This window comes from Lampetra fluviatilis, chromosome 8, assembly GCF_964198595.1.
Source record: "Lampetra fluviatilis chromosome 8, kcLamFluv1.1, whole genome shotgun sequence".
Classification (NCBI taxonomy): Eukaryota; Metazoa; Chordata; class Hyperoartia; order Petromyzontiformes; family Petromyzontidae; genus Lampetra; species Lampetra fluviatilis.
In genome coordinates, this window is record NC_136282.1 from 1,383,353 (window position 1) to 1,527,531 (window position 144,179).

Genomic DNA, 144,179 nt, shown 5'->3' on the forward strand with positions numbered 1-144,179 from the left:
CCAAGGGCTGGTAGACGAAGAATATTATCAGCGGCCAATATCTCATCGACCGCCTGTTGCACACGTTCCTTTTCGAATGGACTCAATCGATACGAGTTCTGATGAATAGGGCTGGCCTCCCTCGTGTCGATACGATGTTGCAATAAGGAGGTATGGACAATATCAAATTAACTTTTGCTAAATACGTAAGAGAATTCACACAGCAGTGATCGCAATTCCCCTCGCTGCACCGAAGCCAACTGCAAATTCTCCTGGCATAGCACTTCTGCGCACATCCCGTTCACAAATCCAGTCTCTTCCACTGCAGCAATCACACCACTGGTCGCATCAGCATTATTCTCACGAAATGCGGTCATCATGTGAGCCGATACCATACCTGCCTGGACCGAAACCGTTCCCGGACCCACGTTAAGCACTTGTGTAGTGAGTCCAACTGAGTCGCAGACGTTATCTTGGGAGCAACACTATTTATTCCGCATTAACACGTAACACAACACAATCTACACTCGGGTCTCGAATGCCCATCTAACCACGCTACAGCTGAACTAGACACGTACGCTATCCCAGTCCGGACCACAAGCTGGGTCCTGGACCGTGTGGCTAGAGGCTTCTTCTCCCCGACGTGGATCTTCCAACACCAACCCGTGAAGAACCCCGAGCTGCTCACGGAGCTTTCTTTATATGCCCCCGGGTTGGGGCTGGCTCCGCCCTTAGCCCCGCCCACCTTCCAGGCTTCTCGAGCTCCTTCTCGAATGTTCCTGAGAGCCCCTCGGGACCATGTGACTGCCCCTCGGCCCCCGTCCACCGGTGACCCCCCTCCAGTATTGTCCAGTCACGTGACAACAGGTCAGCCAGAGAGTCACGCCCCAGAGTAACCCTGGCTGGTTGACGTTCCCTCTCGCTCCCTTACTGGGAGCCGGTATCACACACTGCTCGCGGTGCCTCTGCACTAACCAGCGCTGACTCAACCACCCCTAGGATTGGTACTGCAGCCCATAACCCGGGCTGCCCGTAATGACAACATTACCGGCCGTGACTTCACAAGTCCCAGCACCATACAGTGATGAGTACAGTCACTACACTTGTAAGAACGTCTGTGCGCCAGTAGCGCCAATCCACGGGACGGAGTCAGAAAGACGCCCGCCTTCGGATCAACCTTTGCCAACCGCTTGCAATAGCGTAATGGTACAAGCATCTGCGAGCCCGGTGGAATCTCCACCAAGTCCCTAGCAAGGACTTGGACCGTGACACACACAGCCGTACTCATATGCAGAGACGCCAAAAAACAATTTGCGACCCGATGGCATTTCCACACAACCCTGATCGACCAGGATCTTAACAGGCATTTTTCTTAGAAAATCGGTACCCAAAAGGCAGGGCACCACCAGCGTCCTCGAGATTAGCACAGGCCCTACCACAGTGACCTCGCCAATTTCGATGCGGGTCTCCACTTGCCCAATGATACCCATGCTCCCATCGTTCGCCGCAACACAAGCATTTACAACAGGTCGCACTGGTTGTTCAGACATCGGCAACAATAAAACAAATGACATCATAAATTATGGTGGCCAAAGCTCCTGTGTCCACCAAGACATGAACCTCAATTCCTTGAATAGAGCCAGATACCGCCTAGGAACCCGCAGCCGCCACGATCACTCGATGTGCCAAATTTCTCCACTGCGTCCCAAAAACTAGGCCACCCATACGCAACAAAATTCGGCTGCCCGGTGTCAATGTGTGTATCATGCTGGGTGGAGATGACCCTCGAACCCTTAGATGTCTGAGATTGCAATATGGGCCGGGTGTCTGATGTGTCTCGACTCGCCTGTTGGGGTTGAGATGTAGCCGTCAGTGGAGCTGTGGGCGTCGGAGTCGTGGTCGCTGCCCGAGGACGGTTCTGACAACCCCGTGCGAAGTGGCCCGGCTGGCTGCAGCGAAAGCAGGTAAGCGAGGGCCTCCACAGCGTCCAATCTTCCTGCTCCTGCGGTCTCCAGCTCCTCTGACGCCGTGCGGCATCTCCTCTCCTCCGACTCCACACCCGGAGGGCAGCAGCGATGTCCTCCTCTGAAGTCGCACTCTCAGCCGGCTGCACCACGATGTTCCGTGGCGACCACCCCTTCGGCTCCCCATCTCGGCTGGGGTCCCTTGTCCACGCCGCCATTTGAACCCATCGATGTAAATTTGTGTCGGCCTAAAGACACCTGGCGGCCCACCTGGAAGTCTGTTCATCTTCGTCACACACCGGCATGACAACCCCCATCACTCATGCCAGTCCCAACATCCTTTCAATGATGAGCGAGTCAAGGGCTTTCGGATCCATCCCAGGGAAAGCTGCTCCCGCCAACGCCAACAACGCGCTACAGTAGGCGAGAGGCGTCTCGGTCTCTCCTCGCCTATGCTGAAGAAATTTCTTGCACGTGTTGGAACGCGGCTCGTACACGTCCGCTATCTTAGTATAAGCACCTTGAAGTGTAACCTTATTAGCAATGGGAACAGCCCTGACAACAGCAAGAGCGTCGTTGTCCAAAACAGTCGGCAGAGCTCTCAGCGAATCATCTTCTGTCCAATGTACTGATCAGAAAACCATTTCAAATCGCCACGTGAAGGCTCCTGCTGCGATTAATTCCTTAACCTGAGGTAATCTGTGAGCACGTTCGGTTCCTCTTTCCACGTTTCTAGCGGCAGACGCCGCGTCTTGCGTATCACGCTTGTTTCGTAAAATGGCAGACTACGTCCACGCCTCCCCCATGCCGCCCATAATAGCAGCCTCCGGTTGCGCATCCTTCCTGCCACGTGTAATGGTGGCCGTCGCGCTTGCAGATATTCCCGCCAGAACATCAATTCCGGCTCATGGTCACTCCTTCCCGGCGATGTCCGTGGAGCGCGACCCGCGATTGTAGTCTCTATCACGAGCGTCACCAACTGCACGACAACCACCCGCAACAGGTCCAGCTATACTGACACCATCCACCAGCCGTCTTCGGGCTGCTGTTGCGGAGTAGCTGCTCCCGGTTCCACCGTCAACTCACTCGCCGTGGCTTCAATAACCAGGACCACAGTTCCCGGGGCAGGTAGGAAGTCTTTAGTAGCATTTTCATCATCGGCAGACGCCACAGGTGGGCTCCATTTGTTCTAATGCTTAGACAGACTTCCTTCTTCGCTGTCTAGCACTAATTAATGTTTTCAACCACTTCTGACTCCAATGGAATGAGCGACTTCCGTGACACGTCGTGTAGAGGATACTTATTTTATTATTCACATTAGGCACAACACAGGCCAACACTTATTCTTCTTCACACTGAGTACAACACTCGATATTAACGGGTTTACTAGCTACACACAGCCGATCACTTGGCATGGACCCGTCGCCCTCACTTGGCCACACCGCTGGCTGGCGGCGTGATGATGACGGCGATGGAAACCACACAGGAGATCTTCCACATGGCCGGACAATGGAGAGAGATGTCGGCGAGCAGCGACACATCCTGGACCCAAGACCCCACACACGAGCCCCTAGCCGCGGGTCCACTCCCCCTTATATACCCCCAGGCATGGCTAGGCCCCGCCTCCGGCATCGCCATCTCGTGGAACCTTTGAGCAGGTTCCCGGAGTTCTCGTCTAGCCCCACCTGTTACCTTTGACCCAGATACACCTCCTTCTCTGATTGGTACTTAACCATGCCCGTACCCGTGATTCCCTTTCCGGCCAGCAGGTGCCACCCTGTCATTACATCTGAACCATATATTCTTTGGGTTTTTCGGTAAAGTCACGTAGATAGGTTTAAAGAAAATAACAACATATCTACGTGACCTTTACCGAAATACCCAAGGAATATGAATTCCTGCAGTCACGAAAGCTTTAAGTCAAGATTTATGTACTATATGTTTAACTTATTTCACACCGTATGTAGCCAACCATGCTAATCGGAGGTGTGATCCACCAACCCTTGCCATCCCAGTGCTAGATTACAGGGTAATTATATCAGGCTGTCGCTTTCTAAACACACATGAGAAATGTACATTGATACGTACTCCCAACTTGTAAACATATCTTCTTGCTGAAACGAGCGTGGAGTGGTGCCAATTTTCATTGGAGTCAGGAATGTAAAGTCTGCATTATAACTAACTATTAACTAATGTTATTTACCAGGTTAAGACCCACTGAGCTGTAAAGCTATTTTTCAGAAGCTCAAATAAGTGTTTTATCACGTGGAAATTTATCGCGACCAAATACTCTTCACAGATATTTCTAAATGTGGAGAGAAAAAATTGGAGGACCCGGACAAAAATCCACATGACCACTGGGATAGAGACATGTAAAGTCCAAATATACAGCCGACGTCAGGGTTGAGATCGAACCCACGACCCCTGTACACTAGGCAAGGTAATTAACATTTCGCCACAATGGCGAGACCCTACTGCGTAGCTGAGATTGAGGTGTTTGGCAGTTAACTTAAGCAGAAAGTGGCTACTGGGAGAGCTTTCATCTTTTCACAATTTGAATGTTCCGCAGTAAGGCCGTTTGAGGGACAAGGCGTCTTCTGCAAGCGGCAATGAGCCGGAGGGGACCGGTCTATCAATAAGAACATCGCCGTTGGCTCCCAACACATATACATTTTTGACCTCAGGTGGATGATAGTCCGAGTTGAATCCCCATTGTGACAATAACTTGCAACATTCCAATTGCTCGTTTAGGTGCTCAGACACAACACCGCGTTAGCTGCATACAACATTCGCCATTCGCGACTTAGTGGCAGTGACGTCACCATATCACTTGTGACAGGCTAGGTGTACTTTGGAAGCCACGTGAAGTGTAGTAAACTCACCGACAGGCTCATATTTACTTACAGCACATCTCTGTATGAGCCATGTCGTTTCATCGCCTTTCATTTAGCTATGTCCATATATCACGCAAGGACTTTACATTACATACTGCCAGTTGCATCCAATTATTAACTTTGCTTATGCACTTAATTCACTCTCTTCCCCGGCTTGTTGTACCTAAACTAGCCTTTCTAGAATGTCTTATACTGGTAGGAACGAAGTGGACCAGCCTACAACAGATTATATCGTCCGTCCGTCCATCCGTCCGTCCGTCCGTGTAGCAACATCGCCCCCTACTGCAAACACTTGGCATGACCCTACAAAAACCTTTAGAGTCAGTGAGGCTTTCCTGGCTAAACAAGCGTAACATTCCCTTATAATTCCCTCAGATAGCTTTTAATTAAAACATTTAAATTAATGAGGCTTCCCTGGCTAAACAAGTGTAACATTCCCTTATAATTCCCTGAGATAGCTTTTAATTAAAACTTTTAAATTAAAATTTAACTCACAGCGCCCTAAAGCCTACAGCTAGGCCTAAAGCCTCGAACTATGCCTCAAACTCTCCCTTCGTATCGTACCCCCGCGTGTGTGCAAGGGAGTTAATGTTTAACAATGTTACATTCCCTGATGCTTTTAAATAGAAACATTTAAATTTAAAGCTTTTACATAAATAATAAAAACATTTAAATTTAAAATTAACTCACGGCGGCCTAAAGCCTACAGCTAGGCCTAAAGCCTAGAACTAGGCCTCAAACTCTCCCTTCGTATCGTACCCCCGCGTGTGTGAAAGGGAGTTAATGTTTAACAATGTTACATTCCCTCATGTTTTTAAATAGAAAAATTTACATTTAAAGCTTTTACATAAATAATTAAAACATTTAAATTACAATTAACTCACAGCGGCCTAACGCCTACAGCTAGGCCTAAAGCCTAGAAGTAGGCCTCACACTCTCCCTTCGTATCGTCCAATTCGGTGTAGCAACATCGCCCCCTACTGCAAACACTTGGCAGGACCCTACAAAATCCTTTAGACTCAGTGGGGCTTTCCTGGCTAAACAAGTGTAATAATACATTATGTTTCTATTCTTTGGTTATTCGTTCCTACCAGCCCACCCCGCAGGGTCCTGTTTAATTGTCTTGCTGTTGCACCCTGCTATCTATAATACATTCATGTTACTCATCGTATTTGTCCATGAAGTTGTTTACATACATAAAACAAAATAAACTTTTCTATTGCTGCTAGTTTGCTTTGTATTGTCATTGTAATAGTCCATATATATGAGAATATACCACATGCGACACTGCAGTATTTTAATTATTGTTTTCATTAATAATTCTGTTTCAATCTAGATCCTATTGTCTGAAGTATATATTTTGCCAGTGCTCGTTTTTAGTTATCACGCCACCTAAACAGTTGAAATGCTCCACCCGTTCAATGTTGGTGCCACTGACTTGTACTTGACATGAGAGTGTGATGTTCTTCTCTGATACAACCTTTCATATTGTTTTCCTTTCACAGTTCATTGTTAATCGTTTCTTTCGACTTTCTATAATTTTACCCATATTTTGCAAATATATGTCGAGATTCTGCACCTCTGGTTAGTACGGATGGCTACATACAGTGCATACATTAATATAATTCAGGTATCATCAGGCGTATCTCGGGTGATTTATATTCTGAGCACCAACCTCTCCTGAATATCGCTGCTCTATCTCTCAGAATCATTTCACGATATAGAGAAAACGAGTCAGCTGATTATGCACATCCTTGTCTAAAGCCTCTCTTTACGGACACAACACTTAACCTCTCCATCAACTCTAATAGCTGCTGTTTCCCTCCCAAAATAAACGAATTATTACTCTAAGGTGTATTCCATATCGATGGACATTCCCGAGCGCAATCATTTCTTCTTCAAGCCTCTCTTTATTGTCATCTTTCGTGCAGTCAATAAAATGTAAAATATTAACATATTTCTGAACCACTACTGCCCGTTTGCTCAACATTAATATTGTAAGACATTTTTACTTACGGCATACGATTATAAATGTGCAATTACAAGAAATCAAACTCGTACACATAAACGTATGTTATCGATAGAACCAGCAACGGATGTGTGTTTAGGCACGAATGTGGATGCTGTTTACCTTTACAAAGGAGTTAACTGCAAACGCTGTTGTTTAAATGTATTGATGACACGAACAGAGATCTCAGGTTATTGCGGAAAATTGTATTAACACGTGCAGTGTCGAGTTATCACTCAAACATCGGCTGTCGCTGTACTTTGGAATGCCTTAAAATCACATACCAGTTGCCTTTATATAAGGGAAGTGTTGTTGGTGTTGAGACTTCAAAATAACGCCTAGTCATACGGCCAGTTGCCTTGGCGTTTCAAAGTAAAAACACAGTATGCCACTTAATGCTGCAGTGCCTTCAAGAGTATATGTGCAGGTGTTCTGGCGAGGTTGTTAACATCTCGCTACCGTGGCGCCGTAGTCACACATTTATCCACTTTATTTTGGTGAAATGCATTAATACAAGCCATGCAAAGTTTTTACTCAAAATCTGCGTTCCCTGTACTTTCAAATGTTTAAAAATCGTATACAAGTCACCGCAATGTGAAGAAAGTGTCGTTTAAGTTGAGACTTAAAAGTAAGTCATACAGCCAGTTGCCTTAGCGTTCGAAGTAAAACCACACAACAGCATGCCACTTAACGCTGCAGTGGCTTCAAGTGTATCTGTGCGGGTGCATGTTTGAGTGCCACTGTGAGGACAATGCGCACCGACTCCACAGAAGCCCATGGCTGGCTGAGCTGCGCTCCCCAACCCTGTAGCACTGAGCACTCAAAGCCCCTGGTCGGCACACGCGCGATCTTGCCAGCTGGTTGTACTGTAGCTCTAGTTTCTCGGTGCTTGCAGGAATCCCAGTAGGAACAGTGGCCAGCTTCTTGTGACTGCAGTGTTACAGAGTCACTGCACGCAGGCATGGTGAAACACTTGCTCAAGCTGATTACATGGTTTAGCATCTTTTTCAATATTCATCGGGTGGAATGTTAGCGCAATGGTAGAACACATTTTCCTCGCAGAAAGAAGGGCCTGGCGTTCGTTTTCCAACGTGGGCACCTTTCTTTGTTACGTGTATAATCTCCCATTGTTCATCAGCCCTTAACCAGTTCACGATATGGAACAATAATAAAAGTCAAAGATCGAATTGTTCAACACGTGAAGGGCTCGGTGCCTATGAAGTCGACAATAATTGCAAAGCAAAGTGAGTGGTGCGATCAGCGAAATGGGAAAAAAAACGGTTGCTTATACGGTGTCAGGGCCAGAATTAGCATAATGCTGATAAAAAAGCGTGGGTGCTTTCACAGATTTTTGATAACATTAAATTAAGTGGGGAAGCCGCTAATGCTGATGTGGAAGCAGCAGCTCGTGAATACCCTGACCGTTGGGCTTATACGATTCGCAATGAGGGGAGGGGGGGGGGGGTCAGTAGGTGTTCAACGTGGATTAGATGGGGCTTTTTTGGAAGAAGATTCCTGCTCGTACTTACATCGCACAAGAGGATACGTCTTATGCCAGAGTTTAAAGCCGCAAAAGACAGGTTAATCCTATTGCTTGGTGATAATTCAGCTGGCAGCTGCAAACTAAAGCCTCTTTTGGTCGAGAACCCTAGGGCCCCCTAGAGGGCATCTCCAAGGCATCATTTATTCTCATCTGGAAGTCGAATGCCACGCCGTGGGTGACTGGGAACATTTTCGAGGACTGGTTTTGGCATACTTTAGTGAACGAACTGGATAGGTTACTGTTCATCCAATTAGCTGGCCTTTAAGATATTGATCGCGTTGGATAATGCTCCTGGCCACGCTGCACACTTAAATAATTTTCATCCCAGTGTAGTGTCCTCTTCAGTGTGTGTGTGTAGCGCACACTCAGTCGAAGACGAAGTAGTTGCAGGAGGCACCTTCTCTCTCTTTATTTCCGTTACACCAACTCGGCCGTTCTCACTCACACGAATCGCCTCCTCTCTCGATCACGTTGCCATACAGCCCAGCCTAGACACAACCCTGACCACATTGCTCTGACAGCGTCGACGGAGACAGCAAACTACTGTCTGGCCACTCAATTATTGGGCGAAGGCGGCAGCGACGAAGGTGGCGAAGATGACAGCGACAACGAGATGAGTCCACTCCCAGAACCGGCAGCCCAGAGCTCTTGCTCTTGACTGCTTTTATTCCACTCAGTGTGGCCTGGCTCTGCCCTGGCCGCGCCTCCCTTCCCGAACCCACTAGCGGGTTCCAGGGGCCTCCCAATGAGGTCTTCCGTGACCCTTTCCCCAGTTCCTTCGCCCTGCCGGCACACTCGTGTATATGCTCGACGCCATGTGCGCTAACTGTCCGCCGCAGTTGCCGCTGCTGGACAGCAGTAGGCGCTGTGTCACTACACCAGTATGAAGGTTGTCTTCCTGCCACCCAACGCAACATTCATCTTGCAACATACAGATTAGGGGATTATTGCCTCATTTAAAGCCTACCACATACATAGGACATTTGGAGATGCAAATAGACAAAACAGAAGGTGATGCCAAACTTTAAGGAGTTTTTGAAGGGTTTAAATATTGACCAAAAGACATCAAGAACATTTCAGAGTCATGGGAAGAGGTGAAGCCAATTATTTCAGGGGGTGTGAGGACACTGTGGACACAATGACAGACAAAGCGGTTGAATTGGGAAAGCAACTTGAGAGATGATGATGATGCTAAGCAGTTACTCGGCTCCCATTAGCAAGAGCTAATCAATGTGCATATCGTGGAACTGGAGGCACAGACTTATGCAGACGAAGCCAAAGTCGCTGACATTCCGGAGCCCAAGAGGTTCACAATCAAACAATTGGCGGAAACTTTCCGTCATTTTGAAGCTGGCTTGGCTGTCCTTGAGGCACAAGACCACGACGCGTCTCGATTTGCCAATGTCGTGAGAGTTATCAACGATGGGCTGAGTTGCTACGAAGAGATTTATGAAGAGGAAAAAAAGAAGATGGCATCTGTTCCAGTTCCCCTTGGTCGGCTTTTCAGGAAGGTTGAAAGAGAGCTAGAGCCGACCTCATCAACATCGTCATCAATAACTCTGGAAGAGTCTCCTGAAAAGTCCACTTCACCATCCTGGCCTACATCACTATCTTCTTCCAATTAATCATCCATCTCTCCTCTTAGACAAGCAAGCCAGTATCAGGACTAAAGGTAAGGATTTTTTTTTCATGTTGATGTATTTATGTTTATTTACTATAAAATATGTATTAGAGTATTATGTGCAGGTGTACAATATGTATTCTTATTTATGAGTTTAACAATGCTTCCGTTTTTTGTTGAACCATAACAGATTTTACAACACTTATTGTATGTACAATTAAACAAAGTAATTGTATGAGTTCCGAGATACGAACAAATAGACTTATGAACGGGTCTCCAGAACGAAACCCTTTCATAAGTCGGGCCCGTAATTAAATACCATTGCAAAGTTAGCTGTAGTATATTATTACTACTTTTGTGTGGAAATTCATAAGAACATATAATTGCAGTTATTTCTTTGCTTTGCTCATTTTGCTATTTGGATTTTACTGATTGCTGTTCTACAGTTGAGTGAATTTATTTGCCAAGTAAGTAGCAACCGGCAAAGGCAAAAAAGTTATGATTTGAATATATGTATATTTGTTATTCAACACATTATTCACTAGTGTTTGGTATTTAATCTGGCAACACATTTTTTCCCGAATCTTTGGGGCTTTTTAAGTATTGCTAATTTATTTAGCAAGCCACAATGAGTGGTAATATTCTTTTTCAGGAGGTTCCTGCTAAATTGTGATTTTTGTTTAAGATGCATAGAGCTAATGAATGGTTGTCAATACGAGTGGGGCTGGTCACCCCGTGGTGCCCTTATAAAACTCAATGTTTAACCTACTCACGCTGGCTTGTGCCCGCCCTCACAGTCGGCCATATTTGCGGAATACACCACGCCGCCGTTGACCCTGGCCATTGACCGAGCAACCCAACGTTCCTACCAGCTCCCTCCGCAGGAATGTGTTGGAAGACACTGTTTGGTTCTTTCTCTCCCCCGGCTACCGCGGGGTGGTTTCAACACAGCTCTTTCATTGACATGCTCATTTCTCTGCTCCAGCAGACACACCTCTCTCTCTGCCCAACCCCCCCCCCACCTCTTTATTTAAGGCCTCGACACAGAGGCGTTGGGTCTCTGTATGTCTATGTTGTGTGTCTCTTTCTGTGTGTCTCTGTGTTTCCTCTCTCTGCTTGTGTGTCTGTCTGTGTCCCCGTGGCTGTGTTTTGTCTCTCTCTCAAATTTAGCAATCTTTGGAAGAACGTAATAAACCAGGTAGGGTTAAATTTCGATTTAAAGCTTTCGTGACTGCAGGGATTCATCTTCTTGGTTCTTTCGGTAAAGTCACGTAGAGTCACGTACGTGACTTTACCGAAAGAACCAAGAAGATGAACCAGGTAGGGTGTTGACTGTTTACTTAGCCGACTCTCTGTGTTGTATTGCATTATATTTCTAAGTTTACTAGGTTTGTTTGCTCTTTCATTTGTACCTGATGATGATTGCTTGTGTTGCAATCGATACGTCGTATGCTATTAAAAAAAATTCTACGTGACTTTGCCGAAAGAACCAAAAAGTAATTCCTGCAGTCACGAAAGCTCCAAATCAAGTTTGAACCACCTCCACGGGGAGGTTTAAAGTTTGTTTTCTCTCTCTTTGTGTATCTATGTGTTCTCTCTCTGCTTGTGTGTCTGTCTTCATGTCTGTGTCTTGTCTCTCTCCCTCAAATTTCACACTTAACTTCTAATTTAGCAATCTTTGGAAGAACATAATCAACCAGGCTATTGTGGGGGCAGACGCCCACCTCCTCCACTCCCCCTCCTCCTCGGCCACTTCTTGCCAGGCTACCACCGATCGGGTGATCGGCCCCCCCGCACCAGCGCCCTCTCTGTAGGACATGGCGAAGTGGCTGGCTCACCATCGCCCAGAGTTATCCCACACACTCCCCACGTACACCACCACTAATGCGGAGGTGGCTACGTGCACGCGCGTGCCCGTGCAGGAGCACATCGCCCACCACGGCTAGCGCAAAAAATCGCCGTATGAATATGCACGCGCCCTTCCCCCCTCTTGTGGGTCGGCCTTAATCCGCTGTTCAAACAGATGCTAATGCTAGCGGGAAGGGGACGATTGGGACAGGGCTGTATGAATATGCACTCCTACCCTACCACCACTGATATAAACGAAAAGTAGGAGATGGCCTGCGGCGGGACCCTGGGTGCAAGTCTCGCCGTTAAGGCTATTTCTACCGTGTAAACGCGCCGCATAAAGTGCTCTGTGCAAACACGCGCGCGAGCGCAAGCACGCGTAAACAATGACGGTCGTATAGATGGTAATTGATGCGCACCTCAAATGCCAACCCCGCGCTGACACCCTGCAGCCCCGCGCTCGCTCTCTCACGCACCCCGCCATGGCACGCACCACACTATGCGTTAATTGTGTGTTGACCAACTCTCTGTGTTGCATTGCATTACATTTCCAAATTTTACTCAGTTTGTTTTCATTAAGTATGTATTCTCTCTCTCTGTGTGTCTCTGTGTTGTCTCTCTAGTATTTCCTGCAGTTTGTTTTTTCTCTCTCTCTGTGTCTCTGTGTTGTCTCTCTGCTTGTGTGTCTGTCTTTGTGTCTCTGTGTCTGCGTCTTGTCTCTCTCTCAAATTTCACACTTAACTTCTAATTTAGCAATCTTTGGAAGAACGTAATCAACTAGGCTATGCGTTGTGTATTGACCGACTCTCTGTGTTGCATTGCATTACATTTCCAAATTTTGCTGAGTTTGTTTGATTAAGTGTATTTTCTCTCTCTCTCTGTGCCCTCGTGTTGTAGTATTTCCTGCAGTCACGAAAGCTCCAAATCTCTCATTGACATGCTAATTTATCTACCCCCCCCTCTCTCTGCCCCCCTCTCTCTCTATTTAAGGCCTCGACACAGAGGCGTTGTTTCTCTGTGTGTGTGTCTCTGTGTCATCTTTCTCTGCTTATGTGTCTGTCTATGTGTCTCCGTGGCTGTGTTTTGTCTCTCTCAAATTTATCAATCTTTGTAAGAACGTAATCAACCAGGTAGGGTGTTGACTGTTATGTTAGCCGACTCTCTTTTTTGTATTGCATTATATTTCTAAGTTTACGAGTTTTTTTATCTTAAATTTGTACCTGATGATAATTGCTTGTGTTGCAATCGAAACGTCGTATGCTATTATTTAATTTATTTATTTTCTACGTGACTTTACCGAAAAAACCAAAGAGTAATTCCTGCAGTCACGAAAGCTCCAAATCAAGTTTGAACGACCTTTACGGGAGGTTTGAAATGTTTCTCTCTCTCTGTGTGTGTCTCTGTGTTATCTCTCTCTGCTTGTGTGTCTGTGTCTTGTCTTTCTCTCACATTTCACACTTAACTTCTAATTTATCAATCTTTGCAATAACGTAATCTACAATGCAATGCGTTAATTGTGTGTTGACCGACTCTGTGTGTCTCTGTGTTATCTCTCTCTGCTTATGTGTCTGTCTATGTTTCTCCGTGTCTGTACTTTTTCTTTCTCTCAAATTTAGTAATCTTTGGAAGAAAGTAATCAACAAGATAGTGGGTTGACTGTTATGTTAGCCGACTCTCTGTGTTGTATTGCATTTACGGCTGGAGTTTGCAAGTAAATGTAAGGCTAGCAAACATAAGGCTTTTAAACGTCAGCTAATGGTATTTACAGAGGGAAACAAGGTGACCCAGGTCCTCGAACTGCCAGGGGGCCTCCAAGCCTCAGGCCACGTGCGGTGCGTGACCCAAGACTTCTGAAGGAAGTTGAACGCCAGGATCCTCAGTGGTCATAGTACAAGCTGATCACTCGGCCCATGGGTGCTCATAGCGTGAGCTAACCACTAGGGCCCCCCGGACCCCTCAGCGCTTACAGTGTGAGAGCCCCCGGGCCCCTTGGCGTTTACAGAGTGAGCTGACCACTAGGGACCCTGGGCCCCTCGGTACCTACAGTGTGAGGGTCCCTGGGCCCCTCCGCGCTAAAAGAATGAACTGACTACTAGGGCCCTCGGGCCCCGCAGCGCTTACAATGTGAGGCCCCTCGGTGCTTAAAGCATGAGCTGACTACTAGCGCCCCCGGGTGCCTGGGTGCTTACAGTGTGAGTTGACCACTAGGGCCCCCAAGCCCCTCAGTGCATCCATCGAGCATAACACCTGTGCCCCTTGGTACATACAGTGCATGCATAAAACGAGAGCCTCTCAAAGAATACAGTGCTTCCGTAGAACTGAGCCACTGGTTGGCATGCTACAATATGCTGTGACATGATACAATATTCACCAACAAGTTAGTTTATTCTGGATAATAGGACAGTTTCAAGGGCGTCATATTATAATAATAATAGATCAATTTGTAACGCGCGCAAATTTGCAGACGTAGTGGCCGCAACTCAGAGGCGCGGAGCCAAGCTCAGAGTCGCTCGAAAGCATGATTGTAGAGCTGAGTTTTTAAGTCTCTCTTGAAGGAGGCGATTGAGGTGATGCTGCGAATGTGCAGAGGGATATCGTTCCAGACTGTTGGGGCTGCCACCGAGAAGCGGCGCATAGACATGACCATCCTGGATCTTGGTAACAAAAGGAGGTCGTGAGTCGCGCTGCGCAGGCATCTGCCGTGTGCTGAGCTGCAAGTTGTCAATAATGAAGAAAGGTACGGCGGGCAGGCGGATATGAAGGCATTGTGGCAGAGGCAGGCGGTCTTGTATGTGACCCTACTGGCGATGGGTAGCCAGTTGAGAGCACGGAGACAAGCTAGTGAGTCGAGACGGGGATGAGTGTGGGCAATGACGACGTGTGCTAGGTTATTTTGTAGTCTTTGAAGTTTCTTTAGGTTGCCAGCGGAGGTCCGGACTAGGACGGAGTTGCAATAGTCAAGGCGAGACCCAACTATGCAACATGCCAATGTGTTGGCAATTTCAGTAGTGATGAGTGGACGGACGTATGTGTCTGAGAGCCTTCAGGTGAAAGTTACATGAGCTGATGATATGGTTGGTTTGATGGTCGAAGGATAAAGTTGAATCTAGGATGACACCGAGGTAGCTGAAGTGGTCGGTGAACTTGATGCTGTGACCGAAGATGTGTATGTGTGTTGGGAGTGATAATGAGTTGAGACGTTGCTTGGTACCTAACATGATGGCCACTGACTTTTTCGGATTAAGGGCTAGGTTGTGTGCAGTGAACCATTGTTGCACGGCGGTGGTACATTCCGAGAGCGTCTCGAATCCAGATGCATTGATAGAATCGATGGCGGTCAATATAATCGTGTCATCCGCGTATAAGTGATGCTTAACACCGAAGCTTACGATGAGCCGGCCGATCGGGGAAGTGTAGGCTGTGAAGAGCAGGGGACCTAGTACAGAGCCCTGGGGAACCCCACATAATGCTATTGTTTCAGGCGATGTGGACATGCCCACCCTGACTGAAGATTGCCGGTCAAAAAGGTACAAAACTATCCACTTGAGTGCTATGGCAAGCCGTTCGTTATTTGACTTACCGTAACTATCCCTTTATTTTAGCTAGCTGCCCCTTTTCCCTAGCTAGCTGTCCATATCATTCAGCTTGTTAACAGAAATTGGTAAGCTATCTGCCATTTTTGCAAGCTAGCTGCCCTTACCACCAAATTATCTGCACTAAAAATCCAGCTTGTGAGACCGAGTGCCCGTCGTTTGTTGAGAGCTTAGTTAGCCGTTGACAAATCAATTATTAAAAATACACAGCAGTTTCGTGAAACATATAAAATATATGCCAAATCTTGATTTGAAGCTTTTGTGACCGGAGGAATTAATACTCTTTGGTTCTTTCGGTAAAGTCACGTAGATAGAAAATAGCTAATAGATTACTATGTTTCGATAGCAAAACAAGCCATCGTCTTCAGGTGAAACAATACAGCAGGTGGACTGCTGAGGCAGGAGGAAATACTGTATAGCGACGGAGTTACTGCAACCAGAGGTTATATACGTTTGTGGTGGGTACCACCCAAGGGTAAGTGGGCGAGACAAGGGATTGAATTTGCAAGTAAATGTAAGGCAAGCAAATGTAAGGCTAGTAAACATCAGCTAATGAAATTTACAGATGGAATTTGCAAGTAAATGTAAGGTTAGCAAACGTAAGTCTAGTAAACGTCAAATAATTAGATTTACAGAGGGAAACAAGGTGATGGAGAGAAAAAAAGAAAAAATATATCAAACTTAGCAAACTTATAAATGTAATACAACTCAAAGGGTCGACCAAAACAACAGTTAACATTTTAATACACTGCAAAGTTTGCAATAGTATTTAAATACAGTACAACGGAAACGTCAATCCCCGACCCAGCGAATCAGAAATATGCCAATTCATTATTAGTATAGCACACCGGTCTGTTGGAGATTAAACCCACAATATTTACAATTCGATTTCTTGCACCCAAAAACGGCAGGATGTACATTCATGGTGTGCATGCATAATATATGTGTATTACCATGTGAATAACCCAACCGGTAATGGGTATCCATTGGAAGTGATTTGCATACATTACACCCCGCCCCCCACAAGTGACGACATCACATGTATCCCTCTATTTGAGACTGAAACAGCAGGAGGATTTCTCCACAACTCTGGCTGTCGCCTGGTGATGCTGCTTGTAATTACTGGCGAAACATCATACTCGAATTGTAAATGTTGTGGGTTTACTCTCCAAACTATGGGTGTGCTGAACTATCAAAATATTGGCATGTTTTGTTTACGTGACAAACCTTACTACTTGGCTGTGTCGGGTGGTGTCGGGTTTAACGACATATTCATATTCACATGATCTAACCCAAAACCTATATTTTGGATATCGATCGCGAAATCCTACCTGTTAAACAAAGGAAATAAAAGTCAGAATATACTCTATACATTAGTTTTGGCGAATGTCCACAGAAATAATACACTGCAAAGTTTGCAATAGTATGTAAATACAGTACAACTGAAACGTTAATGCCCAACGTGAGTTTTTTTCTGGAGTGCTTAAATGAGTCGTAATACTGAGCGTTCAAACCCTGTTTCACCATGCCTGCATGCAGTGACTGTATAACACACTGCAGTCACAAGAAGCTGGCCACTGTTCCCACTGGGCTTCCTGCAAGCACCGAGAGACTACAGCTACAGTACAACCAGCTGGCAAGCATGCGCGTGTGCTGCCGCAGGGGCTTGACTTGTCCAGTGCTAGTGGGATAGAGAGCACAGCTCGGCCGTTGCTGCGAGGCAAATTGAAAGTTCAAAGTGGAGAGTGCCAAGTGAGTTTCGTCGATGTCATCGGGAAGAGAAAATGGTATGGGCGAGATGTATCTGCTTGATGTAGCTGGCATGACGCTTTTTCTTCAGTTATTAGAAGTGAGAGCACAGGCCGACTCAACAAAAAAAGATGTAGGAACTGATCATATGGAAGGTCTGCGTTGTGCTCTGGTTCCCCTTGGATTCTGTAAGCATGCCACTTCAAGAGGCAGGAACATGAATGGTTGAGGTAATGGCGACAGTTTATTTTTATTGGTCCTCCGAGGGTGCACTTGTGTCAACTAGACCACTGTAACTCTGGTTAGGAACAGCATATTCAGTCATCACGCCACAGACACCACAGTGCCAATTCCCCTGAATTCAGCCATTCCAGAACTGAAAATAGACCAAACGCAATGTAAACAATATACCTGGCCATGCAGGAAGGCCTTATCGCCAAGGCTGGATTATGGACCGGGCCAGTGGGGTCAGTGCCCCAGGGCATCGAACTGCCAGGGGGCCTCCAAGCCTCAGGCCACGTGCGGTGCGTGGCCCAAGACTTCTAAAGGAAGTTGAACGCCAGGGCCCTCAGTGGGCACAGTACAAGCTGACCACTAGTCCCTGGGTGCTTATAGCGTGAGCTAACCACTAGGGCTCCCCGGACCCCTCAGCGCTTACAATGTGAGGGCCCCCAGACCACTTGGTGTTTAAAACGTAAGCTGACTACTAGGGTCCTGGGCTCCTCAGCGCTTACAGTGTGAGAGCCCCCGGGCCCCTTGGCGTTTACAGAGTGAGCTGACCACTAGGGACCCTGGGCCCCTCGGTACCTACAGTGTGAGGGTCCCTGGGCTCCTCCGCGCTTAAAGAATGAGCTGACTACTCGGGCCTCCGGGCCCCACAGCGCTTATAATGTGAGGCCCCTCGGTGCTTAAAGCATGAGCTGACCACTAGCGCCCCCGGGTGCCTGGGTGCTTACAGTGTGAGTTAACCACTAGGGCCCCCAGGCCCCTCAGTGCATCCATCGAGCATAACACCTGTGCCCCTTGGTACATACAGTGCATGCATAAAACGAGAGCCTCTCGGAGAGTATAGTGCTTCTGTACAATTGAGCCACTGGTTGGCACGCTACAATATGCTGTGACATGATACAATATTCACCAACAAGTTAGTTCATTCTGCATAACAGGACAATTTGAAGGGTGTCATATTATGGTAAGCCATTCGTTATTTGACTTACCGTAACTATCTATCCCTTTATTTTAGCCTGCTGCCCATTTTCCCTAGCCAGCTGCCCATATGATTCAGCTTGTTAACAGAAATTAGTTAGCTAGCTGCCATTTTTGCAAGCTAGCTGCCCTTACCACGAAATTAGCTGCACTAAAAATCCAGCTTGTGAGATCGAGTGCCCGTCGTTTGTTGAAAGCTTAGTTAGCCGTTGACAAATCAATCATTAAAAATATACAGCAGTTTCGTGAAACATATAAAATATATGCCGAATCTTGATTTGAAGCTTTTGTGACTGCAGGAATTAATACTCTTTGGTTCTTTCGGTAAAGTCACCTAGATAGAAAATAGCTAATAGATCACTACGTTTCAATAGCAACACAGGTGAAACAATACAGCAGGTGGAATGCTGAGGCAGGAGGAAATATTGTATAGCGACGGAGCTACTGCAACCAGAGGTTATATACGTTTGTGGTGGGTACCACTCAAGGGTAAGTGGGCGGGACAAGGGATTGAATTTGTAAGTAAATGTAAGGCTAGCAAATGTAAGGCTAGTAAACGTCAGCTAATGAAATTTACAGAGGGAAACAAGGTGATGGAGAGAAAAAAGAAATCAAAGTTAGCAAACTTATAAATGTAATGCAACTCAAAAAGTCGGCCAACACAACATTTATCATTTTAATACACTGCAAAGATTACAATAGTATTTAAATACAGTACAACGGAAACGTCAATCCCCGACCCAGTGAATCAGGAAGGTTTGTCACGTCAACAAAATATGCCAATTCATTATTAGTATAGCACATCGGTCTGATGGAGATTAAACCCACACTATTTACAATTCGATTTCTTGCACCCAAAAACGGCAGGATGTACATTCATGGTGTGCATGCATAATATATGTGTATTACCATGTGAATAACCCAACCCGTAATGGGTATCCATTGGAAGTGATTTGGATACATTACACCCCGCCCCCCCACAAGTGACGACATCACATTTTTCCCTCTATTTGAGACTGAAACAGCAGGAGGATTTCTCCACAACTCTGGCTGTCGCCTGGTGATGCTGCTTGTAATTACTGGCGAAACATCATACTCGAATTATAAATGTTGTGGGTTTACTCTCCAACCACCGGTGTGCTGAACTATCAAAATATTGGCATGTTTTATTTACATGACAAATCTTCCTACTTGGCTGTGTCGGGTGGTGGCGGGTTTAACGACACATATATATTCACATGATCTAACCCAAAACCTCTATTTTGGATATCGATCGCGAAATCCTACCTGTTAAACAAAGGAAATAAGTCTGAATATACTCTATACATTAAATAGTTTGGCGAATGTCCACAGAAATAATACACTGCAAAGTTTGCAATAGTATTTAAATACAGTACAACTGAAACGTATTGTGTTGCTATCGAGTCGTAATAATGATAGTTCAAACCCTGCATGAGCAAGTGTTTCACAATGCCTGCTTGCAGTGACTATAACACACTGCAGTCACAAGAAGCTGGCCACTGTTCCCACTGGGATTCCTGCAAGCACCGAGAGACTACAGCTACAGTACAACTAGGCCGCTGTCGGTAGCCTAAAAGAGGCCTAGAAATAGGGTTTCGTTCCACCAAGTGGGGCACTACCTACTTTTTTATATTTAACATCAGAAATATATACATTCCTTAGGAAAAAGTTATCCGCACACAACCTTGCAGTTTTTGAGAAAAATGATGCTAAAGGTCCCCATTTTGAAAAAAAGGGAAACCATAGGGAATTTTGCACTTTCAAACCTGTTCATCATATAAACCCAAAAATGCAGAATTACCACTTGAAGTACAAAATAAACCAGTTTGAAATGTGTGATATACCTGAAGTTGCTATTTATGCACAGTAAACATGATAAGATTATCAAGAAAACTTCTACTGTAGCATTAACATCCCAATTACTTCTCATTATGTTGTTCCAATTCAAAGGTAATATTTGAGGTAAAATCTGAACAAATAGAATTAAGCCAAAATATAATATATAAAAAAACACTTTTTAAAATAACACATTTAATGGTGAATTGTCAATTCACATACACGAGCAGTAACTGCACTACATGTACATATTCACAGGAATGATTATTGTAAACAAGATTTAATTTTGATTGATTTATATTACATATATATGTCCTATATTAATTGTATTATCATATACACAGCACTAAATATCAAGATCACTGTCCTCACTATAAGATTCACATGAAACAATATCCTCAGTTAATCGCACATTGTCACAATGAACACATTTACATAGGTCAGTGCAGGCCAGGTCAGCCTTGTGGCATGAGCACCTTCCACCTGTACAAGTACCAGACTTACACCCACAGTGGAGTGACCCCAAAATCTGTTGAGGAGCTGGATCTTTAGTCTTCCATGATATGATGAGATCACCATCCTTGACAATCCATCCAAAGCCGTCTGGACTGGGAGCATTTATAAAAGGATCCAATGCTCTCCTGTGGATTGCAGCTTGGTAGTTAGCACGCTTGAAGTGCTCTGTAAGTGCATCTTTTGTTGGAGGTAATGCCTGTTCGGAAGAGGCCTAGACACAGAACCTATTGTATCTGGCCAAATTAACATTTGATATCTTTTCTCCATACAGCTCACACACAAAACGTTCTATGGTCACAAATGTGGTGCTGTCCATTTCAAATTGCCTCCCAAGAGCAACAAATGCACTGATGTACTCTGCATTTCCAGACACTATATTTAGTGGTTTCTCTTTTCCTTTCCCATAAAAGGAACTAGTTGAGTCACAGCCAGTGAATGTGTGTAGTCCTATCAGTGCCTCTGTTAGTGAAGGACTCAAAGCAGAACCAATAGCCTGGAGATCTAACATTCTTTGCCTGTCTTTTGTTCCTGTCAGAAAGTACATCTTTGCTGAGGGAAGCTTAGCCATTATTGAAAGTGAAATGATAGCAACATCAGTGTCAGGACTCTGGATGATTATCTTATTATAAAGTTCACTCCAGGCATGTTTTGCATGAAGTAGGAGCCTCGTGTCAGCTTCTTCATGGTCACAAGTCAAAGATTCTACCTCTTTGACAGACATAATGCCATCTTTAAGAGTGAGTTGATGACATACATTTCTGTGTGCCACAAAGATAGCTATGTCTTTTCCAGCTGCTTGTAAAGGCACAGTTCTCCATGTCTCAAAGAAAAAGTCTGTCAAGGCTTCTTTATTTTCACCACTGGCTAGAAACTTGGTCCACTGACTTGGAGTCTTCTGCTTGATGCTGTATATTTGCAGTAATTGTTGTCCAGCAACAGCACGTCTTGATCGTTCAGCATTTTTGATGCTCACTGCCGGGTAGCGATCAATGACAAAATCGACCCTTGGACAACTGAACTTTCTACCCATCTTAATCATAAGTTGAAGAAGATCATCAGCAAGCTCACCGAATGTGTCTGGTATATTCTTGAGACTCCTGATCAATGCCATGCCATCTATCAGTAGGGCACCATTATCACCAACAGTCTTGTTCACATGACAGTCCTTGTTCTTTCATTCTAAACAAGCTAGAAGAGCAGCCTTATTTGTTTTGGCTAATGAACCAGCAGTGCTTACTAGCGGGGATGAGATATTGCCAAGTGAATATGTCAGAATCTCTTTCAAGTTTACAGACCGGGATTGACTTATCACTAACAGTCGTGCAAAGAGTCTCCTGTCATTTTTTAGAATGACTTGATTTCCATCTTTTGTCTTGGATGATTTTTTCATTTGATCCCCAAACGTAGTGAGCTTCAAGGACTTTATTGGAGAGAAGAAGTCTGTTTTTGATGATTGGACTCGATCTTGGATGAACATTTTCAGAGCTGTTTCACCTTTATCACAAGCACTTTGTATGTCATCTCTGACAGTCTTTGTAGCAACAACACCAGAGCTAATACATACAAGATCTTCACGAGGCAGGAAGGGATTGCCAGAGAGAGAAGAGGCATCTTCTTGTTTCCTCTGATCTTAAAAAAAGGAGAGCACAGAGAGAGAAAGAGAGTGAAGGGGAGAGGTAAAGAGGAGAGCACAGAGAGAGTAGGGAGAGAGGGGGTAGAGAGAAAAAGAGGGAAGGGGTAAGGAGAGCAGAGCGTGAAATCTTTCATTTTTTTCAGTTTTCAGTTTCATACCTGAGTAAACATACCTGCATTTTCTGTCTCAGACTGCACCAACTTGTCAAGCTGGCGCTTTCTGTTGATTGTAATAAACCGATCAAACATTTTGCAAATTATCGCCGCTATCAGATGAAGCTGCGCTGCTTACGTCCTCCTCCATGTTTACATGTGCGTAGTGATATTGGCTTGATTTTGGCTATGACCTACTTACATTTTCGATGCTGATTGGTTGAAAATCTAGCTCAACAGTTTTATATGTCTCAATACGCAGTCAATATAGTGCGCCACTAAATTACACTTTTCTCATTAACTGCAGGATAATGCGTGGAGAACTTTTTGCTTGGATACCTTTTATTAACGTTGAACATATTGAGAAAAAGAAAAAGTAGTGCCCCGTTTGTCGGAACGAAACTGAACGATACAGCTCACGTACAGCAGCCTAAACCAGCTGGCAAGCATGCGCGTGTGCTGACCCAAGAGCTTGACTTGTCCAGTGCTAGTGGGATAGAGAGTACAGCTCGGCCATTGCCGAGCTGTACTCTCAAAGTGGAGAGTGCCAAGTGAGTTTCGTCGATGTCATCGGGAAGAGAAAATGGGGTGGGCGAGATGTATCTGCTTGATGTAGCTGGCATGACGTTTTTCTTCAGTTATTAGAAGTGAGAGGACATGCCGACTCAACGAAAAAAAGATGCAGGAACTGATCATATGGAAGGTCTGCGTTGTACGCTGGTTCCCCTTGCATTCTGTAAGCATGTCACTTCAAGAGGCAGGAACATGACTGGTTGAGGTAATGGCGACAGTTTATTTTCTCTCGTTTTATGCATGCACTGTATGTACCAATGGGCGCAGGTGTTATTCTCGATGTATGCACTGAGGGGCCTGGGGGCCCTAGTGGTCAACTCACACTGTAAGCACCCAGGCACCCGGGGGCCCTAGTGGTCAGCTCATGCTTTAAGCGCGGAGGGGCCCACGGACCCTCACACTGTAGGTACCGAGGGGCCCAGGGGCCCTGGTGGTCAGATCACGCTTTAAGCCCCAGGAGCCTAGGGTCCCGAGTGATCAGCTCACTATTTAAACGCCAAGGGGCATGGGGGCCTCCCACTGTAAACACTGAGGGGCCCAGTGACCCTAGTGGTCAGCTTACGTTTTAAACACCAAGTGGTCTGGGGCCCTCGCATTGTAAGCACTGAGGGGTCTGGGGCGCCCTAGTGGTGAGCTCACTTTGTAAGCACACAGGCACGCGGGGGCCCTAGTGATCAGCTCATGCTTTAAGCACCGAGGGGCCTCACATTGTAAGCACAGCGGGGCCCGGGGGCCCTAGTGGTCAGCTCATCCTTTAAGCGTGGAGGGGCCCACGGACCCTCACACTGTAGGTACCGAGGGGCCCAGGGGCCCTAGTGGTCAGATTACGCTTTAAGCCCCAGGGGGCCTGGGGGCCCTCACACTGTAAGTGCTGAGGGGTCTGGGGGGCCCTAGTGGTGAGCTCACGCTATGAGCACCCATGGGCCTAGTGGTCAGCTCTTACTGTGCCCACTGAGGGCCCTGGCGTTCAACATACCTTCAGAAGTCTTGGGCCACGCACCGCACGTGGCCTTAGGCTTGGAGGCCCCCTGGCAATTCGAGGCCCTGGGGCACTGGCCCCACTGGCCCGGTCCATAATCCAGCCTTGGCGATAAGGCCTTCCTGCATGGCCAGGTATATTGTTTACAGTGCGCTTGGTCCATTTTCAGTTCTGGAATGGCTGAATTCAGGGGAATTGGCACTGTGGTGTCTGTGGCGTGATGACTGAATATGCTGTTCCTAGCCAGAGTTACAGTGGTCGAGTTGACACAAGTGCACCCTCGGAGGACTAATGAAAATAAACTGTCGCCATTACCTCAACCATTCATGTTCCTGCCTCTTGAAGTGACATGGTTACAGAATCCAAGGGGAACCAGAGCACAATGCAGACCATCCTTATGATCAGTTCCTACATCGTTTTTGTTGTTGAGTCGGCCTGTGCTCTCACTTCTGACTAAAGAAAAAGCGTCATGCCAGCTACATCAAGCAGACACATCTCGCCCATCCCATTTTCTCTTCCCGATGACATCGACGAAACTGACTTGGCACTCTCCATTTTGAACTTCCAACTTGCCTCGCGGCCGAGCTGTGCTCTCTATCCCACTAGCACTGGACAAGTCAAGCCCTTGGGTCAGCACACGCGGATGTTTGCCAGCTGGTTGTAGTGTAGCTGTAGTCTCTCGGTGCTTGCAGGAATCCCAGTGGGAACAGTGGCCAGCTTCTTGTGACTGCAGTGTGTTATACAGTCACTGCATGCAGGCATGGTGAAACACTTGCTCAAGCAGGGTTTGAACGCTCAGTATTACGACTCATTTAAGCACTACAGAAAAAAACTCACTTTGGGGATTGGCGTTTCAGTTGGACTGCATTTAAATACTATTGCAAACTTTGCAGTGTATTATTTCTGTGGACATTCGCCAAAACTATTTAATGTATAGAGTATATTCAGACTCTTATTTCCTTTGTTTAATAGATAGGATTTTGTGATCGATATCCAAAATAGAGGTTATGGGTTAGATCACGTGAATATAAATGAGTCGTTAAATCCGACACCACCAAGTAGTAAGGGTTGTCACGTAAACAAAACGTGTACATGTTTTGCTAGTTCAGCACACCGGTGGGTTGGAGAGTAAACCCACAACATTTACAATTCGAGTATGATGTTTCGCCTGTAATTACAAGCGGCATCACCAGGCGTCAGCCAAAGTTGTGGATAAATTATCCTGCTGTTTCGGCCTCAAATAGAGGGATACATGTGATGTCGTCACTTGTGAGCCAATCCGGTGCGAAGGCCAGAGGGGGGGGGGGGGGGGTTAATGTCTGCATATACATTGAAATGGATATCCATTACTGGTTGTGTTATTCCCATGGTAATAAACATATATTATGCATGTGTAATAATTCTCTGGAGACGGATTCGGAATCGGTCTTCTTTATTTTCACTTCACGGTACACTTGTTCCCACACGCTCCGTTGCTGGCAGACAACGGAGAGCGGCAGACTCCCACAACTCCCACCGCGCACGTGGCACCCGGAGCCCCGTTCGCGCGTGGCTCTCACCCCGTTCAGTTCCCCGTCTCCTCTCGATCATCCCTCTCTCCTGCCTCTTAATCCCTTCGTCACGTGGTCCCCCCAGCCAATCCTCCATGGGCAATCTCGACCGTTCTCGATGGTTCCCTGTCACTCCCCGGACCACGCCTCTTATCCGGATCCCCATTAGCTGGGGCCCCAATGGCTGGGCCGATCACCCCTGATGACATGCCGTGATCACGCCGGCCCCACGCTCCCTATCTCGACCCTTATTGGCTACAAGCAGGACCGGCAAGCCAATCCCCCACGTGAACCCACTATAGCTGTTATTACATCACCCCCCCCCCCCCCCCCCCGGTGAAAAAAAGTAGCCGTCTCGGCTGGGAAAGGGTGATAAACCAATTCCGAACACATTATTAGGGCACCAAGGTGCATTTAACGATACGAGGGTGAACCGGCGTCCCTGCGCCCAACAACATTTAAAAAAGTCACCCATACAACAAGAATCACCACATACATTAGGGCGCCCCTGCAGCGCAGTAACAACAGGGAAATAAACGAACGATCAAACGTTAACGAAACGGAAGAGATTTCGACCGCGTACGCGACGCGGGACCCCCTCCGCTTCCAGCGCATGATCCATTTGCTTCCGGATGGACAGGAGGTGGTAGGCTCGAAGAAGAAGTAGGTTGTTGATGCTCGGTCACGTCCAGGGCAGGTCTCATTGGAGGGGGGGCGGCTGGGGCCGCCTCAGCCCTCAGAACCTGTTCATCTGTAGGAGGCACAACACAGTCCCCCTTGGGATCAATGGATGTGACAATCGGCGTGGTCGGCTCGACGGAACCCGGCAGGTCAACTAGTGGGGATGAAGGGCTGACACGCGCGTCAACATAGGGTTTAAGCCGTGACGAGTGGACATACCACCGCCGATTTTCGTACTGAACACGGATACTCTGCAAGTTCCGAACATCCACTAGTGTCACAGGCCCTCGCCACGGCCTGTGCAGCTTGGGGGATGTGCCCGCCGGTACCTGGGGGCAGTGGAGCCACGCCCGGTCCCCCACTGACCAAGACATGTGAGTATGCGATTGACGCGCATAACGTTCGTTCCTTGCCTGAGCACGGGCCGTCGCACACCGGGCAGCCTCTCGCGCCTCCGTCACTCGTTCAAGCGAGTCACGCACGTGGTCAGGCAAGGAACGGGACGGTCGCTTACTCGGCTCACCCAATTGCACATCGATGGGTGGAACATTTTCACGGCCATACATCAAAAAGAATGGTGAGTATCCCGTGGACGTGTGTGGAACCATGCGGTAAGCCGCTAAGACGCCTGGTATGTGCAGGTCCCAATCGGTTTGCTTTTCACTGACCGTGTGACAAAGCATAGCCGAGAGGGTGCGGTTGAATCGTTCCACCATACCATCTGTTTGTGGGTGGTAAGGAGAAGTGCGAATTTTCTTCGTACCCAACGCGTCACAAACTTCCTTAAGCAATTTGGAAGAGAAATTCCGCCCTTGATCTGTGAGCAGCCTCTCAGGTGCCCCCTTGTCCATGACATACCCGTTCAAGAAAGCGTCGGTAATGGATGCTGCCGTCTGGTCGGGCAGAGGCCAGGCCATCGGCCATCGAGAAAAATATTCCACCCCGACGAGAAGGTATTTATTGCCTCTCGCCGATGGGGGAAACGGGCCCAGAATATCGAGAGCAACCAATTCGTTAATGCGGGACACCTCAATGGAACGTAACGGTGGTACATAGGGGTTCTGAGGCGGCTTCCTCTTTGCACAGTCCTGGCATGAGCGAATAAAGTCCTTGACGTCTGCCGTCATACCGGCCCAAAAGAAATCCTTCTGCAGCGCGGCCAAAGTCTTTTGGACACCGAGGTGCATCAACTTATCAGCGTGCAGAGCACGAAGCAGGTCGTAGCGAAGCGAAGTAGGCACCACCAAGCGTGGTCGGTCAGACAACCCGTCAGTACACATTAACAATCCCGACTTGCCTCGGAACATCTGCCATTTCCAACCCGCCAATTGAGATTTTTGTTTCCCTATCAATTTCCGTAGCGGAGACAGCGAGGCATCAGCCTCCTGCTCACGTAGCCAGACCGCGTGTGGTAGCCGTAAGATATCATCCGTGTCCACCGACCCTTGCTGGTCGTCCTCCTTCGCTTTCGCCCCTGCATCCTCATCCGCTATCGCCCCCATAACCAGACAAGGCGAGGTGGCTGGTGCCGCACAGCGGTGCGTGCCCGTCAGGCAAGTGCACTGAGGAAGGGGCGGCAGCCGTGAGAGCGCGTCAGCGTTCGTGTGACGGGTCCCCTTCCTGTATGTAATATCAAAGGAAAATTCCTGTAGCGATTCCAACCACCTAGCCAATTGGCCTGACGGTTGATCTAATTTCAAGGAGTATTGTAAAGCCGCATGATCTGAGCGAACTAGGAATTTCCGTCCATACAGGTACGGCCGGTACAATCGGACAAAGTGAACAATTGCCAAAAGTTCCCGTCTTGTCACACAATAGCGTGTTTCCGCAGGGGACAAAACCCGGCTGCCGTACGCCACTACTCGCTCTACCCAGTCCTTACGTTGCGACAACACGGCCCCAATGCCGATATCACTAGCATCCGTATCGAGGATGAACGGCTGTGAGAAATCTGGGTAATCCAGCGTTGGCGCCGTGGCGAGGTGGTCCCGAAGTGCCATAAAAGATTTTTCCTCTTCCGCTCCCCATTTAAACCTTTGATTTTTGCCAGTCAGAACGTGTAATGGCTTTGCCAACGTCGCAAATTTTTTTACGAAGCGGCGATAATAGGAAGCGAACCCAATAAACCGCCGAACATCTCCCACCGAAGTGGGTGTGGGCCACTCTCGTACACATTTCGTTTTCAGAGGGTCAGTGGATACGCCGTCCGAACTGACAATATGACCCAAGTAACGGACAGAGTGTTGCAGAAGGTGGCATTTTTTAGGTTTAAATTTAAGGTCAGCCGTACGCATTCTTTGAAAAACCGCCTCTAGACGTTGGAGGTGTTCTTCGAACGTGCGGCTGAAAACAATTATATCGTCAAGATATATGAGGCACGTTTCCCACTGCAGTCCCGTCAACACCAATTCCATGAGCCGCTGAAACGTCGCCGGTGCCGCATTCAAGCCCATAGGCAACCGATTAAATTCAAAGAGACCTTGCGGCGTGCGGAACGCCGTTTTCGCCTTCGACCCATCGTCGATGGGAAGCTGCCAGAACCCCGAGGACAGGTCAAGGGTGGAAAAAAACTTAGCACCCGATAAAGCATCCAACGAATCATCCATCCTCGGTAAGGGGTATGCATCTGCCACCGAAACTTTGTTTAACCGGCGGAAATCAACACAAAATCTTGTACCACCATCTTTCTTCTTTACCAGAATGACGGGCGCGGCCCAAGGGCTGTTGGACGGCGAAATGATGTCCGCCGCCAACAATTCATTTACCGCTCCGCGCACGTGATCCCTTTCCGCCGGGCTCATGCGATGAGGGTGCATACAGATGGGAGGCGTCGCACCGGTGTCAATATGGTGCGACAAAAGCGACGTGCGGCCGAGGTCCAAATCATTTTTACTGAAAACATCAGTGTACTGTATCAATAATGAACGCAGGGCGTTCCTTTGTTTGTTCGACAAGGAAGAATTTTCTCCGCACAAATCAGCAATCCAACGTTCTTGAGAGCGATCGTGTGGGGGCCTACCAGCGGGCATTCGTGCGTGCGGCGCTGCGTTGCAAGAGGCGAAGTCGGTAGTGGCGTGAGCCAACACCGACCCCTCCGGAACAATAACGCGGTCAGGTCCCCCATTTAACACCTGTATAAAAGGTGCTTGACCCGGTCGCACGATCGTTTGTGCCGCCGCTAAAGAAAAGGATTTAGATGCCGAATTCGATGGGGATAGCAGCACGCCTTCTGCACCCTTCCCCATTCGAAGGGGTTTACGATAACGCAACGGTATTAGCATCTGTGCTCCCGGTGGTACTTCTACCGTAGCAGCAACAACGGCAGTAACTGCGTTACTTGCAGGCGCGCTGGCCAGCAAGGAAGGCAGGAACGCCATTCGACGACCCCCCGGCATTTCCAAACAGTCCTGGTCGACTCGTATTTTCAGCGGCATCCGACGCAGGAAATCAGTACCGAGTAAGCATGGAACAGCTAGCGAGCGAGAGATCAATACAGGTCCTGCGGCGGTAATATTCCCGATAGTGCTGCTCACATCTGCCTGGCCACAGATACCCATGCTTCCCCCATTCGCGGCGACACACGCATCATTAACCTTACGTATCTGCGACGCAGGGATGGACAACAAATGAAAAATAACATCAGAAATGATGGTGGCCGACGCGCCCGTGTCCACCAAGATGCGCACATCAACGCCGTCGATGGTACCGCGTACCGTCGACGAGCCCGAAGCCGCAGCTACAACCCTGCGAGCCAATTTTTTCCACTGCGTAGCAGAGCGCGTAACTGTAGCGGGGGAAGTAAATTTTTCCTGAGGAGTGTGAGAATGAGTGCGAATGGATGGGTGATGTGACAGGACCTGCCGGGTGTCCGATGTGTGCCGACTCGCCCGAGGTTGTTGTGGCTCCGCAGTAGGTGGAGGAGATTGAGGTCCCCTCGTCGGAGGAGGCGACAGTAGAGGTCGACAGCGGCAGTCACGGGCGAAATGGCCCCGTCTGCCGCACTTGAAGCACGCCGCCGACGTCGGCCGGCGGTCGGACGACCCGGCCCTTGCACGTGGACGGCCCATGTAGTTGCCACGCTGGTCGCGCAGCCGCCGTCCCGGAATCCCGTGTGAAACAGCAGCAGCCAGCATGTCGTCGTCGCCCGAGTCGTCGGAGCAGTGGACCACCAGTCGTGGAGACCACCCCAAAGGTGGCCCGTCGATCTCTGGTTTCCCCGTCCACGCCGCCATCTGGTCCCAACGCCTGATATTAAATTTTGCGTCCAGGCAGCGCGCCACCCATCGCGATGTAAGTGGTTCGTGGCCGCAAACTGGCAGCGAAATCTTGAGTTCCTGAGCCAACTCCAGCATACGGGAGAGGATGAGAGGATCCAAATGGTCGGCCGTCGCGTCGGGGTAGGCAGCCATGGCCAGCGCCATCAACGCCCCACGATAGGCCAACGGCGATTCCTCCGATGCTCGGCGACGTAACATAAATCTTCTGGTGGCCGACGTCGGTGGGTCATAGAATTCCGCCATCTCCGCGAACGCATCCCGCAGTGTCTTCTTCTTGGCCGCCGGGATGGAACGGAAGACCCCCAGAGAAACATCGTCGAGCAGTGTAGGTAGCGCTCCCAGCGCTTCATCCTCCGTCCAATTGACGGATCTAAAAGCCGATTCAAAGCGCCATGTGAAAGCACTCCAATCACCCCCGGCGATGAATTCTTTGATTTGTGGAAGGCGATGCCCGCGGTGGGAAGCGCGCGCCGCGGGCGTCTCCGACTGACGTTCCCGCTCTCCACCCGTATCAGGCAAAATGGCGGCCGGCGGCCGCGTGGCGGTAGGCGCGCCCAAAATGGCGGCCGACGGCTCCGGCGCAGCCGCTCCACCCAGAATGATGGCGTCCTCCCGCGTAGCAGAAGGAATGGCGGACGCAGGTTCTTTCACCGGACTCCTTCCCGCGGCGTCCAGTTGATCGGCAATCTGGCGGCCCGCGGCTGGTGAGGATGCCACCGCGGTCACCAGACTAAGCAGAATGGCGCGTAATGACTCGATCTGCTCCGCCATCAGCCGCCACTCGCCTTTTGTTCCTGCAGCGGTCGCATCTTCCGTCGGTCGACGCTGAGAGACGTCGAGAAGTACATTTTCAGCAGGCGGCATAGGGGCTGTAGCTCCCAACAGCTCATCTTCATCCGTCTCGACCTCCTCCTCCGATAGAGGCACAGGTAGGTTCTTTTGTTCTGGGGTGCTTGGACATCTTGACGATCGTCCAAACAGTCGCAGAAGTACTTCTGACACCAATGTAATAATTCTCCAGAGACGGATTCGGAATCGGTCTTCTTTATTTTCACTTCACGGTACACTTGTTCCCACACGCTCCGTTGCTGGCAGACAACGGAGAGCGGCAGACTCCCACAACTCCCACCGCGCACGTGGCACCCGGAGCCCCGTTCGCGCGTGGCTCTCACCCCGTTCAGTTCCCCGTCTCCTCTCGATCATCCCTCTCTCCTGCCTCTTAATCCCTTCGTCACGTGGTCCCCCCAGCCAATCCTCCATGGGCAATCTCGACCGTTCTCGATGGTTCCCTGTCACTCCCGGGACCACGCCTCTTATCCGGATCCCCATTAGCTGGGGCCCCAATGGCTGGGCCGATCACCCCTGATGACATGCCGTGATCACGCCGGCCCCACGCTCCCTATCTCGACCCTTATTGGCTACAAGCAGGACCGGCAAGCCAATCCCCCACGTGAACCCACTATAGCTGTTATTACACATGCACACCATACCTGTACATCCTGCCGTTTTTGGGTGCAAGAAATCGAATTGTAAATATTGTGGGTTTACTCTCCAACAGACCAGTGTGATATACTAATGTAGTGACATTTATTGAGTCACTATGGCGACGCATGTTAGCGTCTCTCTCTGGCACCTGAGTGTGCATGGCATAGAAGCGGGCCCTCGGAGGCATGCTTCTGGTGATGGCCAGAGAGACGGCACTTCAGGAAATGACAGTCTGGGTGAACCCGAGAGGTAACGTGACCAGGAGAGGGTAGCGAGGGGGGCCCAGGGATGGCGAGAGGGACACGTGACATTAGGCCCAGAACCTTATAGTAGGATCTAGAAGGGGGAGTGGCCTAGGGTGGAGCCAGGCCACGCTCAGGGGCATAAAAGGGAAGTCCCGAGTGCCGATCCGGGCTGTCTTCAGGTATCAACCCGTAGTGTTACGTCTCCTGGTTTTTCGGTCTTCGGTCATCACGTTCGGCATCGTGAGTCAAGCAGTACGTTACTGACCTGACTCAGATGAGTAGTTATCCCGTTGGGGTCTGAGTTAACCATGGTCGTTACCATCTATTTAGTTATGTGTTATGTAGTACCGTGTTGGGGTGTAGTAATAAACGTGTTGCCTCCAAGTTCAAGTGTGTGCCTCCGTGAATAACACTACACTAATAATGAATTGGCATATTTTGTTGACATGACAAACCTTCCTGATTGGCTGCGTCGGGTGGTGGCAGGTTTAACAACACATTTTTCTTTACGCGTTCTAACTCCAAAACCCCTATAATGGATGTTATTTCCTCTCGTTGCTTATTTTACGTTTTGTTTTTGTAATTGAGCAGTTTTGTAAAATTATTAGCCAGGAAAACGCAAGAATGTATTAATTTGAAGAGATGCATATCATATTTTTGAATATTCTCCAATTATATATGGCCTCTAAAACTCGGGTTGCCAACTCTCTAGTTTTTGATCTTGCTCTATCTTGTCAGTTCCGTAACTAGGACTGGACATTACATTTGCAACATAAAAAATGCTTCATGGGTAGCTGTGATTTAATCTGGCAGTAAATTGTCGTAAATCTTTGGGGCTTGGCAGATAATATTAATAATTGTACATTTGTCAGCATTTGTAAATCCGCTAGTCTATGTATCATATGATTTGATAGTGAAATGGCAAATGCGATTAGAACAATACAAGTAAATTGGCATCGTGGTGGCAAGATGTTAACTACCTAGCCTGGTATGCAGGAGATCGTAGGTTTGATCCTGACCCTGATGCCTGCTGTATATTTGGAGTTTGCATGTCTCTCTCTCCCCATGAGCACGTGGATTTTTTTCAGGTCTTCCGGTTTTTCCCTCTACATTTGGAAGCATGCGTTTGGAGTATTTGGCCACTATACATTTACACGTGATAAGCCACTTCTTTGAGCTATCATTTGTGGCCAGGTCGCTTCTGAAAAAGAGCTATATAGCTCAGTGGGCCTTACCTGGTAAAATAAAATTTGTTCAGTAGTTTTCAGTTTTTAGAATTCAAAAGGTTATCAGCCATAACCTTTTGAATTCTGAAGGCCTAGTTTAAAGAGGCATAGAGTGCCTCGATGTGCACTAAAATTTGTGTTGGCCCAACCTTTCTTGTGTGTGCTATTTATATAGCACAATTAACACAACAATTCTGCCACATACAGCCACACGGTCTTCCCCTGGCGCTCGCTCTGCACAAAATCAGGAGACCAAGCTTAGCTGCCGGAGGAGCACCTTCTTGAAGAACACCAAAAGAGCACAGTTACGTTTGACAATTTGCATGTAAGGAGTCCTGATCCTAAATGACAATGTGCACCAGGGCAGCAACAGCACAAAACAACCAGTATCACTGTGACACTAGTATCTCTGTCAGACCAATATCTCTGTTACACCTGTCATACAAATACTTACATGATGCGAGGTTCCAGTGTGAAGATGACGTCAGGAGGGAAATGAAAGAGGTGGTGTGAAAAAGAGAGGGAACGCCCCGAAAAGAGAGGGGTGACATCACCGGAAGAGGCGGGCAAAATTGAGACGCTTCTCGATGGGAATTGGAATAAGATGGACATGTTTGGCGTGAGCTCCTGAAAAATAACAAACAGTGTGACCCCACCAACTTCCGCTGGTAGATTTTCTACAACTGGTGGCAGCGATGGGATCGCACGATACCTCGATGCGGTAACAGAAAAGACCCCGACAGAGACCCCAGGGAAGACGGGGTGGAAAGGGCCTCTACTCCCAGCGCCCTGGACGGCCATCATCCAGAGACAGCACGGCCTGCAGATGTGGTTGAAACGGCCCCCAGAACATAAGATGATGGCAGGGAGCCCTCGACCCCACGAGAGGAGGAGGTCTTGGGCGGACCAGGTCGACCAGCTCATGGACGCAGTCACGCTACTCCTGCAGCAGTTGAGGGAGGACAGGGTGGCTACTAGCCCGGCAGCAATGCTAACAATGGTGTCCGCAAGAAACATCTCCTCTGTACACACTTAAAGTAACAGGAAACTGGTTGAGTTCCCATTGAGTGCTTTATTTACAAACCAAAGGGACATTTTCCCTCTACCTTCGAGGTTACCCTAGCTCAGTTGCATTCATACAGGTTGTGCAATTCAACGACGACTTTTTCTTCAGAGGGGTGGGGGTGTGGGTTATGTAGTACAAATACTAACATGATCCGATGTTCCAGGGTGAGAATGACGTCACGAGATAGAAGGCAGGGCAAGAAAGAGAGGGAACACCCAGAAAAGAGAGGGATGACGTTACTGGAAGAGGTGGGGCATTCTGAGCGATTCTCGGTGAGAATCAGTGAGGTGTGTGGCGTAAACTCGTGACCGCACTGAATTTGGCTGGTGGACTCTACACACCAGTATCTTTGTTACACCAGAATCTCTGTTACACCAGTAACTCTGTAACACCATTATCACTGTTAGACCAGTGTCACTGTGACACCAGTGTCACTGTGACACCAGAATATCTGTTACACCAGTATCTCCGTTACACCAGTATCACCGTTACACCAGTATCACTGTTACACCAGTGTCTCTGTGAAACCAGTATCTCCGTTACACCAGTATCTCTGTTACACCAGTGTCTCTGTTACACCAGTATCTCTGTTACACCATTATCACTGTTACACCAGTATCTCTGTTACCCCAGTATCACTGTTACACCAGAATATCTGCTACACCAGTATCTCTGTTACACCAGTATCACTGTCACACCAGTATCTCTGTTACACCAGTATCACTGTTACACCAGTATCTCTGTTACACCATTATCACTGTTACACCAGTATCTCTGTTACACCAGTATCTCTGTTACACCAGTGTCACCGTGACACCAGTATCTCTGTTACACAAGTATCACTGTTACACCAGTATATCTGTTACACCAGTATCACTGTTACACCAGTATCTCTGTTACACCAGTATCACTGTTACACCAGTATCTCTGTTACACCAGTGTCACCGTGACACCAGTATCTCTGTTACACCAGTATCACTGTTACACCAGTATCTCTGCTACACCACTATCACTGTTTCACCAGTATCTCTGTTACACCAGTGTCACTGTGACACCAGTATCTCTGTTACACCAGTGTCACTGTGACACCAGTATCACTGTTACACCAGTATCACTGTTACACCAGTGTCACTGTTACACCAGTATCACTGTGACACCAGTATCACTGTTACACCAGTATCTCTGTTACACCAGTATCACTGTCACACCAGTATCTCTGTTACACCAGTATCACTGTCACACCATTATCACTGTTACACCAGTATCTCTGTTACACCAGTATCACTGTCACACCAGTATCTCTGTTACACCAGTATCTTTGTTACACCAGTATCTCTGTTACACCAGTATCACTGTCACACGAGTATCTCTGTTACACCAGTATCACTGTCACACCATTATCTCTGTTACACCAGTATCTCTGTTAGACCAGTGTCGCTATGACACCAGTATCTCTGTTATACCAGTATCACTGTTAAACGAGTGTCACTGTTACACCAGTATCACTGTTACACCAGTATCACTGCTACACCAGTATCTCCGTTACACCAGTATCACTGTTACACCAGTTTCTCTGTTACACCAGTATCACTGTTACACCAGTATCTCTGTTACACCACTATCTCTGTTACACCAGTATCTCTGTTACACCAGTTTCACTGTTACACCAGTATCTCTGTGACACCACTATCACTGTTACACCACTATCACTGTTACACCACTATCACTGTTACACCAGTATCACTGTTACACCACTATCACTGTGACACCACTATCACTGTGACACCAGTATCACTGTGACACCAGTATCACTGTTTCACCAGTATCACTGTGACACCACTATCACTGTTACACCGCTATCACTGTGACACCACTATCACTGTGACACCAGTACCACTGTGACACCAGTATCACTGTGACACCACTATCACTGTTACACCACTATCACTGTGACACCACTATCACTGTTACACCACTATCACTGTGACAGAAGTATCACTGTGACACCACTTTCACTGTTAGACCACTATCACTGTGACACCACTATCACTGTGACAGCAGTATCACTGTGACACCACTATCACTGTTACACCAGTATCTCTGTTACACCAGTATCACTGTTACACCACTATCTCTGTTACACCAGTATCTCTGTTACACCAGTATCACTGTTACACCAGTATCTCTGTGACACCACTACCACTGTTACACCAGTATCTCTGTTACACCAGTATCACTGTTACACCAGTATCTGTTACACCAGTATCACTGTGACACCACTATCACTGTTACGCCAGTATCTCTGTTTCACCAGTATCACTGTGACACCAGTATCGCTGTTACGCCAGTATCTCTGTTACACCAGTATCACTGTGACACCACTATCACTGTTACACCAGTATCTCTGTTTCACCAATATCACTGTGACACCAGAGTTTCTGTTACACCAGTATCACTGTTACACCAGTATTGCTGTTACACCACTATCAATGTGACACCAGTATCACTGTTACACCAGTATCTCTGTGATGCCACTATCTCTGTTACACCAGTATCTCTGTTACACCAGTATCACTGTTACACCAGTATCTCTGTGACACCACTCACTGTTACACCACTATCACTGTTACACCAGTATCTCTGTTACACCAGTATCACTGTGACACCAGTATCTCTGTTACACCAGTATCTCTGTTACACCAGTATCTCTGTTACACCAGTATCACTGTCAAACCAGTATCACTGTGACACCAGTATCTCCGTTACACCAGTATCACTGTTACACCAGTATCTCTGTTACACCAGTATCACTGTTACACCAGTATCTCTGTTACACCAGTATCACTGTTACACCAGTATCTCTGTTACACCACTATCTCTGTTACACCAGTATCTCTGTTACACCAGTATCACTGTTACACCAGTATCTCTGTGACACCACTATCACTGTTACACCACTATCACTGTTACACCACTATCACTGTTACACCAGTATCACTGTTACACCACTATCACTGTGACATCACTATCACGGTGACACCAGTATCACTGTGACACCAGTATCACTGTTTCACCAGTATCACTGTGACACCACTATCACTGTTACACCACTATCACTGTGACATCACTATCACTGTGACACCAGTACCACTGTGACACCAGTATCACTGTGACACCACTATCACTGTTACACCACTATCACTGTGACACCACTATCACTGTTACACCACTATCACTGTGACACAAGTATCACTGTGACACCACTATCACTGTTAGACCACTATCACTGTGACACCACTATCACTGTGACACCAGTATCACTGTGACACCACTTTCACTGTTACACCAGTATCTCTGTTACACCAGTATCACTGTTACACCACTATCTCTGTTACACCAGTATCTCTGTTACACCAGTATCACTGTTACACCAGTATCTCTGTGACACCACTATCACTGTTACACCAGTATCTCTGTTACACCAGTATCACTGTTACACCAGTATCTGTTACACCAGTATCACTGTTACACCAGTATCTCTGTTACACCAGTATCACTGTGACACCACTATCACTGTTACACCAGTATCTCTGTTTCACCATTATCACTGCGACACCAGTATCTCTGTTACACCAGTATCGCTGTTACACCAGTATCTCTGTTACACCAGTATTACTGTGACACCAGTATCTCTGTTACACCAGTATCGCTGTTACACTAGTATCTCTGTTACACCAGTATCACTGTGACACCACTATCACTGTTACGCCAGTATCTCTGTTTCACCAGTATCACTGTGACACCAGTATCGCTGTTACGCCAGTATTTCTGTTACACCAGTATCACTGTGACACCAGTATTTCTGTTACACCAGTATCACTGTTACACCAGTATCGCTGTTACACCACTATCACTGTGACACCAGTATAACTGTTACACCAGTATCTCTGTTACACCAGTATCACTGTGACACCAGTATTTCTGTTACACCAGTATCACTGTTACACAAGTATCGCTGTTACACCACTATCACTGTGACATCAGTATCACTGTGACACCACTCACTGTTACACCACTATCACTGTTACACCAGTATCTCTGTTACACCAGTATCACTGTGATACCAGTATCTCTGTTACACCAGTATCTCTGTTACACCAGTGTCACCGTGACACCAGTATCTCTGTTACACCAGTATCACTGTTACACCAGTATCTCTGTTACACCACTATCACTGTTTCACCAGTATCTCTGTTACACCAGTGTCACTGTGACACCAGTATCTCTGATACACCAGTGTCACTGTGACACCAGTATCACTGTTACACCAGTGTCACTGTGACACCAGTATCACTGTGACACCAGTATCTCTGTTACACCAGTATCACTGTGACACCAGTATCACTGTTACACCAGTATCTCTGTTACACCAGTATCTCTGTTACACCAGAATCTCTGTTACACCAGTATCTCTGTTACACCAGTATCACTGTCACACCAGTATCTCTGTTACACCAGTATCTCTGTTACACCAGTATTACTGTGACACCAGTATCACTGTTACACCAGTATCTCTGTGACACCAGTATCTCTGTTACACCAGTATCTCTGTTACACCAGTATCACTGTCACACCAGTATCTCTGTTACACCAGTATCTCTGTTACACCAGTGTCGCTGTGACACCAGTATCTCTGTTATACCAGTATCACTGTTACACCAGTGTCACTGTTACACCAGTATCACTGTTACACCAGTATCTCTGCTACACCAGTATCTCTGTTACACCAGTATCACTGTCAAACCAGTATCACTGTGACACCAGTATCTCCGTTACACCAGTATCACTGTTACACCAGTATCTCTGTTACACCAGTATCACTGTTACACCAGTATCTCTGTTACACCACTATCTCTGTTACACCAGTATCTCTGTTACACCAGTATCACTGTTACACCAGTATCTCTGTGACACCACTATCACTGTTACACCAGTATCTCTGTTACACCAGTATCACTGTGATACCAGTATCTCTGTTACACCAGTATCTCTGTTACACCAGTGTCACCGTGACAACAGTATCTCTGTTACACCAGTATCACTGTTACACCAGTATCTCTGTTACACCACTATCACTGTTTCACCAGTATCTCTGTTACACCAGTGTCACTGTGACACCAGTATCTCTGATACACCAGTATCACTGTTACACCAGTGTCACTGTGACACCAGTATCACTGTGACACCAGTATCTCTGTTACACCAGTATCACTGTGACACCAGTATCACTGTTACACCAGTATCTCTGTTACACCAGTATCTCTGTTACACCAGAATCTCTGTTACACCAGTATCTCTGTTACACCAGTATCACTGTCACACCAGTATCTCTGTTACACCAGTATCTCTGTTACACCAGTATTACTGTGACACCAGTATCACTGTTACACCAGTATCTCTGTGACACCAGTATCTCTGTTATACCAGTATCTCTGTTACACCAGTATCACTGTCACACCAGTATCTCTGTTACACCAGTATCTCTGTTACACCAGTGTCGCTGTGACACCAGTATCTCTGTTATACCAGTATCACTGTTACACCAGTGTCACTGTTACACCAGTATCACTGTTACACCAGTATCTCTGCTACACCAGTATCTCTGTTACACCAGTATCACTGTCAAACCAGTATCACTGTGACACCAGTATCTCCGTTACACCAGTATCACTGTTACACCAGTATCTGTGTTACACCAGTATCACTGTTACACCAGTATCTCTGTTACACCACTATCTCTGTTACACCAGTATCTCTGTTACACCAGTATCACTGTTACACCAGTATCTCTGTGACACCACTATCACTGTTACACCACTATCACTGTTACACCACTATCACTGTTACACCAGTATCACTGTTACACCACTATCACTATGACACCACTATCACTGTGACACCAGTATCACTGTGACACCAGTATCACTGTTTCACCAGTATCACTGTGACACCACTATCACTGTTACACCACTATCACTGTGACACCACTATCACTGTGACACCAGTATCACTGTGACACCAGTATCACTGTGACACCACTATCACTGTTACACCACTATCACTGTGACACCACTATCACTGTTACACCACTATCACTGTGACATCATTATCACTGTGACACCACTATCACTGTGACACCAGTATCACTGTGACACCACTATCACTGTTACACCAGTATCTCTGTTACACCAGTATCACTGTGATACCAGTATCTCTGTTACACCAGTATCTCTGTTACACCAGTGTCACCGTGACACCAGTATCTCTGTTACACCAGTATCACTGTTACACCAGTATCTCTGTTACACCACTATCACTGTTTCACCAGTATCTCTGTTACACCAGTGTCACTGTGACACCAGTATCTCTGATACACCAGTATCACTGTTACACCAGTGTCACTGTGACACCAGTATCACTGTGACACCAGTATCTCTGTTACACCAGTATCACTGTGACACCAGTATCACTGTTACACCAGTATCTCTGTTACACCAGTATCTCTGTTACACCAGAATCTCTGTTACACCAGTATCTCTGTTACACCAGTATCACTGTCACACCAGTATCTCTGTTACACCAGTATCTCTGTTACACCAGTATTACTGTGACACCAGTATCACTGTTACACCAGTATCTCTGTGACACCAGTATCTCTGTTATACCAGTATCTCTGTTACACCAGTATCACTGTCACACCAGTATCTCTGTTACACCAGTATCTCTGTTACACCAGTGTCGCTGTGACACCAGTATCTCTGTTATACCAGTATCACTGTTACACCAGTGTCACTGTTACACCAGTATCACTGTTAAACCAGTATCTCTGCTACACCAGTATCACTGTTACACCAGTATCACTGTCAAACCAGTATCACTGTGACACCAGTATCTCCGTTACACCAGTATCACTGTTACACCAGTATCTCTGTTACACCAGTATCACTGTTACACCAGTATCTCTGTTACACCACTATCACTGTGACATCATTATCACTGTGACACCACTATCACTGTGACACCAGTATCACTGTGACACCACTATCACTGTTACACCAGTATCTCTGTTACACCAGTATCACTGTGATACCAGTATCTCTGTTACACCAGTATCTCTGTTACACCAGTGTCACCGTGACACCAGTATCTCTGTTACACCAGTATCACTGTTACACCAGTATCTCTGTTACACCACTATCACTGTTTCACCAGTATCTCTGTTACACCAGTGTCACTGTGACACCAGTATCTCTGATACACCAGTATCACTGTTACACCAGTGTCACTGTGACACCAGTATCACTGTGACACCAGTATCTCTGTTACACCAGTATCACTGTGACACCAGTATCACTGTTACACCAGTATCTCTGTTACACCAGTATCTCTGTTACACCAGAATCTCTGTTACACCAGTATCTCTGTTACACCAGTATCACTGTCACACCAGTATCTCTGTTACACCAGTATCTCTGTTACACCAGTATTACTGTGACACCAGTATCACTGTTACACCAGTATCTCTGTGACACCAGTATCTCTGTTATACCAGTATCTCTGTTACACCAGTATCACTGTCACACCAGTATCTCTGTTACACCAGTATCTCTGTTACACCAGTGTCGCTGTGACACCAGTATCTCTGTTATACCAGTATCACTGTTACACCAGTGTCACTGTTACACCAGTATCACTGTTAAACCAGTATCTCTGCTACACCAGTATCACTGTTACACCAGTATCACTGTCAAACCAGTATCACTGTGACACCAGTATCTCCGTTACACCAGTATCACTGTTACACCAGTATCTCTGTTACACCAGTATCACTGTTACACCAGTATCTCTGTTACACCACTATCTCTGTTACACCAGTATCTCTGTTACACCAGTATCACTGTTACACCAGTATCTCTGTGACACCACTATCACTGTTACACCACTATCACTGTTACACCACTATCACTGTTACACCAGTATCACTGTTACACCACTATCACTATGACACCACTATCACTGTGACACCAGTATCACTGTGACACCAGTATCACTGTTTCACCAGTATCACTGTGACACCACTATCACTGTTACACCACTATCACTGTGACACCACTATCACTGTGACACCAGTATCACTGTGACACCAGTATCACTGTGACACCACTATCACTGTTACACCACTATCACTGTGACACCACTATCACTGTTACACCACTATCACTGTGACATCATTATCACTGTGACACCACTATCACTGTGACACCAGTATCACTGTGACACCACTATCACTGTTACACCAGTATCTCTGTTACACCAGTATCACTGTTACACCACTATCTCTGTGACACCAGTATCACTGTGACACCGCTATCACTGTTACACCAGTATCACTGTTACACCAGTATCTCTGTTACACCACTATCTCTGTTACACCAGTATCTCTGTTACACCAGTATCACTGTTACACCAGTATCTCTGTGACACCACTATCACTGTTACACCACTATCACTGTTACACCACTATCACTGTTACACCAGTATCACTGTTACACCACTATCACTGTGACATCACTATCACGGTGACACCAGTATCACTGTGACACCAGTATCACTGTTTCACCAGTATCACTGTGACACCACTATCACTGTTACACCACTATCACTGTGACATCACTATCACTGTGACACCAGTACCACTGTGACACCAGTATCACTGTGACACCACTATCACTGTTACACCACTATCACTGTGACACCACTATCACTGTTACACCACTATCACTGTGACACAAGTATCACTGTGACACCACTATCACTGTTAGACCACTATCACTGTGACACCACTATCACTGTGACACCAGTATCACTGTGACACCACTTTCACTGTTACACCAGTATCTCTGTTACACCAGTATCACTGTTACACCACTATCTCTGTTACACCAGTATCTCTGTTACACCAGTATCACTGTTACACCAGTATCTCTGTGACACCACTATCACTGTTACACCAGTATCTCTGTTACACCAGTATCACTGTTACACCAGTATCTGTTACACCAGTATCACTGTTACACCAGTATCTCTGTTACACCAGTATCACTGTGACACCACTATCACTGTTACACCAGTATCTCTGTTTCACCATTATCACTGCGACACCAGTATCTCTGTTACACCAGTATCGCTGTTACACCAGTATCTCTGTTACACCAGTATTACTGTGACACCAGTATCTCTGTTACACCAGTATCGCTGTTACACTAGTATCTCTGTTACACCAGTATCACTGTGACACCACTATCACTGTTACGCCAGTATCTCTGTTTCACCAGTATCACTGTGACACCAGTATCGCTGTTACGCCAGTATTTCTGTTACACCAGTATCACTGTGACACCAGTATTTCTGTTACACCAGTATCACTGTTACACCAGTATCGCTGTTACACCACTATCACTGTGACACCAGTATAACTGTTACACCAGTATCTCTGTTACACCAGTATCACTGTGACACCAGTATTTCTGTTACACCAGTATCACTGTTACACAAGTATCGCTGTTACACCACTATCACTGTGACACCAGTATCACTGTGACACCACTCACTGTTACACCACTATCACTGTTACACCAGTATCTCTGTTACACCAGTATCACTGTGATACCAGTATCTCTGTTACACCAGTATCTCTGTTACACCAGTGTCACCGTGACACCAGTATCTCTGTTACACCAGTATCACTGTTACACCAGTATCTCTGTTACACCACTATCACTGTTTCACCAGTATCTCTGTTACACCAGTGTCACTGTGACACCAGTATCTCTGATACACCAGTGTCACTGTGACACCAGTATCACTGTTACACCAGTGTCACTGTGACACCAGTATCACTGTGACACCAGTATCTCTGTTACACCAGTATCACTGTGACACCAGTATCACTGTTACACCAGTATCTCTGTTACACCAGTATCTCTGTTACACCAGAATCTCTGTTACACCAGTATCTCTGTTACACCAGTATCACTGTCACACCAGTATCTCTGTTACACCAGTATCTCTGTTACACCAGTATTACTGTGACACCAGTATCACTGTTACACCAGTATCTCTGTGACACCAGTATCTCTGTTACACCAGTATCTCTGTTACACCAGTATCACTGTCACACCAGTATCTCTGTTACACCAGTATCTCTGTTACACCAGTGTCGCTGTGACACCAGTATCTCTGTTATACCAGTATCACTGTTACACCAGTGTCACTGTTACACCAGTATCACTGTTACACCAGTATCTCTGCTACACCAGTATCTCTGTTACACCAGTATCACTGTCAAACCAGTATCACTGTGACACCAGTATCTCCGTTACACCAGTATCACTGTTACACCAGTATCTCTGTTACACCAGTATCACTGTTACACCAGTATCTCTGTGACACCACTATCACTGTTACACCAGTATCTCTGTTACACCAGTATCACTGTGATACCAGTATCTCTGTTACACCAGTATCTCTGTTACACCAGTGTCACCGTGACAACAGTATCTCTGTTACACCAGTATCACTGTTACACCAGTATCTCTGTTACACCACTATCACTGTTTCACCAGTATCTCTGTTACACCAGTGTCACTGTGACACCAGTATCTCTGATACACCAGTATCACTGTTACACCAGTGTCACTGTGACACCAGTATCACTGTGACACCAGTATCTCTGTTACACCAGTATCACTGTGACACCAGTATCACTGTTACACCAGTATCTCTGTTACACCAGTATCTCTGTTACACCAGAATCTCTGTTACACCAGTATCTCTGTTACACCAGTATCACTGTCACACCAGTATCTCTGTTACACCAGTATCTCTGTTACACCAGTATTACTGTGACACCAGTATCACTGTTACACCAGTATCTCTGTGACACCAGTATCTCTGTTATACCAGTATCTCTGTTACACCAGTATCACTGTCACACCAGTATCTCTGTTACACCAGTATCTCTGTTACACCAGTGTCGCTGTGACACCAGTATCTCTGTTATACCAGTATCACTGTTACACCAGTGTCACTGTTACACCAGTATCACTGTTACACCAGTATCTCTGCTACACCAGTATCTCTGTTACACCAGTATCACTGTCAAACCAGTATCACTGTGACACCAGTATCTCCGTTACACCAGTATCACTGTTACACCAGTATCTCTGTTACACCAGTATCACTGTTACACCAGTATCTCTGTTACACCACTATCTCTGTTACACCAGTATCTCTGTTACACCAGTATCACTGTTACACCAGTATCTCTGTGACACCACTATCACTGTTACACCACTATCACTGTTACACCACTATCACTGTTACACCAGTATCACTGTTACACCACTATCACTATGACACCACTATCACTGTGACACCAGTATCACTGTGACACCAGTATCACTGTTTCACCAGTATCACTGTGACACCACTATCACTGTTACACCACTATCACTGTGACACCACTATCACTGTGACACCAGTATCACTGTGACACCAGTATCACTGTGACACCACTATCACTGTTACACCACTATCACTGTGACACCACTATCACTGTTACACCACTATCACTGTGACATCATTATCACTGTGACACCACTATCACTGTGACACCAGTATCACTGTGACACCACTATCACTGTTACACCAGTATCTCTGTTACACCAGTATCACTGTGATACCAGTATCTCTGTTACACCAGTATCTCTGTTACACCAGTGTCACCGTGACACCAGTATCTCTGTTACACCAGTATCACTGTTACACCAGTATCTCTGTTACACCACTATCACTGTTTCACCAGTATCTCTGTTACACCAGTGTCACTGTGACACCAGTATCTCTGATACACCAGTATCACTGTTACACCAGTGTCACTGTGACACCAGTATCACTGTGACACCAGTATCTCTGTTACACCAGTATCACTGTGACACCAGTATCACTGTTACACCAGTATCTCTGTTACACCAGTATCTCTGTTACACCAGAATCTCTGTTACACCAGTATCTCTGTTACACCAGTATCACTGTCACACCAGTATCTCTGTTACACCAGTATCTCTGTTACACCAGTATTACTGTGACACCAGTATCACTGTTACACCAGTATCTCTGTGACACCAGTATCTCTGTTATACCAGTATCTCTGTTACACCAGTATCACTGTCACACCAGTATCTCTGTTACACCAGTATCTCTGTTACACCAGTGTCGCTGTGACACCAGTATCTCTGTTATACCAGTATCACTGTTACACCAGTGTCACTGTTACACCAGTATCACTGTTAAACCAGTATCTCTGCTACACCAGTATCACTGTTACACCAGTATCACTGTCAAACCAGTATCACTGTGACACCAGTATCTCCGTTACACCAGTATCACTGTTACACCAGTATCTCTGTTACACCAGTATCACTGTTACACCAGTATCTCTGTTACACCACTATCACTGTGACATCATTATCACTGTGACACCACTATCACTGTGACACCAGTATCACTGTGACACCACTATCACTGTTACACCAGTATCTCTGTTACACCAGTATCACTGTGATACCAGTATCTCTGTTACACCAGTATCTCTGTTACACCAGTGTCACCGTGACACCAGTATCTCTGTTACACCAGTATCACTGTTACACCAGTATCTCTGTTACACCACTATCACTGTTTCACCAGTATCTCTGTTACACCAGTGTCACTGTGACACCAGTATCTCTGATACACCAGTATCACTGTTACACCAGTGTCACTGTGACACCAGTATCACTGTGACACCAGTATCTCTGTTACACCAGTATCACTGTGACACCAGTATCACTGTTACACCAGTATCTCTGTTACACCAGTATCTCTGTTACACCAGAATCTCTGTTACACCAGTATCTCTGTTACACCAGTATCACTGTCACACCAGTATCTCTGTTACACCAGTATCTCTGTTACACCAGTATTACTGTGACACCAGTATCACTGTTACACCAGTATCTCTGTGACACCAGTATCTCTGTTATACCAGTATCTCTGTTACACCAGTATCACTGTCACACCAGTATCTCTGTTACACCAGTATCTCTGTTACACCAGTGTCGCTGTGACACCAGTATCTCTGTTATACCAGTATCACTGTTACACCAGTGTCACTGTTACACCAGTATCACTGTTAGACCAGTATCTCTGCTACACCAGTATCACTGTTACACCAGTATCACTGTCAAACCAGTATCACTGTGACACCAGTATCTCCGTTACACCAGTATCACTGTTACACCAGTATCTCTGTTACACCAGTATCACTGTTACACCAGTATCTCTGTTACACCACTATCTCTGTTACACCAGTATCTCTGTTACACCAGTATCGCTGTTACACCAGTATCTCTGTGACACCACTATCACTGTTACACCACTATCACTGTTACACCACTATCACTGTTACACCAGTATCACTGTTACACCACTATCACTATGACACCACTATCACTGTGACACCAGTATCACTGTGACACCAGTATCACTGTTTCACCAGTATCACTGTGACACCACTATCACTGTTACACCACTATCACTGTGACACCACTATCACTGTGACACCAGTATCACTGTGACACCAGTATCACTGTGACACCACTATCACTGTTACACCACTATCACTGTGACACCACTATCACTGTTACACCACTATCACTGTGACATCATTATCACTGTGACACCACTATCACTGTGACACCAGTATCACTGTGACACCACTATCACTGTTACACCAGTATCTCTGTTACACCAGTATCACTGTTACACCACTATCTCTGTGACACCAGTATCACTGTGACACCGCTATCACTGTTACACCAGTATCACTGTTACACCAGTATCTCTGTTACACCACTATCTCTGTTACACCAGTATCTCTGTTACACCAGTATCACTGTTACACCAGTATCTCTGTGACACCACTATCACTGTTACACCACTATCACTGTTACACCACTATCACTGTTACACCAGTATCACTGTTACACCACTATCACTGTGACATCACTATCACGGTGACACCAGTATCACTGTGACACCAGTATCTCTGTTATACCAGTATCACTGTTACACCAGTGTCACTCTTACACCAGTATCACTGTTAAACCAGTATCTCTGCTACACCAGTATCACTGTTACACCAGTATCACTGTCAAACCAGTATCACTGTGACACCAGTATCTCCGTTACACCAGTATCACTGTTACACCAGTATCTCTGTTACACCAGTATCACTGTTACACCAGTATCTCTGTTACACCACTATCTCTGTTACACCAGTATCTCTGTTACACCAGTATCACTGTTACACCAGTATCTCTGTGACACCACTATCACTGTTACACCACTATCACTGTTACACCACTATCACTGTTACACCAGTATCACTGTTACACCACTATCACTATGACACCACTATCACTGTGACACCAGTATCACTGTGACACCAGTATCACTGTTTCACCAGTATCACTGTGACACCACTATCACTGTTACACCACTATCACTGTGACACCACTATCACTGTGACACCAGTATCACTGTGACACCAGTATCACTGTGACACCACTATCACTGTTACACCACTATCACTGTGACACCACTATCACTGTTACACCACTATCACTGTGACATCATTATCACTGTGACACCACTATCACTGTGACACCAGTATCACTGTGACACCACTATCACTGTTACACCAGTATCTCTGTTACACCAGTATCACTGTTACACCACTATCTCTGTGACACCAGTATCACTGTGACACCGCTATCACTGTTACACCAGTATCACTGTTACACCAGTATCTCTGTTACACCACTATCTCTGTTACACCAGTATCTCTGTTACACCAGTATCACTGTTACACCAGTATCTCTGTGACACCACTATCACTGTTACACCACTATCACTGTTACACCACTATCACTGTTACACCAGTATCACTGTTACACCACTATCACTGTGACATCACTATCACGGTGACACCAGTATCACTGTGACACCAGTATCACTGTTTCACCAGTATCACTGTGACACCACTATCACTGTTACACCACTATCACTGTGACATCACTATCACTGTGACACCAGTACCACTGTGACACCAGTATCACTGTGACACCACTATCACTGTTACACCACTATCACTGTGACACCACTATCACTGTTACACCACTATCACTGTGACACAAGTATCACTGTGACACCACTATCACTGTTAGACCACTATCACTGTGACACCACTATCACTGTGACACCAGTATCACTGTGACACCACTTTCACTGTTACACCAGTATCTCTGTTACACCAGTATCACTGTTACACCACTATCTCTGTTACACCAGTATCTCTGTTACACCAGTATCACTGTTACACCAGTATCTCTGTGACACCACTATCACTGTTACACCAGTATCTCTGTTACACCAGTATCACTGTTACACCAGTATCTGTTACACCAGTATCACTGTTACACCAGTATCTCTGTTACACCAGTATCACTGTGACACCACTATCACTGTTACACCAGTATCTCTGTTTCACCATTATCACTGCGACACCAGTATCTCTGTTACACCAGTATCGCTGTTACACCAGTATCTCTGTTACACCAGTATTACTGTGACACCAGTATCTCTGTTACACCAGTATCGCTGTTACACTAGTATCTCTGTTACACCAGTATCACTGTGACACCACTATCACTGTTACGCCAGTATCTCTGTTTCACCAGTATCACTGTGACACCAGTATCGCTGTTACGCCAGTATTTCTGTTACACCAGTATCACTGTGACACCAGTATTTCTGTTACACCAGTATCACTGTTACACCAGTATCGCTGTTACACCACTATCACTGTGACACCAGTATAACTGTTACACCAGTATCTCTGTTACACCAGTATCACTGTGACACCAGTATTTCTGTTACACCAGTATCACTGTTACACAAGTATCGCTGTTACACCACTATCACTGTGACACCAGTATCACTGTGACACCACTCACTGTTACACCACTATCACTGTTACACCAGTATCTCTGTTACACCAGTATCACTGTGATACCAGTATCTCTGTTACACCAGTATCTCTGTTACACCAGTGTCACCGTGACACCAGTATCTCTGTTACACCAGTATCACTGTTACACCAGTATCTCTGTTACACCACTATCACTGTTTCACCAGTATCTCTGTTACACCAGTGTCACTGTGACACCAGTATCTCTGATACACCAGTGTCACTGTGACACCAGTATCACTGTTACACCAGTGTCACTGTGACACCAGTATCACTGTGACACCAGTATCTCTGTTACACCAGTATCACTGTTACACCAGTATCTCTGTTACACCAGTATCTCTGTTACACCAGAATCTCTGTTACACCAGTATCTCTGTTACACCAGTATCACTGTCACACCAGTATCTCTGTTACACCAGTATCTCTGTTACACCAGTATTACTGTGACACCAGTATCACTGTTACACCAGTATCTCTGTGACACCAGTATCTCTGTTACACCAGTATCTCTGTTACACCAGTATCACTGTCACACCAGTATCTCTGTTACACCAGTATCTCTGTTACACCAGTGTCGCTGTGACACCAGTATCTCTGTTATACCAGTATCACTGTTACACCAGTGTCACTGTTACACCAGTATCACTGTTACACTAGTATCTCTGCTACACCAGTATCTCTGTTACACCAGTATCACTGTCAAACCAGTATCACTGTGACACCAGTATCTCCGTTACACCAGTATCACTGTTACACCAGTATCTCTGTTACACCAGTATCACTGTTACACCAGTATCTCTGTGACACCACTATCACTGTTACACCAGTATCTCTGTTACACCAGTATCACTGTGATACCAGTATCTCTGTTACACCAGTATCTCTGTTACACCAGTGTCACCGTGACAACAGTATCTCTGTTACACCAGTATCACTGTTACACCAGTATCTCTGTTACACCACTATCACTGTTTCACCAGTATCTCTGTTACACCAGTGTCACTGTGACACCAGTATCTCTGATACACCAGTATCACTGTTACACCAGTGTCACTGTGACACCAGTATCACTGTGACACCAGTATCTCTGTTACACCAGTATCACTGTGACACCAGTATCACTGTTACACCAGTATCTCTGTTACACCAGTATCTCTGTTACACCAGAATCTCTGTTACACCAGTATCTCTGTTACACCAGTATCACTGTCACACCAGTATCTCTGTTACACCAGTATCTCTGTTACACCAGTATTACTGTGACACCAGTATCACTGTTACACCAGTATCTCTGTGACACCAGTATCTCTGTTATACCAGTATCTCTGTTACACCAGTATCACTGTCACACCAGTATCTCTGTTACACCAGTATCTCTGTTACACCAGTGTCGCTGTGACACCAGTATCTCTGTTATACCAGTATCACTGTTACACCAGTGTCACTGTTACACCAGTATCACTGTTACACCAGTATCTCTGCTACACCAGTATCTCTGTTACACCAGTATCACTGTCAAACCAGTATCACTGTGACACCAGTATCTCCGTTACACCAGTATCACTGTTACACCAGTATCTCTGTTACACCAGTATCACTGTTACACCAGTATCTCTGTTACACCACTATCTCTGTTACACCAGTATCTCTGTTACACCAGTATCACTGTTACACCAGTATCTCTGTGACACCACTATCACTGTTACACCACTATCACTGTTACACCACTATCACTGTTACACCAGTATCACTGTTACACCACTATCACTATGACACCACTATCACTGTGACACCAGTATCACTGTGACACCAGTATCACTGTTTCACCAGTATCACTGTGACACCACTATCACTGTTACACCACTATCACTGTGACACCACTATCACTGTGACACCAGTATCACTGTGACACCAGTATCACTGTGACACCACTATCACTGTTACACCACTATCACTGTGACACCACTATCACTGTTACACCACTATCACTGTGACATCATTATCACTGTGACACCACTATCACTGTGACACCAGTATCACTGTGACACCACTATCACTGTTACACCAGTATCTCTGTTACACCAGTATCACTGTGATACCAGTATCTCTGTTACACCAGTATCTCTGTTACACCAGTGTCACCGTGACACCAGTATCTCTGTTACACCAGTATCACTGTTACACCAGTATCTCTGTTACACCACTATCACTGTTTCACCAGTATCTCTGTTACACCAGTGTCACTGTGACACCAGTATCTCTGATACACCAGTATCACTGTTACACCAGTGTCACTGTGACACCAGTATCACTGTGACACCAGTATCTCTGTTACACCAGTATCACTGTGACACCAGTATCACTGTTACACCAGTATCTCTGTTACACCAGTATCTCTGTTACACCAGAATCTCTGTTACACCAGTATCTCTGTTACACCAGTATCACTGTCACACCAGTATCTCTGTTACACCAGTATCTCTGTTACACCAGTATTACTGTGACACCAGTATCACTGTTACACCAGTATCTCTGTGACACCAGTATCTCTGTTATACCAGTATCTCTGTTACACCAGTATCACTGTCACACCAGTATCTCTGTTACACCAGTATCTCTGTTACACCAGTGTCGCTGTGACACCAGTATCTCTGTTATACCAGTATCACTGTTACACCAGTGTCACTGTTACACCAGTATCACTGTTAAACCAGTATCTCTGCTACACCAGTATCACTGTTACACCAGTATCACTGTCAAACCAGTATCACTGTGACACCAGTATCTCCGTTACACCAGTATCACTGTTACACCAGTATCTCTGTTACACCAGTATCACTGTTACACCAGTATCTCTGTTACACCACTATCACTGTGACATCATTATCACTGTGACACCACTATCACTGTGACACCAGTATCACTGTGACACCACTATCACTGTTACACCAGTATCTCTGTTACACCAGTATCACTGTGATACCAGTATCTCTGTTACACCAGTATCTCTGTTACACCAGTGTCACCGTGACACCAGTATCTCTGTTACACCAGTATCACTGTTACACCAGTATCTCTGTTACACCACTATCACTGTTTCACCAGTATCTCTGTTACACCAGTGTCACTGTGACACCAGTATCTCTGATACACCAGTATCACTGTTACACCAGTGTCACTGTGACACCAGTATCACTGTGACACCAGTATCTCTGTTACACCAGTATCACTGTGACACCAGTATCACTGTTACACCAGTATCTCTGTTACACCAGTATCTCTGTTACACCAGAATCTCTGTTACACCAGTATCTCTGTTACACCAGTATCACTGTCACACCAGTATCTCTGTTACACCAGTATCTCTGTTACACCAGTATTACTGTGACACCAGTATCACTGTTACACCAGTATCTCTGTGACACCAGTATCTCTGTTATACCAGTATCTCTGTTACACCAGTATCACTGTCACACCAGTATCTCTGTTACACCAGTATCTCTGTTACACCAGTGTCGCTGTGACACCAGTATCTCTGTTATACCAGTATCACTGTTACACCAGTGTCACTGTTACACCAGTATCACTGTTAAACCAGTATCTCTGCTACACCAGTATCACTGTTACACCAGTATCACTGTCAAACCAGTATCACTGTGACACCAGTATCTCCGTTACACCAGTATCACTGTTACACCAGTATCTCTGTTACACCAGTATCACTGTTACACCAGTATCTCTGTTACACCACTATCTCTGTTACACCAGTATCTCTGTTACACCAGTATCACTGTTACACCAGTATCTCTGTGACACCACTATCACTGTTACACCACTATCACTGTTACACCACTATCACTGTTACACCAGTATCACTGTTACACCACTATCACTATGACACCACTATCACTGTGACACCAGTATCACTGTGACACCAGTATCACTGTTTCACCAGTATCACTGTGACACCACTATCACTGTTACACCACTATCACTGTGACACCACTATCACTGTGACACCAGTATCACTGTGACACCAGTATCACTGTGACACCACTATCACTGTTACACCACTATCACTGTGACACCACTATCACTGTTACACCACTATCACTGTGACATCATTATCACTGTGACACCACTATCACTGTGACACCAGTATCACTGTGACACCACTATCACTGTTACACCAGTATCTCTGTTACACCAGTATCACTGTTACACCACTATCTCTGTGACACCAGTATCACTGTGACACCGCTATCACTGTTACACCAGTATCTCTGTTACACAAGTATCACTGTTACACCACTATCTCTGTTACACGAGTATCACTGTTACACCAGTATCACTGTTACACCAGTATCTCTGTGACACCACTATCACTGTGACACCAGTATCTCTGTTACACCAGTATCACTGTTACACCAGTATCTCTGTTACACCAGTATCACTGTTACACCAGTATCTCTGTTACACCAGTATCACTGTGACACCACTATCACTGTTACACCAGTATCTCTGTTTCACCAGTATCACTGTGACACCAGTATCTCTGTTATACCAGTATCGCTGTTACACCAGTATCTCTGTTACACCAGTATCACTGTGACACCAGATTCTTTGTTACACCAGTATCACTGTGACACCACTATCACTGTTACGCCAGTATCACTGTTACACCAGTGTCTCTGTGACACCAGTAACTCCGTTACACCAGTATTTCTGTTACACCAGTATCACTGTTACACCAGTATCTCTGCTACACCAGTATCTCTGTTACACCAGTATCTCTGTTACACCAGTATCACTGTGACACCACTATCACTGTTACACCAGTATCACTGTTACACCAGTGTCTCTGTTACACCAGTATCTCTGTTACACCAGTATCTCTGTTACACAAGTATCACTGTTACACCAGTATATCTGTTACACCAGTATCACTGTTACACCAGTATCTCTGTTACACCAGTATCACTGTTACACCAGTATCTCTGTTACACCAGTGTCACCGTGACACCAGTATCTCTGTTACACCAGTATCACTGTTACACCAGTATCTCTGCTACACCACTATCACTGTTTCACCAGTATCTCTATTACACCAGTGTCACTGTGACACCAGTATCTCTGTTACACCAGTGTCACTGTGACACCAGTATCACTGTTACACCAGTATCTCTGTTACACCACTATAACTGTTACACCAGTATCTCTGTTACACCAGTATCTATGTCACACCAGAATCTCTGTTACACCAGTATCAATGTTACACCAGTATCTCTGTTACACCAGTGTCTCTGTTACACCAGTATCTCTGTTACACCAGAATCTCTGTTACACCACTATCACTGTGACACCAGTATCTCTGTTACACCAGTATCACTGTCACACCATTATCTCTGTTACACCAGTATCTCTGTTACACCACTATCACTGTGACACCATTATCTCTGTTACACCAGTATCACTGTGACACCACTATCTCTGTTACACCAGTATCACTGTTACACCAGTATCCTTGTCACACCAGTATCACTGTTACACCAGTGTCACTGTTACACCAGTATCACTGTTACACCAGTATCTCTGCTACACCAGTATCTCCGTTACACCAGTATCACTGTCAAACCAGTATCACTGTGACACCAGTATCTCCGTTACACCAGTATCACTGTTACACCAGTTTCTCTGTTACACCAGTATCACTGTTACACCAGTATCTCTGTTACACCACTATCTCTGTTACACCAGTATCTCTGTTTCACCAGTATCACTGTTACACCAGTATCTCTGTGACACCACTATCACTTTTACACCACTATCACTGTTACACCACTATCACTGTTACACCACTATCACTGTGACACCACTATCACTGTGACACCAGTATCACTGTGACACCAGTATCACTGTTTCACCAGTATCACTGTGACACCACTATCACTGTTACACCACTATCACTGTGACACCACTATCACTGTGACACCAGTACCACTGTGACACCAGTATCACTGTGACACCACTATCACTGTTACACCACTATCACTGTGACACCACTATCACTGTTACACCACTATCACTGTGACACCAGTATCACTGTGACACCACTTTCACTGTTAGACCACTATCACTGTGACACCACTATCACTGTGACACCAGTATCACTGTGACACCACTATCACTGTTACACTAGTATCTCTGTTACACCAGTATCACTGTTACACCACTCTCTCTGTTACACCAGTATCTCTGTTACACCAGTATCACTGTTACACCAGTATCTCTGTGACACCACTATCACTGTTACACCAGTATCTCTGTTACACCAGTATCACTGTTACACCAGTATCTCTGTTACACCAGTATCACTGTTACACCAGTATCTCTGTTACACCAGTATCACTGTGACACCACTATCACTGTTACACCAGTATCTCTGTTTCACCAGTATCACTGTGACACCAGTATCTCTGTTACACCAGTATCGCTGTTACACCAGTATCTCTGTTACACCAGTATCACTGTGACACCAGTATCTCTGTTACACCAGTATCACTGTCACACCAGTATCTCTGTTACACCAGTATCACTGTCACACCATTATCTCTGTTACACCAGTATCTCTGTTAGACCAGTGTCGCTGTGACACCAGTATCTCTGTTATACCAGTATCTCTGTTACACCAGTATCACTGTTACACCACTATCTCTGTGACACCAGTATCACTGTGACACCGCTATCACTGTTACACCAGTATCTCTGTTACACAAGTATCACTGTTACACCACTATCTCTGTTACACGAGTATCACTGTTACACCAGTATCACTGTTACACCAGTATCTCTGTGACACCACTATCACTGTGACACCAGTATCTCAGTTACACCAGTATCACTGTTACACCAGTATCTCTGTTACACCAGTATCACTGTGACACCACTATCACTGTTACACCAGTATCTCTGTTTCACCAGTATCACTGTGACACCAGTATCTCTGTTATACCAGTATCGCTGTTACACCAGTATCTCTGTTACACCAGTATCACTGTGACACCAGATTCTCTGTTACACCAGTATCACTGTGACACCACTATCACTGTTACGCCAGTATCACTGTTACACCAGTGTCTCTGTGACACCAGTAACTCCGTTACACCAGTATTTCTGTTACACCAGTGTCTCTGTTACACCAGTATCTCTGTTGCACCATTATCACTGTTACACCAGTGTCACTGTTACACCAGTATCTCTGCTACACCAGTATCTCTGTTACACTAGTATCTCTGTTACACCAGTATCACTGTGACACCACTATCACTGTTACACCAGTATCACTGTTACACCAGTGTCTCTGTTACACCAGTATCTCTGTTACACCAGAATCTCTGTTACACCACTATCACTGTGACACCAGTATCTCTGTTACACCAGTATCACTGTCACACCATTATCTCTGTTACACCAGTATCTCTGTTACACCACTATCACTGTGACACCATTATCTCTGTTACACCAGTATCACTGTGACACCAGTATCACTGTTACACCAGTATCTCTGTTACACCACTATCTCTGTTACACCAGTATCACTGTTACACCAGTATCCCTGTCACACCAGTATCACTGTGACACCACTATCACTGTTACACCAGTATCTCTGTTACACCACTATAACTGTTACACCAGTATCTCTGTTACACCAGTATCTATGTTACACCAGAATCTCTGTTACACCAGTATCAATGTTACACCAGTATCTCTGTTACACCAGTGTCTCTGTTACACCAGTATCTCTGTTACACCAGAATCTCTGTTACACCACTATCACTGTGACACCAGTATCTCTGTTATACCAGTATCACTGTCACACCATTATCTCTGTTACACCAGTATCTCTGTTACACCACTATCACTGTGACACCATTATCTCTGTTACACCAGTATCACTGTGACACCAGTATCACTGTTACACCAGTATCTCTGTTACACCACTATCTCTGTTACACCAGTATGACTGTTACACCAGTATCCTTGTCACACCAGTATCACTGTTACACCAGTGTCACTGTTACACCAGTATCACTGTTACACCAGTATCTCTGCTACACCAGTATCTCCGTTACACCAGTATCACTGTCAAACCAGTATCACTGTGACACCAGTATCTCCGTTACACCAGTATCACTGTTACACCAGTTTCTCTGTTACACCAGTATCACTGTTACACCAGTATCTCTGTTACACCACTATCTCTGTTACACCAGTATCTCTGTTTCACCAGTATCACTGTTACACCAGTATCTCTGTGACACCACTATCACTGTTACACCACTATCACTGTTACACCACTATCACTGTTACACCACTATCACTGTGACACCACTATCACTGTGACACCAGTATCACTGTGACACCAGTATCACTGTTTCACCAGTATCACTGTGACACCACTATCACTGTTACACCACTATCACTGTGACACCACTATCACTGTGACACCAGTACCACTGTGACACCAGTATCACTGTGACACCACTATCACTGTTACACCACTATCACTGTGACACCACTATCACTGTTACACCACTATCACTGTGACACCAGTATCACTGTGACACCACTTTCACTGTTAGACCACTATCACTGTGACACCACTATCACTGTGACACCAGTATCTCTGTTACACCAGTATCACTGTTACACCACTCTCTCTGTTACACCAGTATCTCTGTTACACCAGTATCACTGTTACACCAGTATCTCTGTGACACCACTATCACTGTTACACCAGTATCTCTGTTACACCAGTATCACTGTTACACCAGTATCTCTGTTACACCAGTATCACTGTTACACCAGTATCTCTGTTACACCAGTATCACTGTGACACCACTATCACTGTTACACCAGTATCTCTGTTTCACCAGTATCACTGTGACACCAGTATCTCTGTTACACCAGTATCGCTGTTACACCAGTATCTCTGTTACACCAGTATCACTGTGACACCACTATCACTGTTACACCAGTATCACTGTTACACCAGTATCTCTGTTACACCAGTATCACTGTGACACCACTATCACTGTTACACCAGTATCTCTGTTTCACCAGTATCACTGTGACACCAGTATCTCTGTTACACCAGTATCGCTGTTACACCAGTATCTCTGTTACACCAGTATCACTGTGACACCAGATTCTCTGTTACACTAGTATCACTGTGACACCACTATCACTGTTACGCCAGTATCACTGTTACACCAGTGTCTCTGTGACACCAGTAACTCCGTTACACCAGTATCTCTGTTACACCAGTGTCTCTGTTACACCAGTATCTCTGTTACACCATTATCACTTTTACACCAGTATCACTGTTACACCAGTATCTCTGCTACACCAGTATCTCTGTTACACCACTAACACTGTTACACCAGTATCACTGTTACACCAGTGTCTCTGTTACACCAGTATCTCTGTTACACCAGAATATCTGTTACACCACTATCACTGTGACACCAGTATCTCTGTTACACCAGTATCACTGTCACACCATTATCTCTGTTACACCAGTATCTCTGTTACACCACTATCTCTGTTACACCAGTATCACTGTGCCACCAGTATCACTTTTACACCAGTATCTCTGTTGAACCACTATCTCTGTTACACCAGTATCACTGTTACACCAGTATCACTGTCACACCAGTATCACTGTGACACCACTATCACTGTTACACCAGTATCTCTGTTACACCACTATCACTGTTACACCAGTATCTCTGTTACACCAGTATCTATGTTACACCAGAATTTCTGTTACACCAGTATCAATGTTACACCAGTATCTCTGTTACACCACTATCTCTGTTACACCAGTATCTCTGTTACACCAGTATCTCTGTTACACCAGTATCACTGTCACACCAGTATCTCTGTTACACCAGTATCACTGTCACACCAGTATCTCTGTTACACCAGTATCTCTGTTACACCAGTATCACTGCCACACCAGTATCTCTGTTACACCAGTATCACTGTCACACCATTATCTCTGTTACACCAGTATCTCTGTTAGTCCAGTGTCGCTGTGACACCAGTATCTCTGTTATACCAGTATCACTGTTACACCAGTGTCACTGTTACACCAGTATCACTGTTACACCAGTATCTCTGCTACACCAGTATCTCCGTTACACCAGTATCACTGTCAAACCAGTATCACTGTGACACCAGTATCTCCGTTACACCAGTATCACTGTTACACCAGTTTCTCTGTTACACCAGTATCACTGTTACACCAGTATCTCTGTTACACCACTATCTCTGTTACACCAGTATCTCTGTTTCACCAGTATCACTGTGACATCACTATCACTGTGACACCAGTATCACTGTGACACCAGTATCACTGTTTGACCAGTATCACTGTGACACCACTATCACTGTTACACCACTATCACTGTGACACCACTATCACTGTGACACCAGTACCACTGTGACACCAGTATCACTGTGACACCACTATCACTGTTACACCACTATCACTGTGACACCACTATCACTGTTACACCACTATCACTGTCACACCAGTATCACTGTGACACCACTTTCACTGTTAGACCACTATCACTGTGACACCACTATCACTGTGACACCAGTATCACTGTGACACCACTATCACTGTTACACCAGTATCTCTGTTACACCAGTATCACTGTTACACCACTCTCACTGTTACACCAGTGTCTCTGTGACACCAGTAACTCCGTTACACCAGTATCTCTGTTACACCAGTGTCTCTGTTACACCAGTATCTCTGTTACACCATTATCACTGTTACACCAGTATCACTGTTACACCAGTATCTCTGCTACACCAGTATCTCTGTTACACCACTAACACTGTTACACCAGTATCACTGTTACACCAGTGTCTCTGTTACACCAGTATCTCTGTTACACCAGAATATCTGTTACACCACTATCACTGTGACACCAGTATCTCTGTTACACCAGTATCACTGTCACACCATTATCTCTGTTACACCAGTATCTCTGTTACACCACTATCTCTGTTACACCAGTATCACTGTGCCACCAGTATCACTTTTACACCAGTATCTCTGTTAAACCACTATCTCTGTTACACCAGTATCACTGTTACACCAGTATCACTGTCACACCAGTATCACTGTGACACCACTATCACTGTTACACCAGTATCTCTGTTACACTACTATCACTGTTACACCAGTATCTCTGTTACACCAGTATCTATGTTACACCAGAATTTATGTTACACCAGTATCAATGTTACACCAGTATCTCTGTTACACCACTATCTCTGTTACACCAGTATCTCTGTTACACCAGTATCTCTGTTACACCAGTATCACTGTCACACCAGTATCTCTGTTACACCAGTATCACTGTCACACCAGTATCTCTGTTACACCAGTATCTCTGTTACACCAGTATCTCTGTTACACCAGTATCACTGTCACACCAGTATCTCTGTTACACCAGTATCACTGTCACACCATTATCTCTGTTACACCAGTATCTCTGTTAGTCCAGTGTCGCTGTGACACCAGTATCTCTGTTATACCAGTATCACTGTTACACCAGTGTCACTGTTACACCAGTATCACTGTTACACCAGTATCTCTGCTACACCAGTATCTCCGTTACACCAGTATCACTGTCAAACCAGTATCACTGTGACACCAGTATCTCCGTTACACCAGTATCACTGTTACACCAGTTTCTCTGTTACACCAGTATCACTGTTACACCAGTATCTCTGTTACACCACTATCTCTGTTACACCAATATCTCTGTTTCACCAGTATCACTGTGACATCACTATCACTGTGACACCAGTATCACTGTGACACCAGTATCACTGTTTGACCAGTATCACTGTGACACCACTATCACTGTTACACCACTATCACTGTGACACCACTATCACTGTGACACCAGTACCACTGTGACACCAGTATCACTGTGACACCACTTTCACTGTTAGACCACTATCACTGTGACACCACTATCACTGTGACACCAGTATCACTGTGACACCACTATCACTGTTACACCAGTATCTCTGTTACACCAGTATCACTGTTACACCACTCTCTCTGTTACACCAGTATCTCTGTTACACCAGTATCACTGTTAAACCAGTATCTCTGTGACACCACTATCACTGTTACACCAGTATCTCTGTTACACCAGTATAACTGTTACACCAGTATCTCTGTTACACCAGTATCACTGTTACACCAGTATCTCTGTTACACCAGTATCACTGTGACATCACTATCACTGTTACACCAGTATCTCTGTTTCACCAGTATCACTGTGACACCAGTATCTCTGTTACACCAGTATCGCTGATACACCAGTATCTCTGTTACACCAGTATCACTGTGACACCAGTATCTCTGTTACACCAGTATCGCTGTTACACCAGTATCTCTGTTACACCAGTGTCACTGTGACACCACTATCACTGTTACGCCAGCATCTCTGTTTCACCAGTATCACTGTGACACCAGTATCGCTGTTACGCCAGTATCTCTGTTACACCAGTATCACTGTGACACCAGTATTTCTGTTACACCAGTATCACTGTTACACCAGTATCGCTGTTACACCAGTATCTCTGTTACACCAGTATCACTGTGACACCAGTTTCTCTGTTACACCAGTATCACTGTGACACCACTATCACTGTTACGCCAGTATCACTGTTACACCAGTGTCTTTGTGACACCAGTATCTCCGTTACACCAGTATCTCTGTTACACCAGTGTCTCTGTTACACCAGTATCTCTGTTACACCATTATCACTGTTACACCAGTATCACTGTTACACCAGTATCTCTGCTACACCAGTATCTCTGTTACACCAGTATCTCTGTTACACCAGTATCTCTGCTACACCAGTATCTCCGTTACACCAGTATCACTGTCAAACCAGTATCACTGTGACACCAGTATCTCCGTTACACCAGTATCACTGTTACACCAGTTTCTCTGTTACACCAGTATCACTGTTACACCAGTATCTCTGTTACACCACTATCTCTGTTACACCAATATCTCTGTTTCACCAGTATCACTGTGACATCACTATCACTGTGACACCAGTATCACTGTGACACCAGTATCACTGTTTGACCAGTATCACTGTGACACCACTATCACTGTTACACCACTATCACTGTGACACCACTATCACTGTGACACCAGTACCACTGTGACACCAGTATCACTGTGACACCACTTTCACTGTTAGACCACTATCACTGTGACACCACTATCACTGTGACACCAGTATCACTGTGACACCACTATCACTGTTACACCAGTATCTCTGTTACACCAGTATCACTGTTACACCACTCTTTCTGTTACACCAGTATCTCTGTTACACCAGTATCACTGTTAAACCAGTATCTCTGTGACACCACTATCACTGTTACACCAGTATCTCTGTTACACCAGTATAACTGTTACACCAGTATCTCTGTTACACCAGTATCACTGTTACACCAGTATCTCTGTTACACCAGTATCACTGTGACATCACTATCACTGTTACACCAGTATCTCTGTTTCACCAGTATCACTGTGACACCAGTATCTCTGTTACACCAGTATCGCTGATACACCAGTATCTCTGTTACACCAGTATCACTGTGACACCAGTATCTCTGTTACACCAGTATCGCTGTTACACCAGTATCTCTGTTACACCAGTGTCACTGTGACACCACTATCACTGTTACGCCAGCATCTCTGTTTCACCAGTATCACTGTGACACCAGTATCGCTGTTACGCCAGTATCTCTGTTACACCAGTATCACTGTGACACCAGTATTTCTGTTACACCAGTATCACTGTTACACCAGTATCTCTGTTACACCACTATCTCTGTTACACCAATATCTCTGTTTCACCAGTATCACTGTGACATCACTATCACTGTGACACCAGTATCACTGTGACACCAGTATCACTGTTTGACCAGTATCACTGTGACACCACTATCACTGTTACACCACTATCACTGTGACACCACTATCACTGTGACACCAGTACCACTGTGACACCAGTATCACTGTGACACCACTTTCACTGTTAGACCACTATCACTGTGACACCACTATCACTGTGACACCAGTATCACTGTGACACCACTATCACTGTTACACCAGTATCTCTGTTACACCAGTATCACTGTTACACCACTCTCTCTGTTACACCAGTATCTCTGTTACACCAGTATCACTGTTAAACCAGTATCTCTGTGACACCACTATCACTGTTACACCAGTATCTCTGTTACACCAGTATAACTGTTACACCAGTATCTCTGTTACACCAGTATCACTGTTACACCAGTATCTCTGTTACACCAGTATCACTGTGACATCACTATCACTGTTACACCAGTATCTCTGTTTCACCAGTATCACTGTGACACCAGTATCTCTGTTACACCAGTATCGCTGATACACCAGTATCTCTGTTACACCAGTATCACTGTGACACCAGTATCTCTGTTACACCAGTATCGCTGTTACACCAGTATCTCTGTTACACCAGTGTCACTGTGACACCACTATCACTGTTACGCCAGCATCTCTGTTTCACCAGTATCACTGTGACACCAGTATCGCTGTTACGCCAGTATCTCTGTTACACCAGTATCACTGTGACACCAGTATTTCTGTTACACCAGTATCACTGTTACACCAGTATCGCTGTTACACCAGTATCTCTGTTACACCAGTATCACTGTGACACCAGTTTCTCTGTTACACCAGTATCACTGTGACACCACTATCACTGTTACGCCAGTATCACTGTTACACCAGTGTCTTTGTGACACCAGTATCTCCGTTACACCAGTATCTCTGTTACACCAGTGTCTCTGTTACACCAGTATCTCTGTTACACCATTATCACTGTTACACCAGTATCACTGTTACACCAGTATCTCTGCTACACCAGTATCTCTGTTACACCAGTATCTCTGTTACACCAGTATCACTCTGACACCACTATCACTGTTACACCAGTATCACTGTTACACCAGTGTCTCTGTTACACCAGTATCTCTGTTACACCAGAATCTCTGTTACACCACTATCACTGTGACACCAGTATCTCTGTTACACCAGTATCACTGTCACACCATTATCTCTGTTAAACCAGTATCTCTGTTACACCACTATCACTGTGACACCATTATCTCTGTTACACCACTATCACTGTGACACCATTATCTCTGTTACACCAGTATCACTGTGACACCAGTATCACTGTTACACCAGTATCTCTGTTACACCACTATCTCTGTTACACCAGTATCACTGTTACACCAGTATCACTGTCACACCAGTATCACTGTGACACCACTATCACTGTTACACCAGTATCTCTGTTACACCACTATCAATGTTACACCAGTATCTCTGTTTCACCAGTATCTATGTTACACCAGAATCTCTGTTACACCAGTATCAATGTTACACCAGTATCTCTGTTACACCACTATCTCTGTTACACCAGTATCTCTGTTACACCAGTATCTCAGTTACACCAGTATCACTGTCATACCAGTATCTCTGTTACACCAGTATCACTGTCACACCATTATCTCTGTTACACCAGTATCTCTGTTAGACCAGTGTCGCTGTGACAACAGTATCTCTGTTATACCAGTATTACTGTTACACCAGTGTCACTGTTACACCAGTATCACTGTTACACCAGTATCTCTGCTACACCAGTATCTCCGTTACACCAGTATCACTGTCAAACCAGTATCACTGTGACACCAGTATCTCCGTTACACCAGTATCACTGTTACACCAGTTTCTCTGTTACACCAGTATCACTGTTACACCAGTATCTCTGTTACACCACTATCTCTGTTACACCAGTATCTCTGTTTCACCATTATCACTGTTACACCAGTATCTCTGTGACACCACTATCACTGTTACACCACTATCACTGTTACACCACTATCACTGTCACACCAGTATCACTGTTACACCACTATCACTGTGACACCACTATCACTGTGACACCAGTATCACTGTGACACCATTATCACTGTTTCACCAGTATCACTGTGACACCACTATCACTGTTACACCACTATCACTGTGACACCACTATCACTGTGACACCAGTACCACTGTGACACCAGTATCACTGTGACACCACTATCACTGTTACACCACTATCACTGTGACACCACTATCACTGTTACACCACTATCACTGTGACACCAGTATCATTGTGACACCACTTTCACTGTTAGACCACTATCACTGTGACACCACTATCACTGTGACACCAGTATCACTGTGACACCACTATCACTGTTACACCAGTATCTCTGTTACACCAGTATCACTGTTACACCAGTATCACTGTCACACCAGTATCTCTGTTACACCAGTATCTCTGTTACACCAGTATCTCTGTTACACCAGTATCACTGTCACACCAGTATCTCTGTTACACCAGTATCACTGTCACACCATTATCTCTGTTACACCAGTATCTCTGTTAGTCCAGTGTCGCTGTGACACCAGTATCTCTGTTATACCAGTATCACTGTTACACCAGTGTCACTGTTACACCAGTATCACTGTTACACCAGTATCTCTGCTACACCAGTATCTCCGTTACACCAGTATCACTGTCAAACCAGTATCACTGTGACACCAGTTTCTCTGTTACACCAGTATCACTGTTACACCAGTATCTCTGTTACACCACTATCTCTGTTACACCAGTATCTCTGTTTCACCAGTATCACTGTTACACCAGTATCTCTGTGACACCACTATCACTGTTACACCACTATCACTGTTACACCACTATCACTGTTACACCAGTATCACTGTTACACCACTATCACTGTGACATCACTATCACTGTGACACCAGTATCACTGTGACACCAGTATCACTGTTTGACCAGTATCACTGTGACACCACTATCACTGTTACACCACTATCACTGTGACACCAGTGTCTCTGTGACACCAGTATCTCCGTTACATCAGTATCTCTGTTACACCAGTGTCTCTGTTACACCAGTATCTCTGTTACACCATTATCACTGTTACACCAGTATCACTGTTACACCAGTATCTCTGCTACACCAGTATCTCTGTTACACCAGTATCTCTGTTACACCAGTATCACTCTGACACCACTATCACTGTTACACCAGTATCACTGTTACACCAGTGTCTCTGTTACACCAGTATCTCTGTTACACCAGAATCTCTGTTACACCACTATCACTGTGACACCAGTATCTCTGTTACACCACTATCACTGTTACACCACTATCACTGTGACACCACTATCACTGTGACACCAGTACCACTGTGACACCAGTATCACTGTGACACCACTATCACTGTTACACCACTATCACTGTGACACCACTATCACTGTTACACCACTATCACTGTGACACCAGTATCACTGTGACACCACTTTCACTGTTAGACCACTATCACTGTGACACCACTATCACTGTGACACCAGTATCACTGTGACACCACTATCACTGTTACACCAGTATCTCTGTTACACCAGTACCACTGTTACACCACTCTCTCTGTTACACCAGTATCTCTGTTACACCAGTATCACTGTTACACCAGTATCTCTGTTACACCAGTGTCTCTGTTACACCAGTATCTCTGTTACACCATTATCACTGTTACACCAGTATCTCCGTTACATCAGTATCTCTGTTACACCAGTGTCTCTGTTACACCAGTATCTCTGTTACACCATTATCACTGTTACACCAGTATCACTGTTACACCAGTATCTCTGCTACACCAGTATCTCTGTTACACCAGTATCACTCTGACACCACTATCACTCTGACACCACTATCACTGTTACACCAGTATCACTGTTACACCAGTGTCTCTGTTACACCAGTATCTCTGTTACACCAGAATCTCTGTTACACCACTATCACTGTGACACCAGTATCTCTGTTACACCACTATCACTGTTACACCACTATCACTGTGACACCACTATCACTGTGACACCAGTACCACTGTGACACCAGTATCACTGTGACACCACTATCACTGTTACACCACTATCACTGTGACACCACTATCACTGTTACACCACTATCACTGTGACACCAGTATCACTGTGACACCACTTTCACTGTTAGACCACTATCACTGTGACACCACTATCACTGTGACACCAGTATCACTGTGACACCATTATCACTGTTACACCAGTATCTCTGTTACACCAGTACCACTGTTACACCACTCTCTCTGTTACACCAGTATCTCTGTTACACCACTATCACTGTTACACCAGTATCTCTGTTACACCAGTATAACTGTTACACCAGTATCTCTGTTACACCAGTATCACTGTTACACCAGTATCTCTGTTACACCAGTATCACTGTGACAGCACTATCACTGTTACACCAGTATCTCTGTTTCACCAGTATCACTGTGACACCAGTATCTCTGTTACACCAGTATCGCTGATACACCAGTATCTCTGTTACACCAGTATCACTGTGACACCAGTATCTCTGTTACACCAGTATCGCTGTTACACCAGTATCTCTGTTACACCAGTATCACTGTGACACCACTATCACTGTTACGCCAGTATCTCTGTTTCACCAGTATCACTGTGACACCAGTATCGCTGTTACGCCAGTATCTCTGTTACACCAGTATCACTGTGACACCACTATCACTGTTACACCAGTTTTAGATTTGAAGCTTTCGTGACTGCAATGATTCATATTCTCAGGTTTTTTTTCGGTAAAGTCACGTAGGTAAAAACATTAAAATTAATGAAAGTAAAATAAAACAAAACAAAATAAAATTCACGACGTTTCGGAGGCAACACAAGTCTCCGTCATCAGGTGGGACCGTCACAGCCGAATTAGCTGCATCAAGTGAAGCAATGATTCAAGATGTAATCCCTTATAAGCAAGTTGAAGGGAGGTGGAGAGGGGGGGGGAGAGCTTATCAGGCTGTGGTAGCCAATGAATGGAAACGTATCGGGAGGGAGGAGGAGCGGTGATCAAAGACTGCACGCAGTGCTCAACACAATGAATGGAGACGTGTCGTGACGGAGTGCGAGCGGCGATCAAAGACTGCACGCAGTGCTCAACACAATGAATGGAGACGCGCCGGGACGGAGGGCGAGCGGTGATCAAAGACATCACGTAGTGCTCAACACAATGAATGGAAACGTGGCGAGCGGTGATCAAAGAACAATGAAGAGATTACTGTTAAACACTGTGGATGTTAACACTCGGTGAAGTAAATTAAAATAGTGCCTGTCAGATAAGATGGTCCAAAAAGTGTAATTAAGTCTTTTTTGCGTGGTTAATAACATCTTTCCAGTGATTACTGAGTTTGTACCCATCATCACGGTTGAAATTATGTCTGTGTTTGTTTATTTGTATGGCTTCGTGTACAAACCTTTGATGGTAGCCCGGAGGTTTGCAGAGAACCTTGGTCTCGGAAAAGACAATTTCATGAGAGCCCGCCGAGTTGTAGCAATGATCGGCAACGGCCGAAGAATCAGTTCTGCCGTGTTTCAGATCTGACTTGTGCTCGCGGACACGATCAGCAACATGACGTTTTGTTTCTCCAATGTAGCAATCACCACAAATGCAACTCAATTTGTAGACTCCAGGATACTGTAAGTCAGGAACGACATCCTTCACAGATGGAATCAGATCACGGATTTTATGCACTGTACTGAATCGGACTTGGATCTTATGTTTGTTTAGAATTTTGGAGATCTTTTTGGTCACGCCTGCTATGTATGGTAACGTGATAGTTTTGGTCGAAGTTTCATGTGGTTGTTTCTGTGTGGTGGGAGAGACAGCTTGGCGGATAGTGCGGTCAGAGTATCCGTTCATCCTGAGGGCCCGATGTACATGTCTTAATTCATCAGTCAGGTGGTGTTGGTCAGAAATGCCATGGGCTCTGTGGTATAGCGTTTTGATGAGAGAATTCTTTTGAGATGGGTGGTGGTGGGAATCCGGTTTCAAGTAGGAATTTGTGTGGGTGGCTTTCCTGTAGACAGAATGTCCCAAGAATCCGTCAAGCCTCCTCTTAAACAGAATATCCAAGAATGGTAGTTTACCGTCTTTCTCCACTTCCATGGTGAATCTGATAGATGGGTGTCTAGAATTGATGTGGTCCAAGAAGTGGTTCAATGCTGGGAGGCCATGTGGCCAGATGACGAAAGTGTCATCCACATATCTCTTCCACAGGGAAGGACGCAGGGTGGATGTCTGGATGGCGTCTGATTCAAACTTTTCCATGAACATGTTGGCTATAACTGGTGACAAGGGGGAGCCCATAGGGGTACCCTCATTCTGTTTGTAGAAGGTGCCATTCCAGGTAAAATAGGTGTTGGTGAGGCAATGCCTAACCAGCGCAGGTACATCAGAATTCAATCCATGTTGGACTAAGTCCTCAATTATTGTTAGGGTGTCCGGTACTGGGACTTTGGTAAACAAAGATACTACATCAAAGCTGACGAGGATGTCATCAGGAGATAGTACCATGTCCTTAACCATAGAGACTAATTGGGTTGAGTTGAGTACTGCCGAAGAGTACTCAACTCAACCCAATTAGTCTCTATGGTTAAGGACATGGTACTATCTCCTGATGACATCCTCGTCAGCTTTGATGTAGTATCTTTGTTTACCAAAGTCCCAGTACCGGACACCCTAACAATAATTGAGGACTTAGTCCAACATGGATTGAATTCTGATGTACCTGCGCTGGTTAGGCATTGCCTCACCAACACCTATTTTACCTGGAATGGCACCTTCTACAAACAGAATGAGGGTACCCCTATGGGCTCCCCCTTGTCACCAGTTATAGCCAACATGTTCATGGAAAAGTTTGAATCAGACGCCATCCAGACATCCACCCTGCGTCCTTCCCTGTGGAAGAGATATGTGGATGACACTTTCGTCATCTGGCCACATGGCCTCCCAGCATTGAACCACTTCTTGGACCACATCAATTCTAGACACCCATCTATCAGATTCACCATGGAAGTGGAGAAAGACGGTAAACTACCATTCTTGGATATTCTGTTTAAGAGGAGGCTTGACGGATCCTTGGGACATTCTGTCTACAGGAAAGCCACCCACACAAATTCCTACTTGAAACCGGATTCCCACCACCACCCATCTCAAAAGAATTCTCTCATCAAAACGCTATACCACAGAGCCCATGGCATTTCTGACCAACACCACCTGACTGATGAATTAAGACATGTACATCGGGCCCTCAGGATGAACGGATACTCTGACCGCACTATCCGCCAAGCTGTCTCTCCCACCACACAGAAACAACCACATGAAACTCCGACCAAAACTATCACGTTACCATACATAGCAGGCGTGACCAAAAAGATCTCCAAAATTCTAAACAAACATAAGATCCAAGTCCGATTCAGTACAGTGCATAAAATCCGTGATCTGATTCCATCTGTGAAGGATGTCGTTCCTGACTTACAGTATCCTGGAGTCTACAAATTGAGTTGCATTTGTGGTGATTGCTACATTGGAGAAACAAAACGTCATGTTGCTGATCGTGTCCGCGAGCACAAGTCAGATCTGAAACACGGCAGAACTGATTCTTCGGCCGTTGCCGATCATTGCTATAACTCGGCGGGCTCTCATGAAATTGTCTTTTCCGAGACCAAGGTTCTCTGCAAACCTCCGGGCTACCATCAAAGGTTTGTACACGAAGCCATACAAATATACAAACACAGACATAATTTCAACCGTGATGATGGGTACAAACTCAGTAATCACTGGAAAGATGTTATTAACCACGCAAAAAAGACTTAATTACACTTTTTGGACCATCTTATCTGACAGGCACTATTTTAATTTACTTCACCGAGTGTTAACATCCACAGTGTTTAACAGTAATCTCTTCATTGTTCTTTGATCACCGCTCGCCACGTTTCCATTCATTGTGTTGAGCACTACGTGATGTCTTTGATCACCGCTCGCCCTCCGTCCCGGCGCGTCTCCATTCATTGTGTTGAGCACTGCGTGCAGTCTTTGATCGCCGCTCGCCCTCCGTCCCGACACGTCTCCATTCATTGTGTTGAGCACTGCGTGCAGTCTTTGATCACCGCTCCTCCTCCCTCCCGATACGTTTCCATTCATTGGCTACCACAGCCTGATAAGCTCTCCCCCCCCCTCTCCACCTCCCTTCAACTTGCTTATAAGGGATTACATCTTGAATCATTGCTTCACTTGATGCAGCTAATTCGGCTGTGACGGTCCCACCTGATGACGGAGACTTGTGTTGCCTCCGAAACGTCGTGAATTTTATTTTGTTTTGTTTTATTTTACTTTCATTAATTTTAATGTTTTTACCTACTTGACTTTACCGAAAAAAAACCTGCGAATATGTTACACCAGTATCTCTGTTTCACCAGTATCACTGTGACACCAGTATTTCTGTTACACCAGTATCACTGTTACACCAGTATCGCTGTTACACCAGTATCTCTGTTACACCAGTATCACTGTGACACCAGTTTCTCTGTTACACCAGTATCACTGTGACACCACTATCACTGTTACACCAGTATCACTGTTACACCAGTGTCTCTGTGACACCAGTATCTCCTTTACACCAGTATCTCTGTTACACCAGTGTCTCTGTTACACCAGTATCTCTGTTACACCATTATCACTGTTACACCAGTATCACTGTTACACCAGTATCTCTGCTACACCAGTATCTCTGTTACACCAGTACCTCTGTTACACCAGTATCACTCTGACACCACTATCACTGTTACACCAGTATCACTGTTACACCAGTGTCTCTGTTACACCAGTATCTCTGTTACACCAGAATCTCTGTTACACCACTATCACTGTGACACCAGTATCTCTGTTACACCAGTATCACTGTCACACCATTATCTCTGTTACACCAGTATCTCTGTTACACCACTATCACTGTGACACCATTATCTCTGTTACACCAGTATCACTGTGACACCAGTATCACTGTTACACTAGTATCTCTGTTACACCACTATCTCTGTTACACCAGTATCACTGTTACACCAGTATCACTGTCACACCAGTATCACTGTGACACCACTATCACTGTTACACCAGTATCTCTGTTACACCACTATCAATGTTACACCAGTATCTCTGTTTCACCAGTATCTATGTTACACCAGAATCTCTGTTACACCAGTATCAATGTTACACCAGTATCTCTGTTACACCACTATCTCTGTTACACCAGTATCTCTGTTACACCAGTATCTCTGTTACACCAGTATCACTGTCATACCAGTATCTCTGTTACACCAGTATCACTGTCACACCAGTATCTCTGTTACACCAGTATCTCTGTTACACCAGTATCTCTGTTACACCAGTATCACTGTCACACCAGTATCTCTGTTACACCAGTATCACTGTCACACCATTATCTCTGTTACACCAGTATCTCTGTTAGACCAGTGTCGCTGTGACACCAGTATCTCTGTTATACCAGTATCACTGTTACACCAGTGTCACTGTTACACCAGTATCACTGTTACACCAGTATCTCTGCTACACCAGTATCTCCGTTACACCAGTATCACTGTCAAACCAGTATCACTGTGACACCAGTATCTCCGTTACACCAGTATCACTGTTACACCAGTTTCTCTGTTACACCAGTATCACTGTTACACCAGTATCTCTGTTACACCACTATCTCTGTTACACCAGTATCTCTGTTTCACCAGTATCACTGTTACACCAGTATCTCTGTGACACCACTATCACTGTTACACCACTATCACTGTTACACCACTATCACTGTTACACCAGTATCACTGTTACACCACTATCACTGTGACACCACTATCACTGTGACACCAGTATCACTGTGACACCATTATCACTGTTTCACCAGTATCTTTGTTACACCAGTATCACTGTCACACCAGTATCTCTTTTACACCAGTATCTCTGTTACACCAGTATCACTGTTACACCAGTATCTCTGTTACACCAGTATCACTGTTACACCAGTATCACTGTCACAATATTATCTCTGTTACACCAGTATCTCTGTTACTCCAGTGTCACTGTGACACCAGTATCTCTGTTACAACAGTATCACTGTTACACCAGTATCTGTGTAACACCAGCATTTCTGTAACACCAGTATCACCTTTACACCAGTATCTCTGTAACACCAGTATCTCTGTTACACCACTATCACTGTCACATCAGTATCACTGTTACACCAGTATCTCTGTTACACCAGTATCTCTGTTACACCAGTATTACTGTGACACCACTATCACTGTTACAACAGTATCACTGTTACACCAGAATCAGTGTTACACCACTATCACTGTCACACCAGTATCACTGTTACACCAGTATCTCTGTTACACCAGTATGACTGTTACACCAGTATCTCTGTTACACCAGTATCTCTGTTACACCAGTATCACTGTTACACCAGAATGAGTGTTACACCACTATCACTGTTACACCAGTATCTCTGTTACACCACTAACACTGTTACACCACTATCACTGTTACACCTGTATCTCTGTTACACCAGTATCTCTGTGACACCAGTATCACTGTTTCACCAGTATCTCTGTTACACCACAATCACTGCTACACCAGTATCTCTGTTACACCAGGATCCCTGTTACACCAGCATCTCTGTTACACCAGTATCTCTGTTACACCAGTATCTCTGTTACACCACTATCACTGTCACACCACTATCACTGTCACACCAGTATCACTGTCACACCAGTATCACTGTCACACCAGTATCACTGTCACACCAGTATCTCTGTTACACCAGCATCTATGTTACACCAGCATCTATGTTACACCAGTATCACTGTTACACCAGTATCACTGTTACACCAGTATCTCCGTTACACCAGTATCTCTGTTATACCAGTATCTATGTTACACCAGTATCTCTGTTACACCAGTATCTCTGTTGCACCACTATCACTGTTACACCACTATAACTGTTACACCACTATCACTGTTACACCAGTATTTCTGTTACACCAGTATCTCTGTGACACCAGTATCACTGTTTCACCAGTATCTCTGTTACACCACTATCACTGCTAAACCAGTATCTCCGTTACACCAGTATCCCTGTTACATCAGTATCTATGTTACACCAGTATCTCTGTTACACCAGTATCTCTGTTACACCACAATCACTGTTACACCACTATCACTGTTACACCAGTATCTCTGTTACACCAGTATCCCTGTTACACCAGTATCTATGTTACACCAGTATCTCTGTTACACCAGTATCTCTGTTACACCAGTATCTCTGTGACACCAGTATCACTGTTTCACCAGTATCTCTGTTACACCACTATCACTGCTAAACCAGTATCTCCGTTACACCAGTATCCCTGTTACACCAGTATCTATGTTACACCAGTATCTCTGTTACACCAGTATCTCTGTTACACCACAATCACTGTTACACCACTATCACTGTTACACCAGTATCTCTGTTACACCAGTATCTCTGTGACACCAGTATCACTGTTTCACCAGTATCTCTGTTACACCACTATCACTGCTAAACCAGTATCTCCGTTACACCAGTATCCCTGTTACACCAGTATCTCTGTTACACCAGTATCTCTGTTACACCAGTATCTCTGTAACACCAGTATCACTGTTACACCAGTATCACTGTTACACCAGTATCTCTGTTACACCAGTATCTCTGTTACACCAGTATCTCTGTTACACCAGTATCTCTGTTACACCACTATCACTGTCACACCACTATCACTGTCACACCAGTATCACTGTCACACCAGTATCACTGTCACACCAGTATCTCTGTTACACCAGCATCTATGTTACACCAGCATCTATGTTACACCAGTATCACTGTTACACCAGTATCACTGTTACACCAGTATCTCCGTTACACCAGTATCTCTGTTATACCAGTATCTATGTTACACCAGTATCTCTGTTACACCAGTATCTCTGTTGCACCACTATCACTGTTACACCACTATAACTGTTACACCACTATCACTGTTACACCACTATAACTGTTACACCACTATCACTGTTACACCAGTATCTATGTTACACCAGTATCTCTGTTACACCAGTATCTCTGTTACACCAGTATCTCTGTGACACCAGTATCACTGTTTCACCAGTATCTCTGTTACACCACTATCACTGCTAAACCAGTATCTCCGTTACACCAGTATCCCTGTTACACCAGTATCTATGTTACACCAGTATCTCTGTTACACCAGTATCTCTGTTACACCACAATCACTGTTACACCACTATCACTGTTACACCAGTATCTCTGTTACACCAGTATCCCTGTTACACCAGTATCTATGTTACACCAGTATCTCTGTTACACCAGTATCTCTGTTACACCAGTATCTCTGTGACACCAGTATCACTGTTTCACCAGTATCTCTGTTACACCACTATCACTGCTAAACCAGTATCTCCGTTACACCAGTATCCCTGTTACACCAGTATCTATGTTACACCAGTATCTCTGTTACACCAGTATCTCTGTTACACCACAATCACTGTTACACCACTATCACTGTTACACCAGTATCTCTGTTACACCAGCATCTCTGTGACACCAGTATCACTCTTTCACCAGTATCTCTGTTACACCACTATCACTGCTAAACCAGTATCTCTGTAACACCAGTATCACTGTTACACCAGTATCACTGTTACACCAGTATCTCTGTTACACCAGTATCTCTGTTACACCAGTATCTCTGTTACACCAGTATCTCTGTTACACCACTATCACTGTCACACCACTATCACTGTCACACCAGTATCACTGTCACACCAGTATCACTGTCACACCAGTATCACTGTCACACCAGTATCTCTGTTACACCAGCATCTATGTTACACCAGCATCTATGTTACACCAGTATCACTGTTACACCAGTATCACTGTTACACCAGTATCTCCGTTACACCAGTATCTCTGTTATACCAGTATCTATGTTACACCAGTATCTCTGTTACACCAGTATCTCTGTTGCACCACTATCACTGTTACACCACTATAACTGTTACACCACTATCACTGTTACACCAGTATTTCTGTTACACCAGTATCTCTGTGACACCAGTATCACTGTTTCACCAGAATCTCTGTTACACCACTATCACTGCTAAACCAGTATCTCCGTTACACCAGTATCCCTGTTACACCAGTATCTATGTTACACCAGTATCTCTGTTACACCAGTATCTCTGTTACACCACAATCACTGTTACACCACTATCACTGTTACACCAGTATCTCTGTTACACCAGTATCCCTGTTACACCAGTATCTATGTTACACCAGTATCTCTGTTACACCAGTATCTCTGCTAAACCAGTATCTCTGTAACACCAGTATCACTGTTACACCAGTATCACTGTTACACCAGTATCTCTGTTACACCAGTATCTCTGTTACACCAGTATCTCTGTTACACCAGTATCTCTGTTACACCACTATCACTGTCACACCACTATCACTGTCACACCAGTATCACTGTCACACCAGTATCACTGTCACACCAGTATCACTGTCACACCAGTATCTCTGTTACACCAGCATCTATGTTACACCAGCATCTATGTTACACCAGTATCACTGTTACACCAGTATCACTGTTACACCAGTATCTCCGTTACACCAGTATCTCTGTTATACCAGTATCTATGTTACACCAGTATCTCTGTTACACCAGTATCTCTGTTGCACCACTATCACTGTTACACCACTATAACTGTTACACCACTATCACTGTTACACCAGTATTTCTGTTACACCAGTATCTCTGTGACACCAGTATCACTGTTTCACCAGAATCTCTGTTACACCACTATCACTGCTAAACCAGTATCTCCGTTACACCAGTATCCCTGTTACACCAGTATCTATGTTACACCAGTATCTCTGTTACACCAGTATCTCTGTTACACCACAATCACTGTAACACCACTATCACTGTTACACCAGTATCTCTGTTACACCAGTATCCCTGTTACACCAGTATCTATGTTACACCAGTATCTCTGTTACACCAGTATCTCTGTTACACCAGTATCTCTGTGACACCAGTATCACTGTTTCACCAGTATCTCTGTTACACCACTATCACTGCTAAACCAGTATCTCCGTAACACCAGTATCCCTGTTACACCAGTATCTATGTTACACCAGTATCTCTGTTACACCAGTATCTCTGTTACACCACAATCACTGTTACACCACTATCACTGTTACACCAGTATCTCTGTTACACCAGTATCTCTGTGACACCAGTATCACTGCTTCACCAGTATCTCTGTTACACCACTATCACTGCAAAACCAGTATCTCCGTTACACCAGTATCCCTGTTACACCAGTATCTATGTTACACCAGTATCTCTGTTACACCAGTATCTCTGTAACACCAGTATCACTGTTACACCAGTATCACTGTTACACCAGTATCTCTGTTACACCCGTATCTCTGTTACACCAGTATCTCTGTTACACCAGTATCACTGTTACAACAGTATCTCTGTTACACCAGTATCTCTGTTACACCAGTATCACTGTCACACCAGTATCTCTGTTACACCAGCATCTATGTTATACCAGCATATGTGTTTCACCAGTATCACTGTTACACCAGTATCACTGTTACACCAGAATCAGTGTTACACCACTATCACTGTTACACCAGTATCTCTGTTACACAACTAACACTGTTACACCACTATCACTGTTACACCAGTATCTCTGCTACACCAGTATCTCTGTTACACCAGTATCACGGTGACACCAGTATCTCTGTTACACCAGTATCACTGTTACATCAGTATCACTGTTACACCAGTATCTCTGTTACACCAGTATATCTGTTACACCAGTATCTCTGTTACACCAGTATCTCTGTTACACCAGTATCACTGTGACACCACTATCACTGTTACACCAGTATCTCTGTTACACCAGTATCACTGTTACACCAGTATCTCTGTTACACCAGTATCACTGTCACACCAGTATCTCTGTTACACCAGTAGCACTGTCACACCATTATCTCTGTTACACCTGTATCTCTGTTACACCAGTATCACGGTGACACCAGTATCTCCGTAACACCGGTATCACTGTTACATCGGTATCACTGTTACACCAGTATCTCTGTTACACCAGTATATCTGTTACACCAGTATCTCTGTTACACCAGTATCTCTGTTACACCAGTATCACTGTGACACCACTATCACTGTTACACCAGTATCTCTGTTACACCAGTATCACTGTTACACCAGTATCTCTGTTACACCAGTATCACTGTCACACCAGTATCTATGTTACACCAGTAGCACTGTCACACCATTATCTCTGTTACACCAGTATCTCTGTTACACCAGTGTCACTGTGACACCAGTATCTCTGTTACAACAGTATCACTGTTACACCAATATCTTTGTGACACCACTATCTATGTTACACCACTATCACTGTTACACCAGTATCTCTGTTACACCAGTATCACTGTGACACCAGTATCACTGTTTCACCAGTGTCTCAGTTACACCACTATCACTGTCACACCACTATCACTGTCACACCAGTATCACTGTCACACCAGTATCTCTGTTATACCAGTATTACTTACACCAGTATCTCCGTTACACCAGTTTCACTGTTACACCAGTATCACTGTGACACCAGTATCTCCGTTACACCAGTATCTCTGTTACACCACTATCACTGTGACACCACTATCACTGTCACACCAATATCACTGTCACACCAGTATCTCTGTTACACCAGTATCACTGTTACACTAGTATCTCTGTTACACCAGTATCACTGTTACACCAGTATCTCTGTTACACCAGTATCACTGTCACACCAGTATCTCTGTTACACCCGTGTCTCTGTTACACTAGTATCTCTGTTACACCAGTATCACTGTTACACCAGTATATCTGTTACACCAGTATCACTGTCACACCAGTATCTCTGTTACACCAGTATCACTGTCACACCATTATCTCTGTTACACCAGTGTCACTGTGACACCAGTATCTCTGTTACAACAGTATCACTGTTACACCAATATCTTTGTGACACCACTATCTCTGTTACACCACTATCACTGTCACACCAGTATCACTGTCACACCAGTATCTCTGTTACACCAGTATCACTTACACCAGTATCTCCGTTACACCAGTATCACTGTTACACCCGTAACACTGTGACACCAGAATCTCCGTTACACCAGTATCTCTGTTACACCAGTATCACTGTTACACTAGTATCTCTGTTACACCAGTATCACTGTTACACCAGTATCTCTGTTACACCAGTATCACTGTCACACCAGTATCTCTGTTACACCAGTATCTCTGTTACACCAGTATCACTGTTACACCAGTATCTCTGTTAAACCAGTATCACTGTTACACCACTATCACTGTCACACCAGTATCACTGTTACACCAGTATCTCTGTTACACCAGTATCTCTGTTACACCAGTATCACTGTGACACCACTATCACTGTTACAACAGTATCACTGTTACACCAGAATCAATGTTACACCACTATCACTGTCACACCAGTATCACTGTTACACCAGTATCACTGTTACACCAGTATCTCTGTCACACCAGTATCTCTGTTACACCAGTATCACTTACACCAGTATCTCCGTTACACCAGTATCACTGTTACACCCGTAACACTGTGACACCAGAATCTCCGTTACACCAGTATCTCTGTTACACCAGTATCACTGTTACACTAGTATCTCTGTTACACCAGTATCACTGTTACACCAGTATCTCTGTTACACCAGTATCACTGTCACACCAGTATCTCTGTTACACCAGTATCTCTGTTACACCAGTATCACTGTTACACCAGTATCTCTGTTAAACCAGTATCACTGTTACACCACTATCACTGTCACACCAGTATCACTGTTACACCAGTATCTCTGTTACACCAGTATCTCTGTTACACCAGTATCACTGTGACACCACTATCACTGTTACAACAGTATCACTGTTACACCAGAATCAATGTTACACCACTATCACTGTCACACCAGTATCACTGTTACACCAGTATCTCTGTTACACCAGTATCACTGTTACACCAGTACCTCTGTTACACCAGTATCACTGTTACACCAGAATCAGTGTTACACCACTATCACTGTTACACCAGTATCTGTGTTACACCACTAACACTGTTACACCACTATCACTGTTACACCAGCATCTCTGTTACACCAGTATCTCTGTGACACCAGTATCACTGTTTAACCAGTATCTCTGTTACGCCACTATCACTGCTACACCAGTATCTCTGTTACACCAGTATCTCTGTTACACCACTATCACTGTCACACCACTATCACTGTCACACCAGTATCACTGTCACACCAGTATCTCTGACACACCAGTATCACTGTCACACCAGTATCAATGTCACACCAGTATCTCTGTTACACCAGCATCTATGTTACACCAGCAACTATGTTACACCAGTATCACTGTTACACCAATATCACTGTTACACCAGTATCTCCGTTACAACAGTATCTCTGTTACACCACTATCACTGTTACACCACTATCACTGTTACACCAGTATCTCTGTTACACCAGTATCTCTGTGACACCAGTATCACTGTTTCACCAGTATCTCTGTTACACCACTATCACTGCTAAACCAGTATCTCTGTTACACCAGTATCCCTGTTACACCAGTATCTATGTTACACCAGTATCTCTGTTACACCAGTATCTCTGTTACACCAGTATCACTGTTACACCAGTATCTCTGTTACACCAGTATCTCTGTTACACCAGTATCTCTGTTACACCAGTATCACTGTTACACCAGTATCTCGGTTACACCAGTATCTCTGTTACACCAGTATCACTGTCACACCAGTATCTCTGTTACACCAGCATCTATGTTACACCAGCATATATGTTACACCAGTATCACTGTTACACCAGTATCACTGTTACACCAGAATCAGTGTTACACCACTATCACTGTTACACCAGTATCTCTGTTACACCACTAAGACTGTTACACCACTATCACTGTTACACCAGTATCTCTGTCACACCATTATCTCTGTTACACCAGTATCTCTGTTACACCAGTATCACTTACACCAGTATCTCCGTTACACCAGCATCTATGTTACACCAGCATATATGTTACACCAGTATCACTGTTACACCAGTATCACTGTTACACCAGAATCAGTGTTACACCACTATCACTGTTACACCTGTAGCTCTGTTATACCACTATCACTGTTACACCACTATCACTGTCACACCACTATCACTGTCACACCAGGATCACTGTCACACCAGTATCTCTGTTACACCAGTATCACTTACACCAGTATCTCCGTTACACCAGTATCACTGTTACACTAGTATCACTGTGAGACCAGTATCTCCGTTACACCAGTATCACTGTCACACCAGTATCTCTGTTACACCAGTGTCTCTGTTACACCAGTATCTCTGTTACACCAGTATCACTGTTACACCAGTATCTCTGTTACACCAGTATCACTGTCACACCAGTATCTCTGTTACACCAGTGTCTCTGTTACACCAGTATCTCTGTTACACCAGTATCACTGTTACACCAGTATCTCTGTTACACCAGTATCACTGTCACACCAGTATCTCTGTTACACCAGTGTCACTGTGACACCAGTATCTCTGTTACAACAGTATCACTGTTACACCAATATATTTGTGACACCACTATCACTGTCACACCACTATCACTGTTACACCAGTATCTCTGTTACACCAGTATCACTGTGACACCAGTATCACTGTTTCACCAGTGTCTCTGTTACACCACTATCACTGTTACACCACTATCACTGTCACACCACTATCACTGTCACACCAGTATCACTGTCACACCAATATCACTGTCACACCAGTATCTCTGTTACACCAGTATCACTGTTACACTAGTATCTCTGTTACACCAGTATCACTGTTACACCAGTATCTCTGTTACACCAGTATCACTGTCACACCAGTATCTCTGTTACACCAGTGTCTCTGTTACACCAGTATCTCTGTTACACCAGTATCACTGTTACACCAGTATCTCTGTTACACCAGTATCACTGTCACACCAGTATCTCTGTTATACCAGTGTCACTGTGACACCAGTATCTCTGTTACATCAGTATCACTGTTACACCAATATCTTTGTGAAACCACTATCTCTGTTACACCACTATCACTGTTACACCAATATCTTTGTGACACCACTATCTCTGTTACACCACTATCACTGTTACACCAGTATCTCTGTTACACCAGTATCACTGTTTCACCATTGTCTCTGTTATACCACTATCACTGTTACACCACTATCACTGTCACACCACTATCACTGTCACACCAGTATCACTGTCACACCAGTATCTCTGTTACACCAGTATCACTTACACCAGTATCTCCGTTACACCAGTATCACTGTTACACCAGTATCACTGTGACACCAGTATCTCCGTTACACCAGTATCTCTGTTACACCACTATCACTGTGACACCACTATCACTGTCACACCAGTATCTCTGTTACACCAGTATCTCTGTTACACCAGTATCACTGTTACACCAGTATCTCTGTTACACCACTATCACTGTTACACCACGATCACTGTTACACCACTATCACTGTGACACCAGTATCACTGTCACACCAGTATCTCTGTTACACCACTATCACTGTTACACCACTATCACTGTCACACCACTATCACTGTCACACCAGTATCACTGTTACACCACTATCACTGTTACACCACTATCACTGTCACACCACTATCACTGTCACACCAGTATCACTGTCACACCAATATCACTGTCACACCAGTATCTCTGTTACACCAGTATCACTGTTACACTAGTATCTCTGTTACACCAGTATCACTGTTACACCAGTATCTCTGTTACACCAGTATCACTGTCACACCAGTATCTCTGTTACACCAGTGTCTCTGTTACACCAGTATCTCTGTTACACCAGTATCACTGTTACACCAGTATCTCTGTTACACCAGTATCACTGTCACACCAGTATCTCTGTTATACCAGTGTCACTGTGACACCAGTATCTCTGTTACATCAGTATCACTGTTACACCAATATCTTTGTGACACCACTATCTCTGTTACACCACTATCACTGTTACACCAATATCTTTGTGACACCACTATCTCTGTTACACCACTATCACTGTTACACCAGTATCTCTGTTACACCAGTATCACTGTTTCACCATTGTCTTTGTTATACCACTATCACTGTTACACCACTATCACTGTCACACCACTATCACTGTCACACCAGTATCACTGTCACACCAGTATCTCTGTTACACCAGTATCACTTACACCAGTATCTCCGTTACACCAGTATCACTGTTACACCAGTATCACTGTGACACCAGTATCTCCGTTACACCAGTATCTCTGTTACACCACTATCACTGTGACACCACTATCACTGTCACACCAGTATCTCTGTTACACCAGTATCTCTGTTACACCAGTATCACTGTTACACCAGTATCTCTGTTACACCACTATCACTGTTACACCACGATCACTGTTACACCACTATCACTGTGACACCAGTATCACTGTCACACCAGTATCTCTGTTACACCAGTATCACTTACACCAGTATCTCTGTTACACCAGTATCACTGTTACACCAGTATCTCTGCTACACCAGTATCTCTGTTACACCAGTATCACTGTTACACCAGTATCTCTGTAACACCAGCATTTCTGTAACACCAGTATCACCTTTTCACCAGTATCTCTGTAACACCAGTATCTCTGTTACACCACTATCACTGTCACACCAGTATCACTGTTACACCAGTATCTCTGTTACACCAGTATCTCTGTTACACCAGTATCACTGTGACACCACTATCACTGTTGCAACAGTATCACTGTTACACCAGAATCAGTGTTACACCACTATCACTGTCACACCAGTATCACTGTTACACCAGTATCTCTGTTACACCAGTATCACTGTTACACCAGTATCTCTGTTACACCAGTATCTCTGTTACACCAGTATCACTGTTACACCAGAATCAGTGTTACACCACTATTATTGTTACACCAGTATCTCTGTTACACCACTAACACTGTTACACCACTATCACTGTTACACCAGTATCTCTGTTACACCAGTATCTCTGTGACACCAGTATCACTGTTTCACCAGTATCTCTGTTACACCAGTATCTCTGTTACACCACTATCTCTGTTACACCACTATCACTGTCACACCACTATCACTGTCACACCAGTATCACTGTCACACCAGTATCTCTGTTACACCAGCATCTATGTTACACCAGCATCTATGTTACACCAGTATCACTGTTACACCAGTATCACTGTTACACCAGTATCTCCGTTACACCAGTATCTATGTTATACCAGTATATATGTTACACCAGTATCTCTGTTACACCAGTATCTCTGTTACACCACTATCACTGTTACACCACTATCACTGATACACCACTATCACTGTTACACCAGTATCTCTGTTACACCAGTATCACTGTTTCACCAGTATCTCTGTTACACCACTATCACTGCTAAACCAGTATCTCCGTTACACCAGTATCCCTGTTACACCAGTATCTATGTTACACCAGTATCTCTGTTACACCAGTATCTCTGTTACACCACAATCACTGTTACACCACTATCACTGTTACACCAGTATCTCTGTTACACCAGTATCCCTGTTACACCAGTATCTATGTTACACCAGTATCTCTGTTACACCACTATCACTGCTAAACCAGTATCTCTGTTACACCAGTATCCCTGTTACACCAGTATCTATGTTACACCAGTATCTCTGTTACACCAGTATCTCTGTTACACCAGTATCACTGTTACACCAGTATCTCTGTTACACCAGTATCTCTGTTACACCAGTATCTCTGTTACACCAGTATCACTGTTACACCAGTATCTCGGTTACACCAGTATCTCTGTTACACCAGTATCACTGTCACACCAGTATCTCTGTTACACCAGCATCTATGTTACACCAGCATATATGTTGCACCAGTATCACTGTTACACCAGTATCACTGTTACACCAGAATCAGTGTTACACCACTATCACTGTTACACCAGTATCTCTGTTACACCACTAAGACTGTTACACCACTATCACTGTTACACCAGTATCTCTGTCACACCATTATCTCTGTTACACCAGTATCTCTGTTACACCAGTATCACTTACACCAGTATCTCCGTTACACCAGCATCTATGTTACACCAGCATATATGTTACACCAGTATCACTGTTACACCAGTATCACTGTTACACCAGAATCAGTGTTACACCACTATCACTGTTACACCAGTATCTCTGTTATACCACTATCACTGTTACACCACTATCACTGTCACACCACTATCACTGTCACACCAGGATCACTGTCACACCAGTATCTCTGTTACACCAGTATCACTTACACCAGTATCTCCGTTACACCAGTATCACTGTTACACTAGTATCACTGTGAGACCAGTATCTACGTTACACCAGTATCTCTGTTACACCAGTATCACTGTGACACCACTATCACTGTCACACCAATATCACTGTCACACCAGTATCTCTGTTACACCAGTATCACTGTTACACTAGTATCTCTGTTACACCAGTATCACTGTTACACCAGTATCTCTGTTACACCAGTATCACTGTCACACCAGTATCTCTGTTACACCAGTGTCTCTGTTACACCAGTATCTCTGTTACACCAGTATCACTGTTACACCAGTATCTCTGTTACACCAGTATCACTGTCACACCAGTATCTCTGTTACACCAGTGTCACTGTGACACCAGTATCTCTGTTACAACAGTATCACTGTTACACCAATATCTTTGTGACACCACTATCACTGTCACACCACTATCACTGTTACACCAGTATCTCTGTTACACCAGTATCACTGTGACACCAGTATCACTGTTTCACCAGTGTCTCTGTTACACCACTATCACTGTTACACCACTATCACTGTCACACCACTATCACTGTCACACCAGTATCACTGTCACACCAATATCACTGTCACACCAGTATCTCTGTTACACCAGTATCACTGTTACACTAGTATCTCTGTTACACCAGTATCACTGTTACACCAGTATCTCTGTTACACCAGTGTCTCTGTTACACCAGTATCTCTGTTACACCAGTATCACTGTTACACCAGTATCTCTGTTACACCAGTATCACTGTCACACCAGTATCTCTGTTATACCAGTGTCACTGTGACACCAGTATCTCTGTTACATCAGTATCACTGTTACACCAATATCTTTGTGAAACCACTATCTCTGTTACACCACTATCACTGTTACACCAATATCTTTGTGACACCACTATCTCTGTTACACCACTATCACTGTTACACCAGTATCTCTGTTACACCAGTATCACTGTTTCACCATTGTCTCTGTTATACCACTATCACTGTTACACCACTATCACTGTCACACCACTATCACTGTCACACCAGTATCACTGTCACACCAGTATCTCTGTTACACCAGTATCACTTACACCAGTATCTCCGTTACACCAGTATCACTGTTACACCAGTATCACTGTGACACCAGTATCTCCGTTACACCAGTATCTCTGTTACACCACTATCACTGTGACACCACTATCACTGTCACACCAGTATCTCTGTTACACCAGTATCTCTGTTACACCAGTATCACTGTTACACCAGTATCTCTGTTACACCACTATCACTGTTACACCACGATCACTGTTACACCACTATCACTGTGACACCAGTATCACTGTCACACCAGTATCTCTGTTACACCACTATCACTGTTACACCACTATCACTGTCACACCACTATCACTGTCACACCAGTATCACTGTTACACCACTATCACTGTTACACCACTATCACTGTCACACCACTATCACTATCACACCAGTATCACTGTCACACCAATATCACTGTCACACCAGTATCTCTGTTACACCAGTATCACTGTTACACTAGTATCTCTGTTACACCAGTATCACTGTTACACCAGTATCTCTGTTACACCAGTATCACTGTCACACCAGTATCTCTGTTACACCAGTGTCTCTGTTACACCAGTATCTCTGTTACACCAGTATCACTGTTACACCAGTATCTCTGTTACACCAGTATCACTGTCACACCAGTATCTCTGTTATACCAGTGTCACTGTGACACCAGTATCTCTGTTACATCAGTATCACTGTTACACCAATATCTTTGTGACACCACTATCTCTGTTACACCACTATCACTGTTACACCAATATCTTTGTGACACCACTATCTCTGTTACACCACTATCACTGTTACACCAGTATCTCTGTTACACCAGTATCACTGTTTCACCATTGTCTCTGTTATACCACTATCACTGTTACACCACTATCACTGTCACACCACTATCACTGTCACACCAGTATCACTGTCACACCAGTATCTCTGTTACACCAGTATCACTTACACCAGTATCTCCGTTACACCAGTATCACTGTTACACCAGTATCACTGTGACACCAGTATCTCCGTTACACCAGTATCTCTGTTACACCACTATCACTGTGACACCACTATCACTGTCACACCAGTATCTCTGTTACACCAGTATCTCTGTTACACCAGTATCACTGTTACACCAGTATCTCTGTTACACCACTATCACTGTTACACCACGATCACTGTTACACCACTATCACTGTGACACCAGTATCACTGTCACACCAGTATCTCTGTTACACCAGTATCACTTACACCAGTATCTCTGTTACACCAGTATCACTGTTACACCAGTATATCTGCTACACCAGTATCTCTGTTACACCAGTATCACTGTTACACCAGTATCTCTGTTACACCAGTATCACTGTTACACCAGTATCTCTGTAACACCAGCATTTCTGTAACACCAGTATCACCTTTTCACCAGTATCTCTGTAACACCAGTATCTCTGTTACACCACTATCACTGTCACACCAGTATCACTGTTACACCAGTATCTCTGTTACACCAGTATCTCTGTTACACCAGTATCACTGTGACACCACTATCACTGTTGCAACAGTATCACTGTTACACCAGTATCTATGTTACAATAGTATCTCTGTTACACCAGTATCTCTATTACACCAGAATCAGTTTTACACCACTATCACTGTGACACCAGTATCACTGTCACACCAGTATCTCTGTTACACCAGTATCACTTACACCAGTATCTCTGTTACACCAGTATCACTGTTACACCAGTATATCTGCTACACCAGTATCTCTGTTACACCAGTATCACTGTTACACCAGTATCTCTGTTACACCAGTATCACTGTTACACCAGTATCTCTGTAACACCAGCATTTCTGTAACACCAGTATCACCTTTTCACCAGTATCTCTGTAACACCAGTATCTCTGTTACACCACTATCACTGTCACACCAGTATCACTGTTACACCAGTATCTCTGTTACACCAGTATCTCTGTTACACCAGTATCACTGTGACACCACTATCACTGTTGCAACAGTATCACTGTTACACCAGTATCTATGTTACAATAGTATCTCTGTTACACCAGTATCTCTATTACACCAGAATCAGTTTTACACCACTATCACTGTCACACCAGTATCACTGTTACACCAGTATCTCTGTTAAACCAGTATCACTGTTACACCAGTATCTCTGTTACACCAGTATAACTGTTACACCAGAATCAGTGTTACACCACTATCACTGTTACACGAGTATCAATGTTACACCACTAACACTGTTAAACCAGTATCACTGTTACACCAGTATCTCTGTTACACCAGTATCACTGTTACACCAGAATCAGTGTTACACCACTATCACTGTTACACCAGCATCTCTGTTACACCAGTATCTCTGTGACACCAGTATCACTGTTTCACCAGTATCTCTGTTACACCACTATCACTGCTACACGAGTATCTCTGTTACACCAGTATCCCTGTTACACCAGTATCTCTGTTTCACCAGTATCTCTGTTACACCAGTATCTCTGTTACACCACTATCACTGTCACACCACTATCACTGTCACACCAGTATCACTGTCACACCAGTATCTCTGTCACACCAGTATCACTGTCACACCAGTATCACTGTCACACCAGTATCTCTGTTACACCAGCATCTATGTTACACCAGCATCTATGTTACACCAGTATCACTGTTACACCAGTATCACTGTTACACCAGTATCTCCGTTACACCAGTATCTCAGTTATACCAGTATCTATGTTACACCAGTATCTCTGTTACACCAGTATCTCTGTTACACCACTATCACTGTTACATCACTGTTACACCACTATCACTTTTACACCAGTATCTCTGTTACGCCAGTATCTCTGTTACACCACAATCACTGTTACACATCTATCACCGTTACACCAGTATCTCTGTTACACCAGTATCCCTGTTACACCAGTATCCCTGTTACACCAGTATCTCTGTTACACTAGTATATCTGTTACACCACAATCACTGTTACACCTCTCTCACTGTTACACCAGTATCTCTGTTACACCAGTATCACTGTGACACCAGTATCACTGTTTCACCAGTATCTCAGTTACACCACTATCACTGCTAAACCAGTATCTCCGTTACACCAGTATCCCTGTTACACCAGTATCTATGTTACACCAGTATCTCTGTTACACCAGTATCTCTGTAACAGCAGTATCACTGTTACACCAGTATCACTGTTACACCAGTATCTCTGTTACACCAGTATCTCTGTTACACCAGTATCTCTGTTACACCAGTATCACTGTTACACCAGTATCTCTGTTACACCAGTATCTCTGTTACACCAGTATCACTGTCACACCAGTATCTCTGTTACATCAGCATCTATGTTACACGAGCATATATGTTACACCAGTTTCACTGTTACACCAGTATCACTGTTACACCAGAATCAGTGTTACACCACTATCACTGTTACACCAGTATCTCTGTTACACCACTAACACTGTTACACCAATATCTTTGTGACACCACTATCTCTGTTACACCACTATCACTGTTACACCAATATCTTTGTGACACCACTATCTCTGTTACACCACTATCACTGTTACACCAGTATCTCTGTTACACCAGTATCACTGTTTCACCATTGTCTCTGTTATACCACTATCACTGTTACACCACTATCACTGTCACACCACTATCACTGTCACACCAGTATCACTGTCACACCAGTATCTCTGTTACACCAGTATCACTTACACCAGTATCTCCGTTACACCAGTATCTCTGTTACACCACTATCACTGTGACACCACTATCATTGTCACACCAGTATCTCTGTTACACCAGTATCTCTGTTACACCAGTATCACTGTTACACCAGTATCTCTGTTACACCACTATCACTGTTACACCACGATCACTGTTACACCACTATCACTGTGACACCAGTTTCACTGTCACACCAGTATCTCTGTTACACCAGTATCACTTACACCAGTATCTATGTTACACCAGTATCACTGTTACACCAGTATCTCTGCTACACCAGTATCTCTGTTACACCAGTATCACTGTTACACCAGTATCGCTGTTACACCAGTATCACTGTTACACCAGTATCTCTGTAACACCAGCATTTCTGTAACACCAGTATCACCTTTACACCAGTATCTCTGTAACACCAGTATCTCTGTTACACCACTATCACTGTCACACCAGTATCACTGTTACACCAGTATCTCTGTTACACCAGTATCTCTGTTACACCACTAACACTGTTACACCACTATCACTGTTACACCAGTATCTCTGTTACACCAGTATCTCTGTTACACCAGTATCTCTGTTACACCACTATCACTGTCACACCAGTATCACTGTCACACCAGTATCTCCGTTACACCAGTATCTCTGTTATACCAGTATATATATTACACCAGTATCTCTGTTACACCAGTATCTCTGTTACACCACTATCACTGTCACACCACTATCACTGTCACACCAGTATCACTGTCACACCAGTATCTCTGTCACACCAGTATCACTGTCACACCAGTATCACTGTCACACCAGTATCTCTGTTACACCAGCATCTATGTTACACCAGCATCTATGTTACACCAGTATCACTGTTACACCAGTATCACTGTTACACCAGTATCTCCGTTACACCAGTATCTCTGTTATACCAGTATATATGTTACACCAGTATCTCTGTTACACCAGTATCTCTGTTACACCACTATCACTGTTACACCACTATCACTGATACACCACTATCACTGTTACACCAGTATCTCTGTTACACCAGTATCACTGTTTCACCAGTATCTCTGTTACACCACTATCACTGCTAAACCAGTATCTCCGTTACACCAGTATCCCTGTTACACCAGTATCTATGTTACACCAGTATCTCTGTTACACCAGTATCTCTTTTACACCACAATCACTGTTACACCACTATCACTGTCACACCAGTATCACTGTCACACCAGTATCTCTGTCACACCAGTATCACTGTCACACCAGTATCACTGTCACACCAGTATCTCTGTTACACCAGCATCTATGTTACACCAGCATGTATGTTACACCAGTATCACTGTTACACCAGTATCTCTGTTACACCAGTATCTCTGTTACACCACTATCACTGTTACACCACTATCACTGATACACCACTATCACTGTTACACCAGTATCTCTGTTACAACAGTATCACTGTTTCACCAGTATCTCTGTTACACTACTATCACTGCTAAACCAGTATCTCCGTTACACCAGTATCCCTGTTACACCAGTATCTATGTTACACCAGTATCTCTGTTACACCAGTATCTCTGTTACACCACAATCACTGTTACACCACTATCACTGTTACACCAGTATCTCTGTTACACCAGTATCCCTGTTACACCAGTATCTATGTTACACCAGTATCTCTGTTACACCAGTATCTCTATTACACCACAATCACTGTTACACCACTATCACTGTTACATCAGTATCTCTGTTACACCAGTATCTCTGTTATACCAGTATCCCTGTTACACCAGTATCTATGTTACACCAGTATCTCTGTTACACCAGTATCTCTATTACACCAGAATCAGTGTTACACCACTATCACTGTTACACCAGTATCTCTGTTACACCACTAACACTGTTACACCAATATCTTTGTGAAACCACTATCTCTGTTACACCACTATCACTGTTACACCAATATCTTTGTGACACCACTATCTCTGTTACACCACTATCACTGTTACACCAGTATCTCTGTTACACCAGTATCACTGTTTCACCATTGTCTCTGTTATACCACTATCACTGTTACACCACGATCACTGTTACACCACTATCACTGTGACACCAGTTTCACTGTCACACCAGTATCTCTGTTACACCAGTATCACTTACACCAGTATCTATGTTACACCAGTATCACTGTTACACCAGTATCTCTGCTACACCAGTATCTCTGTTACACCAGTATCACTGTTACACCAGTATCGCTGTTACACCAGTATCACTGTTACACCAGTATCTCTGTAACACCAGCATTTCTGTAACACCAGTATCACCTTTACACCAGTATCTCTGTAACACCAGTATCTCTGTTACACCACTATCACTGTCACACCAGTATCACTGTTACACCAGTATCTCTGTTACACCAGTATCACTGTTACACCAGTATCTCTGTTACACCAGTATCTCTGTTACACCAGTATCACTGTTACACCAGAATCAGTGTTACACCACTATCACTGTTACACCAGTATCTCTGTTACACCACTAACACTGTTACACCACTATCACTGTTACACCAGTATCTCTGTTACACCAGTATCTCTGTTACACCAGTATCTCTGTTACACCACTATCACTGTCACACCAGTATCACTGTCACACCAGTATCTCCGTTACACCAGTATCTCTGTTATACCAGTATATATATTACACCAGTATCTCTGTTACACCAGTATCTCTGTTACACCACAATCACTGTTACACCACTATCACTGTCACACCAGTATCACTGTCACACCAGTATCTCTGTCACACCAGTATCACTGTCACACCAGTATCACTGTCACACCAGTATCTCTGTTACACCAGCATCTATGTTACACCAGCATGTATGTTACACCAGTATCACTGTTACACCAGTATCACTGTTACACCAGTATCTCCGTTACACCAGTATCTCTGTTATACCAGTATATATGTTACACCAGTATCTCTGTTACACCAGTATCTCTGTTACACCACTATCACTGTTACACCACTATCACTGATACACCACTATCACTGTTACACCAGTATCTCTGTTACAACAGTATCACTGTTTCACCAGTATCTCTGTTACACTACTATCACTGCTAAACCAGTATCTCCGTTACACCAGTATCCCTGTTACACCAGAATCTATGTTACACCAGTATCTCTGTTACACCAGTATCTCTGTTACACCACAATCACTGTTACACCACTATCACTGTTACACCAGTATCCCTGTTACACCAGTATCTATGTTACACCAGTATCTCTGTTACACCAGTATCTCTATTACACCACAATCACTGTTACACCACTATCACTGTTACACCAGTATCTCTGTTACACCAGTATCTCTGTTATACCAGTATCCCTGTTACACCAGTATCTATGTTACACCAGTATCTCCGTTACACCAGTATCTCTGTTATACCAGTATATATGTTACACCAGTATCTCTGTTACACCAGTATCTCTGTTACACCACTATCACTGTTACACCACTATCACTGATACACCACTATCACTGTTACACCAGTATCTCTGTTACAACAGTATCACTGTTTCACCAGTATCTCTGTTACACTACTATCACTGCTAAACCAGTATCTCCGTTACACCAGTATCCCTGTTACACCAGAATCTATGTTACACCAGTATCTCTGTTACACCAGTATCTCTGTTACACCACAATCACTGTTACACCACTATCACTGTTACACCAGTATCCCTGTTACACCAGTATCTATGTTACACCAGTATCTCTGTTACACCAGTATCTCTATTACACCACAATCACTGTTACACCACTATCACTGTTACACCAGTATCTCTGTTACACCAGTATCTCTGTTATACCAGTATCCCTGTTACACCAGTATCTATGTTACACCAGTATCTCTGTTACACCAGTATCTCTATTACACCAGAATCAGTGTTACACCACTATCACTGTTACACCAGTATCTCTGTTACACCACTAACACTGTTACACCAATATCTTTGTGACACCACTATCTCTGTTACACCACTATCACTGTTACACCAATATCTTTGTGACACCACTATCTCTGTTACACCACTATCACTGTTACACCAGTATCTCTGTTACACCAGCATCACTGTTTCACCATTGTCTCTGTTATACCACTATCACTGTTACACCACTATCACTGTCACACCACTATCACTGTCACACCAGTATCACTGTCACACCAGTATCTCTGTTACACCAGTATCACTTACACCAGTATCTCCGTTACACCAGTATCACTGTTACACCAGTATCACTGTGACACCAGTATCTCCGTTACACCAGTATCTCTGTTACACCACTATCACTGTGACACCACTATCACTGTCACACCAGTATCTCTGTTACACCAGTATCTCTGTTACACCAGTATCACTGTTACACCAGTATCTCTGTTACACCACTATCACTGTTACACCACGATCACTGTTACACCACTATCACTGTGACACCAGTATCACTGTCACACCAGTATCTCTGTTACACCAGTATCACTTACACCAGTATCTCTGTTACACCAGTATCACTGTTACACCAGTATCTCTGCAACACCAGTATCTCTGTTACACCAGTATCACTGTTACACCAGTATCTCTGTTACACCAGTATCACTGTTACACCAGTATCTCTGTAACACCAGCATTTCTGTAACACCAGTATCACCTTTACACCAGTATCTCTGTAACACCAGTATCTCTGTTACACCACTATCACTGTCACACCAGTATCACTGTTACACCAGTATCTCTGTTACACCAGTATCACTGTTACACCAGTATCTCTGTTACACCAGTATCTCTGTTACACCAGTATCACTGTTACACCAGAATCAGTGTTACACCACTATCACTGTTACACCAGTATCTCTGTTACACCACTAACACTGTTACACCACTATCACTGTTACACCAGTATCTCTGTTACACCAGTATCTCTGTTACACCAGTATCTCTGTTACACCACTATCACTGTCACACCAGTATCACTGTCACACCAGTATCTCTGTCACACCAGTATCACTGTCACACCAGTATCACTGTCACACCAGTATCTCTGTTACACCAGCATCTATGTTACACCAGCATCTATGTTACACCAGTATCACTGTTACACCAGTATCACTGTTACACCAGTATCTCCGTTACACCAGTATCTCTGTTATACCAGTATATATGTTACACCAGTATCTCTGTTACACCAGAATCTCTGTTACACCACTATCACTGTCACACCACTATCACTGTCACACCAGTATCACTGTCACACCAGTATCTCTGTCACACCAGTATCACTGTCACACCAGTATCACTGTCACACCAGTATCTCTGTTACACCAGCATCTATGTTACACCAGTATCTCTGTTACACCAGTATCTCTGTTACACCACAATCACTGTTACACCACTATCACTGTTACACCAGTATCTCTGTTACACCAGTATCCCTGTTACACCAGTATCTATGTTACACCAGTATCTCTGTTACACCAGTATCTCTATTACACCACAATCACTGTTACACCACTATCACTGTTACACCAGTATCTCTGTTACACCAGTATCTCTGTTATACCAGTATCCCTGTTACACCAGTATCTATGTTACACCAGTATCTCTGTTACACCAGTATCTCTATTACACCAGAATCAGTGTTACACCACTATCACTGTCACACCAGTATCACTGTTACACCAGTATCTCTGTTAAACCAGTATCACTGTTACACCAGTATCTCTGTTACACCAGTTTCACTGTTACACCAGAATCAGTGTTACACCACTATCACTGTTACACCAGTATTTCTGTTACACCACTAACACTGTTACACCAATATCTTTGTGACACCACTCTCTCTGTTACACCACTATCACTGTTACACCATTATCTCTGTTAGACCAGTATCACTGTTTCACCATTGTCTCTGTTATACCACTATCACTGTTACACCACTATCACTGTCACACCACTATCACTGTCACACCAGTATCACTGTCACACCAGTATCTCTGTTACACCAGTATCACTTACACCAGTATCTCCGTTACACCAGTATCACTGTTACACCAGTATCACTGTGACACCAGTATCTCCGTTACACCAGTATCTCTGTTACACCACTATCACTGTGACACCACTATCACTGTCACACCAGTATCTCTGTTACACCAGTATCTCTGTTACACCAGTATCACTGTTACACCAGTATCTCTGTTACACCACTATCACTGTTACACCACGATCACTGTTACACCACTATCACTGTGACACCAGTATCACTGTCACACCAGTATCTCTGTTACATCAGTATCACTTACACCAGTATCTCTGTTACACCAGTATCACTGTTACACCAGTATCTCTGCTACACCAGTATCTCTGTTACACCAGTATCTCTGTTACACCATTATCACTGTCACACCAGTATCACTGTTACACGAGTATCTCTGTTACACCACTATCACTGTCACACCACTATCACTGTCATACCAGTATCACTGTCACACCAGTATCTCTGTTACACCAGTATCACTGTTACACTAGTATCTCTGTTACACCAGTATCACGGTGACACCAGAATCTCCATTACACCAGTATCACTGTTACACCAGTATATCTGTTACACCAGTATCACTGTTACACCAGTATCTCTGTAACACCAGCATTTCTGTAACACCAGTATCACCTTTACACCAGTATCTCTGTAACACCAGTATCTCTGTTACACCACTATCACTGTCACACCAGTATCACTGTTACACCAGTATCTCTGTTACACCAGTATCTCTGTTACACCAGTATCACTGTGACACCACTATCACTGTTGCAACAGTATCACTGTTACACCAGAATCAGTGTTACACCACTATCACAGTCACACCAGTATCACTGTTACACCAGTATCTCTGTTACACCAGTATCACTGTTACACCAGTATCTCTGTTACACCAGTATCACTGTTACACCAGAATCAGTGTTACACCACTATCACTGTTTCACCAGTATCTCTGTTACACCACTAACACTGTTACACCACTATCACTGTTACACCAGTATCTCTGTTACACCAGTATCTCTGTTACACCAGTATCTCTGTTACACCACTATCACTGTCACACCACTATCACTGTCACACCAGTATCACTTTCACACCAGTATCTCTGTCACACCAGTATCACTGTCACACCAGTATCACTGTCACACCAGTATCTCTGTTACACCAGCATCTATGTTACACCAGCATCTATGTTACACCAGTATCACTGTTACACCAGTATCACTGTTACACCAGTATCTCCGTTACACCAGTATCTCTGTTATACCAGTATATATGTTACACCAGTATCTCTGTTACACCAGTATCGCTGTTACACCACTATCACTGTTACACCACTATCACTGATACACCACTATCACTGTTACACCAGTATCTCTGTTACACCAGTATCTCTGTTACACCAGTATCCCTGTTACACCAGTATCTATGTTACACCAGTATCTCTGTTACACCAGTATCACTGTTACACCAGAATCAGTGTTACAGCACTATCAATGTTACACCAGTATCTCTGTTACACCATTATCTCTGTTACACCAGTATCACTGTTACACCAGTATCTCTGTTACACCAGTATCTCTGTGACACCACTATCACTGTTACAACACTATCACTGATACACCACTATCACTGTTACACCAGTATCACTGTTACACCAGTATCTCTGCTACACCAGTATCTCTGTTACACCAGTATCACTGTTACACCAGTATCGCTGTTACACCAGTATCACTGTTACACCAGTATCTCTGTAACACCAGCATTTCTGTAACACCAGTATCACCTTTACACCAGTATCTCTGTAACACCAGTATCTCTGTTACACCACTATCACTGTCACACCAGTATCACTGTTACACCAGTATCTCTGTTACACCAGTATCTCTGTTACACCACTAACACTGTTACACCACTATCACTGTTACACCAGTATCTCTGTTACACCAGTATCTCTGTTACACCAGTATCTCTGTTACACCACTATCACTGTCACACCAGTATCACTGTCACACCAGTATCTCCGTTACACCAGTATCTCTGTTATACCAGTATATATATTACACCAGTATCTCTGTTACACCAGTATCTCTGTTACACCACTATCACTGTCACACCACTATCACTGTCACACCAGTATCACTGTCACACCAGTATCTCTGTCACACCAGTATCACTGTCACACCAGTATCACTGTCACACCAGTATCTCTGTTACACCAGCATCTATGTTACACCAGCATCTATGTTACACCAGTATCACTGTTACACCAGTATCACTGTTACACCAGTATCTCCGTTACACCAGTATCTCTGTTATACCAGTATATATGTTACACCAGTATCTCTGTTACACCAGTATCTCTGTTACACCACTATCACTGTTACACCACTATCACTGATACACCACTATCACTGTTACACCAGTATCTCTGTTACACCAGTATCACTGTTTCACCAGTATCTCTGTTACACCACTATCACTGCTAAACCAGTATCTCCGTTACACCAGTATCCCTGTTACACCAGTATCTATGTTACACCAGTATCTCTGTTACACCAGTATCTCTGTTACACCACAATCACTGTTACACCACTATCACTGTCACACCAGTATCACTGTCACACCAGTATCTCTGTCACACCAGTATCACTGTCACACCAGTATCACTGTCACACCAGTATCTCTGTTACACCAGCATCTATGTTACACCAGCATGTATGTTACACCAGTATCACTGTTACACCAGTATCTCTGTTACACCAGTATCTCTGTTACACCACTATCACTGTTACACCACTATCACTGATACACCACTATCACTGTTACACCAGTATCTCTGTTACAACAGTATCACTGTTTCACCAGTATCTCTGTTACACTACTATCACTGCTAAACCAGTATCTCCGTTACACCAGTATCCCTGTTACACCAGTATCTCTGTTACACCACAATCACTGTTACACCACTATCACTGTTACACCAGTATCTCTGTTACACCAGTATCCCTGTTACACCAGTATCTCTGTTACACCACAATCACTGTTACACCACTATCACTGTTACACCAGTATCTCTGTTACACCAGTATCCCTGTTACACCAGTATCTATGTTACACCAGTATCTCTGTTACACCAGTATCTCTATTACACCACAATCACTGTTACACCACTATCACTGTTACATCAGTATCTCTGTTACACCAGTATCTCTGTTATACCAGTATCCCTGTTACACCAGTATCTATGTTACACCAGTATCTCTGTTACACCAGTATCTCTATTACACCAGAATCAGTGTTACACCACTATCACTGTTACACCAGTATCTCTGTTACACCACTAACACTGTTACACCAATATCTTTGTGAAACCACTATCTCTGTTACACCACTATCACTGTTACACCAATATCTTTGTGACACCACTATCTCTGTTACACCACTATCACTGTTACACCAGTATCTCTGTTACACCAGTATCACTGTTTCACCATTGTCTCTGTTATACCACTATCAGTGTTACACCACGATCACTGTTACACCACTATCACTGTGACACCAGTTTCACTGTCACACCAGTATCTCTGTTACACCAGTATCACTTACACCAGTATCTGTGTTACACCAGTATCACTGTTACACCAGTATCTCTGCTACACCAGTATCTCTGTTACACCAGTATCACTGTTACACCAGTATCGCTGTTACACCAGTATCACTGTTACACCAGTATCTCTGTAACACCAGCATTTCTGTAACACCAGTATCACCTTTACACCAGTATCTCTGTAACACCAGTATCTCTGTTACACCACTATCACTGTCACACCAGTATCACTGTTACACCAGTATCTCTGTTACACCAGTATCACTGTTACACCAGTATCTCTGTTACACCAGTATCTCTGTTACACCAGTATCACTGTTACACCAGAATCAGTGTTACACCACTATCACTGTTACACCAGTATCTCTGTTACACCACTAACACTGTTACACCACTATCACTGTTACACCAGTATCTCTGTTACACCAGTATCTCTGTTACACCAGTATCTCTGTTACACCACTATCACTGTCACACCAGTATCACTGTCACACCAGTATCTCCGTTACACCAGTATCTCTGTTATACCAGTATATATATTACACCAGTATCTCTGTTACACCACAATCACTGTTACACCACTATCACTGTCACACCAGTATCACTGTCACACCAGTATCTCTGTCACACCAGTATCACTGTCACACCAGTATCACTGTCACACCAGTATCTCTGTTACACCAGCATCTATGTTACACCAGCATGTATGTTACACCAGTATCACTGTTACACCAGTATCACTGTTACACCAGTATCTCCGTTACACCAGTATCTCTGTTATACCAGTATATATGTTACACCAGTATCTCTGTTACACCAGTATCTCTGTTACACCACTATCACTGTTACACCACTATCACTGATACACCACTATCACTGTTACACCAGTATCTCTGTTACAACAGTATCACTGTTTCACCAGTATCTCTGTTACACTACTATCACTGCTAAACCAGTATCTCCGTTACACCAGTATCCCTGTTACACCAGAATCTATGTTACACCAGTATCTCTGTTACACCAGTATCTCTGTTACACCACAATCACTGTTACACCACTATCACTGTTACACCAGTATCCCTGTTACACCAGTATCTATGTTACACCAGTATCTCTGTTACACCAGTATCTCTATTACACCACAATCACTGTTACACCACTATCACTGTTACACCAGTATCTCTGTTACACCAGTATCTCTGTTATACCAGTATCCCTGTTACACCAGTATCTATGTTACACCAGTATCTCTGTTACACCAGTATCTCTATTACACCAGAATCAGTGTTACACCACTATCACTGTTACACCAGTATCTCTGTTACACCACTAACACTGTTACACCAATATCTTTGTGACACCACTATCTCTGTTACACCACTATCACTGTTACACCAATATCTTTGTGACACCACTATCTCTGTTACACCACTATCACTGTTACACCAGTATCTCTGTTACACCAGCATCACTGTTTCACCATTGTCTCTGTTATACCACTATCACTGTTACACCACTATCACTGTCACACCACTATCACTGTCACACCAGTATCACTGTCACACCAGTATCTCTGTTACACCAGTATCACTTACACCAGTATCTCCGTTACACCAGTATCACTGTTACACCAGTATCACTGTGACACCAGTATCTCCGTTACACCAGTATCTCTGTTACACCACTATCACTGTGACACCACTATCACTGTCACACCAGTATCTCTGTTACACCAGTATCTCTGTTACACCAGTATCACTGTTACACCAGTATCTCTGTTACACCACTATCACTGTTACACCACGATCACTGTTACACCACTATCACTGTGACACCAGTATCACTGTCACACCAGTATCTCTGTTACACCAGTATCACTTACACCAGTATCTCTGTTACACCAGTATCACTGTTACACCAGTATCTCTGCAACACCAGTATCTCTGTTACACCAGTATCACTGTTACACCAGTATCTCTGTTACACCAGTATCACTGTTACACCAGTATCTCTGTAACACCAGCATTTCTGTAACACCAGTATCACCTTTACACCAGTATCTCTGTAACACCAGTATCTCTGTTACACCACTATCACTGTCACACCAGTATCACTGTTACACCAGTATCTCTGTTACACCAGTATCACTGTTACACCAGTATCTCTGTTACACCAGTATCTCTGTTACACCAGTATCACTGTTACACCAGAATCAGTGTTACACCACTATCACTGTTACACCAGTATCTCTGTTACACCACTAACACTGTTACACCACTATCACTGTTACACCAGTATCTCTGTTACACCAGTATCTCTGTTACACCAGTATCTCTGTTACACCACTATCACTGTCACACCAGTATCACTGTCACACCAGTATCTCTGTCACACCAGTATCACTGTCACACCAGTATCACTGTCACACCAGTATCTCTGTTACACCAGCATCTATGTTACACCAGCATCTATGTTACACCAGTATCACTGTTACACCAGTATCACTGTTACACCAGTATCTCCGTTACACCAGTATCTCTGTTATACCAGTATATATGTTACACCAGTATCTCTGTTACACCAGAATCTCTGTTACACCACTATCACTGTCACACCACTATCACTGTCACACCAGTATCACTGTCACACCAGTATCTCTGTCACACCAGTATCACTGTCACACCAGTATCACTGTCACACCAGTATCTCTGTTACTCCAGCATCTATGTTACACCAGTATCTCTGTTACACCAGTATCTCTGTTACACCACAATCACTGTTACACCACTATCACTGTTACACCAGTATCTCTGTTACACCAGTATCCCTGTTACACCAGTATCTATGTTACACCAGTATCTCTGTTACACCAGTATCTCTATTACACCACAATCACTGTTACACCACTATCACTGTTACACCAGTATCTCTGTTACACCAGTATCTCTGTTATACCAGTATCCCTGTTACACCAGTATCTATGTTACACCAGTATCTCTGTTACACCAGTATCTCTATTACACCAGAATCAGTGTTACACCACTATCACTGTCACACCAGTATCACTGTTACACCAGTATCTCTGTTAAACCAGTATCACTGTTACACCAGTATCTCTGTTACACCAGTTTCACTGTTACACCAGAATCAGTGTTACACCACTATCACTGTTACACCAGTATTTCTGTTACACCACTAACACTGTTACACCAATATCTTTGTGACACCACTCTCTCTGTTACACCACTATCACTGTTACACCATTATCTCTGTTAGACCAGTATCACTGTTTCACCATTGTCTCTGTTATACCACTATCACTGTTACACCACTATCACTGTCACACCACTATCACTGTCACACCAGTATCACTGTCACACCAGTATCTCTGTTACACCAGTATCACTTACACCAGTATCTCCGTTACACCAGTATCACTGTTACACCAGTATCACTGTGACACCAGTATCTCCGTTACACCAGTATCTCTGTTACACCACTATCACTGTGACACCACTATCACTGTCACACCAGTATCTCTGTTACACCAGTATCTCTGTTACACCAGTATCACTGTTACACCAGTATCTCTGTTACACCACTATCACTGTTACACCACGATCACTGTTACACCACTATCACTGTGACACCAGTATCACTGTCACACCAGTATCTCTGTTACATCAGTATCACTTACACCAGTATCTCTGTTACACCAGTATCACTGTTACACCAGTATCTCTGCTACACCAGTATCTCTGTTACACCAGTATCTCTGTTACACCATTATCACTGTCACACCAGTATCACTGTTACACGAGTATCTCTGTTACACCACTATCACTGTCACACCACTATCACTGTCATACCAGTATCACTGCCACACCAGTATCTCTGTTACACCAGTATCACTGTTACACTAGTATCTCTGTTACACCAGTATCACGGTGACACCAGAATCTCCATTACACCAGTATCACTGTTACACCAGTATATCTGTTACACCAGTATCACTGTTACACCAGTATCTCTGTAACACCAGCATTTCTGTAACACCAGTATCACCTTTACACCAGTATCTCTGTAACACCAGTATCTCTGTTACACCACTATCACTGTCACACCAGTATCACTGTTACACCAGTATCTCTGTTACACCAGTATCTCTGTTACACCAGTATCACTGTGACACCACTATCACTGTTGCAACAGTATCACTGTTACACCAGAATCAGTGTTACACCACTATCACAGTCACACCAGTATCACTGTTACACCAGTATCTCTGTTACACCAGTATCACTGTTACACCAGTATCTCTGTTACACCAGTATCACTGTTACACCAGAATCAGTGTTACACCACTATCACTGTTTCACCAGTATCTCTGTTACACCACTAACACTGTTACACCACTATCACTGTTACACCAGTATCTCTGTTACACCAGTATCTCTGTTACACCAGTATCTCTGTTACACCACTATCACTGTCACACCACTATCACTGTCACACCAGTATCACTTTCACACCAGTATCTCTGTCACACCAGTATCACTGTCACACCAGTATCACTGTCACACCAGTATCTCTGTTACACCAGCATCTATGTTACACCAGCATCTATGTTACACCAGTATCACTGTTACACCAGTATCACTGTTACACCAGTATCTCCGTTACACCAGTATCTCTGTTATACCAGTATATATGTTACACCAGTATCTCTGTTACACCAGTATCGCTGTTACACCACTATCACTGTTACACCACTATCACTGATACACCACTATCACTGTCACACCAGTATCACTGTTACACCAGTATCTCTGTTAAACCAGTATCACTGTTACACCAGTATCTCTGTTACACCAGTTTCACTGTTACACCAGAATCAGTGTTACACCACTATCACTGTTACACCAGTATTTCTGTTACACCACTAACACTGTTACACCAATATCTTTGTGACACCACTCTCTCTGTTACACCACTATCACTGTTACACCACTATCTCTGTTACACCAGTATCACTGTTTCACCATTGTCTCTGTTATACCACTATCACTGTTACACCACTATCACTGTCACACCACTATCACTGTCACACCAGTATCACTGTCACACCAGTATCTCTGTTACACCAGTATCACTTACACCAGTATCTCCGTTACACCAGTATCACTGTTACACCAGTATCACTGTGACACCAGTATCTCCGTTACACCAGTATCTCTGTTACACCACTATCACTGTGACACCACTATCACTGTCACACCAGTATCTCTGTTACACCAGTATCTCTGTTACACCAGTATCACTGTTACACCAGTATCTCTGTTACACCACTATCACTGTTACACCACGATCACTGTTACACCACTATCACTGTGACACCAGTATCACTGTCACACCAGTATCTCTGTTACACCAGTATCACTTACACCAGTATCTCTGTTACACCAGTATCACTGTTACACCAGTATCTCTGCTACACCAGTATCTCTGTTACACCAGTATCTCTGTTACACCAGTATCACTGTCACACCAGTATCACTGTTACACGAGTATCTCTGTTACACCACTATCACTGTCACACCACTATCACTGTCATACCAGTATCACTGTCACACCAGTATCTCTGTTACACCAGTATCACTGTTACACTAGTATCTCTGTTACACCAGTATCACGGTGACACCAGAATCTCCATTACACCAGTATCACTGTTACACCAGTATATCTGTTACACCAGTATCACTGTTACACCAGTATCTCTGTAACACCAGCATTTCTGTAACACCAGTATCACCTTTACACCAGTATCTCTGTAACACCAGTATCTCTGTTACACCACTATCACTGTCACACCAGTATCACTGTTACACCAGTATCTCTGTTACACCAGTATCTCTGTTACACCAGTATCACTGTGACACCACTATCACTGTTGCAACAGTATCACTGTTACACCAGAATCAGTGTTACACCACTATCACAGTCACACCAGTATCACTGTTACACCAGTATCTCTGTTACACCAGTATCACTGTTACACCAGTATCTCTGTTACACCAGTATCACTGTTACACCAGAATCAGTGTTACACCACTATCACTGTTTCACCAGTATCTCTGTTACACCACTAACACTGTTACACCACTATCACTGTTACACCAGTATCTCTGTTACACCAGTATCTCTGTTACACCAGTATCTCTGTTACACCACTATCACTGTCACACCACTATCACTGTCACACCAGTATCACTTTCACACCAGTATCTCTGTCACACCAGTATCACTGTCACACCAGTATCACTGTCACACCAGTATCTCTGTTACACCAGCATCTATGTTACACCAGCATCTATGTTACACCAGTATCACTGTTACACCAGTATCACTGTTACACCAGTATCTCCGTTACACCAGTATCTCTGTTATACCAGTATATATGTTACACCAGTATCTCTGTTACACCAGTATCGCTGTTACACCACTATCACTGTTACACCACTATCACTGATACACCACTATCACTGTTACACCAGTATCTCTGTTACACCAGTATCTCTGTTACACCAGTATCCCTGTTACACCAGTATCTATGTTACACCAGTATCTCTGTTACACCAGTATCACTGTTACACCAGAATCAGTGTTACAGCACTATCAATGTTACACCAGTATCTCTGTTACACCATTATCTCTGTTACACCAGTATCACTGTTACACCAGTATCTCTGTTACACCAGTATCTCTGTGACACCACTATCACTGTTACAACACTATCACTGTTACACCAGTATCTCTGTTACACTAGTATCACTGTGACACCAGAATCACTGTTTCACCAGTATCTCTGTTACACCAGTATCTCTGTGACACCAGTATCACTGTTTCACCAGTATCTCTGTTACACCACTATCACTGCTAAACCAGTATCTCCGTTACACCAGTATCCCTGTTACACCAGTATCTATGTTACACCAGTATCACTGTTACACCAGTAACTCTGTTACACCAGTATCTCTGTTACACCAGTATCTCTGTTACACCAGTATCTCTGTTACACCAGTATCTCTGTTACACCAGTATCACTGTCACACCAGTATCTCTGTTACACCAGCATCTATGTTACACCAGCATATATGTTACACCAGTATCACTGTTACACCAGTATCACTGTTACACCAAAATCAGTGTTACACCACTATCACTGTTACACCAGTATCTCTGTTGCACCACTAACACTGTTACACCACTATCACTGTTACACCAGTATCTCTGTTACACCAGTATCGCTGTGACACCAGTATCACTGTTACACCAGTATCTCTGTTAAACCAGTATCTCTGTTACACCAGTATCCCTGTTACACCAGTATCTATGTTACACCAGTATCTCTGTTACACCAGTATCTCTGTTACACCAGTATCACTGTGACACCACTATCACTGTTGCAACAGTATCACTGTTACACCAGAATCAGTGTTACACCACTATCACAGTCACACCAGTATCACTGTTACACCAGTATCTCTGTTACACCAGTATCACTGTTACACCAGTATCTCTGTTACACCAGTATCACTGTTACACCAGAATCAGTGTTACACCACTATCACTGTTTCACCAGTATCTCTGTTACACCACTAACACTGTTACACCACTATCACTGTTACACCAGTATCTCTGTTACACCAGTATCTCTGTTACACCAGTATCTCTGTTACACCACTATCACTGTCACACCACTATCACTGTCACACCAGTATCACTTTCACACCAGTATCTCTGTCACACCAGTATCACTGTCACACCAGTATCACTGTCACACCAGTATCTCTGTTACACCAGCATCTATGTTACACCAGCATCTATGTTACACCAGTATCACTGTTACACCAGTATCACTGTTACACCAGTATCTCCGTTACACCAGTATCTCTGTTATACCAGTATATATGTTACACCAGTATCTCTGTTACACCAGTATCGCTGTTACACCACTATCACTGTTACACCACTATCACTGATACACCACTATCACTGTTACACCAGTATCTCTGTTACACCAGTATCTCTGTTACACCAGTATCCCTGTTACACCAGTATCTATGTTACACCAGTATCTCTGTTACACCAGTATCACTGTTACACCAGAATCAGTGTTACAGCACTATCAATGTTACACCAGTATCTCTGTTACACCATTATCTCTGTTACACCAGTATCACTGTTACACCAGTATCTCTGTTACACCAGTATCTCTGTGACACCACTATCACTGTTACAACACTATCACTGTTACACCAGTATCTCTGTTACACTAGTATCACTGTGACACCAGAATCACTGTTTCACCAGTATCTCTGTTACACCACTATCACTGTTACAACACTATCACTGTTACACCAGCATCTCTGTTACACCAGTATCACTGTTTCACCAGTATCTCTGTGACACCACTATCACTGTTACAACACTATCACTATTACACCAGTATCTCTGTTACACCAGTATCACTGTCACATCAGTATCACTGTTACACCAGTATCTCTGTTACACCAGTGTCTCTGTTACACCAGTATCACTGTTTCACCAGTATCTCTGTTACACCACTATCACTGCTAAACCAGTATCTCCGTTACACCAGTATCCCTGTTACACCAGTATTTATGTTACACCAGTATCTCTGTTACACCAAAATCACTGTTACACCACTATCACTGTTACACCAGTATCTCTGTTACACCAGAATCCCTGTAACACCAGTATCTATGTTACACCAGTATCTCTGTTACACCAGTATCTCTGTTACACCAGTATCTCTGTTACACCACAATCACTGTTACACCACTATCACTGTTACACCAGTATCTCTGTTACACCAGTATCTCTGTGACACCAGTATCACTGTTTCACCAGTATCTCTGTTACACCACTATCACTGCTAAACCAGTATCTCCGTTACACCAGTATCCCTGTTACACCAGTATCTATGTTACACCAGTATCACTGTTACACCAGTATCTCTGTTACACCAGTATCTCTGTTACACCAGTATCTCTGTTACACCAGTATCTCTGTTACACCAGTATCTCTGTTACACCAGTATCACTGTCACACCAGTATCTCTGTTACACCAGCATCTATGTTACACCAGCATATATGTTACACCAGTATCACTGTTACACCAGTATCACTGTTACACCAAAATCAGTGTTACACCACTATCACTGTTACACCAGTATCTCTGTTGCACCACTAACACTGTTACACCACTATCACTGTTACACCAGTATCTCTGTTACACCAGTATCGGTGTGACACCAGTATCACTGTTTCACCAGTATCTCTGTTACACCACTATTACTGCTACACCAGTATCCCTGTTACACCAGTATCTCTGTTACACCAGTATCTCTGTTTCACCAGTATCTCTGTTACACCACTATCACTGTTACACCACTATCACTATTACACCAGTATCTCTGTTACACCACTATCACTGTTACACCACGATCACTGTTACACCACTATCACTGTTACACCACTATCTCTGTTACACCAGTATCACTTTGACACATGTAGCAATGTTTCACCAGTATCTCTGTTACACCACTATCTCTGTTACACCAGTATCACTGTTACACCAGTATCTCTTTTACACCAGTATCACTGTGACACCAGTATCTCCGTTACACCAGTATCACCGTTACACCAGTATCACTGTTACACCAGTATCACTGTTACACCAGTATCACTGTGACACCAGTATCTCTGTTACACCAGTATCTCTGTTACACCAGTATCACTGTCACACCAGTATCACTGTTACACGAGTATCTCTGTTACACCACTATCACTGTCACACCACTATCACTGTCATACCAGTATCACTGTCACACCAGTATCTCTGTTACACCAGTATCACTGTTACACTAGTATCTCTGTTACACCAGTATCACGGTGACACCAGAATGTCCATTACACCATTATCACTGTTACATCAGTATCACTGTTACACCAGTATCTATGTTACACCAGTATCTCTGTTACACCAGTATCACTGTTACACCAGAATCAGTGTTACAGCACTATCAATGTTACACCAGTATCTCTGTTACACCATTATCTCTGTTACACCAGTATCACTGTTACACCAGTATCTCTGTTACACCAGTATCTCTGTGACACCACTATCACTGTTACAACACTATCACTGTTACACCAGTATCTCTGTTACACTAGTATCACTGTGACACCAGAATCACTGTTTCACCAGTATCTCTGTTACACCACTATCACTGTTACAACACTATCACTGTTACACCAGCATCTCTGTTACACCAGTATCACTGTTTCACCAGTATCTCTGTGACACCACTATCACTGTTACAACACTATCACTATTACACCAGTATCTCTGTTACACCAGTATCACTGTCACATCAGTATCACTGTTACACCAGTATCTCTGTTACACCAGTGTCTCTGTTACACCAGTATCACTGTTTCACCAGTATCTCTGTTACACCACTATCACTGCTAAACCAGTATCTCCGTTACACCAGTATCCCTGTTACACCAGTATTTATGTTACACCAGTATCTCTGTTACACCAAAATCACTGTTACACCACTATCACTGTTACACCAGTATCTCTGTTACACCAGAATCCCTGTAACACCAGTATCTATGTTACACCAGTATCTCTGTTACACCAGTATCTCTGTTACACCAGTATCTCTGTTACACCACAATCACTGTTACACCACTATCACTGTTACACCAGTATCTCTGTTACACCAGTATCTCTGTGACACCAGTATCACTGTTTCACCAGTATCTCTGTTACACCACTATCACTGCTAAACCAGTATCTCCGTTACACCAGTATCCCTGTTACACCAGTATCTATGTTACACCAGTATCACTGTTACACCAGTATCTCTGTTACACCAGTATCTCTGTTACACCAGTATCTCTGTTACACCAGTATCTCTGTTACACCAGTATCTCTGTTACACCAGTATCACTGTCACACCAGTATCTCTGTTACACCAGCATCTATGTTACACCAGCATATATGTTACACCAGTATCACTGTTACACCAGTATCACTGTTACACCAAAATCAGTGTTACACCACTATCACTGTTACACCAGTATCTCTGTTGCACCACTAACACTGTTACACCACTATCACTGTTACACCAGTATCTCTGTTACACCAGTATCGCTGTGACACCAGTATCACTGTTTCACCAGTATCTCTGTTACACCACTATTACTGCTACACCAGTATCCCTGTTACACCAGTATCTCTGTTACACCAGTATCTCTGTTTCACCAGTATCTCTGTTACACCACTATCACTGTTACACCACTATCACTATTACACCAGTATCTCTGTTACACCACTATCACTGTTACACCACGATCACTGTTACACCACTATCACTGTTACACCACTATCTCTGTTACACCAGTATCACTTTGACACATGTAGCAATGTTTCACCAGTATCTCTGTTACACCACTATCTCTGTTACACCAGTATCACTGTTACACCAGTATCTCTTTTACACCAGTATCACTGTGACACCAGTATCTCCGTTACACCAGTATCACCGTTACACCAGTATCACTGTTACACCAGTATCACTGTTACACCAGTATCACTGTGACACCAGTATCTCTGTTACACCAGTATCTCTGTTACACCAGTATCACTGTCACACCAGTATCACTGTTACACGAGTATCTCTGTTACACCACTATCACTGTCACACCACTATCACTGTCATACCAGTATCACTGTCACACCAGTATCTCTGTTACACCAGTATCACTGTTACACTAGTATCTCTGTTACACCAGTATCACGGTGACACCAGAATGTCCATTACACCATTATCACTGTTACATCAGTATCACTGTTACACCAGTATCTCTGTTACACCAGTATCTCTGTTACACCAGTATCTCTGTTACACCAGTATCTCTGTTACACCAGTATCACTGTGACACCACTATCACTGTTACACCAGTATCTCTGTTACACCAGTATCACTGTCACACCAGTATCTCTGTTACACCAGTGTCTCTGTTACACCAGTATCTCTGTTACACCAGTATCACTGTTACACCAGTATCTCTGTTACACCAGTATCACTGTCACACCAGTATCTCTGTTACACCAGTAGCACTGTCACACCAATATTTCTGTTACACCAGTATCTCTGTTACACCAGTGTCACTGTGACACCAGTATCTCTGTTACAACAGTATCACTGTTACACCAATATCTTTGTGACACCACTATCTCTGTTACACCACTATCACTGTTACACCAGTATCTCTGTTACACCAGTATCACTGTGACACCAGTATCACTGTTTCACCAGTGTCTCTGTTACACCACTATCACTGTTACACCACTATCACTGTCACACCACTATCACTGTCACACCAGTATCACTGTCACACCAGTATCTCTGTTATACCAGTATCACTTACACCAGTATCTCTGTTACACCAGTATCACTGTTACACCAGTATCACTGTGACACCAGTATCTCCGTTACACCAGTATCTCTGTTACACCACTATCACTGTGACACCACTATCACTGTCACACCAATATCACTGTCACACCAGTATCTCTCTTACACCAGTATCACTGTTACACTAGTATCTCTGTTACACCAGTATCACTGTTACACCAGTATCTATGTTACACCAGTATCACTGTCACACCAGTATCTCTGTTACACCAGTGTCTCTGTTACACCAGTATCTCTGTTACACCAGTATCACTGTTACACCAGTATCACTGTTACACCAGTATCTATGTTACACCAGTATCACTGTCACACCAGTATCTCTGTTACACCAGTGTCTCTGTTACACCAGTGTCTCTGTTACACCAGTATCTCTGTTACACCAGTATCACTGTCACACCAGTATTACTGTTACACGAGTATCTCTGTTACACCACTATCACTGTCACACCACTATCACTGTCATACCAGTATCACTGTCACACCAGTATCTCTGTTACACCAGTATCACTGTTACACTAGTATCTCTGTTACACCAGTATCACGGTGACACCAGAATCTCCATTACACCATTATCACTGTTACATCAGTATCACTGTTACACCAGTATCTCTGTTACACCAGTATCTCTGTTACACCAGTATCTCTGTTACACCAGTATCACTGTGACACCACTATCACTGTTACACCAGTATCTCTGTTACACCAGTATCACTGTCACACCAGTATCTCTGTTACACCAGTGTCTCTGTTACACCAGTATCTCTGTTACACCAGTATCACTGTTACACCAGTATCTCTGTTACACCAGTATCACTGTCACACCAGTATCTCTGTTACACCAGTATCTCTCTTACACCACTATCACTGTTACACCACTATCACTGTTACACCAGTATCTCTGTTACACCAGTATCACTGTGACACCAGTATCACTGTTTCACCAGTGTCTCTGTTACACCACTATCACTGTTACACCACTATCACTGTCACACCACTATCACTGTCACACCAGTATCACTGTCACACCAGTATCTCTGTTATACCAGTATCACTTACACCAGTATCTCTGTTACACCAGTATCACTGTTACACCAGTATCACTGTGACACCAGTATCTCCGTTACACCAGTATCTCTGTTACACCACTATCACTGTGACACCACTATCACTGTCACACCAATATCACTGTCACACCAGTATCTCTCTTACACCAGTATCACTGTTACACTAGTATCTCTGTTACACCAGTATCACTGTTACACCAGTATCTATGTTACACCAGTATCACTGTCACACCAGTATCTCTGTTACACCAGTGTCTCTGTTACACCAGTATCTCTGTTACACCAGTATCACTGTTACACCAGTATCACTGTTACACTAGTATCTCTGTTACACCAGTATCACTGTTACACCAGTATCACTGTGACACCAGTATCACTGTTTCACCAGTGTCTCTGTTACACCACTATCACTGTTACACCACTATCACTGTTACACCACTATCACTGTCACACCAGTATCACTGTCACACCAGTATCTCTGTTACACCAGTATCACTTACACCAGTATCTCCGTTACACCAGTATCACTGTTACACCCGTATCACTGTGACACCAGTATCTCCGTTACACCAGTATCTCTGTTACACCTGTATCACTGTTACACTAGTATCTCTGTTACACCAGTATCACTGTTACACCAGTATCACTGTTACACCAAAATCAGTGTTACACCACTATCACTGTTACACCAGTATCTCTGTTGCACCACTAACACTGTTACACCACTATCACTGTTACACCAGTATCTCTGTTACACCAGTATCGCTGTGACACCAGTATCACTATTTCACCAGTATCTCTGTCACACCACTATTACTGCTACACCAGTATCCCTGTTACACCAGTATCTCTGTTACACCAGTATCTCTGTTTCACCAGTATCTCTGTTACACCACTATCACTGTTACACCACTATCACTGTTACACCAGTATCTCTGTTACACCACTATCACTGTTACACCACGATCACTGTTACACCGTTATCACTGTTACACCACTATCTCTGTTACACCAGTATCACTTTGACACCAGTAGCAATGTTTCACCAGTATCTCTGTTACACCACTATCTCTGTTACACCAGTATCACTGTTACACCAGTATCTCTTTTACACCAGTATCACTGTGACACCAGTATCTCCGTTACACCAGTATCACCGTTACACCAGTATCACTGTTACACCAGTATCACTGTGACACCAGTATCTCTGTTACACCAGTATCTCTGTTACACCAGTATCACTGTCACACCAGTATCACTGTTACACGAGTATCTCTGTTACACCACTATCACTGTCACACCACTATCACTGTCATACCAGTATCACTGTCACACCAGTATCTCTGTTACACCAGTATCACTGTTACACTAGTATCTCTGTTACACCAGTATCACGGTGACACCAGAATCTCCATTACACCATTATCACTGTTACATCAGTATCACTGTTACACCAGTATCTCTGTTACACCAGTATCTCTGTTACACCAGTATCTCTGTTACACCAGTATCTCTGTTACACCAGTATCACTGTGACACCACTATCACTGTTACACCAGTATCTCTGTTACACCAGTATCACTGTCACACCAGTATCTCTGTTACACCAGTGTCTCTGTTACACCAGTATCTCTGTTACACCAGTATCACTGTTAAACCAGTATCTCTGTTACACCAGTATCACTGTCACACCAGTATCTCTGTTACACCAGTAGCACTGTCACACCAATATTTCTGTTACACCAGTATCTCTGTTACACCAGTGTCACTGTGACACCAGTATCTCTGTTACAACAGTATCACTGTTACACCAGTATCTCTGTTACACCAGTATCACTGTGACACCAGTATCACTGTTTCACCAGTGTCTCTGTTACACCACTATCACTGTTACACCACTATCACTGTCACACCACTATCACTGTCACACCAGTATCACTGTCACACCAGTATCTCTGTTATACCAGTATCACTGTTACACTAGTATCTCTGTTACACCAGTATCACTGTTACACCAGTATCACTGTGACACCAGTATCACTGTTTCACCAGTGTCTCTGTTACACCACTATCACTGTTACACCACTATCACTGTCACACCACTATCACTGTCACACCAGTATCACTGTCACACCAGTATCTCTGTTACACCAGTATCACTTACACCAGTATCTCCGTTACACCAGTATCACTGTTACACCCGTATCACTGTGACACCATTATCTCCGTTACACCAGTATCTCTGTTACACCTGTATCACTGTTACACTAGTATCTCTGTTACACCAGTATCACTGTTACACCAGTATCTCTGTTACACCAGTATCACTGTCACACCAGTATCTCTGTTACACCAGTATCACTGTCACACCAGTATCTCTGTTACACCAGTATCTCTGTTACACCAGTATCACTGTTACACCAGTATCACTGTCACACCAATATCACTGTCATACCAGTATCTCTGTTACACCAGTATCACTGTTACACTAGTATCTCTGATACACCAGTATCACTGTTACACCAGTATCTCTGTTACACCAGTATCACTGTCACACCAGTATCTCTGTTACACCAGTGTCTCTGTTACACCAGTATCTCTGTTACACCAGTATCACTGTTACACCAGTATCTCTGTTACACCAGTATCACTGTCACACCAGTATCTCTGTTACACCAGTATCACTGTCACACCATTATCTCTGTTACACCAGTATCTCTGTTACACCAGTGTCACTGTGACACCAGTATCTCTGTTACAACAGTATCACTGTTACACCAATATCTTTGTGACACCACTATCTCTGTTACACCACTATCACTGTTACACCAGTTTCTCTGTTACACCAGTATCACTGTGACACCAGTATCACTGTTTCACCAGTGTCTCTGTTACACCACTATCACTGTTACACCACGATCACTGTTACACCACTATCACTGTTACACCACTATCTCTGTTACACCAGTATCACTTTGACACCAGTAGCAATGTTTCACCAGTATCTCTGTTACACCACTATCTCTGTTACACCAGTATCACTGTTACACCAGTATCTCTTTTACACCAGTATCACTGTGACACCAGTATCTCCGTTACACCAGTATCACCGTTACACCAGTATCACTGTTACACCAGTATCACTGTGACACCAGTATCTCTGTTACACCAGTATCTCTGTTACACCAGTATCACTGTCACACCAGTATCACTGTTACACGAGTATCTCTGTTACACCACTATCACTGTCACACCACTATCACTGTCATACCAGTATCACTGTCACACCAGTATCTCTGTTACACCAGTATCACTGTTACACTAGTATCTCTGTTACACCAGTATCACGGTGACACCAGAATCTCCATTACACCATTATCACTGTTACATCAGTATCACTGTTACACCAGTATCTCTGTTACACCAGTATCTCTGTTACACCAGTATCTCTGTTACACCAGTATCTCTGTTACACCAGTATCACTGTGACACAACTATCACTGTTACACCAGTATCTCTGTTACACCAGTATCACTGTCACACCAGTATCTCTGTTACACCAGTGTCTCTGTTACACCAGTATCTCTGTTACACCAGTATCACTGTTACACCAGTATCTCTGTTACACCAGTATCACTGTCACACCAGTATCTCTGTTACACCAGTAGCACTGTCACACCAATATTTCTGTTACACCAGTATCTCTGTTACACCAGTGTCACTGTGACACCAGTATCTCTGTTACAACAGTATCACTGTTACACCAATATCTTTGTGACACCACTATCTCTGTTACACCACTATCACTGTTACACCAGTATCTCTGTTACACCAGTATCACTGTGACACCAGTATCACTGTTTCACCAGTGTCTCTGTTACACCACTATCACTGTTACACCACTATCACTGTCACACCACTATCACTGTCACACCAGTATCACTGTCACACCAGTATCTCTGTTATACCAGTATTACTTACACCAGTATCTCTGTTACACCAGTATCACTGTTACACCAGTATCACTGTGACACCAGTATCTCCGTTACACCAGTATCTCTGTTACACCACTATCACTGTGACACCACTATCACTGTCACACCAATATCACTGTCACACCAGTATCTCTCTTACACCAGTATCACTGTTACACTAGTATCTCTGTTACACCAGTATCACTGTTACACCAGTATCTCTGTTACACCAGTATCACTGTCACACCAGTAGCTCTGTTACACCAGTGTCTCTGTTACACCAGTATCTCTGTTACACCAGTATCACTGTTACACCAGTATCACTGTGACACCAGTATCTCTGTTACACCAGTATCACTGTTACACCACTATCACTGTTACACCACTATCACTGTCACACCACTATCACTGTCACACCAGTATCACTGTCACACCAGTATCTTTGTTACACCAGTATCACTTACACCAGTATCTCCGTTACACCAGTATCACTGTTACACCCGTATCACTGTGACACCAGTATCTCCGTTACACCAGTATCTCTGTTACACCTGTATCACTGTTACACTAGTATCTCTGTTACACCAGTATCACTGTTACACCAGTATCTCTGTTACACCAGTATCACTGTCACACCAGTATCTCTGTTACACCAGTATCACTGTCACACCAGTATCTCTGTTACACCAGTATCTCTGTTACACCAGTATCACTGTTACACCAGTATCACTGTCACACCAATATCACTGTCATACCAGTATCTCTGTTACACCAGTATCACTGTTACACTAGTATCTCTGTTACACCAGTATCACTGTTACACCAGTATCTCTGTTACACCAGTATCACTGTCACACCAGTATCTCTGTTACACCAGTATCACTGTTACACCAGTATCTCTGTTACACCAGTATCTCTGTTACACCAGTATCACTGTGACACCACTATCACTGTTACAACAGTATCACTGTTACACCAGAATCAGTGTTACACCACTATCACTGTCACACCAGTATCACTGTTACACCAGTATCTCTGTTACACCAGTATCACTGTTACACCAGTATCTCTGTTACACCAGTATCTCTGTTACACCAGTATCACTGTCACACCAGTATCTCTGTTACACCAGCATCTATGTTACACCAGCATATATGTTACACCAGTATCACTGTTACACCAGTATCACTGTTACACCATAATCAGTGTTACACCACTATCACTGTTACACCAGTATCTCTGTTACACCACTAACACTGTTACACCACTATCACTGTTACACCAGTATCTCTGTCACACCATTATCTCTGTTACATCAGTATCTCTGTTACACCAGTGTCACTGTGACACCAGTATCTCTGTTACAACAGTATCACTGTTACACCAATATCTTTGTGACACCACTATCTCTGTTACACCACTATCACTGTTACACCAGTATCTCTGTTACACCAGTATCACTGTTTCACCATTGTCTCTGTTATACCACTATCACTGTTACACCACTATCACTGTCACACCACTATCACTGTCACACCAGTATCACTGTCACACCAGTATCTCTGTTACACCAGTATCACTTACACCAGTATCTCCGTTACACCAGTATCACTGTTACACCAGTATCACTGTGACACCAGTATCTCCGTTACACCAGTATCTCTGTTACACCACTATCACTGTGACACCACTATCACTGTCACACCAATATCACTGTCACACCAGTATCTCTGTTACACCAGTATCACTGTTTCACCAGTATCTCTGTTACACCACTATCACTGCTACACCAGTATCCCTGTTACACCAGTATCTCTGTTACACCAGTATCTCTGTTTCACCAGTATCTCTGTTACACCACTATCACTGTTACACCAATATCACTGTTACACCAGTATCTCTGTTACACCACTATCAATGTTACACCACTATCACTGTGACACCACTATCACTGTCACACCAATATCACTGTCACACCAGTATCTCTGTTACACCAGTATCACTGTTACACTAGTATCTCTGTCACACCAGTATCACTGTTACACCAGTATCTCTGTTACACCAGTATCACTGTCACACCAGTATCTCTGTTACACCCGTGTCTCTGTTACACCAGTATCTCTGTTACACCAGTATCACTGTTACACCAGTATCTCTGTTACACCAGTATCACTGTCACACCAGTATCTCTGTTACACCAGTATCACTGTCACACCATTATCTCTGTTACACCAGTGTCACTGTGACACCAGTATCTCTGTTACAACAGTATCACTGTTACACCAATATCTTTGTGACACCACTATCTCTGTTACACCACTATCACTGTTACACCAGTATCTCTGTTACACCAGTATCACTGTGACACCAGTATCACTGTTTCACCAGTGTCTCTGTTACACCACTATCACTGTTACACCACTATCACTGTCACACCACTATCACTGTCACACCAGTATCACTGTCACACCAGTATCTCTGTTACACCAGTATCACTTACACCAGTATCTCCGTTACACCAGTATCACTGTTACACCCGTATCACTGTGACACCAGAATCTCCGTTACACCAGTATCTCTGTTACACCAGTATCACTGTTACACTAGTATCTCTGTTACACCAGTATCACTGTTACACCAGTATCTCTGTTACACCAGTATCACTGTCACACCAGTATCTCTGTTACACCAGTATCACTGTCACACCAGTATCTCTGTTACACCAGTATCTCTGTTACACCAGTATCACTGTTACACCAGTATTTCTGTTACACCAGTATCACTGTTACACCACCATCACTGTCACACCAGTATCACTGTTACACCAGTATCTCTGTAACACCACTATCACTGTTACACCAATATCACTGTTACACCAGTATCACTGTTACACCAGTATCTCTGTTACACCAGTATCACTGTCACACCAGTATCTCTGTTACACCAGTATCACTGTCACACCATTATCTCTGTTACAGCCGTGTCTCTGTTACACCAGTATCTCTGTTACACCAGTATCACTGTTACACCAGTATCTCTGTTACACCAGTATCACTGTCACACCAGTATCTCTGTTACACCAGTATCACTGTCACACCATTATCTCTGTTACACCAGTGTCACTGTGACACCAGTATCTCTGTTACAACAGTATCACTGTTACACCAATATCTTTGTGACACCACTATCTCTGTTACACCACTATCACTGTTACACCAGTATCTCTGTTACACCAGTATCACTGTGACACCAGTATCACTGTTTCACCAGTGTCTCTGTTACACCACTATCACTGTTACACCACTATCACTGTCACACCACTATCACTGTCACACCAGTATCACTGTCACACCAGTATCTCTGTTACACCAGTATCACTTACACCAGTATCTCCGTTACACCAGTATCACTGTTACACCCGTATCACTGTGACACCAGAATCTCCGTTACACCAGTATCTCTGTTACACCAGTATCACTGTTACACTAGTATCTCTGTTACACCAGTATCACTGTTACACCAGTATCTCTGTTACACCAGTATCACTGTCACACCAGTATCTCTGTTACACCAGTATCACTGTCACACCAGTATCTCTGTTACACCAGTATCTCTGTTACACCAGTATCACTGTTACACCAGTATTTCTGTTACACCAGTATCACTGTTACACCACCATCACTGTCACACCAGTATCACTGTTACACCAGTATCTCTGTAACACCAGTATCTCTGTTACACCAGTATCACTGTGACATCACTATCACTGTTACAACAGTATCACTGTTACACCAGAATCAGTGTTACACCACTATCACTGTCACACCAGTATCACTGTTACACCAGTATCTCTGTTACACCAGTATCACTGTTACACCAGTATCTCTGTTACACCAGAATCACTGTTACACCAGAATCAGTGTTACACCACTATCACTGTTACACCAGTATCTCTGTTACACCACTAACACTGTTACACCACTATCACTGTTACACCAGCATCTCTGTTACACCAGTATCTCTGTGACACCAGTATCACTGTTTCACCAGTATCTCTGTTACACCACTATCACTGCTACACCAGTATCTCTGTTACACCAGTATCCCTGTTACACCAGTATCTCTGTTACACCAGTATCTCTGTTACACCAGTATCTCTGTTACACCACTATCACTGTCACACCACTATCACTGTCACACCAGTATCACTGTCACACCAGTATCTCTGTCACACCAGTATCACTGTCACACCAGTATCACTGTCACACCAGTATCTCTGTTACACCAGCATTTATGTTACACCAGCATCTATGTTAAACCAGTATCACAGTTACACTAGTATCACTGTTACACCAGTATCTCCGTTACACCAGTATCTCTGTTATACCAGTATCTATGTTACACCAGTATCTCTGTTACACCACTATCACTGTTACACCACTATCACTGTTACACCAGTATCTCTGTTACACCAGTATCTCTGTGACACCAGCATCACTGTTTCACCAGTATCTCTGTTACACCACTATCACTACTAAACCAGTATCTCTGTTACACCAGTATCCCTGTTACACCAGTATCTATGTTACACCAGTATCTCTGTTACACCAGTATCTCTGTTACACCACAATCACTGTTACACCACTATCACTGTTACACCAGTATCTCTGTTACACCAATATCCCTGTTACACCAATATCTCTGTTACACCAGTATCTCTGTTACACCACAATCACTGTTACACCACTATCACTGTTACACCAGTATCTCCGTTACACCAGTATCCCTGTTACACCAGTATCTATGTTACACCAGTATCTCTGTTACACCAGTATCTCTGTAACAGCAGTATCATTGTTACACCAGTATCACTGTTACACCAGTATCTCTGTTACACCAGTATCTCTGTTACACCAGTATCTCTGTTACACCAGTATCACTGTTACACCAGTATCTCTGTTACACCAGTATCTCTGTTACACCAGTATCACTGTCACACCAGTATCTCTGTTACACCAGCATCTACGTTACACCAGCATATATGTTACACCAGTATCACTGTTACACCAGTATCACCGTTACACCAGAATCAGTGTTACACCACTATCACTGTTACACCAGTATCTCTGTTACACCACTAACACTGTTACACCACTATCACTGTTACACCAGTATCTCTCTCACACCATTATCTCTGTTACACCAGTATCTCTGTTACACCAGTGTCACTGTGACACCATTATCTCTGTTACAACAGTATCACTGTTACACCAATATCTTTGTGACACCACTATCTCTATTACACCACTATCACTGTTACACCAGTATCTCTGTTACACCAGTATCACTGTTTCACCATTGTCTCTGTTATACCACTATCACTGTTACACCACTATCACTGTCACACCACTATCACTGTCACACCAGTATCACTGTCACACCAGTATCTCTGTTACACCAGTATCACTTATACCAGTATCTCCGTTACACCAGTATCACTGTTACACCAGTATCACTGTGACACCAGTATCTCCGTTACACCAGTATCTCTGTTACACCACTATCACTGTGACACCACTATCACTGTCACACCAATATCACTGTCACACCAGTATCTCTGTTACACCAGTATCACTGTTTCACCAGTATCTCTGTTACACCACTATCACTGCTACACCAGTATCCCTGTTACACCAGTATCTCTGTTACACCAGTATCTCTGTTTCACCATTATCTCTGTTACACCACTATCACTGTTACACCACTATCACTGTTACACCAGTATCTCTGTTACACCAGTATCTCTGTTACACCAGTATCCCTGTTACACCAGTATCTATGTTACACCAGTATCTCTGTTACACCTGTATCACTGTTACACCAGAATCAGTGTTACACCACTATCACTGTAACACCAGTATCTCTGTCACACCATTATCTCTGTTACACCAGTATCTGTGTTACACCAGTGTCACTGTGACACCAGTATCTCTGTTACAACAGTATCACTGTTACACCAATATCTTTGTGACACCACTATCTCTGTTACACCACTATCACTGTTACACCAGTATCTCTGTTACACCAGTATCACTGTTTCACCATTGTCTCTGTTATACCACTATCACTGTTACACCACTATCACTGTCACACCACTATCACTGTCACACCAGTATCACTGTCACACCAGTATCTCTGTTACAACAGTATCACTTATACCAGTATCTCCGTTACACCAGTATCACTGTTACACCAGTATCACTGTGACACCAATATCACTGTCACACCAGTATCTCTGTTACACCAGTATCACTGTTTCACCAGTATCTCTGTTACACCACTATCACTGCTACACCAGTATCACTGTTACACCAGTATCTCTGTTACACCAGTATCTCTGTTTCACCAGTATCTCTGTTACACCACTATCACTGTTACACCACTATCACTGTTACACCAGTATCTCTGTTACACCACTATCACTGTTACACCAGTATCACTGTTACACCAGTATCTCTGTTACACCAGTATCTCTGTTTCACCAGTATCTCTGTTACACCACTATCACTGTTACACCACTATCACTGTTACACCAGTATCTCTGTTACACCACTATCACTGTTACACCACGATCACTGTTACACCACTATCACTGTTACACGACTATCTCTGTTACACCAGTATCACTGTGACACCAGTATCAATGTTTCACCAGTATCTCTGTTACACCACTATCTCTGTTACACCAGTATCACTGTTACACCAGTATCTCTTATACACCAGTATCACTGTGACACCAGTATCTCCGTTACACCAGTATCACTGTTACATCAGTATCACTGTTACACCAGTATCTCTGTTACACCAGTATCTCTGTTACACCAGTATCTCTGTTACACCAGTATCACTGTGACACCACTATCACTGTTACACCAGTATCTCTGTTACACCAGTATCACTGTCACACCAGTATCTCTGTTACACCAGTGTCTCTGTTACACCAGTATCTCTGTTACACCAGTATCACTGTTACACCAGTATCTCTGTTACACCAGTATCACTGTTACACCAGAATCAGTGTTACACCACTATCACTGTTACACCAGTATCTCTGTTACACCACTAACACTGTTACACCACTATCACTGTTACACCAGCATCTCTGTTACACCAGTATCTCTGTGACACCAGTATCACTGTTTCACCAGTATCTCTGTTACACCACTATCACTGCTACACCAGTATCTCTGTTACACCAGTATCCCTGTTACACCAGTATCTCTGTTACACCAGTATCTCTGTTACACCAGTATCTCTGTTACACCACTATCACTGTCACACCACTATCACTGTCACACCAGTATCACTGTCACACCAGTATCTCTGTCACACCAGTATCACTGTCACACCAGTATCACTGTCACACCAGTATCTCTGTTACACCAGCATCTATGTTACACCAGCATCTATGTTACACCAGTATCACAGTTACACCAGTATCACTGTTACACCAGTATCTCCGTTACACCAGTATCTCTGTTATACCAGTATCTATGTTACACCAGTATCTCTGTTACACCACTATCACTGTTACACCACTATCACTGTTACACCAGTATCTCTGTTACACCAGTATCTCTGTGACACCAGTATCACTGTTTCACCAGTATCTCTGTTACACCACTATCACTACTAAACCAGTATCTCTGTTACACCAGTATCCCTGTTACACCAGTATCTATGTTACACCAGTATCTCTGTTACACCAGTATCTCTGTTACACCACAATCACTGTTACACCACTATCACTGTTACACCAGTATCTCTGTTACACCAGTATCCCTGTTACACTAATATCTCTGTTACACCAGTATCTCTCTTACACCACTATCACTGTTACACCACTATCACTGTTACACCAGTATCTCTGTTACACCAGTATCTCTGTGACACCAGTATCACTGTTTCACCAGTATCTATGTTACACCAGTATCTCTGTTACACCAGTATCTCTGTAACAGCAGTATCATTGTTACACCAGTATCACTGTTACACCAGTATTTCTGTTACACCAGTATCTCTGTTACACCAGTATCTCTGTTACACCAGTATTACTGTTACACCAGTATCTCTGTTACACCAGTATCTCTGTTACACCAGTATCTCTGTTACACCAGCATCTATGTTACACCAGCATATATGTTACACCAGTATCACTGTTACACCAGTATCACTGTTACACCAGAATCAGTGTTACACCACTATCACTGTTACACCAGTATCTCTGTTACACCACTAACACTGTTACACCACTATCACTGTTACACCAGTATCTCTGTCACACCATTATCTCTGTTACACCAGTATCTCTGTTACACCAGTGTCACTGTGACACCAGTATCTCTGTTACAACAGTATCACTGTTACACCAATATCTGTGTGACACCACTATATCTGTTACAGCACTATCACTGTTACACCAGTATCTCTGTTACACCAGTATCAATTTTTCACCATTGTCTCTGTTATACCACTATCACTGTTACACCACTATCACTGTCACACCAGTATCACTGTCACACCAGTATCTCTGTTACACCAGTATCACTTACACCAGTATCTCCGTTACACCAGTATCACTGTTACACCAGTATCACTGTGACACCAGTATCTCCGTTACACCAGTATCTCTGTTACACCACTATCACTGTGACACCACTATCACTGTCACACCAATATCACTGTCACACCAGTATCTCTGTTACACCAGTATCACTGTTTCACCAGTATCTCTGTTACACCACTATCACTGCTACACCAGTATCCCTGTTAAACCAGTATCTCTGTTACACCAGTATCTCTGTTTCACCAGTATCTCTTTTACACCACTATCACTGTTACACCACTATCACTGTTACACCACTATCACTGTTACACCACTATCTCTGTTACACCAGTATCACTGTGACACCAGTATCAATGTTTCACCAGTATCTCTGTTACACCACTATCTCTGTTACACCAGTATCACTGTTACACCAGTATCTCTTTTACACCAGTTTCACTGTGACACCAGTATCACCGTTACACCAGTATCACTGTTACATCAGTATCACTGTTACACCAGTATCTCTGTTACACCAGTATCTCTGTTACACCAGTATTTCTGTTACACCAGTATCACTGTCACACCAGTATCTCTGTTACACCAGTAGCACTGTCACACCAATATCTCTGTTACACCAGTATCTCTGTTACACCAGTGTCACTGTGACACCAGTATCTCTGTTACAACAGTATCACTGTTACACCAATATCTTTGTGACACCACTATCTCTGTTACACCACTATCACTGTTATACCAGTATCTCTGTTACACCAGTATCACTGTGACACCAGTATCACTGTTTCACCAGTGTCTCTGTTACATCACTATCACTGTTACACCACTATCACTGTCACACCACTATCACTGTCACACCAGTATCACTGTCACACCAGTATCTCTGTTACACCAGTATCACTGTTACACCAGTATCACTGTGACACCAGTATCTCCGTTACACCAGTATCTCTGTTACACCACTATCACTGTGACACCACTATCACTGTCACACCAATATCACTGTCACACCAGTATCTCTGTTACACCAGTATCACTGTTACACTAGTATCTTTGTTACACCAGTATCACTGTTACACCAATATCTCTGTTACACCAGTATCACTGTCACACCAGTATCTCTGTTACACCAGTGTCTCTGTTACACCAGTATCTCTGTTACACCAGTATCACTGTTACACCAGTATCACTGTTACACTAGTATCTCTGTTACACCAGTATCACTGTTACACCAGTATCACTGTGACACCAGTATCACTGTTTCACCAGTGTCTCTGTTACACCACTATCACTGTTACACCACTATCACTGTCACACCACTATCACTGTCACACCAGTATCACTGTCACACCAGTATCTCTGTTACACCAGTATCACTTACACCCGTATCTCCGTTACACCAGCATCACTGTTACACCCGTATCACTGTGACACCAGTATCTCCGTTACACCAGTATCTCTGTTACACCTGTATCACTGTTACACTAGTATCTCTGTTACACCAGTATCACTGTTACACCAGTATCTCTGTTACACCAGTATCACTGTCTCACAAGTATCTCTGTTACACCAGTATCTCTGTTACACCAGTATCTCTGTTACACCAGTATCACTGTTACACCACGATCACTGTTACACCACTATCACTGTTACACCAATATCTCTGTTACACCAGTATCACTGTGACACCAGTATCAATGTTTCACCAGTATCTCTGTTACACCACTATCTCTGTTACACCAGTATCACTGTTACACCAGTATCTCTTTTACACCAGTATCACTGTGACACCAGTATCTCCGTTACACCAGTATCACCGTTAAACCAGTATCACTGTTACACCAGTATCACTGTGACACCAGTATCTCCGTTACACCAGTATCTCTGTTACACCAGTATCACTGTCACACCAGTATCACTGATACACGAGTATCTCTGTTACACCACTATCACTGTCACACCACTATCACTGTCACATCAGTATCACTGTCACACCAGTATCTCTGTTACACCAGTATCACTGTTACACTAGTATCTCTGCTACACCAGTATCACTGTTACACCAGTATCTCTGCTACACCAGTATCTCTGTTACACCAGTATCACGGTGACACCAGTATCTCCATTAAACCAGTATCACTGTTACACTAGTATCTCTGCTACACCAGTATCTCTGTTACACCAGTATCTCTGTTACACCAGTATCCCTGTTACACCAGTATCTATGTTACACCAGTATCTCTGTTACACCACTATCACTGTTACACCACTATCACTGTCACACCACTATCACTGTCACACCAATATCACTGTCACACCAGTATCTCTGTTACACCAGTATCACTTACACCAGTATCTCCGTTACACCAGTATCACTGTTACACCAGTATCACTGTGACACCAGTATCTCCGTTACACCAGTATCTCTGTTACACCTGTATCACTGTTACACTAGTATCTCTGTTACACCAGTATCACTGTTACACCAGTATCTCTGTTTCACCAGTATCACTGTCACACCAGTATCTCTGTTACACCAGTATCACTGTCACACCAGTATCTCTGTTACACCAGTATCTCTGTTACACCAGTATCACTGTTACACCAGTATCACTGTCACACCAATATCACTGTCATACCAGTATCTCTGTTACACCAGTATCACTGTTACACTAGTATCTCTGTTACACCAGTATCACTGTTACACCAGTATCTCTGTTACACCAGTATCACTGTCACACCAGTATCTCTGTTACACCAGTATCTCTGTTACACCAGTATCACTGTTACACCAGTATCTCTGTTACACCAGTATCACTGTTACACCAGTATCTCTGTTACACCAGTATCACTGTTACACCAGTATCTCTGTTACACCAGTGTCACTGTGACACCAGTATCTCTGTTACAACAGTATCACTGTTACACCAATATCTTTGTGACACCACTATCTCTGTTACACCTCTATCACTGTTACACCAGTATCTCTGTTACACCAGTATCACTGTGACACCAGTATCACTGTTTCACCAGTGTCTCTGTTACACCACTATCACTGTTACACCACTATCACTGTCACACCACTATCACTGTCACACCAGTTTCACTGTCACACCAGTATCTCTGTTACACCAGTATCACTTACACCAGTATCTCCGTTACACCAGTATCACTGTTACACCCGTATCACTGTGACACCAGTATCTCCGTTACACCAGTATCTCTGTTACACCAGTATCACTGTTACACTAGTATCTCTGTTACACCAGTATCACTGTTACACCAGTATCTCTGTTACACCAGTATCTCTGTTACACCAGTATCACTGTTACACCAGTATCTCTGTTACACCAGTATCACTGTTACACCAGTATCTCTGTTACACCAGTGTCACTGTGACACCAGTATCTCTGTTACAACAGTATCACTGTTACACCAATATCTTTGTGACACCACTATCTCTGTTACACCTCTATCACTGTTACACCAGTATCTCTGTTACACCAGTATCAGTGTTACACCACTATCACTGTCACACCAGTATCACTGTTACACCAGTATCTCTGTTACACCAGTATGACTGTTACACCAGTATCTCTGTTACACCAGTATCACTGTTACATCAGTATCACTGTTACACCAGAATGAGTGTTACACCACTATCACTGTTACACCAGTATCTCTGTTACACCACTAACACTGTTACACCACTATCACTGTTACACCTGTATCTCTGTTACACCAGTATCTCTGTGACACCAGTATCACTGTTTCACCAGTATCTCTGTTACACCACAATCACTGCTACACCAGTATCTCTGTTACACCAGGATCCCTGTTACACCAGTATCTCTGTTAAACCAGTATCTCTGTTACACCAGTATCTCTGTTACACCACTATCACTGTCACACCATTATCACTGTCACACCAGTATCACTGTCACACCAGTATCACTGTCACACCAGTATCACTGTCACACCAGTATCTCTGTTACACCAGCATCTATGTTACACCAGCATCTATGTTACACCAGTGTAATAAACGACTGGACCACGATGTCTGTCCCAGTGTCCTTTATTATTCGGTTCGTGCTGTACACCCACACGGCTGTCTTTACTCTGTAGCTTCTCCACGGTGCTGACTCCAATGTCGGCCCGATCCACAACAGCAGCTCCGCTGCTGTTTCTCTCACACAGCCCCCCTTGGCTGTACTCTCTGCTGCTCTTCTCCCTCCGCAGCTCTCACAGCTTCTTGCTCTCTCTCTCTCTCTCCGCAGCTCCTCCTGGCAGCCACACCGCTGCCTCTAACAAGCAGCCCCCTCTCTCTCTCTCTCCGCAGCTCCTCCTGGCAGCCACACCGCTGCCTCTAACACGCAGCCCTCCTGGCTGTCTCCTCCCCAGCTGCACACCACTCCGCAGCTTCCTCTTATCTTCGGGGTTGGCTCCCGATCGCCGTCGGCGCCCCCCCTCTCCACACTTGCCCGCGTGGCCTCACTCTTTTCCGCTCACACCCCGACTACCTTCCCCTTCCGGTTTACCCGCTTAAAGCCCCGAACCTTACCCCCACGTCACATGACTCCACCCCCCGTGACGTCACCTCCGGAAGGTCGCTTACGCCCGCATTACACCACCCTCCCCCGTAGAAAAATCCCAGCCGACCTCGGCTGACCAATAGCAAATCGTAATGCGGCGAACCGAGCTTCCCCCCCTAAAGGACACTAAGCATATAATGTAACAACAAGAACAACAACAACGCAATGAACATCAACGATCGTACAAAAGCATGCAATAAATACAACTGTAAGAAAAAAATAACAAGACAGCAACAATCAACGAAACGTAAGCGATTTGGAACGTGTGCGGGTCGCCGGCCCGTCCCGGACGGTCGGCGGCCCACTCGCAGAACGGGAACGCGATGAAAGTCGAGGAACGACAGGGGGTAATCCCCCTGTCGCAGCCGGAAGTCCACCGACGTCCCGTGTCCCTAAAGAGTTAGTCTTGGGCTTGTCCTGTGACCGTGCCCGCAGCTGGGTCGGAAGGGCTGCAGGGCTCGAAGGTCCCGCAGACCTGGCAGGCGTCCTCCGAGCAGGGCCCCTCGTCCCCCGCAATGTCACGGCCGGCCTGTCTGGAACAGGTACGACAGGCGCTCTAGCGAGATCAATGGACGCAGGCAGGGGAGAGTCAGCAGCAACAGACCCCGGCAAGGCAATATTGGGGGATGACGCATCATGTAAGGGAGCAACATATGGTTTCAAGCGCGACGTATGCACAACCCAGCGACGAGACCCAATCTGGACGCGTGCTGTCTGTGGGTTGGGAACCGCAATGAGGCGTACGGGACCATGCCAGGGTTTGTGCAATTTCGGCGAGGTCCCCGGACGTACCTGTGGACAATGAAGCCAGGCTAGGTCCCCAACCTTCCAAGGGCACTCCCCCTCAGACCGTCGCGCATATCGCTCGTTCCGGGCCTGGGCTTTGGCCGTAGCCACGCGGGCATTCTCCCGCGCCTCCGTGACTCGGCGAACCGTGTCCTGGATGTATTCAGGAAGTGGTTTCCGAGGTCCCTTCACCCCAGTTCCCAATTGCACATCCACCGGCGGCACGTTTTCCCGACCATACATAAGGTAAAACGGCGAATATCCTGTAGCCGCATGAGGCGTCATCCTGTACGCCGAAAGCACCCCGGGGATGTGCAGATCCCAATCTGATTGTTGTTCACTCACGGTATGGCAAAGCATGGCAGACAATGTCCTGTTCAGCCGTTCAACCATACCATCCGTCTGCGGATGGTATGGGGATGTCCGTACTTTCTTAGTCCCAAGGCCCGCGCACACTTCCGCCAATAATTTAGAAGAGAAATTCCTGCCCTGGTCCGTGAGGAGTCTCTCAGGCGCCCCCTTATCCATAATATACCCAAACAAAAAGGCGTCGGTAATGGCCGCGGCCGACTGATCGGGCAACGGCCAGGCCATCGGCCAACGGGAGAGGTACTCAACCCCTACCAGCAAATATTTATTACCCCTCGCCGATGGTGGAAAAGGTCCCAATATGTCCAGTGCCACCAATTCATTGACTCGAGACACCTGAATCGACTGGAGAGGCGGCACGTAAGGATGTTTCGGCGGCTTACGTTGTGCACACGCAGGGCACGCGCGCACGTGCCCTACGACATCTGTCGCCATGCCGTGCCAAAAATAATGACGTTGCAACGTCAACAAGGTCTTCTGCACCCCTAAATGTAAGAGAGTGTCACAATGGAGGGTTCTAATCAACTCGAACCGCAAGGACGTTGGTACCACCAGGCGCCAACGTTCCTGGAACCCCTCCCGCCACATAAGCAGACCATCTCGGAGAGCGGTTTGCGGCCCCACAGCCGTACTCGGACTCCCATCGTCCTTAGCAGACCGCTTCCGCAAGGACACCAATGACTCATCCATCATCTGTTCCCGGATCCAGACAGACCGCGGCAGATTCAAAACCCCGTCAGCCGGTCCCGGTTCCATCGGAGTGTCCGACTCTCGACGGCCAACGTGAGCGGCTGAGGGGGGTTTGGAATCGGCGAACACCTATGCGTCCCCGACTCACATTTACAAGGGGCGCGCCGCGGTAATCTGGAAAGTGCGTCAGCGTTCGCATGGCGCACTCCCTTCCGATGTTGAATTTGGAAGGAAAATTCCTGTAGCGTGTCCAACCAACGTGCCAACTGTCCGGATGGCTGGTCAATTTTAAGGGCATATTGCAAGGCCGCATGATCCGTACGCACAATAAAAGAACGACCGTAGAGGTATGGTCGAAATTGCCGTAGGAAAAAAACAACCGCCAATAGTTCTCTGCGAGTGACACAGTAGCGGGTTTCCGCAGGAGACAAGACTCGGCTACCATACGCCACGACACGCTCTACACCCCCTTTAGACTGTGATAACACCGCCCCAATACCTGTGTCACTCGCGTCCGTATCAAGAATGAATGGGTGATCGAAATCGGGATAATCCAATGTTGGGGCCGTGGCCAATAGATCACGCAGACTCCGAAAGGCCGCCTCCTCCGGCTGTCCCCAAACAAACTTCCGTCCTTTACCCGTAAGGAGATGCAAAGGCCTCGCAATCGTCGCAAAACCCGGCACGAATCTTCGGTAATACGAGGCAAATCCCAAAAACCGCCGAACATCCCCCACGGTGGCCGGAGTCGGCCAATCCCGGACGCACGCCGTCTTTTCCGGATCCGTGGACACTCCCTCAGCGCTCACAATGTGCCCCAAATAGCGGACGGACCGTTGCAGTAGGTGACATTTCTTTGGTTTGAATTTCAATTTGGCAGAACGCATCCTCGTGAACACTGTCTCCAGCCGCGTCAAATGTTCATCGAATGTGCGGCTGAAGACAATGATATCGTCCAAATATATAAGACATGTCTCCCACTGCAACCCCGTCAAAACGAGCTCCATCAATCTTTGAAATGTAGCAGGGGCCGCATTCAATCCCATCGGGAGACAGTTGAATTGAAATAACCCCTGCGGCGTACGGAATGCGGTTTTCTCCCGTGAGGACTCGTCAAGGGGAAGCTGCCAAAATCCCGAAGAGAGGTCCAGTGTGGAAAAGAACTTAGCCCCCGACAATGCGTCGAGGGAGTCATCCATACGCGGCAGGGGGTACGCATCTGCCACCGATATCTTATTCAATTTGCGGAAATCAACACAAAATCGCAATTTGCCATCCTTCTTCTTAACCAAGACGACTGGAGCGCCCCATGGGCTGTTAGATGGCGATATAATGTCCGCAGCCAACATGTCTTCCACTGCCCCCCGTACGTGTTCTCGCTCCGCAGGACTCATCCGATGCGAATTTAATCAAATAGGGGCAGCATCGCCCGTCTCAATGTGATGGTAAAGCAAGGAAGTGCGGCCCAAATCCAAATCATCGGAGCTGAACACGTCGGAATATGTCAACAACAATTTACGCAGCGCACCACGTTGCTCCATGGACAGGGAAGAATTTTCGTCACATAATTGAGCAACCCAACGATCATCCGAACTCCTTGGCTCGGAAACCCCAGCAACAACTCCCCGGCTATGTGGACAATCATGGGTCGCAAACGCCGTAGTGGCATGTGCTACAACCGTACCGGCCGGGACACGGACGTTTTCTCCCCCCGCATTAAGCACCTGTAAAAACGGTAATTGATCCGGCCGGACGATGGTCTGTGCCCCCACTAACGCCAACCCGGTTGTTATCGTGGCGGACGGTGACAACAAGACCCCTACTGCTCCTAGCCGATCAGGCAGGGGCTTCCGATACCGCAAGGGTATAAGCATCTGTGTACCAGGTGGGATGTCCACAGATGCGACGGACAGCGCCTGCACTTGTACGGCCGAAGCAGGTCGCCCCCAGGGCGACGGCAGAAACGAGATTTGACGGCCCCCCGGCAGTTCAATACAATTCTCATTGATTTTGATCAAAATGGGCATCTTAGCCAAAAAATCGGTGCCTAACAAACAAGGAACCGCCAAAGATCTCGATATCAACACAACACCCGAGGCCGACACATCCCCAATAGATATCTTAGCATCCACCTGACCCACGATACCCATGCTACCCCCGTTCGCAGCGACGCACGACCCATAAACCGGACGCACAGCCCGCGACGGAATGCCCAACAGATGGAAAATGACATCCGATATAATAGTCGCAGACGCGCCCGAGTCGACCAAAATGCGCACGTCCACACCTTGTATGGACCCCGGTACAGTGGACGAACCCGTAGCGGCCGCGACAACTCTCCGTGCCAATTTGCGCCACTGCGTAACTGAATGACAAGGCCCCGTCGATGGCCTTTCTTTAACAACAACAATAGGATCGCGCAACACAGGTGGTGGGTGAGGTGGAAAGCCTTGCCGAGTGTCTGGTGCGTGCCGACATGCCTGTTTCGGAGGATCTTTAGCCGACTTGACCGGTGCCGAGGCCTCCTGCTGCGGCGGAGCCGGGAAGCGGGCCCAGCAGTCTCTGGCGTAGTGGCCCCTACGCCCGCAGCGGAAACATTCGGCCTCGTTGCGCCGAAGCGCAGGCCTCGCCTCCTGACGGCCCCGTTCTGGTAGCACCGCGCGCGGTCTCGGCCCGCCGCGTCCCGTCCATGGAGCGGAGGCGGCCGTCAGTTGTTGAGGGCCCCGGTCATCCGGAACATAGACGGCCTGCGCAGGGTTCCACCCCAGCGCCTCCTCTTCTTTGACGGGCTCCCCCGTCCACGCCGTCACTTGTTTCCAGCGACGGAGGTTGAATTGCGCATCGAGACACTTAGCAGCCATCCGGGAAGTTAGCTTCTCATGCCCACACACAGGCATGGGGATCCCTAGATCCCGAGACAGCTCCAACATCTTCCCTAATATGAGAGGCTCAAGCAGGTCCTGTGGCGTCTCAGGATAAGCTGCCATGGCCAGCTCCAGCACCGCACCCCTGAACGCCACGGGCGACTCCTCTGGTGCTCGTTGTCGTTGAGCGAATCGCCGATGCGCATCATCTGGTGGCTCATAAGCATCGGCCATTTCTTGAAAAACACCACATAAAGTTGCCTTCTTATCGGTCGCTATGGAACGGAAGAATCGGACAGATTCGTCGTCCAGGAGAGTCGGCAACACCTCCAAAGCCTCCGCATCGGTCCATCTTGCTGTGCGTACCGCCGCCAAGAAGCGGCAGGCGAACGCGCTCCAGTCCCCACCGACGGAAAATTCTTTAACTGTTGTAAGGTGGCGACTCCGACTCCTCTTCCCGCCGTCTTCCAATGGTGGTGGTTGTGATGGCAAATTCAAAATGGCGTCGGCCCGCGGCGTGGCCAAGATGGCGGTTTGGCGCCACGGAGCGCGCAAAATGGCGGCCTCTTGCCGCGTGGGCAATGGCGGCGGCAGGACAGGCAACGTGGCGGCCCGCGGAGCACCACTTGCATCATCCATCGTCCCTGGCGCGACGAGATGGCATAGATGCGCCAGGACGTCCTGAAGTGCCTCCAGTTGTACCGCCATCGCTTGCCATCGTTGATCCGCGTCTGATGATGTCGACGGACCCGCCACCGCGCCAACATCCTCCACACCCGTTCCCGTGGTCGCCTCAGCCTGGCTCTCCTCCACCACCCCAACAGGATCCGTGGTTGGAGGGAGTTCGTCGTCGTCGGACGAAGAAGCCGATGCAGGCGCCGGATTAACTTTCTTCCTCACTTGTTTCGACATGCCGTTGCACTTCCGACACCAGTGTAATAAACGACTGGACCACGATGTCTGTCCCAGTGTCCTTTATTATTCGGTTCGTGCTGTACACCCACACGGCTGTCTTTACTCTGTAGCTTCTCCACGGTGCTGACTCCAATGTCGGCCCGATCCACAACAGCAGCTCCGCTGCTGTTTCTCTCACACAGCCCCCCTTGGCTGTACTCTCTGCTGCTCTTCTCCCTCCGCAGCTCTCACAGCTTCTTGCTCTCTCTCTCTCTCTCCGCAGCTCCTCCTGGCAGCCACACCGCTGCCTCTAACAAGCAGCCCCCTCTCTCTCTCTCTCCGCAGCTCCTCCTGGCAGCCACACCGCTGCCTCTAACACGCAGCCCTCCTGGCTGTCTCCTCCCCAGCTGCACACCACTCCGCAGCTTCCTCTTATCTTCGGGGTTGGCTCCCGATCGCCGTCGGCGCCCCCCCTCTCCACACTTGCCCGCGTGGCCTCACTCTTTTCCGCTCACACCCCGACTACCTTCCCCTTCCGGTTTACCCGCTTAAAGCCCCGAACCTTACCCCCACGTCACATGACTCCACCCCCCGTGACGTCACCTCCGGAAGGTCGCTTACGCCCGCATTACACCAGTATCACTGTTCCACCAGTATCACTGTTACACCAGTATCTCCGTTACACCAGTATCTCTGTTATACCAGTATCTATGTTACACCAGTATCTCTGTTACACCAGTATCTCTGTTGCACCACTATCACTGTTACACCACTATAACTGTTACACCACTATCACTGTTACACCAGTATTTCTGTTACACCAGTATCTCTGTGACACCAGTATCACTGTTTCACCAGTATCTCTGTTACACCACTATCACTGCTAAACCAGTATCTCCGTTACACCAGTATCCCTGTTACACCAGTATCTATGTTACACCAGTATCTCTGTTACACCAGTATCTCTGTTACACCACAATCACTGTTACACCACTATCACTGTTACACCAGTATCTCTGTTACACCAGTATCCCTGTTACACCAGTATCTATGTTACACCAGTATCTCTGTTACACCAGTATCTCTGTTACACCAGTATCTCTGTGACACCAGTATCACTGTTTCACCAGTATCTCTGTTACACCACTATCACTGCTAAACCAGTATCTCCGTTACACCAGTATCCCTGTTACACCAGTATCTATGTTACACCAGTATCTCTGTTACACCAGTATCTCTGTTACACCACAATCACTGTTACACCACTATCACTGTTACACCAGTATCTCTGTTACACCAGTATCTCTGTGACACCAGAATCACTGTTTCACCAGTATCTCTGTTACACCACTATCACTGCTAAACCAGTATCTCCGTTACACCAGTATGCCTGTTACACCAGTATCTATGTTACACCAGTATCTCTGTTACACCAGTATCTCTGTAACACCAGTATCACTGTTACACCAGTATCACTGTTACACCAGTATCTCTGTTACACCAGTATCTCTGTTACACCAGTATCTCTGTTACACCAGTATCACTGTTACAACAGTATCTCTGTTACACCAGTATCTCTGTTACACCAGTATCACTGTCACACCAGTATCTCTGTTACACCAGCATCAATGTTACACCAGCATATGTGTTTCACCAGTATCAATGTTACACCAGTATCACTGTTACACCAGAATCAGTGTTACACCACTATCACTGTTACACCAGTATCTCTGTTACACAACTAACACTGTTACACCACTATCACTGTTACACCAGTATCTCTGCTACACCAGTATCTCTGTTACACCAGTATCACGGTGACACCAGTATCTCCGTTACACCAGTATCACTGTTGCATCAGTATCACTGTTACACCAGTATCTCTGTTACACCAGTATATCTGTTACACCAGTATCTCTGTTACACCAGTATCTCTGTTACACCAGTATCACTGTGACACCACTATCACTGTTACACCAGTATCTCTGTTACACCAGTATCACTGTTACACCAGTATCTCTGTTACACCAGTATCACTGTCACACCAGTATCTCTGTTACACCAGTAGCACTGTCACACCATTATCTCTGTTACACCTGTATCTCTGTTACACCAGTATCACGGTGACACCAGTATCTCCGTAACACCAGTATCACTGTTTCATCGGTATCACTGTTACACCAGTATCTCTGTTACACCAGTATATCTGTTACACCAGTATCTCTGTTACACCAGTATCACTGTGACACCACTATCACTGTTACACCAGTATCTCTGTTACACCAGTATCAATGTTACACCAGTATCTCTGTTACACCAGTATCACTGTCACACCAGTATCTATGTTACACCAGTAGCACTGTCACACCATTATCTCTGTTACACCAGTATCTCTGTTACACCAGTGTCACTGTGACACCAGTATCTCTGTTACAACAGTATCACTGTTACACCAATATCTTTGTGACACCACTATCTATGTTACACCACTATCACTGTTACACCAGTATCTCTGTTACACCAGTATCACTGTGACACCAGTATCACTGTTTCACCAGTGTCTCAGTTACACCACTATCACTGTCACACCACTATCACTGTCACACCAGTATCACTGTCACACCAGTATCTCTGTTATACCAGTATCACTTACACCAGTATCTCCGTTACACCAGTTTCACTGTTACACCAGTATCACTGTGACACCAGTATCTCCGTTACACCAGTATCTCTGTTACACCACTATCACTGTGACACCACTATCACTGTCACACCAATATCACTGTCACACCAGTATCTCTGTTACACCAGTATCACTGTTACACTAGTATCTCTGTTACACCAGTATCACTGTTACACCAGTATCTCTGTTACACCAGTATCACTGTCACACCAGTATCTCTGTTACACCCGTGTCTCTGTTACACTAGTATCTCTGTTACACCAGTATCACTGTTACACCAGTATCTCTGTTACACCAGTATCACTGTCACACCAGTATCTCTGTTACACCAGTATCACTGTCACACCATTATCTCTGTTACACCAGTGTCACTGTGACACCAGTATCTCTGTTACAACAGTATCACTGTTACACCAATATCTTTGTGACACCACTATCTCTGTTACACCACTATCACTGTTACACCAGTATCTCTGTTACACCAGTATCACTGTCACACCAGTATCACTGTCACACCAGTATCTCTGTTACACCAGTATCACTTACACCAGTATCTCCGTTACACCAGTATCACTGTTACACCCGTATCACTGTGACACCAGAATCTCCGTTACACCAGTATCTCTGTTACACCAGTATCACTGTTACACTAGTATCTCTGTTACACCAGTATCACTGTTACACCAGTATCTCTGTTACACCAGTATCACTGTCACACCAGTATCTCTGTTACACCAGTATCACTGTCACACCAGTATCTCTGTTACACCAGTATCTCTGTTACACCAGTATCACTGTTACACCAGTATCTCTGTTACACCAGTATCACTGTTACACCACTATCACTGTCACACCAGTATCACTGTTACACCAGTATCTCTGTTACACCAGTATCTCTGTTACACCAGTATCACTGTGACACCACTATCACTGTTACAACAGTATCACTGTTACACCAGAATCAGTGTTACACCACTATCACTGTCACACCAGTATCACTGTTACACCAGTATCTCTGTTACACCAGTATCACTGTTACACCAGTATCTCTGTTACACCAGTATCACTGTTACATCAGAATCAGTGTTACACCACTATCACTGTTACACCAGTATCTCTGTTACACCACTAACACTGTTACACCACTATCACTGTTACACCAGCATCTCTGTTACACCAGTATCTCTGTGACACCAGTATCACTGTTTAACCAGTATCTCTGTTACGCCACTATCACTGCTACACCAGTATCTCTGTTACACCAGTATCTCTGTTACACCACTATCACTGTCACACCACTATCACTGTCACACCAGTATCACTGTCACACCAGTATCTCTGTCACACCAGTATCACTGTCACACCAGTATCACTGTCACACCAGTATCTCTGTTACACCAGCATCTATGTTACACCAGCAACTATGTTACACCAGTATCACTGTTACACCAATATCACTGTTACACCAGTATCTCCGTTACACCAGTATCTCTGTTATACCAGTATCTATGTTACACCAGTATCTCTGTTACACCAGTATCTCTGTTACACCACTATCACTGTTACACCACTATCACTGTTACACCAGTATCTCTGTTTACACGAGTATCTCTGTGACACCAGTATCACTGTTTCACCAGTATCTCTGTTACACCACTATCACTGCTAAACCAGTATCTCTGTTACACCAGTATCCCTGTTACACCAGTATCTATGTTACACCAGTATCTCTGTTACACCAGTATCTCTGTTACACCAGTATCACTGTTACACCAGTATCTCTGTTACACCAGTATCTCTGTTACACCAGTATCTCTGTTACACCAGTATCACTGTTACACCAGTATCTCGGTTACACCAGTATCTCTGTTACACCAGTATCACTGTCACACCAGTATCTCTGTTACACCAGCATCTATGTTACACCAGCATATATGTTACACCAGTATCACTGTTACACCAGTGTAATGCGGGCGTAAGCGACCTTCCGGAGGTGACGTCACGGGGGGTGGAGTCATGTGACGTGGGGGGAAGGTTCGGGGCTTTAAGCGGGTAAACCGGAAGGGGAAGGCAGTCGGGGTGTGAGCGGAAAAGAGTGAGGCCACGCGGGCAAGTGTGGAGAGGGGGGGCGCCGACGGCCATCGGGAGCCAACCCCGAAGATAAGAGGAAGCTGCGGAGTGGTGTGCAGCTGGGGAGGAGACAGCCAGGAGGGCTGCGTGTTAGAGGCAGCGGTGTGGCTGCCAGGAGGGGCTGCGGAGAGAGAGAGAGAGGGGGCTGCTTGTTAGAGGCAGCGGTGTGGCTGCCAGGAGGAGCTGCGGAGAGAGAGAGAGAGCAAGAAGCTGTGAGAGCTGCGGAGGGAGAAGAGCAGCAGAGAGTACAGCCAAGGGGGGCTGTGTGAGAGAAACAGCAGCGGAGCTGCTGTTGTGGATCGGGCCGACATTGGAGTCAGCACCGTGGAGAAGCTACAGAGTAAAGACAGCCGTGTGGGTGTACAGCACGAACCGAATAATAAAGGACACTGAGCCAGACATCGTGGTCCAGTTGTTTATTACACCAGTATCACTGTTACACCAGAATCAGTGTTACACCACTATCACTGTTACACCAGTATCTCTGTTACACCACTAAGACTGTTACACCACTATCACTGTTACACCAGTATCTCTGTCACACCATTATCTCTGTTACACCAGTATCTCTGTTACACCAGTATCTCCGTTACACCAGCATCTATGTTACACCAGCATATATGTTACACCAGTATCACTGTTACACCAGTATCACTGTTACACCAGAATCAGTGTTACACCACTATCACTGTTACACCAGTATCTCTGTTATACCACTATCACTGTTACACCACTATC